Raw genomic sequence first — 127,975 nt, 5'->3', positions numbered from 1 at the left:
AATAGTACAATCAAAAATCACCCTGGTTAATTATCTTGGGCACCTGATGCAATGCGGAGAATCGGCTGGCATACGATAATAATTTAACGTAGAAACATGACACTGCAATGAAAGTGTCCTGCCTATAGATGCCGGACTTCTTCCTGCCGCTTCTTCTTTCAGTACCTGTGCAAAGACGGTGCTGCTGTGGCCTCACGTTAACGAGCAAGGCAGCTCGCTTATGCATAGCCTTCACCCCCTCCTCGCTGTCTGTTCGCCCCCATAAGCTTTAACGCGAGGTCCATGTAAAGACCTTTGATTATGCGGCTTTAGCTGCCTCTGGTTTGGTCGCCAATTTTCAATTTTTTAGCTCCCTCTGGTTTGGCCAATTTCGTCCTGTCTGTAAAAAAATAACTTTTTGGCGAATAAAATCGCGTTGTTAGCCTTTATATATTAAACGCTTTTTCATAGTTTGCCGTAGGGGCACTGCAATCGATGAACGCAAACTCGGCTCGGGCAATTTTCTTGTGGCCCCTATGCCTTGGGTCCCCCTTTCCTAAAGCTGCTGACAGGCCACTTTCGCACGTGGTGGCGAGTCCCTTACAGCCGCAGTCAGGTCAACATATGTGGTACGTTTTGAAGAGACGTGTGTCTTCCTAGAGATTCTAGCTTGTGAGAGGCGGCCGCGTCGGCACTGTAGGCTACAGTATGAAGAGGCTCCGATAGTCTTCGCGGGCGTGTCCATACTTTTTGTGCCTGTTCATTACGTGCGATAAATGCATGTGTGTTTTCTTTATATTTTGATTTCGTGCATGAGAATGTAAATTTATTGATTTAGTAGAGAGATTTAGCATACCGTGATCCGCGATCCGCCACCGTGACACTCTACCGCTCGTGGGCGGGGCGTACAAGCTGATTGGTTCCGATGCGCCAGGTCAATGTGCCGACATCAAGTATGTGGCGCCATCTATCGGCATGAAAGTGATCTGGGCATGCGCAATGGAACGCGCGGTGACGGTTCACGGTAGCGGATCGCGGATCACGGTGTGCTAAATCTCTCTAATTTGACAGTGTTAGAATAGCTGTTAGTGTCCGAGTTGCAGCAGACTACACAATATTTCATTGCATTCTGTAAAGCTGGCTCGTCAAACGGCGACGTGGCGCGTTCACGCAGACTCAGTTTAGAAATGTACTCGTCTTTTGGCTATAAAAGTTGTGCTCTCCTCTCTTCATATTTATTCCAGTTGACACAATACTCGAAACTGTTTTATGTCCACAGCTGTGATTCGGTTTGAGCCAGACCGCGACGACCTCGTTTTGATACAGGCATAAAAACATTAGCTGTGCCTTAGCTCTTGCTAAGCCTGAGTGATTACGAAAGCAATACCTCCCTGGATGGATGGATGGATGGATGGATGGATGGATGGATGGATGGATGGATGGATGGATGGATGGATGGATGGATGGATGGATGGATGGATGGATGGAATATAGGAGCGTCCCCTTTGAAACGGGGTGGTAGCAGTAGCTATCATGCTCATTTTTCTCCCTATATCTTAGTTATTGATTTAGAATGGTTAACTAAACCATCACTCTATTTATTAAATTTTGCTCCTACATTACTAACATTATGTCACTTCTCTGCTTTTAAGCCACCAATCTTCCAGTCGTTTTTGCTAGTTTCCACTGCCGGTTTATTCATCCGGCCACTGTTATCTCTAAAGCCCAGAGCTTCAGGAACAGTGATTGCGCCTGCAGCAACTTCCGGATGGATGCCATTACATTCGAGTATAATATGGTCAATAATTGTTTCACTGGAGTTTCCACATACAGCACATGCGTCATCTCCATTGTTAAATTTCTTTTTGTAGCTGCGTGTTCTAAGGCACCCTGATCTAGCTTCAAAAAGTAGGGCACTGCCTCTTGAGTTATCAAAGAAATCTTCCTTCCTGATCTGAATTTTCCACTTTCGGTATAATTCCACACTCTGTTTCTTTTCCATCGAATTTATCCAATTTTTACCTTCTGTGTTTTTCACCTGTTGCTTAATGCTCTTTATTTCTCCGTCGTTGTTACTAGCATACTTACTAGTTAGTTTCCTAGTTCTTTTCCTCCATTGTGAGTCAACGCTTTTTAGGTACAGGTATTTAAATACTTTAGCTGCCCATCTGTTACTGTCCAATTTCCTCAGGCGTTCCTCATATATTTTACTCTGAGCTTCCCGTACTTCGAAAGATGCCCAGCCCATATCTCCCTGTACCGCCTCATTTGTAGTTTTGCCGTGGGCATCCAGTGCTAATCGTCCAACGGATCTCTGATTTGTTTCTAATGTCGACTGTACCTCTGATGTTAGGCACAAAACCGCATTTCCGAAAGTCCGGGCACCATAATTCCTTTCCAAATACCCCTCAAAACCTCATACCTATTGTATCCCCACAATGCCTTATGCTTCATTATCCCGGCCTTCCTTCGCCCTTTGGCCTTAAGTGATTGCTCATGCTTTCCAATGTATACCAATCCTTCGTTTACCCATACCCCCAGATATTTATATTCTGCTACTCTAGGTATTTCAAGGCCTTGCATTTTAAGGCCCTGATCAGTTGAGCCGTTAAAAATCATCAGACCCGACTTAACGGCGCTGAAACTGAAGCCCAGAGCGTCCCCTTCGTCTCCGCAATACTTAACTAGAGTTTGCAATTCTTCCAGACTCTCAGCTAGCAGCACAATATCGTCTGCATACATCAAACTGGGGAGGCGCTGCTCTGCTGCCTTTCCACCTAATCTATATGACACGTTAAAATCTAGGTTACTATCTTGTATCCTCCGTTACAGGTTTATCATATAAAGCATGAACAGCACCGGTGATAGAGGACAGCCTTGTCTTAATCCTTTGCATCCTTTGACATCCTCCGCACTTCTTATCCCTTCCCACGTAATTTCTACTTTGTTATCCCGGTATATTTCCTGTAGGCACTCTATTATCTCATAAGCGATACTGAAGCCCAGAGCGTCCCCACAGGAGTTCCCTGCGTACGTTGTCGTACGCCCCGTTTATGTCCAGGAAGGCCAAATACAAAGGTCTATTTTCCACTCTAGATATTTCGATGCATTGGGTAAGCACGAACAGGCTATCATCTAAGCGCCTACCATTTCTAAAGCCGTTCTGAAGTTCTCCGAGTATCTTGTTACTTTCAACCCATGCTTGCACCTTTAATTTCTCCGCCTGCATGGCTAACCTGTACATAACAGATGTTATGGTAATCGGCCTGTAGGATTTTATGTGCATCCTGTCTCCCTTCCCTTTATAAATCAAATTCATGAATTTGCTGATTCGTTATGACTGTTTCCAGAGCTTTTAACAACGTTTCCTTACTTTTTGGACCGAGTTCATTAATCAGCTTGATGGGAATTCCATCTATACCTGTAGATGTGTTTTTAGGAATATTTTTTCTGCCTTTTTCCAGTTTAGATTGGTCAGTTCTAAGGTGCTTTGTATTCTGCTGCCTTGTGTTGCTTCCTGATTTGCGGAGATTACCCTATCGTCATTCTTAAATGACTCGGCTATAACTGATGTAATGTAGTTCACTGCGTTATCTCCCTTTAAACAATTTCCCGCGTTATCTTGAATCCGATCCTGCTTTCTTTGATTCTTCTTCCCTAGCCAGCTTATATGGTTCCAGAATTTTCTTGCTCCGCCTCTAGAGGCATCGTGTATATCAGCCATCCAGCGATCGGTGGACTGTCTTATTTTACTTTGGACGAGGGCCTGCACTTGAAGTTTCTTTTGTCGATATGATTCCCATTTTTGGTCGATTTCCTCCTGAGATACCTGTGCCTTCTTTGCCATTCGGTGTTCCCTTGAAGCAGCCCGTCGTTGTTCAATAGCTTCCCTGATTTCCTTATTCCACCAGCTCCGTGGCTTCCTCTTTCCATTCCAGCGGTTTGCTACTTTAACCTCCTGAATTTTCCTCCTTATGAGTAGTTCTACCTGTTCATAATTCCAGTCTTCCATGGGGCTTTTTTCTATTGCTTCCTCTATGTCTGCTGCTATCTGCGCTATTTGATCGTCGTTTAATTTTGTGATTACGTTTTGTCTAAGTTCCATTTCTCTTTTCATCAAGGGCCCCATCTGCAGACTAATACGTTTATGATCACTTCCCAGACTACACTCCCCTTCTTCGTCTATCATTCCATTTTTGTGACCTTGCTATAAATTTCCTGTGATATTAGACAATAGTCAATGGTCGTCTGCCTGTTGCGGAATTCCCATGTGATTTGGCCTTCACATTTTGTTTCTCTATTTACTATAACTAGATTGCGTCGCTCACAAAAATCTAGCATTAACTTGCCGTTACAATCCGTGTATCCATCCAGATCGTCGATGTGGCCGTTCATGTCCCCCAGTAGAATAATATTGGCCCCGTTTCCAAACTGGCTGATATCGTCACTGAGACATTCAACAAGATCCCTGTTTTCTTGCCTGCATTGATGTCCTGCTCCTAAATAAACTACTCCCAGCCATGTCCTTATGCCGGCAATTGTTCCTGAAACCCAGATATGTTCTTTACAAGATGATTTAATTCTTTGCCAATTTGTTCCCTGGTGTATCAACATACCTACCCCTCCACCCTTTTTTTCCGTTCTCGTTCTGTTGCACCCTTCCCAGACGTAGGCTTCTATAAACGGCGGATCTTCTAGATCCCTGAGATGAGTCTCGCAAAGAGCGTACACACCTATTTTGTCATCCTCAAATGCTGTTCTATCTCTAGCCATTTCGCTCTTTTTCTACGAGCTCCCTGCATGTTTATGTAGCTGATTCTAGTGTTAAATTTCTTTTTTTGTACTTTTCTTTCTCGACCTACTCTTTGCCATGTTTGGGGGCTCAGCCTCCATTATTACACTTTATTCTGCTTCACTTCTAACTACCTCCGTTCACGGAGTCCTCGCGGACCCCCTAAAAAAGGTACAGCCCTGCCTGCCAGGCGCCAGCAGATCTCTGCTCCTACCCTTCTGTTAAAATGAATGCCATCTCGCTGAAAAGCCCTACCAAAACCTGCTTTATGTACCTCCCTGTTTACCTCAACCACTTCGAAACGCTTCTCCAGGCTTAACTTTCTTATGTCCTGATTAACTGTCACCACGTCCTTTTCCATCTTTCCGTTCAATCCTAGCACCTCTGGTACTGTGCATACAACTATCTGCGTCTGCTGTGCTATCTCCCTGATCTCGTCAACTCTCTTAGCTAAACTTTCCACCACTGCTGCAGCGTCACCATTTAGGACATCATTTAGCCCCGCGGCTACTATTACCATACTGCGCTCTGCGGAACTCTTCAACAGCCTATTTTTACTCTCTTTTAGCACTGCCCTCATTGTTCTCCCTTGGAAGGCTCCAACCAACACTCTCTTATCACCCCTTACACGTTCCAAGATATCTCGCCTGCACCTGTCCATGTTAGAATCTCCGGCGATAAGCACCTGGGCCTTCTCTCTCCCTCTCCCAACTGTTGGCTCCTGCTTTCGGTTATCTGTTTCCTTATTCTGGGATTTTCATTCTTCCTTACTTCTTCCTTTTTTTCCGGCGTCTTAGCTGCTTCTAAATAACTCTGACGGTTCGGATCCGCCTGACCTACTTTGCTTATGCCTTCCATGCCAGTGCTGGCCCCAGCCACGTGGCCCGCACTGGAATGTTCGTCCTCGTTGGTTCCAAGGACAAAGTCGTCCCCTTTTTTTTTTTTTAATTTGAGTAAGCTGTCCAAGCAGTTTCTGATTTTCCGCTCTTAACAAACGTACTTCATTTTCTAAATCATCCACACAAGACACTAAACTGCCCCTTTCTTGATGAAATCTATCCAGACGCGCACTCAGTACGCAACACCGACACAAAAAGTCGCTGCCTTCCGCTTCACCTACAGAGTCAAAACGCGTCTCCTTTAGATTAACCTGCGCCTCACACTGTGTACACTTTACCTTCTTTTGATTGCACATCTTAAGCGCTCATCGACTGGACTATATCTATTACGAATTCTCAGAATATACAAATTGCCAAAAGAAGACACAAGAAATGACTAGCAAACACGCGTTAAAAAACAATTCTGCGAATGCCAATAGCCTAGAAAAAAATTATTTATCTAAACAAGATAGCTAAATAATGAACGCCAAGAAAACCTAGCTGCCGGCACGAAAAACCAGGCCGCTAGGACCAAGAGCTAAAATCTATTCTTTAGGCTGCACCTAACCTAACTAGCTGAAAACGAAATAAAGTTAATAAAAGAAAGAACTCATCTATTTGACGCTTCGGAAGCTCCCGCTGTCGCCAGTCCGTCCGTTTCCGGTAGCCATGTGCAATCGGAGGAGCGATGGAACACGCGTCCCCACCACACGGCTGTCAACTATCGCACTGGAATTGGAGGAATGGAGCGCCCTCACGCGGCGGGCCGAGGAGGCCGTCACGCGGTAGCCGCCGCGCCGAGCGAAGGAACGACTAAGACCGAAGAGACGAGTTGCGGCCCCTGCTCTCCTCTGGTCGTGACGTCACGCTGTCACGTGGTCGTGCGCCGCAGCTGCGCCGGAGCGAAGGAACGTCCTCCACCGACGGCAGAAAAGTACTAGCAGTATTGCAATAAAAAGGCCCGCTTGACACGGCGCCCATGTGGTGCGCCATGTCAAGCATGCGTGCTTTAAGGAGCGTGGTGGTAGAAATTTTCAGAGACCTGCACTGCTGCAGAATTCATAGCCGATGTCGCTTTTGGACAACAAAACCCACATACCGTATTAAAACCAACTTGCTATGCTCCAGCTAGCATATACGTTTGCTGCGGTCATATTGGAACGTGCCATAATGTGCAGGATTTCAAAGGATGGCACGTGCATTGGCATACGTGCAGACGCATATGTTTTAGAGGCACTAGACATACCAATTTAGTTCGTGGTTATAATAAAGCGCAACTACAATTGCCTGTCAGCATTGAAACTTAGATATCAACACAGCGATATTGTGTTGTAACTAGGCACCACCACGCAGGCGACAACACAAGCTATTTTATGAAACATTATTGTGCCGTACATGCCTCCATTAGTTATCAGTTACTGATTAGTTCCCTATCGTAGATAAGGATAAAGAAGCATTGGAGCTGGGATTGTATGTGAGCCGCACGCTTGCGAGTAGTGCTTATCGTTGATCAAAATTGTTTCTCGGCTGTGTACAGCAGAGACGTTAAGGCGCTAAAACGGCAGCATTAGCACGACTCCAAGCTGAATGCTAAACCAATTGTCAATTTATAACCATCGCGTCAATTTTCAATGTGCTGGGATACAAACCTGAGATTAAAATATTGTTACAGGGCGTCAAGACACTACAGTCAAGATATAACGCGACCGATGATGATCAGATTATTTTTGATAATGACAGCGGGCTCAGCGCGAGCACTTGTTGTTGTTGTTGTTGTTGTCCAAATAACTTATGGCACATACCCACAGAGGGGGATCGGCCAAGAATTGGGTAGCAAAGAATTTTTTTTTTAATAGACTTGCATGAAAAAAAAAATTGATTTGAGGGGTAGAGGAAAGGAAACAAAACGGGAAATAAGTGAAATATAAAATGAAAAGTGGTAACACTCACGGGAGATTGACACTATAGTTGTAGAACAAGTGATGTTTAAATATTTAGCAAGGCAAACGATTTGAGTCCAGTAAAAAATTTTGCATGGCGGTAAAAACAGACCTGTGACTGCGCCCAAGGATGGTGGCGCCAAATGATAACAATGTCAGGCTGCTTAAACTAAGGCCAAGCTGTTGCAATGGCCTTTCCATCAACTGTTTTCTCAACGTAGTAAAGCGGCGGCAAAACAATAAAAAGTGATCTAATGTTTCTTGTTCACCGCAAAATGCGCAGACGGGAGACAGTGCCAAACCAGACCTGTAAAGATAGAAATTTAAAGGTGGAATACGGCATCGCAGCCTTGTTAGTGAAATCTCAAGTTGCCGTGAATGACATAATTTTCTATTCCAAGAATAATTTAGATGCAGGTAGTCATCAGATCTTAAAAGATGTCCATTTTTCATATTTAATAGAACGTTTCTTCGAAACCTCGCTGCGGTGATGTACGCGGTCGCCGGAAGGATAGATAATACGGGGCCATTAAGGGACTCTTTTGCCAAATTGTCAGCATATTCATTTAAAGTCACATTGCTGTAGCCTGGTACCCATACCATATGTACAATTTTCAAATATCTAGGGATCAGGGAGACAAAGGTTTTTACTATTGCAGAATCCACCGACGAAGAGAGAGATGAACACAAGGATAAAGAGTCGGAAATTACTGCCACTTTAGAAAAAGAGGAGTCTAATTTCCGTAAAGCGAGTACCACCGCCAGAAACTCCGCCTCAAAAATTGGGGTGAAGTCCGGAAGCCGGACAGAAAAAGACCAGTCTAAATGTGGACAATATATACCCATACCCGCCTTTTCATTACATTGAGATGCGTCAGTAGCTACAACTAAAATAGCAGAAAGACTTCTTAAATGATCTTCTAATAATCCGTTTAGAATAACGTATGATAAGTTTTTAGCATTATTCGGGAATATGTCGTCAAAGACAATTTTAATAGATGAACCGATGGTTTGTATGGGTAGAATACTAGGAAGGGAAACATTTAAAGGGTCCAGCAAATTTTTGACCATAACAACCTGCGGGGTGTAGAATTTAGGCCAATGGACACCGAAAAAGGAGGTCGGTTGACAGCAAAAAATAGACATAGATCAGTGAAACTCTGATTCATATATCCTTAAGTACGTCTGAACGGTTAGAATTTGTAATCTATATATCAAGGGTGGAATCCGGGCTTCAAGGTAGAGCACATTGTTGGCAACAAATTTTGGAAGTCCCAGACACAACCGAAGCGCTTCTCGCTCAGATTTCTTACGGCAATCCTCAATCACCGAGCATAAGCGTTTTGATTTTTGTTCTTCATCCGTGTTAGTCAATGACTCAAGATTAGCGTAACGTTGCCTGAAAGTTATTATAGTTGATAAATGACTTCAACTGAGAAGTCGCTGGAGTTACAGGGTGATTAACCTCAAACGCAATCGGTATGTGGTCACTAGAGGTGCCACAATCAAGTGCCGACCAATTATTAACGAAGAGACTGGGAGAGGTAAAAGTTAAATCTAACACAGATTGACTGTGTTTTCTTATAAAAGTGGCCGAACCCGAATTTCTACAGGAAAAGTTATTATTTGTTATCCAATCCCAAAGACGCTTGCCACAACTATCTGTCTTATAGCCCCATGACACATGATGCGAATTAATATCACCAGCCAGAAGAACTGAGTTTCGACAATTAACTAATAGCAGATCTAGAGGTTTTGTATCTTGTACACCGTTAGGGAAATAAGCATTCACTAAGGAAAACGGACAGTGCCCTGGAATTTCAAAGTCTAGGGCCAATAACTCACAATCTATAGAAGATAACTGGAAAGAAATCTTAGCCCTGTGACAGAATTTTTTACAGACAAATATAATTAAACCTCCTCCTTTCGATAGGCGATCTTGTCGGAATGAATGATAATTTTGTAAATAGAAATGCTTTTCGGCTGTTAGCCAAGTTTCTTGCAAAATAATTATGTGTGGATTATATTGAGAAGAAATGTAAACTAAATCTGTTGAAGCTGTTAGAATTGAACGACAGTTCCACTGGATAACTCTTAGTGCCCCTATGATTGTGAAATCTTGGCAGCCGCAACTGCCTGCCCCAAAATATTATCCTTTGGCTTTAATGTATGCTGATGTTTCTTTGATTTTGGTTGGGACCGCGGAGAAGAATGGTTGGACATGGGAGACCCACACCGTTTTAGAATTCTTACATCCGATTCTACCATCTCTGCATCATTAATGTTTTCATCGTCATCTGGAGGAGCAGCCCTGTTAGGCGAAACAACAGTAGTGCTTTCAAGCAGTTGAGAGCTTTCAGAGGGCATATTTGCTATGAAAGGGGCTGTTCCTGATTGCAGGGCTTGCGTTAGTTGAACTGCCAGAACGTTAGAAAAACACTGTGACAGTAGCAACTATTCGGTCGACCATTTTAGTCATTGATGCTTCCACTGCAGTCATTATCGCCTTTGAGATCGATGCATCCAGAGGCACACCTGATCGGGCTGACACACCTGCATAACCGTGTAATCGTTCCTTAACTTCTGTTACAGCGTCACGACGCGAACAGCGTTTTCTATCTATTACCTCTAGAATTTGCAGCTCCTGTTTTCGAGATGGACACTCCAAGGAGTTTGCAGCGTGGGCTCCACCGCAAAGGCAGCATTTGTCGTTTTGTTGTGAACATGATGACGAATGATGACCATCGCCACATTTGGAACACCGCACGGAGGACTTACAACCACGAGCACTGTGACCATATCGCCAGCAATTAGTGCACTGCAGTGGCTTAGATTCAAGAGGATCCACACGGAAGATCAATGGCCATGCTTTAATCTCTGACGGGCATGAAGTTCCCGCAAATGTGGCAGTCACCGACTCTGTTGGTACCCGCGTATTATTAACCTCCCGGTTGCAACGGTACACCGCTACCACACCAGCCGCCGAAAGAAGGTCGAGGGTCTCAGCTGGAGTTAAAGAAGAGTCTACTCCTCGGACTAATCCCTTTGTGCATGCAAGATGAGTAGGGATAAAGCTGCTCACCTGAAGCGATCCAAACGAATTGCATTTAAGCAGATCCTTCACGCAATTGAGGTCTGGAGATCGGCACAGTATCCCGCCACGCCCAAACTGCCTCACTTCTGTGATCGAGTCATACAGGGTAGAGGCTGCCTGGAGAGCAGCTCGAACAGTCCCAGGGTTATTCATTTTAATAAATCCGCCGTCCTTGGGCACCAGCGCCACAGGAATGTTTGGAACGCCAGATCGTTGGAATACTTCCAGAGGTAGATCGTGAGGAGTAATGAAAGCCGACCAGGGGGAGCGCCCCTGGCCGGGAGACTGCGTAGACATCACTTTACAGTTACAATCTCTCTGCGAGCGTTATCAACACGGTGAAAAGCGCAAATGCGCAGGGAAAAACAGAAAAAGAGGACTAGCCGCCCAATACTTAGCCGATTCACGCCTTCTGCTCGTAGCGGTGCCCTAATACGTTAGCAGGGTTAGCAGCTGACGGCGCTCGCCCCTGCCCGCTTCTTCGCCCGTTACAATATTTTGGACATTTTTTGCAGTCTCCGAATGCTAGCCGCGAAGATACCACAGCACCACAGACCCCAAGAAAACGGCCGCATTGCTGTGCGCCAGTCGGCAGAAAATTGCGGACCGCGAGCCCGCCCTTCTTTCGAAACCGGCCGTGGTCTAGCGCTCGTTTCGGAAGCCTTTTCACTGCGACAACGAACACAACTTGACGCAGAACCTTCGTCTTAGCAGCCGGCACTCTAAAAGCGCTAAAGCACTCCTGAAGACCACTGAATTCAAGGTCTGCATTTCCGTTGTGTGTTTACATCCATTCCCTTGCTGAAATAGCTTGTACATCCAGTAGCTGTGGTATAGGAGCCCAATTTTTTTCATGTGGGCAAAAATCCACAGGCTCATTCTTTAATGCCACCTCAATGTGGGGCGCTGTTACTGGTCATATCTCTACTACATCGTCGCCATTTCGACCATGCAGGAAATTTTGGCCCTCTTGGTGGCCGGACTCGGGTATGAAGAATAGTTTTGGCTTCAGTACCTGTACGTGCTAGCGCTGTCTCAGCTTCTTCAGCCATTGAAGTGTTACGCGTATTAACGGATTCAATGATTTTCTGGATGTGGTTCCCAACTACCAATGGTACGACCGTGGCCCCTTCTAGCCCGTAGACAGCGCCGCAATAGGCCGATTCCTCAGGAGTCTCTAATTAGTTTGCTTCGAATAATTTTTGCTCTATGCCCGGTTCGTTCGTTTTCATGGGTCGGGTGCATATTCTTAGGAATCTGCAGTTTTGAATAGTTTCCGCGTCTCAAGCTCCAGGGGTTCAGCGAACTAGGGTGGCTCTCCTCACAGAAGCTGTAGTTCTTGGAGGATTCGGCCCGCTACAGTTGAGTTGAGCCGCCAGATCTGCGCCCTCCTGACCGCTTTGGCAATCTATTTCCAGGTTTTATGAGGAGGTTCATTAAAACCCACCAATCAAAATGCTGATTTAGTGGGATTGAACACATGACCGGACCGACCAAACTAGGAACATATCTTTTATTGCGAAAGCAATACTACTTGCACTTTCAAGCCTTCAGTGTAGCGAAGCTGTGCATACCATTGACCTTTAGCTTCGCCTCTGGCGTAACATCATGCCATCTACCGCAAAACCCAGGGGCCCAACGCGCGCCGTCAGCCATGCGAGGCGGTGCACACCAATGCGGCCTAACTCCCGCTCCTTCCGCGAGGAATGAATGAATGAATGAAAACTTTATTTCCACCGAAAAGGAGCCCTTCATCTCCCGCCCCCGGCACGCAGGCCGGGGAGCGGGTCAGGAGGGCCCCGCAGGCTGAGGTCAGGTGAGGCTACAAGCACTCTTCACCGCGTCAGTCGCCAGGCGGGTCGCGTGCCGCTCAACGGTGGGATCTCCGCTCCGCAGCCAAACCTCCCAGGCTTCTCTACTATCTATGTTAATGCCGGCGCCTGGGGAATCGGCGCATTGCCATATTATATGATCTAGCGTGCCTTTTTGGCCGCAATATTTACATTTAGAATCTTCTTCCTCCACGGTCTGTGTTAAAAAAACCCAGACAGGGCAGATGTAGTTATCGGCTTGTAATCGCCTCCAGACGAGTGCTTCATTGTTAGTGAGAGACCGATCTGGGGGAGGGTATACTTTTCGATCTAATTTGTAAGATTCTGTGATCTCATTGTATGTGATAGCGCAATCTTTAATTCCCTTGCATTCGAGCTGTTCTACCGCTGCCCGGTGGTAGAGATCTCGGGCCAGCAGGTGCGCAGCTTCGTTGCCAGGGGCAGATTCGTGTGCTAGTATCCATATGATGGATATCGTTCTAGTAATGGGATTTGTGAGATGAATCTTTTTGGCCTCCTCTGAGATCCACCCTTTTGCAAAATTCCAGACAGCCGTTTTGTTGTCGCTGATTATAGTTTTGGCCTGTGTACCAGTGCATGCGAGCGCTATTGCGACCTCTTCAGCTGTACTAATGTCACGGGTGCGTGTTGAGGCCGCAATTTTAGGTTGCACCTTCTCCATTTACTACTGCCGAGACAGCTGCTCCATGTCGTCCGCATGATGCGTCTACATAAGCAACTTCATCGACTTCTTTGCGTTTCATTCTTTTAGCGATGGCTTTGGCTCTGTGTTCTCTGCGTTCTTTGTTGTAGTCTGGGTGCATGTTTCGAGGTAAGGGTGGTACCAGTATGTGTTCCCTTATGTTGGGTGGGATAGATGTTTTCGTCTGTGGGCCTCTGTCTGATTGGAGTCCGACCCAGTCTAGGATAGCTTTGCCTGTCTCCGTATTAGTCTTTCCAGTTGAGAGATTCTGACAGCTTCAGTGAGCTCTTGCCATGTATTATGAATCCCCATTTTCTCCAGCTTCTCTGTTGATGTGGAGACAGGGAGGCCTAGCGCGTTTGACGCATTTTCGAATTATGACGTCGATTTTTTCACGTTCTGTCTTTTTGAGATTGAGAAAAGGTGTGGCATAACATATGCGACTGATGATGTAGGCCTGTGTCATTTTGAGTAGACTACGTTCCTTGAGACCGTGTCCTCTAAGCACTACTCTTCTGAATATGCCCGTAACTTGGGCTGCGTGGAGCGCTACAAACGGAGTGACGTCATGCCATCTGCCGCAAAAACCGGGGGCCCAACTCGCGCCGTCAACCATACGAGGCGGTGCTATGGTGGCTGGAAGCTACCATAGCGGTGCACACCAACGGCGGTCTAACTCCCGCTCCTTCCGCGAGGAGCGCTACAGACGGAGTGACGTCATACAGTTGGATAAATCGGGCCCTGGCTCACGCCGTCAGCCATACGAGTCAGAATAAGCCTGCTAGGACCCTGGCATTCACGTCACCCCTATAGGCCACTAAGGTCCTTTCATACGGCTCTGTTAAGCAGGGCTTTATATGTGGGCTGAGGAAGAACAAAAAGAGAAGAACGTTCGGGCCCCCGCAGCTGATGCTTTCGCTCAATATTTGGTTCAGCAGCGTTGAAATCTTGTAATATTTTTATACAAACACATTAGACTAGACAAAATTAGCTGTGGCTTAGCTCTCGTTAAGGGAGGCTAATGTTGAATGCCCTCCAGAAGTTTTCATGCTCCAGGGTTGTTATCCAAAAGTGCTATCAGAATCGGTCGTGGCAGCGGCCACTAGCAAAGACCCATGTTTGGTACAGTTGCGAGAAGCTTTGTGAACGGGTAGAGGGCCTCCCTTGGGAGAGCCTTGGAAAGCATTTGAAGCTAGGTTCCCAGAATTGAGCGTCCAGAGTAACTGCATTTTATTAGGGAACAGAGTGGTGATTCCTGCATCGCTACAGGATGAAGTACTGCATCTTCTACACGAAAGTCATCCCGGGATCTCAAAAATGAAAGCTGTTGCCCGCAGTCATGTTTGGTGGCCAGGACTGGATAGAGACATTACGGCAGCTGTCCAGGCATGCCGGGTTTGTCAGGAGAACCAGCGGATGCCTAAGCCAGTGCCTGTTAGGCCATGGCCGTTCCCCGAGAGGCCGTGGTCTCTTTTGCATATGGATTTCGCCGGTCCGGTGCGGAATGTGTATTTGTTCATTGTGGTGGACGCATTTTCGAAATAGATAAAGGTCTATCCGGTGACGACTCCGTCCGCAGCAGTGACAATCTAGAGTCTGATACAGATTTTTGCAGATCGGGGCTTGCCAGACGTCGTCGTGTCGGACAACTGCCCGGCGTTTGCGTGTGAGGAGTTCAAGGTATTTTTACAGAAGAAAGGCATCCAACAGGTACTGGTGCCACCGTACCACCCAGCGTCCAACGGCGCAGCGGAGCGGGCCGTGCAGACCATCAAGCAGAAAGTGAAGAAGGCCGGATCGGAAGGTATTCGTACTCAGCTAGCTAGAATCCTGCTAACATATAGGACCACACCGCACGAGGTAACTGGATGCTGTCCTGCCCACGAAACACAAAAAGAGCTAATTGACATCTAGAATATGTCTAGGCCAAGAAATGGGCACTTCTAAAAGAAGACTCATTTGAGATGTTCTGTAGACCCAAGAGCTACAAGCCTTCCTGTAGCTCCGATTTAGCTCTGCTAACGCTACGCCAGTAGAAGTCTTGAAAACTTCTCGCCTAGAAAATTTTTTATGCTTGTTCTAGACATTGCTTCTAGCTGTAGCTCTGCTATAGCTGTGCTAGTAGACATCTTTAAACCCTCTTGGCTAGAACGTTTCTATTCTTGTTTTAGATGTGTAACGATTTGCAGTTTGTGCTCATTGTCCTCAATTCTGCATGTGAGGTCACAGTGCTCTGCTTTGAGAGCATTTTTTTCTCAATTTAATGAAATTACACAGTTAACTGGGGAGAAGGCGAATTGATGAAGGCTTGCACTTTGTACAACACAATAAGACACAGCTAGAGATGGCGAAAAATCATTTGGGCTGAAGAGAATTAAAATTTTAATTTTTTTTATAGAATTTTCAATTTTACTTCTTTAACGCCCCACCGATTATGTGCCATCTCTAGTTGTTTCTTATTGTGCTGTAGAAAATGCAAGCCTTCAACAATTCATCCTCTCCCCAGTTAACTGTAATTTAAAATTTAGAAAAAAATGCTCTCAAAGCAGACTATTGTGTGATCTCACATACAGAATTGAGGACAATGAGCCCAAACTACAAATCGCTACACTCAATAGTGAATGCACATGCTGAATGTATAAAGAACACATGCTTCTCCAGTCCGAATTTTTATTGCACTCCATCTACAAAAGTAAAAGCAATCAGCAAATAAACTTGTTGACAATATGGATTTGAGAAGCCTTTTTGAAGGTTCTTCCGCAAAAGTAAATTCCAAACAACCTGCACTGGAAAAAAAAACAGTTAAGTTACAGGAATGCATGCAAATGCACTGATGTAAACTCACTGGAACGATCCGCCCAGAAAGTTCCGCATAAAAATATTTTCTTTTACAACTTGCATAGATATATAAAATTAATGCACACTCAAGGCATTGGCTGATGAGCTAAATTCAATGGCTTATCGTAAGCTCCAGGTTCTGCCTTTTCCAGGGGTCTTTAAGACAAACAAGATTCCAGCAACCTGCAAAGACACAAAAAAAAGCTCAAAATAATCAAACGAGCCAAAGGCAGTGGCAGTTGAGCTATGTGCCTGAGATTTGTGGGGTTTTTAAAGAAAAATATGCACGAAGAAAGGAAACACCAAAATACGGTGATACCACTAGCATCTATTCAAAATGCCCGGACCTACCATGAACGCCATTGAAATCATACCCCTAGTAGCCCCCCCCCCCCCCACCCCCATGCATGAAAAAAAAAAATCCCTCATAGCTCGCACCACAAAACGAGGTCGAGGCAGTGGCCTTATGCTTCGGGCATTAACCTACCGTGAACTGAAAGAACAGTCGTTTCTAGTGTGTTTTAAGAGAAGAAAGTTTTATTCACCCTGTACATACACAGAAAACCTTAAAGTGAGCTGAGGTTACTGATTTGAAAACGCTACGGTGCAAAGATGACAACAAAAACGAATAAGACACCATATGCGCACAACTACCAATTATTTATTCGAAGAAAGCACGAATATTCTACATCTGATGCCAGTGAAGTGCCGGAATTTTTTCAAACAGACTCATATAGTTCCACATCTTCAACACGACCATTAGCAACAAAATAACTTAGATATATTACTTCAGTTCTACATTTGCTACCGCACATACTTAGCACGCATCAGTGAAGTCAACAAAGCCAATACAGTCGAACCCGGATATATCGAACTCGAAGGGGATCGCAAAATAGTTCGATATATCGATAATTCGATATACAGAAATCGACTTGTGACGGCACTTACGATGCGAAAAAACGATACCGTATTTGTCGCGTAATCAACCCACTCGCATAATGAACCCACCCTCCACTTTTGCACCCGAGAATTTGAACAAAAAAATGCGTTAAGGCTAGCTCGCTCACATGCAAGCGCCGAGCCGCAGCGACAGAGCGAAAGTTTTCAAACTTGTTGGAACTGCGTCCCTCTCGCCGCTCGAGCCACCGCGGCAGCTCAAAACAAGGTTTCTGGCGGCAGGAAATCGCGAGCATTTTCGCTTGCATTCCGATGGCGCGCGTCAGTCCGTTTTGGTCGTCTCATCCACAGCTCATTGGCAGCGTGCCAAGATGCTGCGCAGCGATAACGTCAGGGCGCGTTTATCTTTTTAGTTTATCTTTTTATAGCTCCTGCGGTGGCGGGGAGCGAACTTGGCAGAGTGCCCGTGATGGCTTGATTGCACAAGCCTGGTTCGATTTATCACGCCGCGCTTGAGGCGGGCGTCATGATCGCAGCAGCTGACCGCGTGCTTTTGTTGATTCCTACATGCAAGGATAGCCGATTAAAAAAAAAAAAAATCCCTGCCGCTTTTTAACATCCGCAGCCGCCATATTTTAAGCGGACGCCGCGCGTACAGCCAACCAACGATAAAAAAGGATGACTCTCGCAAAAAAAAAAAAAAAAAAAACAGAGAGTTGGCGCAGGCGCCATAGCCAGGTCCGGCGCCGCGCTGCCGCACGTAGAGGGTTCGCAACACACGCTGGAGAAAGCGTCCGACGTCTGTCTGAAAACGGGCTGAGCTGGCTTGGCGCATGCGTTGCCCGTGCTGAAGGAGAGAGATAGCTCAGCAAAAGAATGGGCACACCCACGCACATGGCTTGCAAACGTCATGTGTTGGCGCGCGGAAAACGACAACTGCAGATGCGCGCGCCTTTGGGGAATGGGTGCGGCGCTGCCCAGACCAGCTGTCGCCGAACTGTCCCCTCTCATTCCTTCCGCGCGTGGCTTGAAAACGTCACGCGGCAAACGGCCAAGGGTGATGCGATCGTCTTAGGGGAAGGCACACTTTCCAGTGCGTGGTGCGGAGTTCGATATATCGAACGACCGGATAAATTGAGTTCGATATATGACGCGGCTTTCCTATACTTTTACATGGCATTTTCAAGGGAATATTTCGTGAGTTCGATATAACCAAAATTCGATATATCCGGGTTCGATATATCCGGGTTCGATATAACCGGGTTCGACTGTACAATACAGCTAAGTTGCTTGTTGGGCGAGTTGGTTGGACAGTACGTTAAAACAGCGCTAGATACATGGACAGATAGAAAGACAAACACGCATTGCTATCTACCCGTGTTTCTAGCGCGCTAGTGAGACGCATCTGCGGTTCAACTTCGGCGCGCTGCATTCACCATACAAGAGAAGTGGAAAGTTACTTACTCTTGAGAAATATGAGCTCCATATCACAGCGCAGCAGTGGTTGTAAAATACAGCGCGGGAAAGCTGCAAAATTAGCGTAAATGTCCAAGCGCGGGAAACAAAGACAGCACACCGAACACACACCATCGAGAGCACGTTGAGCAACCGTTGAACATGTCGAAAGACGAGAAAAGATGAGTTGAACGATCGGTGCGCGCGGGTAGCAAGCAGTCGCTAGCGACTGCAATGACAAAATGCTAATAAAGCAATAACTGCCTACAAAACCCAACTATTACAAAAATAATTATGAGTTTAATTTTATTTTGTTTTTCAATGTAATCTTATGCTTTGCAAAGAAACAAGAAAAAAAACCTGAAATAATAAAGCAATGTTGACAAATTGTAAATTGCATCGGCATCGTGCAGAGCGCCACCACGCAGCAAGCTTCAGCGCGCGGAACGATGTTTGAGCGTACGATCGGCTCTCCTCCTGCTGACTGTTCTCTTGCCCAAGCAACAGATTTCCGGCAGTGCGGCATAGAGAAACATACTTACGTAAGTATGTTTCTCTATGAGTGCGGTGCGGTGGTTTTCTCGTGCTCCCAAGCAAGCCGGAGTAGAAGCATGTCATTCGCGTGCCTCCCGTCTTCTTTCAGGACCCGTATGCTACCCCAGTGCGGCCTTACGAGCGGCAATACGGTGGTTTTCTGGTGTTGGCCAGGCAAGCTGGAAGGAAGAGGCATTCGTAGCATAAAAAAGTGTTGTCATTCGCGTGCCTCCCCTCGTCTGTCAGGACCGGTGTGCAACCCAGTGCAGCCTTACGAGCGGTAGGTTAGCTGGACCGCAAATGACGGGGCTTTGGTTCCCGCTAGAACGAACCGCAGTTTCAAAGTTCGAGGTTCTTTTAAAGCGGTCTCTTACCTTCTGTTCCTGATTATCAAATAATCAAGTTGAGACATTGGAGTAATGCAAAGCTGTCTAACAATTTGTGCCGTAATTATTGCTTAATTCCGTGGCTGCAATAAACCATGCGTAGAAAATGTTCGCTGTGATTCGTGAACATTCTTTGAATAGGGATTCGACATTCTGAACAGGGGAAACATGGAGTATTTTTTGTGGACTTTTAGAAGTTAGTAAACCCTTTCTACAATAGTATTTGTGAAACGTTTCTGAATAAAGAGGTGTTTGGAAAAATATCTAATTGATGTCTCTAAAAAACATATCTGAGACGTCTTTGAAAAGGCGTCTTAGTATAGACGTGCTAACGAAGTTTTCCAGGAAACTTCTTTCCGTCGACGTCTGTGAGAGGTTTTGTTCCAGAACAAGATGTTTGTAGCCTTCCAGAGCTGTTTAAAGAAGTTTATTAGACGTTATGTGTTTCGTAGGTGCTGAGCTGTTACTGGGCAGGAAGCTGAAAACAGCCCTTGACTTACTTCGACCGGATCTCCGGAAGGCAGTCATGGTAAAACAGCTACACGAAAATGTTCGCAGGAACCGGATGTCAGTTAGGGTGACTAACCTGGAGCCAGGAAAACAGGGATTCGTGCGAAATTTCCGACCTGGGCCGAGTTGGGTGCCAGCGGCGGTGGAGTCGGACTAAGGGTTTGCAGCAGTGGTGAGACCCGGATGGCCGCGTGTGGACGAGGCACCACGATCATATACGAGCAGCACCGCACGCGGTTTTCCCGAGCACTTTGGCTGACAACGTCGTTGCTGGGGAAGAGGATGTGCTGTCACCTGACACTACAACTGCTACTGCTGCTAGAAACATCGCCTCAGGCCATTCTAAGGAGAATGCGAACTCATTGCGTGAGTCTTCCTGTGCGGACGCTGGCACCTTGGAGTGTACCGGAACAACGCAGCTATATTCTAGAGCACTATAACGCAGCTAACGCAGCGGACACCCCTTCGTCGCAGTAGCCGAACCCGAAGGGCTGTGGTGCGATTTTCGCCATAGACTTTTTTTGTTGTGGTTCGTTCTGTTCATGAACTTTTATTGTGCATGTCCCTTTCCTGTAAAGAGGGGAGGGATGTTGTATACTGACAATCTGCCAATCCGGCAGGGGACGCTTGTTAAACAACCACGCTATCCCTAGCACTTGAATTTACAGCAGCGGAGTGCGGCATGGAGTGCGGTGAACGCGGCGACAATAGTGGCAACAGTGACAGTGCTACGTCAGTCACAAAATCCCGTCTCCGCGTGTGGTGGACACTCGTCCACCGTTAACTCTTCCTTTTTTTTTCTCTCTCTCTCTCTCTTTCCTTTTTTCTTTCTTTTTTGGCTGGGACGCAGTTTAGTGTCCACCCGTTACAAAGGGTGCAGCCTCAAATCATCATCATCATTAATAAATGTGTTGCGGCCGGCCAAGACAGTCGGGCGCCAGCACTGGAAACCGCTGAAGAAGTAGCAAATTTCTTTTTTGCGATCAATTGTATTGCGTCATGGCGCTCCTCGAGTGCTCTTAAGTGACCGCGGTACAGCCTTCTTATCTAAAGTCGTTGCCGGAGTTCTTCACGCGTCACCCACCCTTCATAAGACAACTTTTCACTTTTCAGGGAGAGCGACACACACTATAACAATTTAATATTTATGAACTTTTCACTTTAAGTCTCACTCCAGCTGAGCTGATTTGTCGTGTCATTCTTGTGGACGTGACAATGACCTGCATCTTACGGGCACAATCATGGGCACAATCTCCAGTCACCTGTTGTCGGTACCACGGTCGGTACCCTCCCTCCTTCTGCTCTTTTCATGCGCAAGACAAGCGTGAGGTTCATTTTCATATGGCCGAACCATAAAGAAAGAATTAATGTTTTCGTTCATTATATTCCCAGTTAGGGCATGGTTAGGGTGTATACATTCGGTTTTTCTGAAAAACGAAACAAGAGACCGGTAGCTATCATCACTATCATTTTCAACAGAGACAAAACCAAAGACTCTCGCAGACAGGTTTGTAGACAACTCAAGCACACAAGCACGGATTTTTGTACAGTGGTGCGCGTACTATACGCTTTGTGTTGACCGCGAAAGAGGTTCTTAGCTCGAATTTTCGCCCTCAAGGTAACTCCGAGACGCGTGTTCGTGGCTGCTTGGTAATGAGCGAGGCATGAATGCAAGATCCGAAGTTTTTGAGTTGGTGAGTTTAAGCGGTGGTCCGCTTTCTTTTACTGCGCGATCAGCTGTTCGCAGCAACCCGTTCTTTGTTTTGTCGCCCGTGGTGACAGATGCTCTGCTCAAATCTTCCCTGTTTCGTCGAGCTTGTGGAAGTGACTCTGCGTGAACAATCGAGCCTCTGGTCTTAAGCCAGTTTGGATTTTGGGAACCCTGTCATCAGGGACGGATGGGTCAATCGGAACGTAGTAGGTCAGTCGAGTTCCATTCGCGCATAGCGATCGGGGCCAGCCAAAACCGTTGTGTCACAACGTCAAACATTTGGTAGATTGAAGCGCCGCACATTTCTAGCGTTCTTCCACTAATTTCATAAGTGCCGTAAGCGGGAATTTAGGAACAGGTACTGCGAGGAACTTCAGTACGGGGTGCAGAACAGTTTCCCATCGACGGCATATGTCTTGCGTGGTGCTCATTTGGCGTGATTTCTCCATTAACAGGGAAAGAGCAGTAGTCAAAAGCGATACGTGGGGTTTCAACGTAATATTAATCCAATGAAGCACAATTTAAAGTCATCTGCAATTAATGTGTATGAAGGCCTGCATGTGCAGTTTGCAGTTGTTACGCAAGAAAAGGAAGGGAGTCCTGAACATAAAGAAAAAAAGTTATTGCTGCTGCATGATAAAGACACGCGCGCCTATGTTCGTGTCGACACATTCATGATATGGAAGATATCAGGCAGCCCAGCAGGTCACTCAAATAATGGTAATCTCTTACAAATAGGCTGTCCTTCACTAACTCGCTTCGGCCTATCTGGAGTAACACACTCTCGCGCTTCTCATACTTGCCCCTCCGCTCACGAGGAGATGCACTTGAACTTGTAGTGACGACGATCTCTGAGCTTGAAAAGGGTGCGGTAAGAAGGAGGAGAAAAAATTGGATTGTACGTTTAGGGACTTAGCTAAAATTGAATGCACCCAGCTGGAAGCACGTCCACTTACTCGGTGCTTTTCTTTTTTTTTTTTATTTTTTTTTATTTTTTTTTTTAGTTTGAGACCTCAGGAGGACCTAATCACTTTGTTTCCGGCGTGTTTTGGTAGTGCAGAAGTACCAAATTCGTTGCATTGCTGAACTTAAATTGGCCATTTTTATTGGCATGACTTATGCCAATTTCAGGTCATTGGCATGAAATAATTTGGACCCTTGTCTCTTTCTTCAAAGAAATAAAAGTAGTCCTTTAGTAGCTCTCACTAGACCAACAAGCTGATAATGAAGGACAAAAAAAACGTAAGAGCCCATGTCTGAAGTCAAAATGAACTAAAGCTTTCATCTTGCGACATCTCTAAATTTTGGACACAGGGCACTACAAACCAGGCCACCCTTAAAATTCTAGCGCTTGCTGTCGGTGACCTTTGAACAGTTTACCTGCTTGTTTGTTTAGAAGTGTAATACAAAGTGGTGGGGTTTGTGTGCAGTGCCTTGAAGGCCGTCAGGTCCAGGAAGCTGTCTCGGGCATCTTTCACACACTGCTGTTCCACCGCACACTGGGAAAGGTGAGATGAGCCATGAGGGCTCCTTCAGAGGCACTGTGGCGGGTGAGGTCCAATGCAGCATGTGTTGCAACACACTAATGACTTATTACTTGATTATTTCAGGTCTACTTCACCTTAGAAGGTTTTTCCTAAATATGTTAGATTAACGCAATTCCTGCCTCGATTTGTTCAATTCTGTCTTCACCAGCCTAGCGAGCTTAGTTGGTTGAGCGACTGCCTAGGCACGAAACGATTCTGGGTTCGGTTTCTAAAATTTTTTGTCAACAGGAGGGTTTCTGAAACTGCTCTGCGGCTTTCCTTTGCTTGTGTAGATGCAAGTGCATAATTACACCTTTGTTTCAAATCTACTCTATTTTCTGTGGTCGTGTAGTGCTTTTAAAAAAATAGATTTCATGTCATCTGTAACTCGTGGAAGAAAGTAATTTTGTACAAAAATAATGCTTGGTGAGAAGAAGCTTGTTCTACATCATATTCCACATAGCCTGATCTTTCGGCATATGTTTCCTCTTAGCATTGAAGGAAATTGGAATTTTAGGAGAAATTAAAAGCACTTATAGACTAAAATTTTTTTGCTGCTTTTATGTGTTTTAGTGACAGATTGAGAGTTATTGTTGGGCCTACAAGAGCTATGGTGATTCTGTCCAAATCTCCAGAATCCTCTGCAAAATTAGGAGTTAACCGAAAGCCTGTGAAATGTGTTATTGCCTCCTCACTAGCCCAGATAGTTGCATCAGTAAATGCTCCATGCTCTTGCTGCTTCTAGGGCACATCCTTGCTTTAATGAATTGAAGCTCTAGTTTAATGTTTTGAGGACACATCTGGAACTCCACTTGTCTACTCTGTGTAGTACAAAAAGTGTTCAAAAACAGACTGGGAGCAATATATTCCTGCTGTAACCAAATGCTGCATAGCAAAGAAGACATAATGCTGTACATTTTACAATGGAATATTTTGGCACGTGTTCAACAACAAAAACAATGTTCTGTTATTAACGAGTGTTTATAGTTGTGAATAATTGTGAATTATTCTAACAATGCCAGCTTGTGCTCTATTTACGATTCAAGTCCTTCAAATGTAATATTTTTGGGCAAGAGTCGGAAATCAAGCCTGCAAAGCATATTAGCAGACAGCTGTCATGTGCAAAGTGTATGTGCAGCTGTCATGTGCAAAGTGCAAAGTCCCCAGTATCAATTTCATACCACAGGCAGTATCAATTATACTACTGGCGATATATGACACAGGTTTAGGAGATTTGAGCTAATCAGGTGTCTCTTGAAGTTCTGCACAGTGCTACAGGAAGCCATGTATTCTGAGAAAGAAGAAAAAAACCGTAATTCATTATATGATATTTTTGTCATTTCTGTCACCTGTTTCGTATGTTTTCCTACTCAAACCAGTACCTGAGCTTTCAGCTTGCTGGTCTGTATTTCAAGTGCAGTTCGCACACAGCTGTGCTCACTACCATCCATGAAGGAATGCGGCAAACAGGACTGAGGCAATCAATTATGTCATTAAAAGCATCATGTTTAGTTCTAGTTGATAGTTGGCATGCATTTGAGAAACCGCTTTTGACAGTGTCTCTCATGCTTGGCCTCACCTTTCCACTATGCCTCCTGTTTTTTTGCAGTTCCACTTCAAGGAAGGCAGCTACTCGGTGGGCACTGTTGGCTTCGAAGATGTCACCTGCGACTTTGTCGACTTCACATATGTGAGTGCTTCTGGCCCGTCAAAGGACTTCCTGTCACTGGAACAGCAGGCAGTTAAACTTTGCTGCGCCGAACTAATGGCTGAGTGCAGGGGAGCTGCCTGAAAATACATGCAGCGAGGAATAATGCTGCAGCATTGGTGGTGGTAAGCGAGCTACTAACAGTGGGTAGCAGTGTGCGTGACAGTGGTGCCTCTGACATTCAGGTGCAAGTTATATGTAAAGCTCTTATGTCTGAACAATTGGGAAATCAGGATAAAGCCAAGCAGCGTTCTTTTATGCCACAACAGCTTGAGTGCATATTTTACGGACAAATTAAAAATATCCACTCAGGATATGTGGAAGCTTAGCTGTTTGGGAAAGGGTTCAGTTCATTTCAGTTCAGTCATTCAGTCGTGTCCGACTCTTCGTGACCCTATGGATCATATCACGCCACACTTTCCGGTCTCTTACTATCTTCCTAACATCACATAACTTCATCTGCAGTGCCTCAAGGATGCCATCTAACCATCGCGTTCGCTGCCACATTGAACACATTATCAACAAGGCCGCTAGAACATTAGGCTTTCTAAAACGCACTCTCTATCAAGCTAATGAAAAAACGAAACTCCTAGCCTATACAACACTTGTCAGGTCTCAGCTTGAATATGCATCCATCATTTGGCACCCTCATCAAGCTTACTTAGCAAACCCCATTGAATCTCTAGAGTAAAGCAGCCAGGTTTATTACCCACGATTATTCCTACCCAACTAGCGTAAACAGTATCAAGCAACGATTCAATTTATTGCCCCTTGAGACTAGGCGACGAAATGCCCGCTATCTTTCATGCACAAACTATATCATGGTTCATCAGACTTTCGAAAAACGTTCCTTCACCCTGCCCCCCTTATATCTGCTCGCGTAGACCATCCGTTTAAAATCAACCCCGTACATGCGCGCACAATCTGTTTAAATATTCACCACTGCTACTTGTTATTTCACAATGGAACAGTTTGCCAGCAGATGTCGCTACCATACCTGACCATAGTTCATTCCTCAAGGCTTTGGAGGGAATTGAATGCTAAACTGACTTAACTTTCCTAATAATATTTTGCAATGCTCATTACTTTTTTTCCTTGATGTGTAGTGCTGTGTTATTTCTTGTTCATTTCAGCCTACTGCTTGGTATTAAGCGCACGCATACCTCGTTTCTTCAGAGCATGTAAAATTGCTTAGGTCATATAACTACTGTATAAAAAAAAAGGGAAAAATAGCGACCTGAATGACTTTTTTTTTTTCTTTTTCCTCCTCTCTGGTCCTTAAGTGCAATTGTTACTTATGTGCCTGTTATAACCAACTTTGTTCATGTGACTCCTCCCCCTATGTAATGCCTGAAAGGTAGGGTATATAAATAAATAAATACCCCTTCTTCGGTGACCCTCAACCTTTCCCAACATCAGATCTTTATCCAGCGACTCCTCTCTTCTCATCAGATGACCAAAGTAGCTGAGCTTTAACTTTAGAATTTGACTCTCCAATATGGTCAACAATATCGACTGATTTGATATTCTGGCAGTCCAAGAAACTCTCAGGAGTCTCCGCCAGCACCACAATTCAAATGCATCAATTCTTCAGCGGTCAGCCTTCTTCACAGTCCAACCCTCGCATCCATACATCACAACTGGAAAGACCATAGCACGAGTTATATGGATCTTGGTTAAATGAATTTAAGGGCTCAAAAACAAAGATGCAAGATTAAAAAGTCTAACAGTTGCTTAGAGGCCAGCTACGGAGCTAATGTCAAGGTGTAAGGCACGATATTGTTTGCAGGAACACAAAAACTACTCAGATTGCACACGGAGTGTAACTCAGTATGGCCGCCAGCATAGAGCTTCAATTTCCTGGGGTTTAGACTGGTCGGCAGAGCTTCTCGGCTGCCAGAGAAAAATCATTTGAAGAAATGTTGGCAAATAGCTCAGCACTGTCCAGGACTGAAATTGAAATGTGCCCCCAGTGTCCTGCATCTATTCGAATCCTAGACTCATGTTCATAGTGTCAAACACTGTTTTACACCTGCATTTCCAATACTCAATCATACTTCGCAACTTGCTGTTTTACAGGTGCGGTGCGCCTCTGACGAGCTGAACGAGACGCTCACTCGTGAGATTGTTGCCTTTAGCGACCGCTTGCGCAGCCATGACGGACCACGCTCTGGAAATGTAAGTTTCACATCTTCCTACTTGCCACGGTGTGGAATGCGCAGTGTAGCGAAAGAGTTGTTTCATTTCCAGTATCCAAAGTCCACTATGTTTGCATTTCGTGTTAGCCTGTTGAAGTCCTGTACCAAAGTACGGTTCTTTAAAATATTCTTCATTCGATTTATAGCATCCGTTCTGCAATTAGAATAAGTCCCATGCATCGTAATGCCCGATGATTGTAATGCCATATGTTATGACAGACTCATGCTTGAGGAGGTATGACAGTGCTAAATGAGGTTCCAAAAATCTTTGCTGAATGCGCTTTCGGATTTGGCTTCACCTATAAGATGCCAGTGCAAGGATGCTTGCAGTTCTTAGCTTTACATATTGCTGTCCGTAAAATCCAAGCCTGCTGAAGGTATCAGCCTCGCTAAAAAAGAAGATATTTTAAACCATCAGTTAGGTCATTCCAAGCTACTTAAGAAGGTTATTTCTAAAAACTACCTGCCATGCCGCTCTTGACAAATCCTGCCTACTTGAAGTGACACACAGCGTCGGTGTCTGGCTGCAAACACTGATCAGTGCAAGATATCCCTGTGAAGTGGTCACCTCTGTTTAAGAAGCCCTTGCCAGTGATGCTAGGGGTGTAGAGAAGCACTGCCACAGTGAATAAGCGCAAGGTACAAGACCTGTTGCCATTTCATATTACCATCAAGCCTCCTACCGCTTAAAAAACATGGCTCAGAAAGATGACGTTGTAGTAATCTTTACCGCACCCCAAAAACAGGCTGGCGCATGTGTAATATGGTGCAGGGAAAGCACAAGCAGGACTGCAGCATCAAACGCGTAGGCTGGTTCGTCCCGTGGGAGAGTACTGTTGTTTACCAGATACTGCTGTCCTGTGTCAAAAGCTACATAGTACAAATTGGATATTGCAGAAACGTCACAGTTCAGGAGTACCACGCAGGAGTAGGTTCACTGCCGGGAGGTGGGCAACTGGCCGTCCATTGTCGCCACTTCCGTGGTTTTGTTTCATGGAACCGAGACGCACGCCTCAGTTACGTGAAACGACAACCTTGAAGTTCACGTTCAAACTCAGCAGAAAAGTACACAAAGCATATTGCTTCAACATGGAGTTCGCCTCTTTTGTTAGCAATTGAAACCTCGGTTCCCTTATCCAATAACTTGAGGAGTCTAACTATCTTGATAGAAAGCTTTCCTACGCATGCCAGAGTGCCAGTGTTCTTACTTCATTACTTTGGCAAGATCAGCTTCACTGTAGAGGTGGACAAGTTTATGTCAGCCTTCAATGGCTCCTTATCGAAAACATGGTGTTGTGCTTGGTACGTCACAATATAAAACGAAAAAGTGAAGGTGGTTCAATGCTGCAGAAATTGCACAACCGTTAAACTGGAATTTTTAACTGACACAAAGCAGGGTTTACATTCGAGGAAAGCTACACATTATCACTTCACGCTCGGTGATAGAGGCCCACACGAGCCGTGCCCGACCTGCTATGGAAATTTTTTCTACCTATTGAGGTGGCAGGGTGACGTCAAAATTCAGCCCTCCAGGGTGCTTGGACCTCGAGTAAAACCCGCTGCCCCAAATCCACTTGTTCCAAATACCCACAAAATTAATGTTCTTTTGTTTTTCCAGGAAATTCCTAAAAATTTAGGAAGTAAGCTTATTATGCGGGGTAAGGTAACAGAAGAAAATTGTATGTACTTTGTGACAGCTAAAGTTGAGAGTATGTTATTTAAGCAGATATGATAGTGAGACCGGACTCATCTAAACATAGTTCATGTTCGGAAAAAAGTGTGGAAAAAAGTGTAAATAAGACTTGCTTCCTGTAGCATGATCAGCAGGGACATGCATCTGAAGTTGTGCTTCGAAGCTTGTTGTTCAGTCTTTTTTTTTTTTTTTTATTGTTAGTATTTTTCAGCTGATTTCAAATATGCAAACATTTTGTTTCTAGGACAATTAGTTCTAGGTATAGGCAAATCTGCAACACTAGGGGTATTAGAAAATTATTGCTATTGTCTGCTCAAGCAATAGGGCAAATTTATTTTAAATATGATGGTAGATACTATAAAGTGCCAGAAATGCAATGTTGGAAGCAGTTTTAAAAAATTGAGCTAATATTAGAGATATAGAAGCCCACTCAAAATGGTGCTCGAAGCCATGGCAACTATATAAGAATTTCAAGATAAAATACAAAACATTTACATGTGAAAATAAAAAATGTGTTTCCAACATTGTATTCCTTGTACTCTGTAGTAGCTATGTGTGTATTGAAAATTAATTTCTGATTAGCATTTTTTTCCCTATTGTTTGAGCAGACAATAGCCATAATTCTCTAATATCTCTAGAACTAATTGCCCTAGATGTACAATTTTTGCTTGTGTGAAATTCTGTGAAGTTTCAGGAAATTTGGTTGGTAAATAACAAAATTAGTTTCGAAATCAATGTCCCCCCTCAAGGAATTAACCACGTTTTTCACAAATCACACAGATGTCCATCACACAAGGGTGTTGCTTCCCATTGCAACCTAGTTGTAAGCTCGGCTCTTAGCTTGTCTGCCTTTTGTACTCCTTCATTTCATGCTGTGGGGCCAACTAGGCCAAATCAGCGGCCTTGGCGTGCTACTGCCGATCCCAAGGTCTGGATTTCAACTGGGCCACAATAGACCATGTGCTAGGAAATAATTAGCACATATTAATAAACCCCATTGTGGTCTCAATTATTCTGGGGCCCCCACTACAGCCTCCCTCATAGCCCATGTGTAGCTTCACTCATTTCATGCTGTGTCAAGCAATCATGAAGGCAACATTTCCCAGGCACACCCCTGGTAATCCCCATTTGAAGCATGCTCATTCATGCCTCCCTTCCATCTGTGCCATGTTCAGATTGGGCTGGAGTTCTTCCAGAAGAGGCGCACCGGCTGGCTGACGATAGAGACTATCCCCTGGGAAGTGTGGAACATCCGCATCAACATCCTCACCCTACCCAACGAGCAAGGTAAGCGGTCTATCCATTTTTCCCACATCTGCGTGTTTCCAAACCGTCAGTGGCAAAATTCACCAGCCTCCCAACTAATGGGAATGTGTTTTAAAAGGTGAATTTGACTTTAATGCACTCCAGAACGCGACCTATACTGTAACAAATGCCTTGGGGGATAATTGTAAATTAGTATTACCTTGTGGCAATTGTTATTTGCAAAAAAAAAAAAAAAGAATAGAGAGAAAAAGACGAGAAAAAATTTGTTCTTGGACAACATCTCAAAATACTATGACAGCGATGGTGACAGACGTGAGCAGCACACCTTCAGCTGTTTTGCACTACACGCAATTGATACAGGAGTGGCTGAGCAGACAGCCACCATCACTGTCACCACGGTGGAAAACAAATGCTAACATGCAATCCGACACTATCCCCACAGCCAGATTGCTGCTCTTGTGCTGTGCACTTTAATGCAAAGCTAAAATTCCCATTTCGTTAGCCTCTCGTGCGACCCAGCTCACTTGCTTCTACCCGGCGACAACTTCTGCGCACAATGTCACCCGTAAATACCCACTGCCCACTCTGTATGCTCACGTCTACCCTGATCGCTACACCAATGAATATAAGCTTTGCAAATTACCCACAAACCTTACCCACACTCTGTGGCAATGTCCACAAATAATGTAACCCACGCTGTAATATCCATGCCGCACAGCAGTGGGAGGCACTAATGCATAGCTCCAGCCATGCTCTTCAAGCAGCAGTAGTGGCCTGAACTGAGGAGGCTACTGGAAAGCAGGGCCTCCCGGTTGTCTGATTCACCATCCTATCTACTTTAATTGCTTAATCAATCAAAATTCGACCAAAAGGGCAACTATCCCTGAAGGGTTAATGAAGAATCTTTTACCTAGTGTGAAAGGGCTTTTTAAAAAGCAGTTAAATAAACTATGTAAAAACAATTTAAAGTGCCGTCATATGCGGTCAAAAGAAGAGCACTAAGTTGCACCACTGGTACGACAGTGTTGGCCACCCTTAATTGCTCTCTTAACCTTTCTTACAAATATTATATCCTCCACTAGGTGGCACAGCTTATGTTCTGCGCTGTACCATTTAAAGTTCGGAAATGCGCTGCATGGCGCTACCTGGACACTAATGTTCTATGCTGTAATGGAAAATACTCCGATTATACTGAAAAGTCCTTATTTCTGGTTCATTATCTCGTCAGCATTTTGAAAAAACCAGAAATATGAAAAAAACGAGAATTCTAATCATACTATAAGAGCTAGGATTGTACAAATGATGAAACTGCTAGTGGTGAATGCACTGTACACTAGAACACAGCAGTGTTTACATTTGTGGTGCTTGATGTGGTGCCCGCAGAACGCCAGCGCCAGCGTGTTCGTCTGGGTGAGCAGCTAGCCGAGAAAGTGGTGGCGGTGGCCGCCTCACTGAACCGGCACCAGTACCTGCCCATGGTGCCCTGCCAGAGCGACTTGGAGCTCGTCTTCGACACCCATTACCCAGACATTCAGCCATACAACTTCAAGGCAAGCACCAAATGCTCCTCCTTCCCACTTCAGACACCCCTCGTCCCCTTCTAGGGCCTTACTCTGCTCATTGTGAAAATCACGTGGTTGTGGATTCTGAACTTAGTGCACAGTTTCCGTACTAGAGGATCGAAGCCCGACTAAAAACAAAGGAGTATTGTGAGCAGGGCAAAGGAGACTGGTTCTTTGCAATTTGACATGGATGTGGTTGCTGACATAGCACAGTCAGGGATGTCATGCCTGTACAGCCATTTTGGTGCCGGAAACTGCACCAAAATGGCTGCTTGTCAGCACTTGCTTGAACTCTGCGTTTTTGCATTTCTTAGCACATTAAGCTTTTATTGCGAAAGCAATAGTACAACAGCCAAAGCAAGACCTCGGGTAGCCACAGCTATGCCATTGAAGAGATGTAGCTACAGTCTCCTCATAAAAGGTGCCAATAATGTGGCACCTTACACTGATAAGGCATGATAGGGGAATAATGTAGCAGTCAAACGAAGCTTCCGCCATTGCTTTTGCAATTCAGCTAGGGTTAACCAAAGCTAAACCGTAACTAAATTTTTTTAATTCAGTGCAAATATTAGTAAATTATTCTCTAGTTTGCTGCCTTCATTTATGCAGCATTTTTGCTATGAGCTGTAAAAGGAAAAGTGAAGCAGCGGTTTTTGCTGGGAGTACTCACTTCATAATATGTTTGACTTCCACTTTTCTGTTTATTTGTGGCACATTCCCTGTGTGCCGGAAACAGATTCTTCACAAAACATCACAACGTCACTCAGCCGTTTCTCTGTGAGGTGCTGCTGGACATATTGCCATTCCCGGAAAACTGCAGCAATGGAAGTGCCGGGTGCATCACTCAAAAATAAAGCACAACCTTATGTTTTGTTTGAGCATGAAGCACAGTACGGAAAGTGAAATGCAATAATAATCAAATAGTTTTATGGAGTAAAATTACACACTGTAAAGATCGTAATACATCGGTGACGCCTGTCGCGCCATATTTGCGACGTTGAATAAGTTAATTTGAAAAATCGGCTGCTGTAAATCCGTAAAAAAGACTTTAAAGCATGTTAAAAGGCAGTTGTTGCATAGAGCTGTCTCTGAACGCAACCTAAAAGTAACATACACTCACTGAAGATGGGAATTGATCACAGTGAAGGTAATTGTATAAAGTAACCGTTTTCATACCATCACATCCTGGCTGCATTCGCAGCTGGTTTTGCTGCTGATAAGAAAAAAGCATGGTATTATGCAACCTAACGGGGAATATACCCAAGGAAATATGGTCTTAATTTATTTGAATGTTGCGAATTTAAAGAAAATAAAAAATTGCACCTATAGTAATCGAACGCATGTCTTACAATCAGGTATGTGGTGTTAATCCATTGCACCACACAAGCGACGGGAACTGCGGTGTTTAAATGCGCTCTTATTTGTTTTCATTCAGCGTACTAAAGATGGCACGACGAGCGCAACTGGCATGATCAGAGGATTACTGCAATCAATTTTAATCCAACAAGCTATTTTACTGTGTATACATTTTAGTTTGTGCACTGCAATGTATACTAAAAAAAAACGTATAGCTTTATTGACTTCCTTTTTTTGTGTTTTATTTTGGAGGGATGCCTCGGGACTTTCGTTGCTGCAGTGGCAATATGCTGCTGCTGGTGCTGCTGTCAGTTGCATAGTTTCCAAAAGGAAATATGAAACACAAAAATGTAGTTAAACATGCATACCTATGCCTGATCATTGTTCTGGCAGATTTGGCTGTTTGAGAAAAAGGACGGTTTTAACGTGGAGGAGATAACTGAAATCTTGGTTCAGCAACAGAAAAGTACCATTGCAAAGTCCTATATTGTTTCACCACACGTTTAAAAGAATGGGGAATTTGTGACATTGATCTTTCATAATTCTCTGGCAGTTCAAATCTCAAAGCTCTCGAAAAGTAAAGCCCCATAGAAACTGAATAGAAAGCTCTGTTCATAAACGATTAAAATTTTCGTGCCTTCCCCCCCCCCCCCCCCCCCGTTTTTGCATAGTACTTGATGTGTAATACCACCACCTTCCACTGCCTAATACCACTGCCTTCTCCTACCTTTGTCTCATTTCAAATCTACTTACAGGGGGTATACATGCTCATACTTAAGGTGAACAAATATCTTAACCAACATGTTCATCTTAACAGGAGTCTAAGGACGAACTCTAGCTGAGCTGCATCCTATGCGACAGATTGCACATTCTGTTGAAGGAGCGCTGCCTACACTCAAAACAAATTGTTTACAATATATAAAAGCCCCCCCTCCTCTCTATTAAATGAGAATACAGGTACTGCTTTCACTAAGTAATTTTGCAAGCAAATTGTTGCCACGGATTCCAGAAACAAGACTACACTAGCATTCACTTCGAGATGCTGATCACAGAGTCCTTTTCAATACAGGCATTGTAAGGTTTCATCGATTGGCGGGAAAGTTGCCAAATGCTTTCTTTTTTTCGCAATAAATATCTCTTTTACTCTCAAATGCACATATCGGCACACTTAGAATGAATACGAAACCTGAATTGGCTTTATCCTTGGTTTTTCTTTATAAATTTATTCTGTTGTACATGCACTGTATAGCCAAAGTTCGTTACCAAAGATAATTCAGTTACAGACCTTAGCAGTACAAGCACGCGCTGCCACGATGACTGAGTGCCTACTCTATGTGCATGCAGGTGATCGCCAACGTCTCAGGCCCCAGCAGCAGCCTATCGGTGGGCAGCACCATGAAGAAGCTGATCAGGGGTACACTTGCCTTCTAAGAAGGCCCCCCCCCCCCCCCCCCCCCCATCAGGCAGCATTTTTAGTCGATGACCTCTGCGCATGTACATAGGCAGCACACTGCCCGTTTCTTTCTAAGCTCAAGCGGAATAAACTTTTTCCTAAGCAACTTAGTGTGTTTGCCTTGGTTCAAAGAACTTGTGATGCTACTGCTTGACATTTGTTTCGCGCAGATACCCCATCTTCGATACCCCAGAGAAACATTGGCAGTACATCTTTCAGTATCAGCAGAGTGCATTGTTTCTAAGGCTGACCCAATTGCCTTTATGTCATAACATGCGCTGCTTCTTCAAGAGCAACAGACTTTTGTGCAGTCAGGCGGGCACTTCAACTAGCCTGAGCTCTTTCTACAAACATTTCGTACTCTTTAGTGTGTAATCCTGTCGGAACATTAGCCAAAAAGAAAGCATTCACTCATAGGTTGGAGCAACTGTATTTTCACCAGCAGACCACCAAGCTGGACACAAAACCTCTGTAATGAGCCTGTCTGTTACCTCTTAGGGCTCTTATTATGGTCTGCTGCAAAGGAGGACAGTCGGCTGCAATGTACCTGCCAGAAAAGGCACCCCTAAAACAACCTGCGCATGGCATGTCTACGATAGGCTGTCTGGCGTGATCTATTGCAGAGGAAGCTAGCGTCATCCATGAAGTCCATATCGCAAACGGCCCCACTACAGACTTGCATGATGCTCTGGTTTCTTTTGCATGGTCTGCCGCATAGGAGTATAGAATCGGCCATGAAGGACCGACCGGTAGGACGTCACAGATCGATATCTGTGCATGCCGCAGTGTGCCTCCGTGAGAACTGAAATTGATGTTGGAGTAAGCCATGGAATGATCGTCCGACTTCCGTGGCATCGACTGTATAGAAGTCCTCCTGTGCGGTTCATAACGGCTCTGCTAGTTCTGACCGGTTGAAGGGTGGCAACTCTGGGAACATTCAGGGAGCGGCGAGAGGGACACAAACTATGTGGGGCTTATTGCTTCTACGCTGCCGTCATGGGCACTTCGGCCCGCTTTCATCCGTCTTCTCGTAATAATAAATGTAAATTGGTTTACAGAAAAAGTGCAGTATCTGACACTTCTCGGTGGACACCAGAACCCCGCCGTGAGGGGAGGTAGGAACATGAGAGAGAAAGAGGTGTTTTAGGCTGCAGAATAATTTCAAGTGCTTGAGGATTTGTACTATGCACAGACACCGCACAACACAATACCTTTTCGTTTTGCCACCATCCAAACGCCGCCGCGGTTGGGTTCTGACCCGGGTACTCTGATTCTGTAGCTTGGGCATCTTGACCACTGAGCCACCTCAGCAGTGCTATTTTAAGCTGTGCTCCTCGTCCCTTTTCTTTTCCCGTTTTTAACCCCCTCATCCCTGTTACCCAGTACAGGGTAGCCAACGGAATACCTTTCTGGTTAACATCCCTGTCTTCCCTCCTCCTATCTGTAATCTGGAGCTTATACAGCCGTTGGCATAGTAGTAGTGTGCACCGTGTGTTGGGAAAGACAGGTCACTGCAAACTGCAGTGAGAGAATGCGAAAGCATTAGCGTTTCCATGTTTGTATGCTTATGTTTATTTTGCTTTTTATTGTTATCTTATTTGTTTTCCTTTTTTATTCGTTTTATTTAGCACTACCATTATTAATTAAAATCACTAATCTTTAATATATTTAATACTTCCCTTTTGCATTAGTAATTGGAATATTAAGGCAAAAGCCTTCATTGCCTCATAGTTGTCGTCAGCATCACGCTTTTGCAGCGGCTCTGATAGGTAGAGACGGGATGACGTCATGGAGGTCTTGACCAATCACACAGCACCACCACAGTATGCGCAAATGCGCATCTTATATGGCCATGTGCCAATCAATGATCAATTACTAATTATTTCATAATTACTAATCAGGGACAATTGCATAATTAATTACTGATTAATTAGTAATTAATTATCTGCACAGTAATATCAACCACACAGCAGTAAACGTAGAACTGCGGATATACAAGGAGCGCAATCTCGTTGCTGCCAAGCAGAATTGACTGAATAAATGCACTCGCAGAATGTGAAAGAGTAGTCGCTCGCTTTAGTCGTAGCAGCATTCATCGCTACATGTGCAAGTCGCATAGCAGAACGCAGCACTCAGGCTTTTGCCTTTCATTACTTTAGTCGCCAAAGTGTCCTCGAATTTTTTTTTATGATCAGCCCCCGTCTGAATACAGCTCCCCCGAGTTTGGGAGGCCGTGTTGGTCAGCTCGGACCGAAGATTCAGATACAGGCCAATTAGGTCGCCGTCAGCCATGGATTAGCGGCCATCTAGTTCACATCTCCTGCAACCTGCCCTGAACTATGAAATACATGTTTCACAATACAATCCAAACTCGGGAACAAACTGCCACGGCAAACAAAATATTCTCCTGTACTAATCCTGCTAATTCACTAAAGTCCACTAATTAAATTTTAATTACCGCAGATGGATAGTTAGTCCCAATAGGAAGTCAAAGTCGTGAATACAATGCCATGTTGACTTTTCAAAGAAGAAAAACTCATTTCCTAACACCCTGCAGGGCCACGAAATTCTATGCTTTTTTCCACGCTCAACCAATCTGAGCGTATATTGCAAGTATATTCTAGGCACTATAATGAGCGCATGAGACGCGCAGGGTGCTCGCCACAGATGCGACTTTCGTGGCTATAGTGCTCAGTCGAACTGCCAGCGGTATTTTGCCACATTGTTTATATTCTGCAACGCAGCTTTATGCAAGGAGAAGGCCAGTCATTGCTAACTGCGTGGTTATTTTTTTACACAGGCGGAGCGAACAGTCACAATTGAGCAGGCAGTTTGAATTTGGCGCCATGCCACAGCAGCGCGTCATCACAAAGCACAAAAAAGGAAGACATCAAATTTTTGTGACATTTTTCTTACGTTAATGGTGCTTAAGTCATTACTGTATATCGATCCGCATGCAGTTTTCGCTTACGACACTAAATAATTTACAATTGAATTTTCTTTTCTCACCAGTTTCGGTTTCGTTATCAGAGAGATGGCTGTGACGTCGCAGTCATGTCTTGCACAGCCTGATTTGCATACAATCGCTCATTGTTCACGTGTAACGATTAGTTATTGAGGTAGGCTCGCTTTATCATTGTAATGAATTCAATTACACACCAATGATTATATCGCTGCATTTTCAGCTCTCGCGTGACCTAGGCTTGTCTGCGACGTCACAGCCATTACTCGTTTGTTCTAACCGGAATAGGTGAGAAACGAAATTGGATTTAAATTATTCAGCAGTCGTTGAATGTAACGCGGTGATCTGTGCACAGTAATGTCCTAGGCATCACTATAAATGATAAAACACGAACCCAAAAATCAGGTGTCTATAGTCATTTAATGCATAAGCATTATATCGCTATGTAGGCGGGTTTCGTGTGGGCCGCCACCGGCAGACCTACTACCAGTCCCTTCTCTGGAGCGGTGGGAGGCTGTACTGGCCAGCTCAGACCCGTTGACGCAAGTTCGGGTGACTGAGTGGGCTCATAATGTCGCCGAGAGCAATGGATCGACTTGATGCCATCTAAGTGCAGTACCCACAAATCGCTCATTGCTGACAATAAATGTCTTCCAATCTAATCCAATCCTGTGGGCATGACCTGGGCCCGTATTCCGAGTTTGCGTCGTCGTCATTATCGAAGTGTCGCTATCTCACGTGGCCACGAGTCATCTGATTTGTTGAAATGCTGGAGCTAGGTGTTGCCACTGCGGAACCGGAAGAGGTGGCAACATCATTTTCCAGTGTTTCCACCAATCAGGTGACTCGAGTTCGGGGAGATAGCGACACTCACGATAACGACGCAAACTCGGAATAAAGGCCCTGGTCGGTGTTGTAAGATAGGAACTAATTAGCATATATGAAAAGGAATGGTACCATCGGATAAAGTGTCAAAGAAAGTTGTGCAAATTACAAAATGGTGATGTTGGCTAATTATTACTATTATATAATTAGTTAAATAATTATCCAAGTCAATCAGACGTTCAAATAGCGGGGGGGGGGGGGGGGTAATGTCAGCGTCCGGGGGTCACGTGGTACTTGACTTCCGGTGGCGTAGACCTAACCCGGTGGCGGAAAATTTGAAATGTTCGAACGTGAACAAGCGGGAAATGGCGTGATTTGCGTGCACAAATGAGTGGTAACGGTTAGAAAGCGTGTAAAGAGGTATTCAACCAACTGCAGTCTGTAAAATTCCGAAAGCACGGGAGAATCTGCAGTGCAGAAATGCGAAAGCCTGAGCGTTGCTACTGCACATGGTATATAGCGCGCCTCTTCTCGAGCACCACCAGGACGGGAGGTGGCTGTTCCTGGTCCTACGGGGCTGGGACGGTAGGTCGACGCCGCTTGCGGCGGGGGCTAGCCAGCCGTCGAATTTTTATCTGTTGTAGGCCGTCATTGCACCCGCCACAGCTTAGGTGGTGGACGACGGCTGTTGCGGCGCGCCTTTCTCCCTCTTCTTTATTGCGAAAGCAATACTGCTAGCACTTCGAGCCTTTGGCGTGTCGTGGCGCCTCCATACATGACCTTTCACGTGACCGTGTGACGTCACCATACCGAAAGACGGAGCCCCAGCTCGCGCCATCAGATGGTGGCGGTGAGTAGAGTCACTGGAAAATTTTCAGAGTACCGCATTCGTTTTCGCCGCGCCGCCGCTCGCCTACTGGCTGATCCGCGTCACGTGACTTCGCGTCGCCATATCCCTTCCAAGCGCGTGCGCGGAAAAGATCCCCAGGTGGTCGAAATTACTCCGTAGCCCTCCACTACGACTCCTCTTCCTCTCTTTCCAGTTTAATTCCCACCTTCCTCCCTTCCCTCACGGCGCGGTTCAGGTGTCCACAGAAAACGAGTAGACAGTTACAGCGCCTTTCCCTTCCAGTGAACCAATTAATTATGCGTATCTTGCGCGGGAGTTCCTCCTTTTCGATGGTTTCTCGCAGTGTACACATGAGAAATTCTGCTGTGCATCTGGTGCGGCACCAGGACTGAGTCTAGAAATGCGATTTCTCTGTACCTGAACGAAAAGAGTAATCTGCACCAGTGGTAGGTGTGATTTCACAAAACCCACCAGGAACAATTCGCGCCATCAATGAACACCTTGTCCGAAATACGCTGGTTCATTGGTTTGAAATTTTGTTCGTTTAGCCGCGAAAGAAGCGTACGAAGTATTCAACGTGAATATGGTTCGCCTAATGGCAATATGTGTTTACCTTCCAACGCCGTGTGCGCACGTGCGGAGCAATATGCAGCGTCCATTTTACTTGCTGAAGTTTGAAAAAGCTACCTTCAAATTAAGTTAATTATCCAGCCAGCCGGCATCAGATACATCTATATTCAGTTCTGCGAAATCATACACACTCTGCATGTTCGTGTGCGGATCGATGACCGCCCGCAGCTCTTCCTTTTTTTATTTCCATTGTTAATGTAAATGTACGCAAAGCTCTATGCACAGATTTATTAGTTATTTATTTCTAGTTGTACGCGAAAGAAACCCAGGTGTTGGAAATTTCCGGAGCTCTCCACTACGGTGTCTCATTGTATAAGTCGCATCGGGATGATAAACACCATAAACTAATCCAACCAACTATAGTTGTGTGTTCGCAGCTGGAAACTTGGCAAATGTGTGTCAACCAGAGATGCCATCAATGTGCGATGTCATTTTAATTTTTGACAGCAGTTTATGAGCGACGTTCTAGCAAATTGGCGGCACGAGGCGTATGCCGATGAAACAACATAAAGAGGCACCATTACACAATGAAAAGTACAATATTCACAACCGCGCGGTAATATCAATGATATATTAGGCCATGTTTTTTTTTTGTTTTTTTTTCGGGGTGAAAATGGGTGCCACCGCCGACCATCGCGTTACTTTTCGCAAAGAATTAAGTTCACGCAAAACAATATGGTTTAACAAAGCCTGCTTGGAGTCCTTGGAGCACTGCCGGCGATACTAAATTGTATGTTAGTCTGTTCACGCTGTCTCGCCGAACCTGCTGCTTCACTTTGTGTTGCTTATACAAAGCGACTTATCGTGTCAAAGCGCAATAAACTCTGCACCTCGCCCTCCATGTTTTTACCGTGTCTGGCACAGGGGCGCCAGAGGACGGCATTGTTAAAATGTACGCACATGTTTCTCCGATCTTCGCAGACATGCTATTTCACACTTCGTCACTTTATAATGTTGTAACACATGTAACACCACTGCACTGCGCGTACAACACGAGCTGATCCAAACAGCCGGCGATTTACAAGAGCAGGCGCCCTGAAGTGTTCGCCGGTTCACCTGCACACTTCATCTTTTCCCATCGATTGCGGACTAAAGTAATAAAGTTAGTGACCGCATAATCACTGGTGGTACTGCTCTGAATAAACATACCAAAACCTTTCTGTTTTGCTACCTTCAAAACATGTGAGAAGACTACGAATGCGATCACTACGAATGCGATCAGACGGCGGCTAGGTCCGGCGGTCTGGAAGGAAAATGGCGCCCGCGGGCACCTTTGCGGTACTCTGAAAAATCCAGTGATTCTAGCGGTGAGTCTTTGCAAGAGCCGCAGCGGTGACCTCACGCCATTTTCACGTGACCATGTGACGTCACGCCAGACCGAGAGATGGGGCCCTAGCTCGCGCTATCGGATGGTGGTTGATGGGGCAGGGGCAGGTAGGTCACCGCCGCTTGCGGCGGTGGCTAGCCTGCCATCGAATTTCTATCTGTTGTAGGCCGTCATTGCACCCGCCACCGCTTCGGTGGTGGATGACGGCTGTTGTGGCGGCGCGCGTCTTTCTTTCCCTCTTCCTTTTCTTCTCTATTTTCTCTTCTGTCTGCACGAGGCAGCGGAGGTGGCTCACCTATGAAGCCAGTAGCAGGCCCGTGCATTTTCTTTTCCTTCTTCCTACAGCCACAAAAACATCGGATGGTGGCGGCGAGTCCATACACGGCGCTGTGTCACAGCCGAGAGAGGGCGCTCGCTATGTGTGACGTCACGCTAGGAGGATAAATGGGGCTGCATAGAGAAAGGGATCCCTTTCTCTATGGGGGCTGTGGCTCGGCTCCTCGCAGTAGTCGGGGCGCAGCCGCCGAACAAGGCGAAGTTAAGGGTATTGCTTTCGCAATCTTCCAGGCTTAACCAAGCTAAGCATTCAGCCAATTTTTTCTTTCTTCTCTATTTTCTCTTCTCTCCGCACGACGCAGCGAAGGACCTCGGCGGTTGCGTTTCGATGGAGGCAAAACGAAGAAGCGTCCGTGTGCTGTGCGATGTCAGCGCACGTTAAAGATCCCCAGGTGGTCGAAATTTCTCCGAAGCTCTCCACTACGGCTCCTCTTTCTCTCTTTCCACCTAGACTCCCACCTTCTTCCCTTCCTTACGGCGCGGTAGAGGTTCCCACGGAAAACAAGTGAGCCAGTTACCGCGCCTTTCCCTTCCTATAAATCAATTAGGTAGCAGAGGTGGCTCAGCTATAGCTCAGCTACAGAGCCAGTAGCAGGCCCGTGCATTTTCTTTTCTTTCTTCCTACAGCCACACCAACCAGCAACGCTCAGGCTTACGCATTCCTGTGCAGATTCTGTTGTGATCTTTAACGTGCGCTAGAAGAGGCGGTGAAGGGTAGCTGTTCCTGGCCCTGCGGGGCTTTGACTGGTAGGTCAACGCCGCTTGCGATGGAGGCTAGCCTGCCACCGAAATAAGAAAAACATACGCATGTGATTTCGGATCAAAATTGTGAAGCCACCGTTCTTTGTGCAGAGTTCAGGGTGTTGTAATATAGCATTTCTCTTCCCATTTAGCATCCACCTGCTAGTCAAAACTGAGGCTAGTTTATTACGATAGGGGATTCGAATCCGACGACGTTGAACTTAAAATTCAACCAGAGGAGATCGCCCAGTAAGCAAATTTTTTTTAGGCCGTCATTGCACCCGCCACCGCTTAGGTCGTAGACGACGACTGTTGCGGCGCGCGTATTTCTCTCCCTCTTTTTTTTTCTTCTCTACTTTCTATCTTCTGTCCGCAAGAGGCAGCAGAGGTGGCTCAGCTGCCCTGCTGCGGTGGTGCAGTGGTCAGACGCCCGACTACTGTGCCGGAGTACCCGGGTTCGATCCAGACCGCGGCGGCTGCATTTCGATGGAGGCGAAACGAAGAGGCGTTCGTCTGCTGTGCGGTGTCAGCGCAAAGATCCCCAAGTGGTCGAAATAACTCCATAGCCCTCCACTGCGACTCCCCTTTTTATCTTTCCACTTTCATCCCACCTTCCTCCCTTCCCTTACGGCGTGGTTCAGGTGTCCACAGATGAAATGACAGATACGGCGCCTTTCCCTTCCTGTGAGCCACTTATTATTATTATTAATAATTTGCGGTTCTAGTTACCCTTCAATCATATAATGTTTTTATGCGAAGATTTCAAGCCACCGCCCCAATGGGGCCTCACGGACCAAGAGGGTTGGGAGATCGCGGTCTCCAGCTCGGACCCAGCAGCGCAGATGCTGGTTGACTGGGCTGAAGCGGCCGCTACCAGGCACGGCCTGACAGACACCAGCCGGGGTCAGGAACCACCTCAATCCTTGTAATGTACCCTGGTTCCCAAAATAAATGTTTTATCACCACTTTCCAAAATTACACAATGATGCACCAACTCGTTGCTCTTTTTTCACTCGCATGTGTATTACTATTTAATTCTTTCTGCATCTGCACCTAATTTTTTTTTCTCTCAGAATTTACAACCTGTCAGTGCTGTTTGAACGCATTCCCTCACTCAGCGCGCAGTAGCATATACATATAATGCACTTGCTGAAACTACGCACGCGTAGCTTGAGGCGCGCACCGTGGAAGAGGAGGAAGCAATTGACTGGCGCCGCTGTTCGTCATGGAGGTCGTGGTGTGCTCGCTGTCCGCAGACATCGACAGGCAAGCGTCTTGCCAACAACAGGACGGCGAGCGGTGAGCCAAACGTCCTCTCGTGCACTCCGGAAGTATATATGCATGGTGCGAATTCAGCTCCCGCATATAGCTCGAATACCCGGTGCCGCACTCGCTGAATTGGGGAGAAGGGGGGGGGGGGGGGGCACACCTCCGTGAGCAGAGGAAGGGGACTGATTTATCCTAATCTGTTTCACATACTGAACCACATAGACAAACGGAAAGATGCCTCCATGCAGCCCCACCATGTCACCCTCCACTTCTCAGTTACATCCCTCCCGCTTTCGGAGGGAAATAGAAATGACGTGTCACAGGGACTCCGTCCTTAGTCCCTCATCTCCTTGTCTGAACGTTAGTGGTATCGTTTGTGTTGTGCAAAACGAACTATATAGCATTACTGTCGCGTGAATCCCACTGATCGCATTCCAGTAGTGTACATCTATGTGACGTGGAGGGACAAAACAAGGGAAGGGGATTATAAGTGTACAGTTGCGGGCTAGTTGCATGGTTGCTCATGACGGATTGAACAGGACACACACAGAGCGCTGCGTGTGTCCTCTACGCCTACCTCCGCGCTGTTTAATCCATCAAGGGAAGAGGGGCCTACATGTGCATTAACCCAAATACGGCTCCCATTTTTTTTTTTAATCCGGCATTGTACTGTTGCTGTACTTCGATCGGTACACTCAGCGCGGCTGCAAGACATCGCCACACCATGCGTTCCGTCTGTCAAAGCTGCAGATTGTTCGATTCGATTACATATTAGATCTGCCAAGTTCCACGAGTGCAGTGCCACTTCAGGCAGTTCATATACTGGCAAAACGAATGACCAAGAGCAGGCCGTACCGTCTGCTCGCCTTGACGTCTTCCAGAGAAACCCTCTAGCATCCTGAACCCAGTGACGGCGTTAATACAGCAAAATCGCTAAGAAGCACTAGAAAACCGCAGTTTCCTTGAAACAAGTCGTTACGGATATTATGCACGACTTCCTGCCAAGGGCTCAACTGACGCCATGAACAGTTGCGTGGCCAACTTATTTCAGTTACCATAATTTCATTAACGGTCATATTCTCCGCCCTACATATGGGCGCCGCCATATTTTGCTGCACCGCAGCTCACGACGTCCACTTCGAAGCGCGAGCCAGTCAAGAACTCGTCTTGCACTGGCGAAAAAATTCGACAGCGCTGCATTTTTTAGCTGGTACATTAAGTGCAGCCAAATCGAAAACATTTTACGGGGGATTCCGAGTTTTCACGCTAGACCTACGAGGTTCGTAATGTCTAAGGCAGCAAGCTATGTGCGACTAGAACAGCGTCCTGCTCCCGTCGCTGATCACTGTGACCAGGCAGGGGATTACGAGCGGATGACCGTCACCACCGAGTGACGGTATGACTGTGTCGCGCGTGCAGCGGCATGCTGAAGTCACCGTGCCCGGGAGTAGGTGGCGGTGACGAGTGTGAACGGGGCCCGCCCTCCGAGGACGGTCCGTGGCCATCGTGTCCACCAGGCGAGTGTGGCGATGTGACGGTCGACGGGCCGCCGCCCCACGACGCCGTCGAGCAGGCGGAGGACGCGTTCAGCGACAGCGTATCCGCCGAGTACTTCACCCCGGTCGGCTCACTGTTCTCGCTCGAATTCTGCTCCACGCTCGACATTCTGGCCGAGGAGGAAGACCTCGAGAAGGACGGGGAGGACGTGCAGGGGCGGCCACCATCGCTAGAGCCCGTCGTTATCCCATCTACCCCATCGACGCAAACGTGCAGCAGCAGCTGTTCGACCAGCAGACCCGCGTCGCCATCTCTGGAGGGGGAAGAGCGCGAGGAGCCCGTGGCGCGCATCCTGGACGTGTGTGGACAGCGGGTCGACTTCCATAACACTCCGAGCGTGCAGTCGCTGCTCAGTGATGCCTGTTCGGTGCAGCGGAGATACTTCTTCGGCCAGGGGTACCAGAGTCTCGCCAGCAGCAGCAGTAGCAGCTGTGACAGCAGTGCTGAACCGTCATCCGTTTCATGCTGTAGCAGACCCACAACCGCCGGTGTGAATAGTAGCATTGGCAGTAGCAGCAGGAACAGCAGCGCCGCTGAAGTGGGCAGCCGCCAATCGCCGAGACACCAGGGCCCACCATCCTCACGGTCTCCCAGCAAACTAATGCTGCCATGGCTCCACGACCCCCTGGAACCACGCATCGAGCAGCGCCGGCGGTCGGCCTGGACGCGCCTGTGGGCGGCCATTTGGCGGCGCATGCAGCAGTGGGTGCTTCGACGACGTCACGGTCGCCGCAGGCGTCGCGCCAACGACTGCGGCCAGCGGCTGTGCGACGAGAGTCAGGCAGGACCCAAAGACGACGACTACAACATCAGTTCAGACGATTTCTACATGGCCACTGCTCGCTGGGACCTCCGCAGGCTATACCAGCGGTGCATCTCGTACCTGCACATCCTGTGGTGCAGGAAGGGGTAGTAGGACAGCTCCAGTGGTGGCCCAAGGGTGCCAGACTTCTGTGGGCGACCCCACAGACATCATAGCATGCATCCACATGGCTCTTTGAAGACCCTGCCACCAGCCTACACTTCTTGTGCCCCAAGGGCACACTTTCTTTTCCTTGACTACCTTGTTGCCAAAAAAGAAAAAAGTGCACTACAGTCTCGTCTCTTCCTAGCTCTATAATTCACTTTTATTTTTTTTTCCTTTTACATCACTCACAAACACGTCTCTGGGCACAAAGTGCCATATGATACACACTCGACTCCAGTCGCGCCCCCAGTCTCTCCGCCCCGCAGAAGAGGTGCGCCCCACACACGCACGCACAAGGCCTCCGGGGAACAAGGGACACACAAGAGCTCTACACACACGCACAGCCATACTACATTTTTTTTTCAGCTACGAGTGGTCACACAACATAGTCTCTTCTGTATCACCATTCGAGCCCCACGGGCACTCCTGGTGTGACCTCGAGACAGCACTCGCACGGCCAGAGTATGGGGCACCCGTGAAAAAATACTTGAGAATCTCAGACACCTCTTAGTAGCCCTAGCTTTGCGTTTTGGCCCATTGCGACGCTCAAGCAACAGGCGCGGGGAACGAGACAGAGAAAGAGAGAAAAAGCTGCACCATTCAGGGACGACATTTCTATGGCAATAGTGGCGCAGCAGATGTGGTGCACACAACACCCTGGCACGGGTTGCGCGCCCCGAGAGGAATGAGTACGCTCGCAGTGAACTTTGACTGTTTGCAGCGTGACTGGAGTGGTAAAGGATGCTTGCGCGTCTAGGACCCAGTAAAATGCACTAAAATAAAGGCAGTCTCAGTACAAATAAAATGCCTCTGTCAAAAGAGCCATGGAGAGCTTTCTAAGAAGGGGGCAACCCGGTAAACAAACACAACCAATCGTATCATCAGCTGTACAGCTAAGAAAAAGGCAGAAGATGCACAAGAAATGCTTTACCTGTTACTTTTTCTTTAATTGAAATGTGTACAGACTAATGCTAATGAACTACATTAACTGGCGGGTGGTCCCTTCGCAATATATTATATAGCCCAGGAAGTACTACAGAAGATTCATCAGATCACGGTCAGAGATGAATATAGCCCAAGTATATGTTGTTCTATACAAACAAGCTGCACTAAGCCACTGATCACTTAACCTTATTTGCAAGACCTACTAGAATGAACTGTGATGTGCGTGATAAGTAAATGCATTAATAATAAAGGGGAAAAAAAACACTATGATGCCACACATTAATGAATAGCATTCAATACTGAAATCTTCCTTGCATCTCCACCATAACAGTGCCCCAAAACACAAGGAGGCAGACATGGTGTTCATTTTCAACAGACATTGAACGCCTGTCACCAGTCGGCTTCACATAAGCTACCTGCCCTGCACCAGTCCAGCTGGTGACGTCCACTGTAAAACGCTGCCTCCATGATTCGGGCGAGTAAGAGCATGTGGCACAAAGCACTCCCTTTTTGATTAAAAGCGAACAACTGTTGCACAGCCGTAAGTGCCCTAATTAAATCTGCAATAGCAAAGACCTTCTTGCTAGCACCGAGTCAATAAAATAGGGAAAAACGAATATCATCGGACCAAAGAATAATTTGCATATTCTGCAGTCTTACCAATAGTGAACAGCACCTGGCCCCAAACGAAAGAGGTAATATCAAATAAGGATGACTATGCCACACGTTAAAAAAAGGAGTCTATTTACATCACACTGGTGAACATAAGCTTGCAAGGATAGGAAGAAGCGCGACTAAGAAGACAAAGCCCCGTGATCATGCAGCAAGTGTGGAGTGAAGTGCTGAACTTTAAAATGGAGTAATGGCCACGACACATGCACGTGAAAATGCAGAGAGGAACAGAAGTCGAAACTGAAAACGAGCATGGAGCTAGCATAATATAACGAATCTATTCCAATCTTATTCTGCACCAGTTTTTCCAACCCTCTGTCGAAGCATCATGCCACGAACTGCCACTGGTGGAAGCCAACAGAGCAAGCATGAAATTTAGTGGCATAATTGGTTGCAGCTTCAGCCAATAAAAAACAGGAATAGATGCAAAATTAGAACGAAATTGAAATGAACTCACATTATCATACCATGACAGGACCGAAGTAAAGCGTACAAGTAATTTAATATTGAATAAACATTGGCAGGCTAACAATAGCCTGCTAAAAGAAGATCCATGTATGCTGAGTAAGAAACGGATCAAAGATGAGCGCAAATGAGTTTTTCAGTATAAGCAAGTATACCAAAAAAGAAAGATGGCACACAATTGCGGCAAATCAATTCAAAACTGGCAAGTCTGCTTTAAAATAGCTACCAATATAAAAAGGATGAACATTTAAACAATGTTTAAACAAGAGGAGGCTAGATCAGGACGCCTTCGAATCATCAGCCATCACATACGAGAAGCCCTGGTTATGCTAAGGAAGCCACCGAGCACACCAGAGTGGAATGAACAAGTATATGGTCACTCACGTCCAAACGGGCATGGTCAATATTTTAGGCCTGCCCATGGAAGATGATGCCAAAAGTTCAATGGCACAAAAAAAAGAGCCAAGAAGACACAGTGGCAGAGAGTGTAAGCAATCCAGTTGTGGAGCAAGCCACAGCATACTCCATACTTTGAGGACGGGGCAGAAGTAGTAAAGCAAGCTTTCAGGCAAGTTGGTTAGAGACAACAGACAAAAACAAAGTTCGCATTCGGAGCAGACGCTCATGGATAGGCACTGAACTAATTTATCGGCTTCTTTCTGTAGTTCATATCCAGCATCCCTCCCAATATGAACATCATTTATTGTACTGAACTTATGTCTGGAGTGAGTGACAGAAACCCAACGCTTCTCGGCATGACAGTGCCAGGACGATGGTGCCGCAGACTTTAGTACGCCGCCAGAACATTGGTGGCATCTGGTGAGTAAAAGAACAACCATTCTGACATCTTAATAATGCTGTCCTTTTCCCCTCAACGTTCCCGACATTTACGAGAACCAATGCAAATCTGGTGGAAAACGAGCAAGAGTTGCGGTTCTGTGTTATCGGACAAACCAGCAGTTTGACCTTTCCTTGGAGCAAGAGAATCGTGGTTCCCGTCATTAAATTGAGAACCACTTGGGGGGGGGTTTCTCGACAAACATTTCTCCTTTACTCTTGCAGCACAAGGAAGCATAAGCCTCAGCTCCACAAGCGCAATAAACGAACTATTATCTCCAGCAGTCGAAAACAACATTTGAAGCAAAATTTGACACCCTAACCTTCCTTTAACGGAAAGATGCAAAATCTAGCCATCCTCACTTCGCTAAGAAGGTTATAACAAAAGCAGAAAGGTATGTGGAACAGCATTTTGTCATAGTTTTGATACACCACACTTTGAAGGCCAGCCAACCTGAGCAAAGCTGCACATGTACGTCTGGGCAAAATTCCACTGGATGCAACTGGTCCACAATGATTTCAAACAAAAATAACCAGCTCTTCTCTGCCTATGCTGGGTCTGACAATGCCAAATCTAAATGAATGCAACCAAGATACAAAGCACTCCTGCTGGTAGGCGCTTAACGTGTTGCGAATATAATCTCAAGCTAGCAACGTAAGAATGAAAAAATAAAAAAGAAAGCCTATGCTGGTGCCACGGCTCGGACCTAAGTAGTTTTGATTCTTTCTTTGTTCTATTCTTACTCCTTTGATCTACCTGCTTCGACAGCTGCTCTAGAATGGGCTCAATGCCACCCTACAGCACAGAAAGTGACCGGGGGGTGTGGCCAGCTCAAAGGAGGCAGACGCTCCCAAGAAACACAGCACGTCACGGCCAGCATTACAGCAAAAAAAACACGACTAAGGCCTGCTCGGTTTGCTACTTGTAGCAGAACTGCATGTCCAACATTATCTGCACAAACACCACAGACTTCGCCACGTCACAGCCCACACCTCGGTCACATCCGAACTGCGGCTGCCCCGAGCCTTTACCGACCGTTTTTCGAAATTTAGTGTGGCAAGTTGCTCGAAGCTACCACCGGACCCACAATTTGCCAAAGGTCATGAAACGTTACGAGACTTAATTTGTAACTGGCCATCGCAAAGCAATTCCTAAACTGCCCGCCATCAAAAAGAGTTCTCCATGGCTCATCCTGCACAAGGCCTTAATTCAAGTACCGCTACCACCAACACTCCAAACAACGGCCTTCTTCTTATCGAGTGACCTTGGACACCTTACCACGTCGCTGAATAGTTCTTATATTAAGAGGCAAACTTCTGGAGCAAACACCAGTGTTTCATTCTCGCACTCCACCCCGAAAATGGCAATGCAGTCTGTCCTTTTGGCTCTCGCACAAGAAATATATGTGTAAAGTTACAAAACACCACCTAGCGGAAATGGTCCGAGAGGCAGGTTTCTCTAGCACGTGCACGTTCATGTTCACAAAAAAACTAAGGGTAGAAAACTTAAAACGTTAACAAGGGGTGTGCTGCGATCATCACTTCGGCGCAAATAGAAAGGAATGGTAATGCAAAAAAAAACAAAAGAATGTTAGTCACCATAACCGCACTGACTCTCTAGCGGTGTAATTAGGTGCTTCTGTTTGCTTTTTTTTTCCCTCACAAGCACACCCAGGCCAGATTAAACTCAACGAGACAGCTTTTTCTCGCCACAACCACGGTCCTCGATCATGAAGCAGAAGATTGTTCCAAGCAAGAGAAAGAAGAAGAAGAAGAAAAAAAAGAAAGCATTACACGAGGAGATGGCCTGGAGAAAAGGTGGTGGTGGGAGTTGACACCCGGCAAGGTTGCTCGCTCCAACTTCAGGCCCGGTCGACACCGGAAGTGCGCACGAGCCACCCCCCTTCAAGGCGCCCCAAATGCTCGCTGTACAAAAGACGGACACACAGAAACAATGCCGGGGGAAGGGGAAAGGGAAGGAAAACTAGGCCTTGGGGGAGAGGGGAATGAATGTACACGTGGGACCTTCTTTGAGAAAAAATGTACAAATATCACAGGGTCGTGCCGAGGACGAGAAATAAAGGCCTCGGCCCCCAGCCGGCAAATAAATTAACGAGCGCCGCAGCACCACGATCGCACGCGCACATGTACACACGCACACACACACACACACACACACAGCAGCAGCAGCAGCAGCGGCAGCACTTCACTCGACCGCAGCACGAGATTCTTCTTCCTGCAGGCCCGAGAGGACACTCTCCTATCGCGGCAGTCCGGTGGTGGCAGCCAAGCACAGATCTGGTCTTGCGAGAAGACGCGGCAGGGGGCCACCACGGGAGGAACTTGCCCTCCTCCGAAAGGGAGGCTGTTTGCCAGCAAAGGCCTGCCAGGGCCAGTGGGAGTCGTAGAAAAACACGACAACGGCGGCGGGATGATGCGGTGGTGGGATGGTCAGACACTCAGCACTTCGTCCTGGTCGCAGAAGAGGAAGCGGAACTGGTCAATCATGGTCTGCACGGCGTCCTCCAGGTGGGGTCGCACCCGCTCAAACACCCCCATGTCGCTGAACTCGAGCGGCAGCAGCGTGGGCCACCAGCAGATGGCCAGGTTCTTGCTATCCATGCTGTTCAGCCGGCAGTTCTCGGCCACCCTGCATCATTGTCAGTCCGAAATACATCGAATGCAGAGCAAACGCCCACATCACTGACCTCCGATTAAGACTTGCGCAATCCTTCATCAACTGCGGCCACCCCGTCTCTTGCAAACTCCCCGATCTCATCGCCCCACTGAACTCTCTGCCTTACCTTAGACTCCACTTCGTTACCCCAAGGAACCATCCATTAATAACTTTCTGCATTACATGGCACACTTAATGAAAACGCTGAAATAATTAAGGAACACTATGGTATCTTTCAAGTGTCAGGTTTCATGTCCGAAAAGAACTCTGCAGGCCTAGTAGTCATCAAAGTGAATTCAAACAACCAGAGCATAGCACTGCTAGATAATTACAAGCCATTTTTCACTATTGATTTCAGACAGCGGCAGCACTAGGCCGCTGCAAGACATTAACCTCAACCAAGCCACAGCATTGATGATCACAGGAGCCCAGAAAACACGAGATAAAAATTCCGTCTCTGCTCGTGCCTCCAACACATTACTACCACTCCAACTAGGTGTGTCCAGTCCCGTCATCACAGTTGTCACCAATTTGGCCTTGCTTCATCAATAGAACAAAATTACTATATTTCAGGTAGAGCAGGGGACGCATGCAAGGCCAGCCACAGGAATACAATGCTGACAAGAAGCTCTGCAGTGGCAGTTAACACCGCCAATGTTCCTCATCATCTGAACAGAAGTTTGCAACTTTGCACTTGTTCTCGATGTTCCTCAAGGCTGTGGTCACACTAGGACTACATCAGTCAGCAGATTATCTGCAAATGCAGTTTCTCTGTTTGCACCAGCCAATGCCTGTGACTGTCCCTTTTGCCTCGCCAACAAGCATGTTGTGAGCCCCTTCGGCTCCTGTGCGATAACTGCTGCTCACTTTTTTTTCCTCATGCTCATTTAGAAACTAGAGCGTTCACTAAATCAGTCCTAGAGTGATGAGTGATCAGCTTCATTATGCAGGCGATGAAGTCCTGCGCAAATTCGACAATTTCGACCACACCTTAGCATTACTCTTGTTTACTTAGCTGGGTGGTTTGTTAATGTTCACTCGTTTAGCATGACATGTTAGACACACTCTACTCATGTCAAATACTCTTTTTTTACTGGCTACAGATATGCACTTGCTTATGAAAGGAGACAACAGTGAATGAAGCGGTAACAACTATGGTCGCCTGCCCAGGAAACGCCTGACATCTGGGTTGCTGATTTCACTAAGACCAGCACTTCTCGCTACCTTTCTCTGCGATGTAACCATTACTTGATTTTAGATCACCTTAACAACAAATTTTTATCCATTAACCTAGACCATTTTCATTCTATAACAGCATGCTTGCCTCTTCCAAAGCGGTAGTGATGACCGTTATGACCCCTGCCAGTCACCTTCAGGTTTGCCTGGCTTACCAGGTCGCATTCCATAGCACTGACATTTCTCGGTCACTGTATCTCATCCTCGTAATGAACCTGATGGTACCCCGTTATATGCGAGGTTCTTCGTAAACGGGCTTCCCGCATTGCAGCTAGAACAGCACTCAAGCAAAAGTGGCATTTACTTCTGCTACACACGTCCGATTCTTCACGCTGAAAAGACATCATGCAATTATCGATAAGGTTCTGTCTGCAAATGACCTGCTTCAATTTACGGACACGATATTACTCATTACAATAAAACAAAATGAGTGTTCACAGCAACTAACTCTAGGTCGGCCTCTGTGCTTGCGGTCTTTGACCAATTTGTAAGGACGCAGTGACAAAGATAGTACACAACGCACTTGAGTGTACAACGCATCAACTGTACTGCCTGCTACGCAAAAACAACATCCAGTAAGACGAGGGTGGTCAGTCGCTCACCGAAGCGGCTCCCGGGCGGAGGCTCGTAACCACGCCCGGGACCTACCAGAACTTCAAATTCTACTAGATCATCAAAGCTGGGGGTCCCTCCAACCAGCCACCAACAAAATTGAAATATAAGAGGGGGAGGAGGAAGCATGAATGGGCAACACCAACCAACGGGAGTGATTGGGGCGGAGGTCAGCTTCCGCACTCTCGGACTCGACTCCTTGCATGGGGACACGGATATCGTCCCTATTAATTCAACAAAAAAAAAGGGGGGAAAGGGGAACAAAAAGGGGAAAGGGGGGAAGTGAGAAGAGAGAATGTGGGAGGGGAGGGAGGGAGGACACTAATTAACTAGGTAAACTATAACCAACAACTCCCTAGTCACATAAAAATTACCAATTCAACACAACCTCCCCTTTCAATAATTTTTTTATTATTTTTTTCTCCTTCTTTCTCATTTCCATCCGCGTTCCCTCCTTCCGTCCTATTGTCCTCCAACTCTCTCATTCCCACCCTCCTCCTACTTCTCCATCATTTTCAACGGGGGGCCCTAAGCAGCGGGCCTTCCTTTACCTCGCCTTGCCCTATTTCCTCCAACAAAACCAGTCTTCCCCGGAACCCGGGGCTCAGAACCACCAACCAATCAGGAAGAAAAAGGGAAGGTGGAGAACTGAGGGAAAGGGAGGGTGTGGACGAGGGGAGGGGGGAGGGGAAAATCACCTGGGAACAAAATTAAGGGGTGGGGGGCCTCTAATCTAATCTGTACCAAAAATTCACAGGTACTCAAGCCATCCACCAACCATCTCCGCAAAAGAACAACAACAGCCCAGTACCACCAGCCCCCCTCCACACAGCAGAAGCTTGGCCTCTTCGACAACCCTGCTCAGACCCGGAAAACCATCTAAATAAACGAATGTTACCAGCAAGAAGCATGTAGAACGCGCCACAACCGCAGTGAAACCATCTAATGAAATAAATCCGCTATGACTGGCCCATTCCCGTGGAGGCGGCTGGGCTAGATAGTAGATCTAACTTTTTTTTTTAAGCAAAATTTTTTATTGGACCAATCCCTATTCATTTTTCTTACTATTGGTTTAAGCCCGTTATACCTAGTGGCACGGGCAGAGGCATATTATTTTATGTTCTGTTTTTGGTAGCCTCACCATATTATATGTCCACATATTGTATGTACTGCCTGCTAGGGTGGTCGGTCGCTCACCGAAGCGGATCCTGGGCGGAGGCTTGTTACGACGCCCGGGACCTACCAGAACTTCAAATGTCTACTAGACCATCAAGGCCTGGGGTCCCTCCAACCAGCCACCAACAAATTTGAATTACAAGAGGGGGAGGGGAAGCAGTATTGGGCAACAACACCAACGGGGGTTATCGGGGGCGAAGGTCAGCTTACGCACTCTCAGTTTCGACCCCTCGTGATGGAGACACGGATACTGTCCCTATTAATTCCAAAAAAGGGAGGGGAGAGAAAAGGGGGAAGGAAAAGTGGGGAGAGGAGAAGGAAGGGAGGAAACTAATTAAACTCTTTAAACTATAACCAATAACACCCTAGCCTCATTCAAATTACCAATTCAACACAACCTCACCTTCCCAAATTTTGTTCCCGTTCCTCTTACGCTCTTATCAAAAAAGAAGAGAATTAATTTAAGTTTTTTTTTTTCCGTTTTTTTCCTTTCTCCCTTTTCCATCCTCATTCCCTCCTTGCGTCTCATTATCCTCCAACTCTCTCCCTCTTTCACCCTCTTCCTACATCTCCATCATCTTCAACAGGGGGCTCCAAGCAGCGGGCCTTCCCTCACCTCGCCTAACCCGGAATTCTTTTATTGGAGCAATCCCTATTCATTTTTCTTACTATTGGTTTAAGCCCGTTATACCTAGTGGCACGGGCAGAGGCATATTATTTTATATTATTTTTGGGTAGCCTCACCATAATATATCTCCATATATGTACTGCCTGCTATATGGCCCCTGAACCCCCCCCCCACCTCCCGCCCCTGAAATTGACGAAATGATCGGACAGGTGACATACACTATGGAACTGGCATCATCGATCATGCACATGCCTGATTGACATTGTAGACAAAAAGCATAGTGATTTGGGCCTGTTGGTACATTGTAGCTCATTAGCATGCTTGGCCAGCAGTTTTAATGCCACCTTTCTTACTGTTTTTCGCGGAGGTCGCCACATTCCTTTGGCAGCAAGGGGTATCACGGAAGCTTGAAAATGCTTTTATGTCACCGCGGTGGTGGGAATCGCGCAATTTCTTCTTTTTTTAATCCAGTGACTCATCATTCGCCGCAACCGAGTTGTGCAATGGCAGTAGTTTGTTGTATCTGAGATGAGTGCCATTACACCAAGGGATAGTTTGACAGCAGCATCACCCTCATTCACACTGACCAAGCGTTCGTTTTAACTGTAGTCGTTGAAGTGAGGTAGACTACCTATCTGTGTCCCAGTCTCTAAGCAACCGTCGATCTGAGGTCACTGCTGCCAAAACTACATTTGAAGAGCATCTTATTCGTGAAATGTCATAAATTTACTCACGATTGCCACCATCGCACACACAAGCTTTGCAAATTGACTACAACTGCTCGTCCTGGTAGTAGGCCAAAATTATTAAAAAATAGTTACTAAAGGTTATTCTATGCTGTCATAAAAATTGCGAAGTGGCCACACACGTTAACAAAAGCGTGACTTCGGTGGTCCCTCATTGCAGTGTACAAGGCACAGCTGGAAAAAGAGAGCAAGACTGCTCGCGAAATAAACACAAGAGCGGCACCTCACATACAACATGAGCAGGACTCTCCTTTCTGCACTCCCTGGCAATACCTAAAGACACGAACTCTGATTCGGAATGCTGCCCCAAATGCAGCATACACAAAGACAAACAACAAGCTTAGCACTCGCCAGTGTTTCTACATAGGCTGCTGACCCAAATACTATTGAGCGAAAGCATTAGCTGCGGGTGACCGAGCGTTCTATTTTTCTTCTTCCTCAGCCCACATATAAAGCCCAGCTTTAACCAACCCGTATGAACGTGCCTTAGTGGCCTATAGGGGTAACATGAATGCCAGGGATGATTCTGACATAACTGTCCCATGTGAAACGAGAGACCCAAGTTGGCAGCTCCTGCCAGCCCACATATAAAGCCCCGCTTTAACCAAGACATATGAACGTGACTGATGTCACGTATCACGTGAGCACCAGGTGCACCTCTAGCGCGCCACGCCAACTGCTTTTGTTTCACGTGGGGTGTGACGTTACGCGCTGCGCTGTGGCTGCGACCGCGCTACGCCGACCGCTTGAGTTGGTAGCCCAGCTCTCACCCTAGTGTCACGTGGGGACTGCCGGTTACTAAATGTGTGCAGTGTGAGGTTCAATGATGGTTGCTTGTGGCGCTAAATGCACATTTCACTGCACAAGTGGCGCTCAACTATCACAGACCACACAACATGGCGCTCTCCATTCAAAGAAACGCAAACATCACCAGCGCTAGTCCATGCTCATGTTGTGCGTGAAGGACGCCACAAGCCCGTGACACAGTGAACACCACAAACGCCATGGTGCCATTCTCGATTTCCTCCTCTGTGTTGCAGCACCAGAACTGGGAAAACAAGTCGCTACAAAATGAAGCTCGTACAGTAGGAGTTTGCATGACATTCTAGCATACTCACCGTACAAAATGCTGGAAGATGAACTTGAGGATCTCAAAGTTGGCTGGCGGCAAGCTTTTGATGAGCTCCCTCAGGGCCAGGAGCCGACAGCTGCGATCGGACAGCCCTGCACAACGCAAATGGGGCCACGTCAGGGCACGCCTCATGAGCTGCGGAGGCACGCCGTCACATGGAACCCTGCTGGTAATTATCAGCATCTCGACTGCGATGGTTGTTGGTTACACGGTGAAAAAAAAAAGGCACACAAGAGGCAGAGCAGTGACTACAAAGTCTCTCTCTCCCCCTTCAGTTTACTGCCCTTGTACTTTAACTAGCACTTTTGCGCTCTGTTTTAAACAGCACTGCAGTTCAGCACTATACCATTCCCAGTGTTAGTGTGGAACAAGTCACAATAGAACTCAAGTATCAACAAAGCAATACCTACAATAACAAAACAGAAAGCTGATATGTCCACAGCTATCACATGCCATCAACTATCAGGATGGTCAGAAACCATTTGGACTACCCACGTTTCCTTTAAAACACTCCAACATCATAACATAGAGCAACATTTACTACCTGCTATACGTCGCTCCATACATGGCATGCAACATTGACAGATGTATGTAGCAAGCCTCTTAGTTCTGGCTGTGGTCGGTGCCCAGAAAGTATACCGTATTTACTCGCATAATGATCGCACTCGCGTAATGATCGCACCCCTGAATTTTGAGGTCAAAATTCCATTTTTTAAATTCCCCGCGTAATGATCGTACCCCGAACATGGAGCCGCCTGGTGGTTGATCTGCAGTCATCCCGCAGTGAATGCATTCCGACGAGTTCCCAACCTAGTCTAGTAACGTTGGAGTTCCCATGATTCCATGCTTTGCGGCGTTCGCCATTTTGCAATTCGGCAGCGTCGTAGCGTGCTTTGTGTTTTTGTGCGAGTTTACGCCATTTCACCATGGGGCGGTATGCCAGTTACACCGCCGCGTTCAAGCTCAAGGCTGTCGACTATGCACTGAAGCATGGCAACCGCGCTGCTGGTAGGCATTTCGGCGTGGACGAAATGAGGATACGCTATTGGAAGAAGCAGCGCGAGAAGCTGATGGCTACGAACAAGACACGGCGGGCTTTCCGTGGACCCAAAACGGGCAAGTTCCCTCGTGTTGAGGAGGCGGTCCTAGAATATGTGAGGGACCTGCGCAAGGATGGTTGTGCAGTGTCATTAGAAATGATACAGACGCAGGCGCGCACAACTGCCAGGAAGCTGGGAATCGCCGCAAAGGATTTCCGCACTAGCTCCTGTTGGACGACTCGCTTTATGCGACGGAATGGACTTTCCCTGAGGCGGCGGACGTCGTTGTGCCAGCGGCTCCCAGCCGCGTATGAAAGCAAAGTGATAGACTTCCATCACTTCGTCACTAGGCTTCGCGAAAAATGCAGTTACCTCATGTCGCAAATTGCAAACGCCGATCAAACTCTACTGACGTTCGACATGCCCCGGAATACAACTGTGAACGAGAAGGGTGCTCGGAGCGTCCTCGTGAAGACGTCTGGCGCAGAAAAACAGCGATGCACAGTCATGCTTGCTGTGACGGCCGGCGGGCGGAAGCTGCCACCATACGTGATCTTCAAACGGAAGACTATTCCGAAGGGAAACTTTCCCCGTGGCATCCACATACGTGCACAGATGAAAGGGTGGATGACTGCAGACTTGATGGTCGACTGGATCAAGACTGTTTGGGGAAGAAGACCAGGAGCATTTCTGCTTCCCTCGCTTCTAGTTTTGGACAGTTTTAGGGGTCACCTTGTGGACAGCATGCGTGCCAAGCTGAAAGAGCTACGCACGGACATTGCAGTCATTCCTGGCGGCCTGACTTCGCTGCTGCAGCCTCTCGACGTGTCTTTGAACAAACCGTTCAAGGACAACGTTCGACGACTTTATGCTGAGTGGATGGCGATGGGCCAGCATGATTTGACGCCGAGCGGAAAGATTAGAAGGCCATCCGTGGAGATGCTGTGCTCGTGGATCACAGAAGCGTGGAGCAGTATCCCCGACGAGGTAATGGCTAAGAGTTTTAAGAAGACAGGCATATCTAACGCTTTGGATGGAACGGAAGATCACTTCCTGTGGGACAGTGAAGATGCTCCCAGCGACGACACTGCCGTTTCCGATGAGTCGTGCAGCAGCGGAAGCGAGGATGGCGAGGATTCAGACTTTGATTAGAGTACTGACGAAAAAAAATAAATGGGCATTGTGCACTCCATGTGATGCTTAATGTGCGTGTTTATTGCGAAGGTAAGCCTTACTCAGCTTTTATTTTTGGTTGTAATCGAGATTTATGTTCTAAGACGTCTGACCTGCAACTTGTTTGCGTTTTCGGCGCTCAAAAATTTTTTGTAGAAAATTTACCCCGCGTAATGATCGCACCCCGAAATTTGCGTCAGTATTTTAAAAAAAAAAGTGCGATCATTATGCGAGTAAATACGGTAGTTTGCCCTATGTCCAATGTTGAGAGAAGCATCTTTTGCTTTACACGGCTCATGTGCTGTGAATGGCAATGTTCAGCAATTACTTGTTCAGCAAATTCATCTTGCCCCTCACACTGAGACTTCAAGAAGTGACAGCAACATGCCGAAGGGTGGCACAGGACTGAAAAGGCTATTTGCTCCGCCCCGAAAAAGTAGTTCGGCATAACTGGAAATTGAATGCTTGCTTGCCTTGCCCATGATTTGCAGTGACGAGCAGATTGTTCTATACTGCTCCACGTTCTCACGGAAACCTTCCCCAAGACTTCGAAAAGTATGAGATATGTGATGCAGCAATAAATTTTTGTGACCACAGTACTTGTGCAGATTCAAAATGTTGACCGTTAAGTTTGGGATAGAGCACAGTGTCATAAAGATGACCTCCATACAAGAGAAAGAAGGCAGGCCCAGATTAATTCTAGAGGATAAAACAGTGTTACAATGCTTACTCCACCATTCCTTCCTCCACTAGTACCTGCCCTTGGAACAGCTGAGGACAGACAGAGACAAACCTATTTCTGGCACATGCCCACTTCTTTCTCTCTCTTCAAGTCACCTTTCAAGTTTATCTAGGCTTTTGCTCTTCTCTTCCTTTTGTTTTTATTAGATAGTGTGGCCATACAGCCAAGCAGAGTCCATCACATGACAAGAGCATCACTCCAAGTGACCTCCTTCCTATCTTGCAAACTGCCAGGCTCATCGCTCCATAAAACTCCATCTCTTTCAGCTATATTTTCATTTCGTACAGTCGTCTACTCCTTCACTCTGGGACACCATTGCATTATGTGTGCCACTCATTTTTTTTTTCTTTCTAGTCAATTCCAGCTCGTCAATTTCTGTGCATTCTTGAGGCTCCCTTTCCATCTCTCAATGTTGCCGGAATTTCCACTGAATACCTGGTGGCAGGCAACCTGAGCCACAAGCCCCCTCGAGGGGAAAAGGCACACTGACCAGCTATCTCGGTGAGGCGTGCCATGTGGGTGTGCGACAGCAGCGGGGGCAGCCGCTTGGAGAAGAAGTCCTTGAGGGCGGTGGCCACCGCGTTGACTGGCAGCTCGGCACCCAATTCGGCAGCGCCCAGATCACCCAGCCGGCCCTCATCCAGCCGCTGCAGCAGCAGCTCCACATGAGCCCGGTTGCCCGGCACCCGGTACAGGCCCTCCGAGTCCAGGCCCTCCTGCTCAATGAAGCGCACGCACTGCTCCACAAAGAGGGGCGTGCGCACGGCCTCCGACTGGGCAAACTCTTCCAGGGCCGGGGTGCACCCTCCACCCCCAGTGGCGGGGCTGCTGCCGCCACCCTGCTTCTTCTTCTTCTTCTCCGTCAGCCGCTTTTGCCGCTCCTGCAAAATAAAGGCCTCCACTATGCATGCGCTCATGCCAGAGTCCCTTAGGCTTTCCTTACATAGCTCAACTCAATGCTCCAGTATAATACTCACCAGTGCCTGACATCAATGAAGCAGTTTAGCACATGTAACACACCCCAAACTGTGAAAGTTCGTTAAGTCAAACATCAATCATTCGAATTTCTAGATAATTTGAACGGTGCCAGCCAACACCCATGCAAAGCTAAGGCACCGGACAGATGCTGCGGGTCTCGCAACAGTTAGGCTATGTCCAAGTATGATCATCAGAGTAAGCAATACTGAAAACAGCCCTCCTCATACCTGACCTGCATATTGCGGAGTTGACCGCACACCTCCAAAGCGTACACAATGGCATGTGTGACAAAAAACAAACGGCCTCGTCTTCGAGAATAGGTCACCAACTTAGTTTCAGTTTCACTTATATGAGCTTCATGCCAGTTGTACCAGTCTGCGGTGAGAGCGACTATTGGTTGCTCATCAGCCAGACAACCGATCACGGCTGTAGCGGCATGCCAGACCATGGCTGGCATGCCGCTGGCATGCCATGAGAAGATGCTGAGGAGGAGAAAAGAACTCAAACAGGTGCTACATATAAGCGTAATGTTGCTTTCCTTTTTGTTTTTACTGGCACCGCTTTCACTGCACGTGTAACACTGTCAGTGCAACAGCTATCGATGAGACCTTGCATTATATAGCGCACGGCGCACACATTTGTCAGTTTTCTTTCTTCATGCTATAAATGAAGCAATGATTACGTCCTCCAAGACTGAGAAACAAGCAAGTTTCAGCGAGTTGATGTTTCATGCTCAAGATAAAGATCACAGCACAAAAGTCGAAAGGACACTAATACAGTGCAGTCCACATATAACAATACTGAGAAAACCGAAAAATCTGATCGTTATGACCGATATTATTATATCTTGGCAGGCAAAAAAAAAAAATGAAAAAATGAAACAAAGAAAAAAAAAGTCTGTATTTTCCCATGCATGTAGGCTTTGAACACTAACCATTGTAAGCAGCAGTAGATACTTTATTACAGGGTACATCAATAGCCATTTAACAACTTAAGCATACTTAATAATGTCGAAAATTCGCACTCGCATGAGCAGCAGCTGAAGCTTGACAATCTCTATGAGCATCGCTTCGAGTTGCACGTATGCTGGCGGCAGTCCTTTTTGCGTGCACGGAACCAATTAGCGACTGGGTGAACTGCAGGACATCCTCAGCCTTGATGATCGTCAAAATCGTAGGGTGCCAGAAATCCTGATGAATCTGCTGTTTCATCTTAAGAGCTATCGCGCCGTCAATGCGGTCAGCGCCTTTTTCCACGGAGGCTCAGTTGGCGATGGCGATGCTGACACGGCCGCACCCTTAGCGCGGCAACAGGCAGTGATTGTGATGATGATAGTGTTCATTTCCTAACCGCACGCAATGGTACTCGCGGATTTCTCCATGAAAGTCCATTTTCGCCGCATATGTCGAGCTTTCACGTCATTTTCTCCTTAGTGTTTTATTTTTTATTAACCATTAAGACATTTTCGTGGTAAACATCTACCGGGCAGCGATAAAACTATCGTTCTATTCGATGTACCGCCGATAATCGATCGTTACATCTGGTTTATTTTTACACTGGACCAATGAGATAACTGATAAATCTCAAGAATTTGATCGTTATAAACGATATACCGTTAAATCCGGTATCATTATAAGGGGACTGCACTCTAAGTGTTATTACTGCCCCTGGGGATGTACAGTGGCAGCAGACGTTCGTCCAGGCTTAGAAGAGGCAACCTACAAAATGCAACACACTCGCTTTGAAGCCCTCTGGAGCAAGAATGTGAACACGACGAAGGAGTAGCGCGTGTCCCTGGTACAACTGTCATCCTAATCATGAAGACGGACAAGATCAAGCACCATTAGGCACGGAGTATCCGAGGTGGCTTACCTCTTCCTTGAGGCGGCGCTTCTCTGTCTTCTCGTCCTCACGAGCCTTTTTGCGCTCATCTTTCTTGCGAGTTGTACTCTTGTCCTTCAGCAACTGCTGCAAGGCAAAGACGTCGCCACTCCCGTTAGCCTCGCAAATGTTCTCAACCAGGCCAGTATTCAAGAGGTCTAACTGCTGGAATGACAACATTCAACACAAAGTGCACTGCAATGCGACAAGTCCTCACAAAAGCGAGCTTGTTGAACACCACGCTGAGGTCTGTTAGGAGAATTTTCCACAAAATCACCCACTCCCTTCATTAACCACGCAGTACAACACTGTAGCCTTTTCTATTTCAAAGCTGGCCCAACCGCTCACTCTGTAAATAGGGCTCGTTTGGATGCGTTGATTCCTCTAGTTGCAATGTGGCACTAGTTGCGTGGAGCTGTAGCTCACGTCATGATGAGAGCTGCTGGCACGACTGCTAAATGCTCACATCTCAATAAAAAGCTGCCTCGCGAAGAAAGAACAGAATTTTGTCCACTCCTTTTTCATTGTTGGCCACTCACACTCTGCCTCAAACCAAACAACAAGTATGCTCACACCCAGTGCACTGGATGGGCATAAAGACTAGAGTGTAAAACAGTGGTAAAGAGCACTTTAATGAAGGCTTGATTTCATGAAAACTTTGGCATGCAGAACGAGAACTTCATGATTGCTTTCTCTTTCTCCTAGCTGCAAAACTTTGAGCTGATGACCAGCATCTACACGTCTGGCTATGTTGGCAGCCCCAAACCTTTCATGTCTTTTCCTTATCTGCCAAAAATTAGCTGGAATACTTCACCTAAATTCTGTTTAGCAATCTGTTAGCACAGAAAAGCAAGCCAGCACTTTCATCAGCAAACCAAGTTAGAATGATGTCATCAGCTAGCATAGTGTATGCCTTGGTAGCCATGAAGCCATGAATACTACAGTAAAATCTCGGTGATACAAATCCGATTGATACGAATATCGGGATGATACAAATTCGCAAAATTCCCCGACCGGAGTGCATTGTGTACAATGTGCAGAATTTCGGATGTTCCAAACACTCTCCCGTGCCACTATGGATGACATGAACGTGCGGACTGCAACCACAACCCCGAACACTGTGCGCACTGTCCGTGCATCGTCGACTCCGTGATCGCCAGCCACGCTGTGTACACGCATCACGAGCAGTTTGCGGTGACGCATCGTCCGCACCTCGCCAGCGTCGCAACTGTCCGTCGCGCTCACACTGCTAAAAGTTTTGAGCGGCACGTGGCCTACAAACCACAGACGTCACATCCACAGCATTTGCCGGCAACGTACACGCGATCAGCGAGCAGTTTGCGGTGCCGTGCAGCAGGCATGTCGCCGTCTCCTGTCATAATGTATGCGACACGAAAAGTACAAAGGCGGGCGGACCGCACATTGCCAGCATCGCTATCATTTTCCATGCTGCGAAAAGTCTGCAGTGGTGCACTGCCTTGAGTAGTAGTCGGCGGCGCACGTGGCGGGCGAACACAGGGCGCACATTGTAGACTTCGCAACCACTATAGTCGCACCGCATGCCTCGCTAACTTAGTGGCACGGGCAGAGGCACATTATTTTTATTTATTTTTGGCCTGCCTCAACATAGTATATTTATGCATCGCGAGCAGTCTGCAGCGCCATGCAGACAGCACGTCACCATCTCTTGTGCTGTATGCGCCGCGAGAAGTCTGCAGAGGCACGCGGCCCACACACCGCCAGCATCGCAATTGCCTGCGCCGTGAGTGGCGAGCTGGGACCGCGTGACTATAATAAACCTTCTCAGATCTAAACAGATCTGTACACGTAAACAGATCTGTGCGACTACCTTTCCCATGCTTCTGCAAACTTATTTTCTTTTGTTTTGATGGTGCAAATGATCGTATGATACAAATTTTTTTGCAACCCCATCAAATTCGTATCAGTGAGGTTCTACTGTATGCACTGCTCTTATGTGTGGATTTCATATCGTAGACCAATTGGCTGTTATGCAGCTCCTATATCAGTGCCAACAAACTGTGACAAAAATCGTGTTCCAAACACTGTCAAGGCCTTCTTTCTGCGCAGGCTAGAGCAGCAGAGTGGGTACGGTGATTTAAAAACTAAAAATGAGGTGCTCACACTCTTCTTTTGTTTGTGGCAGTCACATAAGTTATGAAACATGTTAGCCAAAAATCATTTGCCACTTTCCGAAGAAGTTCACATAAGCCTCATCTAAAAACAAAGAACCGTCATATTTGTGGAAACCACAAGTGTCTTTTACAGAGCACCTCCTATCGCACATTTCACCACGCATTTTGGAGCTCAACACGTTTCATGACAAAACACCAGTGTTTGAAATGCAGGACAAAAGTGCGACGTTTCGTCAGCTCTCATTTTCTACTGCATACACTGACAAAAAAAAGCAAAAGAATGCAAAAGATGAAATTCTGCCCGACACACAAACCACCCACTTACCCTGGCACCAGCCGCGAGTTCCCCGAGGGTCGCACTGTCATAGGCCACGCTATCATCGACAGGAAGCATGCAGGGTAGCTTGGTCTTGGCTGCTGCAATACAGGGCAGTCGCTTAGCGCTGTCTGGGTACAAGTAGAGCAACTGGGTACGATCAGGCCTTTAAAGGCCTTCTTCGAAACATTTCGCAACAGCACCTTACCAAGAGACATCAGCATGTAAAACAGTGGACACACAACATGCTGTGATGATGAGGCAAGCAGCGCAGAAAAATTGGCTCAGAGACCCTGTACATGCAACCTTTCTTCTCCTGAAGCCTCTGGTCTATCTGACTGAGGGTTGGCCATGAAACATGGCAAGGCCAAGACAAATTGGCAAACACAAGCACACGCCACAGCAAGCAGCAGCTGGCACCTGTGGCTGACGGCACCAGCGGCGCATCTGGGTACGGAGGCAGCGCCGGAATGCGTGGGGGCGCCACAGGAATGCTGCCTCCCCGGTGGCGGCGGTGGCGCCCCCTGCGGTGGGGTGCCGGCGGCCGGCGCGGTGCACCCCCGTGTGTACGGCCAGGGTGCCGCTCCAGGGAGCTCCACTCGCTGTCCGAATCGGACGCCGCACCCACTGCTGTCACCACCCACCGCCAAGACACCAAAACAGAGGAAGGAGGAGGAAGAGCAGGAGGTGCCGGACAGAGAAGGGGAAGGGGACAGAGAGAGAAAAAGAGACAGAGAAAGAGCACAGTGAGGTGTGGACAAGCTGCAGACCAAGCCAGGGGCAGTATGACGCTCTCAGAGCCCAAAAGTTGCTTCAGCGCAGACAAATTTACAAGTGTGGCCACTGCCATTGCAGATCAGCCTAGCTTTGAATAAGCACGCGGCAAGGATGTCACCATAATTAGCGTGACAGTCACGCGATCCGAAAAGGAAGGTTGCAAAAATGCTGTTCCAATTGCTACATAACGCTAACTGCTGCACAATGTGTGCATAATAATATGCTTTCCCGATACAAGTCGGTTGTAGAAGCCGCTAAGAAAAGCTGCAACCCTACATCAGCAGTAGGTATCAGCTTGGGGTAAGCACTTACTGTTTACAGTGCTACCCAGCATGGCTTGACATTTCATTTATTCTCTTAGGTGACAATGACCAAAGTCAAGACGCCCATTGCTGCCTGCCATTACTCCTGTAAAAACCACAACTGTCCCTAAATCACAGCTTTAGCATAAGTATGACTGTATAGATTGCTGGCGTATCAGCTGGGAAAAAACAAAAGACGCATTACAGCAATGCTCGCCTAAGCTATTCCTACAAGACTGAAATCACGGAATGAAGTGAGAGGACATACAAACATCTGAGGAGAAAGGAAACAAGACAGTGAAGCTTTACACAACCATACAGAGATGAGGGTGAAAGCACCATGTAAGAAGAGTCAGTACGCACCCAATTGTGTATTGGGTTTGACAGTCGTTTGGCACACACAAGGGACAAGTTTCACAGGACCACAGTAACAGAAAGTAACTAGTCGAAGTTACTCACACAGAGAGGCCCAGCCAGACATCTCATTGGTATGCTGACAGCTGAGCCTAATGGCTTCGGGCGGAGATACGACACACTACTGTGCGAAGGCGAACCTTTGACGGAGAATTGTTGTATACACAGTCTCAGTTGCTATGTGGCTGCAACTTGTCTACTGTGTAGAGTAAGTAGAACCCTGCCACAGTAAACTCAGATACTATAAAGTTGATCCCGAATATACTGAACTCAAAGCGGATCGTGAAATAATTCGACGTATCGATAATTCGATATATAAAAACACATCGACAGATGAGCTCCTCAGTAAATGTTATTACTGTGCAGCTGTGCTAGCAAGCGCACTTCTTTAACAACATGCGGCTTGCCGGGCATACTTTCAGCACAGTGCACACCGCGAGTGTGGTGATCCATGGGCCACACGTGCGTGAACTCGGGTCAGGTGTCAAATAGAGGGTGCAACATCACATGACCGCTACAGATCGGAGCGTCATAGCTGGAATTGCTTGCATCTCACACCGTGCGATACAAGTGTTGGAGCTCGGATGATGCGCAGACGGTGCTTTGAGGAAAGTCACCGCTGACCGTAAGATGGTTTGGTATGGTTTATGAGGTTTAACGAACCAAAGCGACTCAGGCTGTGAGAGACGCCGTAGTGGTGGACTCCCGAAATTTCGCGCACCTGAGGTTCTTTAACGTGCACTGGCATCGCACAGCACATGGATGCCTAGCTTTTCACCTACATCGAAAATCGACCGCTGCGTCCAGGATTCAATCCCTCATCCTTGTGCACAGAAGTCGAATTCCCTAGCCACTGGTTTAGTTGATTAGAGAGTTAAGTATTTTTTTTTTTTTTGTACAACTACCGTTCTACCAAGCCAACCATCTGACAATAATGATGAATGCAAATCAGGACATGTGCAGGTGATTTTGGAAGGCTTTTTTTTTTTTTTACAGTCCAAATTAGGGGTGTGTGAATACTGAAACTTTCAAATATGAATCGAAGAAGAATATATATAAAGAAAACGCCTTCGAACATCTGATCAGTGAAGAAAAGAAAGGCAGAAAAATAAACGATAGCAAACATTGTCTGTCTCATTTTAGAATTCACATGATACTTGCAAATAAAACCAAAACAAGAATTGCACAGAAGTGCATACCCTACTGAAAAACCCAGTAGATTTCGTACATCGTTTCTTCCTTCTTTCCTTTCCTTTTTTTTTTGTACAGGAAAGACCTGCATGAAACCAAGTGGAGATGTCACATCACTACTGAATAGAGTAAACTCTCGTTAATTCAGCCTTGATGGGACCAGAAAAAAAGCCCGAATTAACTGAAACCTCGAATTATCAAATGGGCCTGAAAAAAATCTGCCAAAACTGCTTGCATCAGAGTAATCTTGACCGATGAATGCCTCCGCCATGGTTGTCTGCATATGAGATGGAACTAAAGTGAAGATGATGTTTTTTTTCCAGTTTGGTCAAGTGTTTCAATTTGCAAACACATTCAGGAAGGCCCTCTTCACAACAGGGAAGGTCCCTCATTGCAAAATGACCAATCATGTTTTAAGGAAGCTTAACTGCACAGTCCACACGGTGAAGCATCGCTGTGAAGCGCATAGTGCGGTTAAGCTTTGGTGAATTCAATAATTTTGTGGCGTATTCAGTCATTTTTGAATATTCATAAAATTTTTCACAACACTTTTTCGAATACAAATCGAATAAAAGTAAAGCACAGTCCATTTAAAAAGATGCAAGGAAAACTTCAAAAATTTGAAGTTCAATTCGTATTTAAAATTTCTGATAATCGCACAACCCTGATCCAAACATAACTATCACTTTTCTCGGTTTTTCTTAATATCGTTATAAACGGACTGCACTGTACTGTCTCGTCCTAATTACCTAATGCATCGAATGGCTTCCCTGCATATAAAGTCCCTCAATAGACTGACACTGGTCTGTGTCCACGTTACTGCGAGTCTTGGCTCCTTCATTTGACCAGCCTCGGGTCGCTACAAAAATCATCAGCACGTCACCTAATCACGAACGCAACTTTGGAGTCGTATAGCAAATCACATTAATACTATTAGTTTTCTTTGTGTTGTTCATTTTCTTTAAACAAAAGGAAACATCATAAAGACATCATTGTGATGGCAGCAGGGTTTCGGGTTGCTTGGAAAGCGTTCTTTTCAACGCCTGGCCACTGCACCGTGATTCACCTTCCAACAACTAGCACAACGAAAGGAATGAGGTGGTGTCAAAGAGCCATTTCCCAAGCCATTCACCCCTAACAAAGCGAGAGCCAGGCCAGGAGAAAGCATCTACCCAGAAAGCTACCCGTGAGTCCTCTGTAGCACCGGGGATCTCAGATCCAGTGACCCAACAGATTGTCAATATCAGTACCTCTTTTCTGCACGACCCAAAAACATTACGCCGGCAAAGAACCAAGACCACGAGGCGCAAGCAGCACTACACCTTACGTGGCTACAGGATATGTACAATGCCCCCCTTTCCCCCCCTCCCCCCACAGCACTGGTGGCCGCCAAGTGGAAACCAGCAACTGACCTTTGTCGTGTTCTCGGCTGGCGTGCCGTCGTGCAAGGGAACGCACCCGATGTTTTCCTTCGGGCAGCAGCAGGGGACCCCGGTCTGCACCTCCACCGAAGACCGCCTCCTGCGTGTGCCAGCACGTATGCACGTCTGAGTTCAGCTCGTAGAGCAAGAAACAATCCTCTGCCTCGATGAGCATCCACAGAACAATCCCCACCCCTCTTACCAGTTCAGCGAGTGGCTGCTGCTGTTTTGTTGTAATACATTAGGCTCCCGTTAGGAAGACCTCTGCTGAGACGTATCCTTGGAGAGGAAAGGAAGTCGAAATTGCATGCTTTAAAAAAAAAAAACAGAAAACGTTTACTACAGCGAATAATTCATAATGCCCATGTTCTTTACATCAAGTTTCAAGGACTGATCCTTGGTTGGCACTAAGGGAGTTCACTTTGTGGTGGCTACACTGAAACTTCCCTATCATCCGAAGAACTAGTATCGGTTGAAGGGAAAGGGAATTGACTGCAACCACCGCTGCAATTAGAAGGAGATGTAAAAGGGTGTAAAACATACCTGTGGCGAGGGGGCATCTTCGTCAGGGATTGCTAACGGAGGCTTGTGACCGGGGCCCGACAACTGCAGCCGACTGATGGCCTCCGTCAGATGGTCGAACTGCCGCAGGTTCAGCTTGCCCGGCTGCTGCTGCTGATGGTGGCCCTGAAGGGAGAGCAAAACGCGAGGATTTCACATTTTAAAAGCTGTTTCAGCAAGCTATTGTGGCACTCATGCTGCATACGACGATGCATGCGCATGTGGCATGCCTGCCAACTTGGCGATGGTATCAAAGGATCGGGAGATTTGTGTACACATCAACATTTAATGCAGTCCAAAGAATGCTTTCCCAGCAGGGACTTAGCTGGTTTTGACAACGCCATGTCAACTGCTCTAAGCGCCTCACGAAGGTCCCCACTCACACACACACTGTCGCAGTGACGTGAGTCACATGACCCCTGAAATGCACAGCCTGCCAGTCATATGACTGAAGAGACCACACCAATGAGTCACGTGACAGAAGGGTGATGCTATCTATTGCTGAGGCGACTGACAGTCAGGTGCTAGGCAATGATGTCACTTCACGCATGTAATCACACCTCGCCGGAGTGGTCAAGCTATAACTGACGCTGCAAAAAAAAATGATGGGACCCAGTTTGCACTTGACATTGTCCTAAGGTCATCCCTGCAATACAAACACTTCGTTAACACCACTTATGGGTTTGCCCCCCCCCCCCCCCCCCCCCCCTAACGCTGAAGCCAAAAATACTTCGGCACCCGGAAGCAACAGATGGGTTTGGCACTGAACCGATCCTCGTACAGTAAAACCTCGTTAATTCAAACTCTGCTTATTCGAAATCCCGCGTAATTCGAAGGTTTTCAGCGGTTCCAACATTTTCTATGAAAATTTTGCTGGATAAATTGAACAGTCAGCGCGCCTCAACTTGGTTAATTCGTCGGTTCTGACTGTGGCCTCAGTGATCTGTGCTATGCGGCGCGCGTCTCGCCGCATAGTTTTCAGAGATGCCGCTAGATGTCACTAGTACCACTAGGTCTTTCCGCGTTTCCATTGTACCTTTGTCTACCCTTTGCGTTGCGGTCGTCGCATGGTCCGGTCTTGTCGTCTTCGCTGCATTTCAACCTGTTCTGTGCCTCGAGTGGACGCGTATATGCTGTGCTCTTCGTTTCCGACGACGTGAGCGGAGTTTTGAGAAGAAAATCGCCTTCGCCACGTGTATATGCCGTGATCTTCGTTTCCGACCACGTGCGCGGAGTTTCTGAGAAGAAAATGCCCAAGTAAAAAGCCTTGACTCTATGCCAAAAGGTGTGCCTGGTTGAAGAGGCAGAAACATGGATGAGGCCCAAAACGCAGCTGGCAGAAAAACACAACACGCCTCTATCAACCCTTTCGACTATCTTGAAAAACAAAGCGAAGGTTCACGAAGCTTACGGAAAGCAAGTAAAGAATGATTTGATTCAGCGTTGTTTCAAGCACGCTGGGTTTTCTAAGCAGGAAGATGAAGCAGGAAGATGCCGGTTTGCCCAATGAAGAGAGTGACGGTTGCAATGACTTGTCTGACACCGATAATATGTTAGACAATAAAGGGGAGGCACTCTGTGCGCGCATGAACGACATCGCTGAAGACGGCGGCGGCTGCAATTTCATGGACTACATGAATGCAGAATGTGATGTGCAAACGTCGTATGCAGAATTCGAAAGTGAGATCCCTGACAGAGGACATTCCGATGATGACCCTGATGGTGAACGAGCCCGTGCACCGACTTTAGCTGTGGTCGTAGTCATTAAATGTTGTGCGCAGTTTTGTGGAGTGTAGTGGTGGTAACAGTGATATGCTGTGCATTGTTAGTCAACTGGAGGACATGACTTACGGTGCCGCGAACTACCGCACCAAGCAGTCGTGCATCAATGACTACTTCAAGTGAACATCTAAATAAAGGGGCTGTGTTGATGCACCAAGGTATCATGCAATTATTTTCCATTTTTCATCCATCTTTAATCATTCGAAACCCCGGCTAATTCGAAGTTTTTTCGCGGTCCCAAGGACTTCGAATTAATGAGGTTTTACTGTATATTGCTTGGACACAGGGGTCACACCACCGTTGCCTCACCTACTTCATTAGATTGGCCAACCATTTTTTTTTCTCTCAACAACTTCCTTCATTCCTTGAGGCCATTAAAAACCTTATCAAAAAAACAAAAACATTCCAGCTACCTCTGACAAGGCAAAACCTCGGGCAAGTTGGTACCACATATTAACGGGAAACCAGCGCAAAACATGGGACAAAAGGACGGTAATCGGACAATCCAGCGCATCATGTATTGCGCTGGTCTACCGTTCTTTAATATACCTCTTGACAAAAGTACAAATACTGCATACAGCCTGTGGCACCGAGAGCAGAACACCACGTAGGTTCGAACTATGGACACGAACCGGGCACCTCACCCACGCAGACACACCTACCTTGGGTTTGGGCTTGAGAGGAGGGGCCTGCTTAGAGCCCGTCCTCTGGTAGAAGAGGTCTGGTGCTGGCCACTCCTCGCCACGGGCTGCGTAAGGGAATGCCTCCGCCCAGCCACCACCACCTAGAGACAGGGATTACGCTCAGGTCGGGCCCACATGGGCAATGCACACAGAGTCGCACCCACACAGTCTTCACCCTTTTGAGCCCATTAGATTGCCAAGTGACCCATCAGTGCAGTGGGCATTGCCTGGATATTGAATTACAGGCACAGTTTGAGGGAGAGGCACAGAGAGTCGGTGTTGCTTATAAATTTGCGGCTCTTGATTACTGCATTCTAGAGCTGCGCAAAATAGCATAATTTTTGGTGTGAAAGCAAATATTAGAAACTGACTGGCAGTCAAGCATAACATTCTTCATTATTTTTCAAATGCTGCCTAGTTAAATTACAGGTGAAATATCCTGCAAGCCACAGCCAGAAAAAAAAGAAAGCAAATTTATTACGAGTGTGTGGAATGACAAGTTCTCCAGTACAAAGCAAATAGTGAATAACAAAGACTGGCCGCAAACAGAATAGTTTTAATTCATTTCAAAAATCAGAGCAGATAGTAGAAAATAAAGGGAAACGTTTTTCCACAAAACAAAGTGTACGGCGATTTAAAATGAGATGATCATCACCAGTCAGGCAAGTCATCGGTCACTAGTTGACTACAGTTTGGCCACTTACTGATGTACCACGTGATGCTACACTTCGTTTTCCTAACCGCGAGAGTCTAGCAGCCGCGCGGCAGGACTCTCGATGACCCTCAGTGAATTACCGCGCAGACTACGAGGAATGCGTAAGTCGCGTGGCAAATGCACAATACTGCCATCTGAAAATGTCACTATGTTTCATTCCCAGTTTAGGTCAACTAGAAATTTGCAATTTCTCAATGTTTAGGAGGTTCGAATAGCGAGTGTGGTGCTAACTGAATGGAATAGCAAATATTACCAGGAAACTATCAGAAATTTCGAACTTATTCACAAAGCCCTAAACAGAGCGCAGACATTTTTCTATTTGCAAGAGAGCAACTTACATAACAGCAGAAGACTTTGGTTACAAAATTAAAGAGACAAACTTCATCCTTGTCAGCTGTTAGTTTCAGCAAGCATCATGTAAGGAGAAAGTATACAGTTCTTCTGAAGTGTTGCAGAAAGTGAGCTCACACGTAACCGTTCATTACCATTACTGCTCATTTCTGTTCTGATAGAACAGAATGCAATAGCTCCGCCAAATTTTAGCCCCTGTCCCCTGATGTATAAGAAAGCCAGAACTAATAAATATCTGTATCATTCACTTATATCTGCATTTAAAAAGCCTCTAAATGTTTCCTGCAACTGCACACTGCCTCAACAGCACTCAGTAGCCACTGCCAAGGCGTGCATGATTGCACAATCTTAAATGGTACCGCACGGGACCCTGTTCAAATCCTGTTCAATTCGGCAAACTGTGGTAGTATGTCCACAAGTGGTGGGCTCCGAGACTCACTGAGTACCACACCAGCAAGCATAAAGTAAACGAAGGAAGGAGGAAGGAATCGTTTGCATACCTCATGTTCATACTGTGTGATATGCTCCTTACAAGTTTCGTCAGTCCTGACTGTTATCATGGTGAAACTGGTGCATTAGTAGTGTACAAACTAAGCAGCAGTCTGAAAACACCTGAGGCAGTTTCTCCCGACAAACCAGGAACCAAAGCTAGCCGAGATGGCTCCTGGGAGTTTTTCCTTCATTTCCCCCATAACCAGAGATGTCCTCCTTTCCTCCAGTGTGCCCTCTTCTCCACCCTACAATACCACTGACAGTCACAGAGCAATGGCTTCAGCAATAAAAAAGCAGAAGAAAAGAAAACGGGGCATGGAAAGGGCTGCTGTGATACGCAAGACGCATGGGAGGACGTGACGCCAACGTGAACTGCATCACCTGTGTCCATGCCCAGAGACTCCTGGGATCCCGCCTCTGCCGCAGCATGCATATAAACGGGGTGGGAGGGGGGGGAGGCACAGCGTCAGAACCACAGCCACAGAGCACCCCAAGCACATTCCACCACCATCCGCTCAGCAAGAAGCAACGGCCAAGTCAGAAGTCAGCAGCTGTCACCCACGGCAAAGTGGTACAGTGTGAAGAGGCTGAAGAATGAGCATTTGCCACACGCTCGCAATGCTGTCAACTCTGCCTTTCAAGAACAGTGATTACATGCAGTTACTGTGGCCCTGTTTTCCAATTAACTAACATGCAAACAGCTTGGCTCCAACACTATCAATGAGCTTTTAAGGCAAAAGCCTGTTATGGCTCATGAATCGCCGGTGTGTCGTGTGTGCGTCCGCGGCAGCAGTCAATCATCTTCAGAAGGATTGTTTCAGTACTAATTAATCAATGATGTAGTAGTAGGTGTACGAACATTAGTTAACGATAACTGGTTAATTAGTCAGTGCTAATTAGCTAATTAACATGAGCTAATTAGTAAGCTTTGACACATATTAAACGCATACACTGTGTATGCACAGTGTCCTCATGCGCAAACCTCAACAGACACCTAGTAGCCATCACAACTGTGCACGCGCAATGACGTCACAATTGCACAATAGGCTTCCACCTCTGTGCGCTTTAGATCGTCAAACTGCCCCCTGAATTATTTATCCTCCAGTGGTAATTCATAGCTGCTGCTACATGCCCATGAAATAGTCAGTCAATGCTGACAGTTCACCTTTCAGGACTACTAGGTGAGTGTTTGTACTCTCAAAGTTCTTGCACTGTGACACACTGCAAAATTAACCTGGTGCACAAGCACAGTCTTTGAAATAGCCCTGTCAACTTCACAGTCATCTATGAAATAATAACCTTCCTTTCTCTAACGACATTATACTGCACCTAGAAGCTGCCGCATCCCCACTGCACAGTAGTCTGCCCACGTCGACCCCAATGTGCGCTAACATAACCTTAGTATGAGGCAATTTCGCAGAAGACAGAATCAAGCCACGTCAGAGTGAACAACAATGAAAGCAAAGAGCGAAGCTCAAATGAAGAACTGACCAGACAGTCACCAAAATGATGCAAGCAACTTGCAAACTTGGCCACTAAGGTTCAATGTGGAGTGCGCTACCACGAGAAATGCACCTCATCACACGCGAGGGGCTAGTCAGGGTCACTAATCCGAGACCAGCAACCATTACAGTCGAGCGACTGCTATGACCTGCCTTATCAGTAAGCTCCTTCTAAGCAAATGAAAGTACAGAATGAACAACAGGCAGGAGGGAAGCCTTGATCCACAAGCCACTGTTCTGACAAGGGAACGTGTCTGGTCCTCGTCTTCATCAGAGACAAGGCAAGGGGCCCTGAGAAACCTTGACGAAGGCAAGGACCTCAAACCTATGACGAAGACTCATCAAATACAAGGCCAAGATGAAGAGAGGTCCCGAGAGACCCAGATGAAGACAAACCTCCGTGTCAGAACAGTGGCTTGTGGACCAAGGCTGCTTTCCTGCCTCTTAGCTTTGTTTGTTTGTTTGTGTGTATGTGTGCGTCTGTGTGTGTGTGAGTGCGTACGCGTGCGCGCGTAGAGAATGTCACACTCCTTTCACAGGAAGTGACATCACCTGTCAGCTGGTACAGCACAGCCATACGAAGAGCAAGAGCACAGAACAAGGCTGAGAAAGGCACAGGAGGGGAGCAACAGAGCAGCAGGAAGAGAGACCTGAGGAGACAGAGGGGCCCTTCTGGAGCCTGGCCGAGGCAGAAAAGTCTGGAGGTGCCGGCTCAGGGGGTGGAGGGTACACCCCCTGCAGGAAGTCGCAGCTGGCTGCTCATATCCCAGATGGGAGGAGGAAGGCAGAGAGGAGGGAGGGAGAGAAAAAAAGAGACCCACGCAGGTCAGACAGGCTCTTCCCTCCGAGGCAATAATACGCCTCGCCACATCGCAAGGACGTCCACAGGAACCAATGCCACTCTATGCCAACAAGTAGAGGGCAGTGTGTACAATAAAACTATCGTGCAATCAATATCCCCATCTAATCAACACCACCATAACATAATGTTCCATTACGCATTCTTTGGCTTCAGTGGATGTTTGATTGTTTCATTTGCGTATCCCTCCTTGTGTGCAACACAGCAAGGACCTTAGTACCGGCAGCACTAAAACTCTATAAACAGTAAAAGCTTGTTAATTCGATTAGTGAAAAAACAGCGCAACAACAACGAGACACACGAGAAACAAGCGCTGTCGCTGTTGTTGCGCTGTTTTTTCACTAATGGATAACCAACACGCCAAAGCAGCCGTTGTTAATTCGAACTTCATGGGACTGGGGAAAAAGTTCTAATTATTGAATGGCCTCGAAAAAACTGGCAAGAACCATTTGTATTACGGTAAATGTACCATATCTAGTCGCGTAAGAAACTCACTCAAATAATGAACCCACTCAGCCCCGATTTGTGCCTACAAATCTGGAAAAAAAAAAGGCATCACTTGTTAGCTCCTCCGTGCCATCACGTTTCGCGCCGTCACTGTCCAGAGCACATTTCTTGGCAGTTCACCAAGATGCTGGGCAGCGATAACGATAACGATGTGTTTACCTTTTGACTTTAGCTCCAGCAGGAAGAGGGGGGACCACCTTTTGACTTTAGCAAAAGAATTTCTTCGCCGGTCCACGCGTGCTTTCATTCCACCGTGTGGATCAAACCTTCCCGGCAATTTAACTCGCCATGAGGAGGTGGTGCTGCGTTAACACCTGCTGTAAAATCTTCCTGGACCACCCAGACTGCTCCCATGAACTGCCCTTTCTGCCCAGCCCCTGCTATGGAGGCCACACTAGACCACTTCCTAACAACTTGTCCTGGTCTTCGCGTAGCCCGCAACGCACCTTAGAAGCCACTCTTACCACCCTACCAGACCGCCCGACACAGGGGTATGGACACATGGCCCACAGCATCGAGAGCTGTTGGCATTCATTGCTGCCACAGGCCTGTATCAATATATTTAAACCCTTATGCCGAAGGGCGAACTCGCGCAATAAAAAAAAAAAAAGAGAGAGAGAGAGAGAGACTAGCTCCAGCAGGGGGGGGGGGGGGGGAGGAAGCGAACTTGGCAAAGTGCCACCGCTTGTCCAGTTATGCAAGCCTCCTTTTCAGTATGTTCACTTTATCATGCTATGAGCGACTCTGGCCGTCTACTGCCACTTCAATCCTTGGAACGCACGACAGCAAGGGACTTTGAAGCGAACCATGCTAAAAGCCAGTGTCATGATCGTGGCTGACTCCCGTGCTTCCATTGACACCTGATGGGAGGAAGAATGAATGGCTGTCGCAAAAAAAAATAAAAAGTTTTCATAGTGCCCGTCCGAGATAATAGCCTTTCATGGGCGTTGGCTGGGACCATGCCGACAGTACTTATCCGCATTTCCTCAGGCCTGGAATTAATGAGTATTTAGTAGAGAGCTACGGAGACTGCGCAGGAGAGAGCAGGCAGCCGCCGCTGCGGCCATGCATTCACCTTTCCGTGGCCGCCGTCCCCTGCCTCCAACGCCGCCGGCCACCACGCCGGTCATGGCGCCATTTAAGTACCCATTCTTCCACGGTTTTACCTGGTTCCATCTTCTGTCCTCGTTTTGGACGTGCGCAGCCTCGAATTGCCTTCCTATCGCAAAAGTGTTTCTTTACTTTACTTTTTTGGTTGTTTTTTTTTGCCACGTGATGTGCACCAAGCTGCCCAAATGCGGCGGCGCGTAGTTCGAATTATCCGTAGCCGAACGAACTCGCGTTCGAATTAACGGGCTTTTTTACATAGATCTCTATGGAGCTTGGCCGGGCCAAGTAGTGTAGTTCGAATTATCCGAAAATTCAAATATTCGAGGTTCGAATCAACGAGCTTTCACAGTAACACAAGTTGGTTCTCGCATAGCTTTCACCCTCCCTGATTGACCCCGTGTTATTTGGAACTTGCAGTAAGTGCTACTAGATATGTGTGCCACAACAGCTGGGGGTGGTGCTACAAGCAAGAGGCTACATGCATCATTCCCTTTGCAAGTAGAATGTGAGAGAACCAATGCCATAGCCCAGTTGGCAGAACACTGAGCGACACACAGAGTGTGGGCTGAGGCAGCACCAACAGGCAGTCAGCTTTCTCCTTTCTGTGAAACTCCCTCCCATCTAAAGTAATCAAGTAGGGGTGCACAAGTATAGCACTTTCTCTTGGAAGCCACATTTATGAGCATCATGAGCACTATAACGCATAATAGCACCACATCATGGCGCTGAATGCGCAGAACCCTTGCGACAGCATGCTGCGCAACCATGGAGCAGGCCAACTGTAAAACAGCCTTTGGAAAAAAATACAACCTGCTTGATATGAACTTCATGCCTATTACATGAAACCTATTTGAAAACATGGCATCGCGTCTGATACGATTGAAATAATTCGGAATGTGCAGTATTTGGTTCGTTCATCAAACCGAATAGGCAATGATTCGATCCAGCACTGGAAAATTTCAAACATTCGCACACCACTAAAACCAAGCGATTGCATTCCTCTTCCGATTAAGTGGGGTAGACAATGCCATCTTTTGCCTCGGCACACCACTAGTGGACCCATAGCATGTGGCATAAACTACACTGCCAGCTGTTCACGATACACGGCCCATGATGTAGATACACTCACCGCTGAGTCCTGATGAAGAGATGGTATCATCATCGTCCGTGATGCTGTCCGAGTGCGTGGCATCCTGTTCCTCCGTAGGCACAGGTGCCACAGGGGGCACCACGGGTGCGGCGCGGCCTACCCCGAGGCCATAGGATGCCTGCCAAGCCAAAGAGAACCAAATGAATAAACAGCTTACTATGTCAGCCAACCTTACGTGTAAGGGAGAACAAAACAACAATACAAGGAAGGCAGCAATGTGATTGTAAATAAGCACCATAGATAATATTGATGTGTGCAAAGCGCCAGATATCTGATCTAACACATGCTACAAGCAAAGACAGAAATAAAGGGCCCTCTAGAATTTTTACCCTGGGCCTCATATTTATGCCAGCAAAACGTTACTACAAAATGGAAAAAAAGAAATTTCTTTTGACCAGTTTCAAACTTGATTCTATATGCTGTCTCATAATACAGTAGCCAATCGATTTTTTTTTTGGGCTCCAATATCTCGACTTGTGTGATATTCCGGACTTCAGTAACTGTCGTGCAACAGTGTAGGAATGCGTACATATTCGATGTTTCGGACTCTGTAGCGTTCAAAAGCTTGATGTTTTGGGCTAAGATAGGAGCCGGCGATAATGTAATGACTGTTTTTTGACTGGATAGATACTGCACTCCCTAAGCAACACGAGCATGTGGCCGCTGTTGCTGCTGTGCTCGTTAGAGACCCCCTGTGGGGCCACTACGAGAGGGAAGCGGATGACAGTTGGCAGGAAGGGGATGCAGGTCACAATGAAGGCACATTGCTCCTAAGCAACACAAGCATGTGGCCGCTGTTGCTGCTTTGCTCATTAAAGACCCCCTGTGGGGTCACTAAGAAAGGGAAGCGGATGACAGTTGGCCGGAAGGGGATGCAGGTCACAATGAGGGCACATTGTGGCCTTTTATGCACCCACCTGTCTCGTTGGGGAGGAAGAGAGCATGTCTGGCAAGTCTCAATAAAGTCACAACAAGCAGGACAGTTTTTAAGCCTAGCATCACAGAGAAAATACGTAAAAAACACTGGCCAATTTTACATCAGTAGGCTTCTGTCAATTCAAATGCAAGCTTCAGTTGCGTCACCATCAAGCGATTCAAAAGATGCCCAATGATTCAAATTAAGCATAATTTAAATCAATCTCTCCTATGCTCAGATTCCAAATTATTGAGAATCATTGAGAACCAAATGCATTCAGATGTCTGGAGAAGCTAAAGCCACAGCCCCACATTTCTTGATGCACCTCCCACCTTGAGGCTGCTGGACTTGCGCAGGCCTGCTGTTGGAAAGCTTGGGGGCGGTGGCGGTGCATCCCGAGACTGCGACCGGCGACCCGTGGTGCACAGCCGAGGCGGTGGGGCGCACCGCGGAGGTGCCTCGGTCAACGGCGGTGGTGCCGACAGGGGTGAAGGGCCGCCCCCTCCAAAGGTCACCAGGGTGGGTGGTGCCGGTGGCACCCGGCCTTCCATGGAATCTGAGCTAGGGTACGGCTGCTGTCGGTACAGCTCTGCATGGAGGAAGAACACTGCTCAGTCTTCCACCACTCAGACAGCCGCAGTCTCAATGTGCAGCGATGATCATGCCCGAAGCATTTTGATTTGAGCGCACCGCGAAGCGCACTCAACCTTCAATGCGCCAACTTTGAAGATGAGTTCAGCCATTAGACGCGCACGCTTGCTCCCGTCGGTTATGAGAGGCTGACGATCTGCGAAGACTTAAAATCCTCTGGAGGCAAAAAAAAATTAAAAAATTATCGGAGTGCGCATGACACTTACTGCTGCACCAACAGAGCGTTCGACCGCGAGCTTCATCACACTTCATCGGCGAATTCGCCGCTCGATCATTCCGCTTTCGCATTTTCAAGTCGAAAGATGCGTTGGAACAACTCGCCGGACAAGTAGAACGCATTCTTGCACACCGTCCTTCATCGTTGCTCAAGCCGGCGTTGCCGCTTCAAGCACCGCAGTCACCACCACCATTTTTGCTCTAAAACATTTTAGACCGCCTCATCGCGCTCTACAAAAATAGTCTAAAACCCCGGGCATAATTAGGCGTGCAATGTCACCTGTTTCTTTGCCTCCGCGAAGCAATCGCAGCATCCCGTGACGCAAATTTTCAGATAGCAACGGCGACCAATAGGCGCGGCCGTTTTAGAGCAGTCTCAACTGTAGAGCAGTCCATGATTCAGCCCCAGATGGCTTCCAAGAAGAGATTACCTCGTCATACTTCACAGGAAGGAACAAGGACACCAAGTTTTTGCTTGTGTGTTTCTTTACCTTCTTGAAGTTCACCTATGCCTGATATATAATTTATAGCTGAAGTCTTTCTTTTCTCTAATCCCGCTCTGGCAATCCAAACGCAAAATGTGGATGGTGATACCCATTTCATCCCTCCAGCGGCAGCAATTGCACGCCAACCTCGTCCAGCCCACAAGCACTTGATGTGGTGCAGGTGCTTTCACAACTACGATTACTTTTCTTTCAAGAGCAGCCAAGTATGGCTTTCACGGTTTGAACACTGTGCGATCATTCAGCTTTCGACAGCACTGGCATCACAAGGCCGGTGAGGTGAAATGGCATTGAAAGCGAAATCATCAGAACAGTAAACCAATACCACCACTAGGTAACTAGTACTGCTCTTGCCGAAAAACTGAAGGTGATGCGGGCTAGAAAGTAACGAGACTGGAGCTGCAAATTTGGAATGATGATTACTTAGATCAACAAGCTCATACTGATGTATTTACACACAGTAGAATCTCGATGATGCATATCTCATGCAATAGAAAACATGTCATCCGAAATTTCATATCATCCAAACCAAACAAAATCTGCATGCAGCAGTGCTCGTAATGCAGTCACGCAGATCCACATGCAGCTGATGGGATTGATCTACAGCCATGTGACTGCAGTTCACCGCTCACAGTAAGTATAATGCGACTGGTGACCCCAACTTTGGTGAGGATAGGATAGGAAATATGTTAGTTTCTCTACGAGGGTCTTGTGCTAGTAGTGGAAGAACTTTGGTGATGTTCGAGCTGCGGGTTGCCGAAAAGTGCTTGCAGTACATACTGCACAATCGTGATGCCGGCAATGCTCAGGCCGCACTGCTGTTGTGTGACTATCAATCACTAAGTCAACCACTGGCATAGCACACTGCTACAAACCGCTCCCTGTGCATTATAGCGGGACTAGCAATCGTGAGTCGATGATGACCCAGTGCTCGAGGTTGAGGCTGAAGCTCACGCTTTTGTATTATCCGGTGCACAGTGCAGTCCACTTATAACGCTACCAGATATAGCGATATATCACTTATAACGATCAAATTCTTGAGATTTATCATTTTTCCCATTGCCCCTATGTAAAACTAAACCAGATGCATATAACGATCAATTATCGGCGGTACATCGAATACAATGATAGCTTTATCACCGCCCAGTAGGTGTTTACCACGAAAGCTAGATTGAATTTTAATAAAAGAAAATATTAAGAAGACAATGACGTGAAAATTCGACATATGCGGCGAAAACAGAAGCAAATGAGCACTATCATCATCGCAATCACTATCACGCAAAGGGTGCTGCTGCGGCCGCATCGTCATCGCAATCGCCGATTCTGCGCCCGTGGAAGATGGCGGCGGCCACATTGACGGACGGCGTGATAGCTCACGAGATGAAACGGAAGATTCATCGGGATTTTTATCAGGGTTTCAAGGTTGGAGGCCTCGTGAAAAAATACAGACATTCCCACTGTACAATTTTAACAATCATCAAGGCTGGAGATGTCCTTCAGTTCATCCAGTCACTAATCGGTTTCGTGCACGCAAAAAGGACTGCTGACAGCTTACACACTACTGGAAGTGATGGTCACAGCGATTGTCAAGCTCCAGCTGCTGCTCAAGCAAGCGCGAATTGCCAACTTCTTTAAGTATGCTTAAGTTAGTTTATGGCTATTGATGTATCCTGTAATAAAGTGTTTAGTACTCTTTACGATGATTAGCGTTCAACCAGATTTACTCATCGTAAGTACAAGCCTACATGCATGAAAAAATATGTGGATGTGCTTTTTTTTTTTTTTTAACCAGTCCAGATATAGCGATAATCCGTTATAACGATCGGATTTTCAGGTGTTTTCAATATCGCTAAAAGTGGACTGCACTGTACATACATACAAGCTTGTGACGTCACCCACGTGAACGAATGCCCCTCCAGCTACGTGAAAAAATTCTCTTCTTTCTCAAGTATACAATGCCCACAGTAATACAGGAAAAGCTTACCTTCCTTCTCACATCAGCTGCTGTGATTTCTCTGGCGCCCAAACCTTTACATCATCTTAACGCCGCACTCAACCACAATCCATAGAATATTTCACGAGCAGAACCAGCGCCACTTAGTCTGTGTCTGTGTAGCCGGTTACCCAGACAGACCAGCTGGGTCAATGCATTTGTTCACACACAAAAACGGGCCCTGCCTGCGAACAGCCGCGCCATCCACGGCTGGCGTCACCTACCGGCCTGTAGGCTGCGGCGCTTGCGCAGCTGGGAGGGCCGCACCAGGTGGTCAGTGCCGTTCTCGGGGGGCGCCTCATTGTCACTGCTCAGGGAGGCACCTCCACGGCCCCCCGGTGGAGATGATGATGAACCACCTTCCGATGGCAGCTGCTCGTACAGGCCTTCACCTGACAGCCTGCATTGTACAATCACAGAATATGCAGCGTGAGACATCCACGTTCAAGCAGGATGCTAACCAGGTCAGCAGCAGGCTAGCCGATTAGTTTGTAGAATTGCTTGTTTATTTGTTTGTTCATGAGCCTAATGATTCACACACTCTCGGCAGTGTCCAAATGGAATTGAGAAATCCGTTCCGTTTTCACCTCAACTGGTTCAAATACGGCTAAAGGCAATGGGTAAAGTCAGGATTTTTTCTCCTGGATCCCATTTGGACACAAATTTTTGAAATGCTTAAGAAAAGACTCAGTTTCCTGATCAGCTCCACATTCTTCTGTTTCAGCTTCAGACTGGCCACAATTTCTGGACAACACTTACCGTACTGGCACGATTCTAACGCGCACAGTTTTTTTCCGAAAATAAGCGTTTAGAAGCACATGCGTGTTACAATCAGACTCAAAATTGAAAAACCTCAAAACCGAAACCGATATCTCAAAAAACGAAAAGAAGCAGATCAATAAACTATGGCCAGCCACATTGCCATCGGTATCATCAGCTTCCAGTGAGACTTCCAGTAAGCCCTGTGTGCATGGTTTCTTGGCTGAGTGTCCAGCTGCTCGACGTGTGCTTGAATCATGGTATCATGACTTTACTGAGCCCGTAAAGAATCGCATGCGCACCGTGCGCGCAGCTTACAGCAGCTTACTTTATGAGCAGGCCCTCAAGCGGTCTCAAGAGAGCGACGCTCGGGGACATTGCGAGGTGGATTCACGGCCCGTGGAAGGCCCTCCCACCAGCAATGGTCATGTGTGTATTTAAAAAATTTGCAATTTCCAGCCTCTTAGATGGTACTGAAAATGACCTTTTGTAGTCGGTCAACAGCGAGAAAGAGCTATCTTCGGACTCTGACGGCGAGTAGCCTATGACGTCCACATCCCGTGGTTGTGTTAGTGCATGCCAATTTTGTTCCATTATGTTTGAAACAATTTTCAGATGCCTGTTCACTGCATTATTACTTGTGGCACGGTAGAATCAGCTCCAACTTATTTTCGTGGTTTCCAGGCGTGTAATATTACTGCGTGTTACAATCGGGGGCGCATTAGAAACGTGCGAATACGGTACCTACCTAGGCAAAGAATTTGAGCTGAATGTATTTCAACCTCAAAATATGTATACATCCTACATTGGGTAATCCATGAAGTGTTTTCGAAAGACAAACAAAAGAAAGCGCATTCTCGAAAGCACACTTTGAAAACAATTGGGTGCCCTCACACCTTAAGAATCTAAACGCGGCTCTGCCCCCTTGAAAACTTTGCACTATGTCAAACAATTACCGTATTCATTCGAATCAAAACTAATAGTTTATTTAATGACACAAGGTATATGAAACTCTTAGGCCAGCTTAGATTCAAGGATTTTATCGTTGTATCACAAAAGCAAGGCAACTTATAAAAACGAAGAAAAAAAAAAGTAGCACGCAGGTAGCACGACCTGACCAACAGAGTAAAAGCTGCACTAGCCAAAGACGAAACTTACATCGTGGTAATACCAGGTGACATCACATGACGGGCCAACTACAACCTTTTGACGCATTCCTAAACAATCCTTTTAAAGGGGGAGGCTACCCTTGAACACCAACTTTTTTATTTCTTGAGGTATTTGAATGAAATTTTCAGGGTATGCTCATAGTACACACATTTGAAGAACTACCAAGTTTCCTGGAGCTGGGCTCATCGGTTCTCAAGTTAGAGGAATATATCAAGATAGTTTACAGAGGTCCCTAGGGGCGGGCCTGGAGAATTTGCAAAATGTGCTAGCAATGTGAAATTTGTTATGGTCATTCCTGGATAGTTTCCCCAGGGCAAGACAATTCCCTTTTTCCAAATTTCCTCTCTGAAAAATTTTAGTACAGCCCCAAATTTAGTGTTAAAATTTACACCTGACTTAACAATATTTTAATTGACTGCCCCTAATTATACATAAAATATTTTGAAGAAAAACGAATTGTCTTGCCCTGAGAAATTTACTTAGGTATGTAACAAAAAAAACCTCATGAAAATCCAATAAGCGGTTCTTGAGCTATGACTTTCCCTAGCAGCCACACCGTGCAAAAAATTGATTCTGAGAAAACGGCTCTCAAAGGTTGAGAGAACAATAACTTTTTTGTTTCTCAAGTTATCATGATGAAATTTTCAAGACAGGCTCATGACATTAACAAATGAAAAACCACCAAGTTTCATAGAACTGTGCATGCTAGTTCTCAAGCTACAGAAGCATATCAAACTGGTTCGAATAGGTCCTTTATATCAAGCCTGGAGAAATTGCGAAAAGCACTGGCACTGTGCAATTTGTCATGCTGATTCCTAGATAGGTTGCTCAGGGCAAGACAAAGCCCTTTTTCTAAATTTTCTTGCTGAAAAATAGCATAGAACTGGATTTTTTGTTATCAATTAGACCTATGTTGATTAACCAAATTAATTATGACAAATTCCAGACATAATATTTTGAATACATGGGCTTGCCTTGCCCTCTCAAAAATTTATTCAGGTACAGTCGAGCCCACTTATAACGGCCCCACTTATGACGAACACTCGCAATCATCACGAACAAGTCCGGTGCGACCGTCAAAATATACATTAGGGCTATGGCGCTCCGTCGATCTCGGCTACAGCGAACATCTGTGCGACTAGCTGATCGGCGCTGAACGCCTTGGTGCCGCGGACCCCTTTCCACATGCTGAGATCCGTCGATCCTGTGCTCTGCAAGCCGCGACAATCGGCATTCCCGATTCGCCCGCGGCATTTCGCCCTAGCATGATGGGCAGCGTAGACGCAGCAAGCAGTTTCTCGGTTTATCTCTTGCGGCATCTCGCTGGAGGAATGAGGAGCGGCCCAAACGTGCCAAGCGACATCCCGGGTTATCTTTCGCGACATAAGCGCCGAAACGGAAAAAAAAAAAAAAAAAAAAAAAAAAAAAGCTAGCTCAGTCTGCACTGAATGCGTGTCGCATCTTGAGGCATCATGAGCGACCACGCAAAGAGCCGTAGCAGACGACGCGGGGAGGTAGCTGGCGTAGACCGACGCGTCAGCGGCCGCAGCAGCCAATAGTAGTCGCTTGATCCCCCGCGTTCTCACGGAGCGCGCGCTTTGCCCAATCGCAGCCTTGAATTCGAGCGCGGGAAACTTGAAAGCCGCCACGAGGCTCCCAATCGGAAGCAAGCCACGCCTCGACCGCGCCACCGTCGCCACCGCCTAGGGTGGCAGAAGAAAGCGCAAGAATTCACAAACAAATCAAGACCAAGATGGCGGCGCTCAGTTCGGCGGGAGAGGAATGGCGCGCGCGCGAAGTTTGAGAAATTTCGGCGCTTGCTCGCTGCTCCGTGGCTTCCGCCGCTTGTTAAATAATAAATTCCGAGTATTTCTACGGCGAGTTGGGCATTGATAATTACAGAAATGGTAGTTTATAAGACATACTACCGAAATATATAATCTTCCAAAAATCGACTGTTTCGCGATTTTTCGGTTTTCAAAGGTCGCGTCCCCCCTTAAGGATCGGCTGTGCAAGTTCTACATTCACTGCATCAGGCTGCATCAAGCACGTGTCACTGGAAGTTGTAGCTATAACTGGATCGCTGCAGCTTGGTAGGACATCCCGGAAAGCCTGGTTGCACACTCATTCTGGCAGTGCAGCATCTCCAATCAGCTTGATGGTACAGAATACTGTGCTTGTGACAAGCGAGCGGGAGCATGCTGTTTACGTGCTGTCTTTGCTGTCATTCTCAATTGCTCTTTTCGGTCGGTTTACACTTGAGGAAGTTTAATTTTTGAGGAGACGTTCTGGCTGTCAGCTTATGATTGTGGTCCGGTCTAGATTCGAGAAAATATGGTACTTCCTGCCAAAGACTGCACTGTGAAATGCCACTGCCTTTCCACGCCCTCCCCGAATGTGCACCTCACGAGCTCAGACCCCTGTGGCTATGATACACCAGCAAACAATTAGCGGGCTAGCATTTACACATTGCCAGGCTAAGCGGCCTGCTGCATTTCCTTGTCCACTTTCCTCGACACCCAGTCAAAGTTCAATCACAACTGTGGTAGCCACGTTTTGGTGCAACCAAAGTTCAAACTAACCCTCAGATGGCAATGCACACTACAGAACCCAAGGAAGGCAAAATTATTTCATACCTCCCTCTCATTGCCTGCGCTGTGGCCTTCTCACTTCTACAACACAAAAAAACCCATAACTATGGCAGATTCCCTCCCATCACAACAAGCCTCAATGTATATAAAGCTGTCCGATTTTTTGGACTCACTAGGTACCGAGAAAAACGTCCGAAAAATCACATTTACATAAACCTCCGATTGGCACCTCGCCCTACGGAGTTGGAACTGGTAGATCACTTCCGCTTGCGGCGGGGGCTAGCCTGCCAACATATTTTTATCTGTTGTAGGCCGTCATTGTTTGGTGGGCAACAAACAAAAATGACAAATCATGCAATGGAATAACAGGGGATTTAAGGGAAAAGGAGAAACGCTACAAGAATACATAGAAGTGTTAGACATAACGCCAGATATAATTGCTTTGCAAGATCTAGGTACAGGTGGTCGAAATTATTCTGTAGCCCTCCACTACGGCTCCCCTTTCTCTCCTTCCCCTTTTTCTCCTTCCACTTTCACTCCCACCTTCATCCCTTCCCTTATGGCGCGGTTCAGGTGTCCACATAACAAGTGTGACTGATACTACGCCTTTCCCTTCCTGTGAACCAATTATTATTATTATTGTGGAGGAAGGGGGTCAGCAGTTTTATGCCAATTGTAATGCTTGTAAGACTCGCCGCGCATTGTTTACGTGCACGACGGGCGGCAAGCAATGACGAACGAAATATAACAGCGCAAAGAATGGGACGAAACACGAAAGGAAGAAACACGGATACGGGCACTATGGCAAGCAATGGCTGTACTGCCGTCAACGCGTGGCCGGCAGACGCGCGGCCTTATACAAATTACAGGCACGAAAGCGAACCTGCTCGCGTCTTGAGGATGCTTCAATGCATAGTTGATACCATTCATGCAATGAAGCATTTTCAAAATCTGATGGGGCCGGCTGTGAAGAGGCACCACTGCGACAAGGACCGCGAAGGCACTCAAGATTTCGAAGCACTTCTTTCAGGTGCTCATATATGTTAGTTATATGGAGCATGCCCGAAAAATCACGGGTTTGAATTATCAGTTGGCGACAATTTGTTCCTTTTTACAGAGTCGATATACAGCAAAATAGCGGATATAGCGAAGTCATTTCCGATTCCCTCTGACTTAGTTATAACCGGGCTAGACTGTCTAGCATCATGACTTGCCATCAACTCTTGAGCCCCCTTTCCCCATTAGTGCACTTTCTGCTGTCCCCACTCCCGCCTGCACCTGCAGTGGCAAGTCTTCCACTCACCCATCGTGCTGTGGTCCTCCGCCGGTAAGGTGGTATGACTCCTGGCGGCTGGGAACAGGGGGTGCGCCCCCCTCGGGGGACTCCTCGTCCTCGTCGTCCTCATCGTCGTCTCGGTAGAAGGCCCGCTCGACGTGTGGCTTGCGCTCCCAGGCCTCCTTGAAGAAGGCCTGGTAGAAAGCGCCCTTGTGTGGTGCAGCCGTCGACGAGGTGGCAAAGTGGGCCTGCAGCTGGTCGGCCAGCGCATTGCCATCCCGCATCAGCTGCTGGGTGAGCTCGCTCGAGAAGAAGGCGCTGGCACTCGACGCCTCGGTCACGGCCACAATCTGCATAGGCACCCCTGCCAACCCCTTGGCAAAGGCACTCAGCGTCGCCAGGGATGCCCGCCGCTGGGCCGAGTACACCAGCACCACGCCGTGCAGCAGGTGGTCCCGGTACGCAGTTGCCTCGTGGTATGAAGCCAGCCGCACCTGGAAATACAACGTTCATCTCAAGGCTCACACTGCTCAGAGGTATAATCACCCAGATACGGCACCCATAAAGTACAGGCACATCGAATATGCAAGGGAACAAGGGAGCCAGCTTTGGATAGGTTGGAGGGAAGACAAAGTAAAAGATTGAAAAAGATTGAAAAATGATAGTCCCAGTAGTGGTAGAGCAGTCCGAATTACCAAAATCTTCCAATTGAGGAATGACATGACTTTATTTTTTCTTTCCTTTAATTTTCATTATTTTTACACCAATTGCAATGAAAACGTAATTTCTTTTGCCGATTTCAAATATGTAATTACTTTTCTGAAATGTCCATTAGTTTTCAAATTATTTTACATTTTTTACTCCTTTCCTTACAGAAACAATAGAGAATAATCCACTAAATAGAAGACTATTATTAACATGTGGCTAGATAGTATACAGTATAAGGAATACAATTCAGGAACTACATTTTTGATCAAGGCAATACAATTCATTTTGCAACTTGTTAAAGTTCGATGTAAGAAAAAGTGGTCGATGAGCCATTGGAGCATGCAAAAAAATTAGCCAGCATTAAAGAAATCTGTTATTAACATTGTACAGTTTAATCACCTAGGAGCATTCTGCAATAAAAACTATGCCTTTATCTGCTCTACATGCGAAGTTATCCTTCTTGTAAACCAGCAATCCATCAAAAACTTAATTTGAGGGGAAAAAAAAAAAAAAGAAACTGAGATGGGATTTCTCGTTTGCACCTCGCAAAATGGAATGAATGACCCAGGGAGTGAATAAATTAGTAGGTATGTAGAGAATGAGTTGTAAGTTTCCATAACGTCGTTTTCAAAAAGTAGTTTTTTTCACGATTTTCAGTCCTTCAAGAGCTCTTTTCCCCCTTATTAGGGACAAATTAATAAGACTTCACTGCATAACAGCTGCTGTAACAAAAGGCACTCCCAGCCAAAACACACTGCGCAAGAGAGGTTCACACCTGGACGGAGCGCTTGCTGCTACCCAGGAAGGTCTCCAGGCTCAGGCAGTGAGGACCCGTGGCCTGGCAACCCGGGTGGGCGAGCAATGGGGCCAGCACGTGCTCGGGGGCATACGGATCCCCACAGAGCATGCACAGCAACAGCCGCAGATCCGGCCGCGAGGTGCCTCCTTCCGGTGGCGGCGGCGGCAGCGACTGGTAGATGTGGAGCCGGCCCGCCCTCCGCTGAATGCTCTCCACGAGGGCAGCCAATGCCTGCTCTAGGCGTGCCGGGTCTAGGCCTCCAACGTCCACAAAAGGGCACTGCAGGCTCTTGGCACGGTTGATGCCCTCCTGGCGCAGGGCCGGATCCGCCGGACCCGCGTACACCATCACCAGGGGTAGCCCATGAAAGGGTAACCGGTCGTCTTGTTCCAAGTTGGCCAGCAAAGTCTTCTCGAGGCTCTCGCGGATGTACTCCAGGCTCTGCTGGCTCGAGTAGACGCAGAGGCAGCCATGAGGCAGGTCAGTGCGGAAGGCATGGTGTGGAAGACCTGCGTCCCCGTCGACGATGCGGAAGTCCAGGGCGTACTGGGCGCCCTTATCGTCGAGGCGGAAGGCGGCCCCATGGGCGTCACGCATGGCTTGCGCTACCTGCTGAGCCGCACCGCCAGAGCCCAGCACGACCAGCTGCAGCAGGCGGCCATTGCCCAGGGGGCTCCAGGCGCCCCCACCACCGTTGTGGGCGCGCAGGAGCTGCTCGATGATGCCATCCATGCAGTGCGGGTTGGCCGGGCAGTGCTCCCGCATGGGGCCGTGCACAAAGCCCAGGTGTCGCAGCAACATAAGCATCCGCTCCTGGTCCAGCCGGTCTAAAGTCTTGTACCTGAAGCCGGTAGGCGGAGGAGCAAGGGAGATGATTTAGCTGTTAGCCCTCAGCAAGACACTGGACAGAAACGCTGCATGCTGTCCACCTAGAAGCTTCTTATGGAGGCCGACTGCTGAGCAAAACATGTCACGAGATTATGGAAGAAATAAAAAGATCTCTAAAATCGCCTCACTTACATTGTAAAGATTCAGCACTATAATAACCAAGGAACGAGGATTTATAACTTTAATTTGGCATGAAAACCGCATAAAAGGAATCAAAATGTCAGCCACATTATGGTGAAACTCAATCATTACCGTTATGTGACCACAGCTGGATAAAATATCACTGATTTGTTCAAGGTGTTTTTTGTTTATTTACTTGGTTTTGTTTTTGCTTTTTCACGAGTTTGTTATGCTTTACACTTGACACACTCTCTAGTGCACTCTGAAATGAAAAGCCAACGAGAAAGTTTGCGATGCGTCATAAATACGGCAAAAAAAGGAAAAAGTCGTCGATCGGCAATGCTAAGAAAGGTGCTTTGGTGTTGCGAGACGCCGAAAACGAGCAGATTCCTGCGTCCAGTGACCGTGTCGACGAACCTACGGATCAGCTAGGCCTAGCAAGCCCGTCAAGCGAGCACACTTCAGACGTCGTCAGCCGCGTTCGTCACGATACAACGCTTCTGACGCCTTCCGATCTGGCAAGTGAAAAGAGAAAAGCGGCCGCCAAACTGCGGGAGTTGGATTCAACGCCAGCAACGAAACGTAAGACAGACTTTGCCGCCAGCGATGCCGCGATCTGCCCGCTTGATGAGACGAGCTTCGCCGTGATTTGCATCGAGTCGATCAATAGCCTTCTTGACGGTGCAAAGTGTAAAACGTGTGGAGGGAGTGTTAAAATCGGCCGAGGTGATCGCGAATACGGCCTCGCTGTCAAGCTTTTCTTGACGTGTCAACTGCGGCGACAAGGCATCGGCGTGGAGTTCGCCGCGTGTGGACGGAAAGCAAAGTGTAAATCCTTTCGCTGTGAACATTCTGGCTGCGCACGATGCAAAGTACCGGCAACCGGCGGACTGCATTCAACGACATCTTTGCCGCGATGAATATTTCCCATCGTGGACTGCACACGAAAACGTGGCAGAGCTACGTAAAAGAAAAGCTGACGCCTGCCGCGACGCGTGCAGCCAAGAAAGTGACCGTTGAATGCGCGGAGTCAGTCCGGAAGCTGTACGATGAACTGAACGTTGACAATCCTGGCAACGTAGCCGTGTCCTACGATGGGACTTGGATGACTAGTGGGCATTCTTCCCACATCGGAGTCGGCACTGTCATCGAGCTTTTTACGGGGCTTGTCCTAGACTACGTTGTCCTGAGCAATTTTTGCGCAGGTTGTGAGCAGGGACCGAAAGTGGACGACCCCACGTACCAAGAATGGAGAGCAAGCCACGTCTGCCAGAAAAATACTGATAAATAGGCTGGTGAGATGGAAGTAGAAGCAGCCCTAATCCTATTTAGAAGATCGCTCCAGAAGCACAACCTCAGATATACAATGGTGCTGTCAGACGGTGACAGCCGGTCCTTCCTCGCCCTGAAAGATGACCAAGTGTATGGCTACGTTGAGGTCACCAAAGAAGATTGCATTAGCCATGTTCAAAAGCGGATGGGGACAGCTCTCCGCAATCTGCTGTCAAAACAAAAAGGGTCAGGCTCGGAACCACTTGGTGGTAAAGGCAGACTAACTGGTAATCTAGTCAACGAGCTAAGTTCTTACTATGGCTGGGCACTCAAGTCCCACAGTGGCAACATAGAAGAAATGGCAAAAGCGGTGATGGCTACCTATTATCATGTGACATCAAATGATCAGGAGTCGGATCACAGCCTTTGCCCAACATGTTCAAGTTCCTGGTGCCGGCAAAATGCTGCCAGTGCCAAAGGAGAGCCAGCCCCAAGGCACCGCTACAGCCTTCCTAGTCATGTATGCAAGGCATTGCGACCAATTTATGAGCGCCTCTCTGACAAGAAGCTCATTGAGCGATGTGCAAGGGGAAAAACCCAAAATAATAATGAGAGTGAAGAAGAAGCGCACGGGAATAATGAGAGCCTGCACTCTCTCATATGGGCACTGGCACCAAAAGAAAGGCACGCATCCCTCTTCAGTATTGAGGCCGCAGTTGCAGAAGCAATCTTGAAGTTTAATATAGGGTACCAAAGGACCTCGGTAGGAATTTTGAACGAGGTGTGTTTGAATCCTGGCCAGAGAAGTGTGCGGCGTATGGTAGAAAAGGACAAGCTTCGGTCCGTTGCATCTACAAGCAAGCGTGCATCGGCAGAAAATTTGCAGCGTGCTCTGAAAAAGCGCCACAAAGGTGGTAGTGCTCAAAATGACTATGCCCCTGGGGCATATTAACAATGTCTGGTAGTTGACATGTACATATTTTTTACTTTTAGTGATTAAAAATGACTTCCGTTTGTTTTTCTCATTTTCTCAAGATGTGAATTTTGGTCTCCTGTCAAGTTGGTGAATGTGATATCTCAACACCCATTGCAGATACAGCAATAATTTTTGTTTCAGCATTAAGCCAAATATGTGGAGCACACAATGTTGCAAGCAGATTTCTTAATTATTGCTTTAAAATTTTTTAAAATGGCACTTTTTGTGACCACTGTGTTTCCATGTTACGACTACTAAACTTCAATGTGCAATAAAATGAAAAATAATCATTAAATCAAAAATCTGCTTGCAACATTGTGTTCCTTATTCATTCTAGTATACAGTGAAAGCTCGTTAATTCGAACCTCGATAATTCGAATTTTCGGATAATTCGAACTACACTACTTGGTCCGGCCAAGCTTCATAGAGATCTGTGTATAAAAAAGCCCGTTAATTCGAACGCGAGTCGGTTCCGCTACGGATAATTTGAACTACGCGCCGCCGCTTCTGGGCGGCTTGGCGCACATCACGCGGAAAAAAAAAAAAAAAAGTAAAGAAACACCTCCGCGATCGGTAGGCATAATTAGAGGCTGCGCACGCGTCCAAAACGGGGACAGAATAAGGAACCAGGTAAAACCATGGAAGAGTGGGTAAAACTTAAATGGCGCCATGACCGGCGTGGCGGCCGGCGGCGTTGAAGGGAGGGGACGCGGCCGCGGCAAGGTCAGTGCATGGGCGCGCGGCGGCGGCCGCCTGCTCTCTCTTCTGCGCAACCTCCGTAGCTCGCAACTAAATACTCGTTAATTCCAACCCTGTTAATTTGGAAATAGGGATAAGTACTGTCGGCGCGGTCCCAGCCAATGCCCATATAAGGCTATGATCTCGGACTGGCACTATGGGTTAAACTTTTTTCTTTTTTTTTGCGATAGCCATCCATCCTTCCACCCATCAGCCGTCAGAGGAAGCACGCGAGTCAGCTGCGATCATGAAGCCGGCTTTTAGCACCTTTCCACCTTTCGCTCCAATGATTGGAGTGGCAGTAGACGCCGCCGCCCGCCCAAGTTGCTCATAGCATGATAAAGCGAACGTACTGAAAAGGAGGCTTGCACAACCGGATAAGCGCTGGCACTTTGCCAAGTTCGCTTTCCTCTCCCCTGCCTGAGCTAAAGTCAAAAGATAAACACGCCGTTATCGCCGCGCAGCATCTTGGCGCACTGCCAAGAAATGTGTTGTGGACTGTGAAGGCGCGAAACAGAGGGACGCGCTAACGACTGACGCCTTTATTTTTTTTTGTTGTTTTTTTCCGATTCATAGGCACAAATCGGGGCTGAGTGGGTTCATTATGCGAACGAGTTCGTTACGCGACTAAATACGGTACATTTACCGTAGTACAAACGGTTTCGGTCAGTTTTTCGAGGCCATTCGATAATTCGAACATCGGATAATTCGAATTTTTTTCCCGGTCCCATGAAGTTCGAATTAACGAGCTTTTACTGTATAGCTATATGCTAATAAGAAGTTTTTGTGAAGTGGTTTTTTTCCTATTGTTTTCACAGCAAGTGCACCATTGTTCTTAATTATCTCAACGCCTAATTGGTTCAGAGAAAAACTAATTATATTTTTGGAATCAGCACCAGGAACTGCACACGTGCGCCAAGTTTCATCATTTTAGTTCAAAAATTAAAGAAAATGGCTTTAAGACCAGTGTCCCCCCTTAAACACTACCAACAAAGTGCAGTAACAGATATTTAGAAGCAAGCACATCATTTTTCTTCAGTCCCGAGTGCGGCAGACTTTGACCACTGCTCTTATTCATGAAGCGAGACTGCTCGGTGCCTGACCTAGAGTCCTCCTGGAGGGCTTCGGTGATCTTGGCAATGTCCTCCTGGGTGATGACACTGCCGGGCCCCACGTTGGCGAACTCGTAGAACAGTTCGGCGTGCTCTAGCAGCAGCTCCTGGAACTGGCACCGAGCTCGCTCCGTCATTTCCTGCTGGTGCTCCTCATACACCTGTGCGAGGGAAGGGAAAGTGACATCCGTCACATGCAACAGCAGCCACAGCTACACAGTAATGCTTTGCTTCCACAAGCGAGAGAGACTGCATGAATCCTGCTGTGCTGACAAAGAGCGGATGCATGAAAGGTCTGCACTCCACAAATGTCAGAGAACCAGCCTAACTCTCATAAGTAACCCATAGGATCGATGTGGTGACAATTTTAAGGAAGACAAAGCATGAAAGGGTCAAACCCCAAAGGTAAAACAGAATCGGTGAACTTTCAAAACTGCTCATTGAATACAGTTGAGATATCTAAAGCATGAATGGAGCATGAAAGCAGAGACTGAACTGGACAACAATTTGACGAGAGAGCTAAATGTACCGTAAAAACCGGAATATAGGTCGAATTTTTTTTCAAAAAATTGTGGCAAAAAGTCGACCCTCGTCTTACATACCGGTCATTGGCGGAAAAACTACGGAGGCCTTGCAACAATGGGCGGCTGAAGTCAACAGCCTCCGTCACATCTCCATCACCATCGCCATCAGCAGCAGCGCGGCGTGGCATCGCCATTTTGCGTTTCCGTTGTCTGGAGCTAGCCACCATAGTCTAGAGTTATTCTGCTATAAGTCAGCTTTTGACTTTTTTGCTTCAAAATGAGCGGAAGCCGACGACAATTCACCGTCGCCTTCAAGAAAAAGGCGATTGAGTACGCGGAGCTTCACGGTAACCTGGCGGCACAGCGTGAATTTGGAGTATCCGAAAAGAGCGTTCGGTACTGGCAGAGTCAGAAGCTGCGTATTGCTACTTGCTGCAACCAGAAGAAAACATCCTTTCATGGGTGGACTGCACCATATCCAGAACTAGAAGCCAAAGTTGCGGATTTCGTCCGGGAGCTGCGTGCAAGGTCACTGCCTGTGACTGCCGAATGCATCCGCGTGAAAGCGGTAGAGATTGTGCGTGCCTCGGGACTCACAAGGACGCAGTTCAAGGGCTCGCCATCCTGGGTGCGGCGTTTCATGAAGAGCAAGGGCTTTGCACTACGGCACCGTACTTGTGTGAGCCAGAAACTGCCCGAAGAGTTTGAACACAAACTCATCGAGTTTCAGCGCTATCTGATTGCTCTCCGGCACCAACGCGAGTACGCGCATGTGTACATTTGCGCTTACTCTCGCTTCTTTCGCTGCTCCGTGCCATGATGATAAGGTGCTAACAAACGCGTGGGTCAATGGTCGCGTAATACTGTTGAAAAACTGACCGGGTGTACATACGAGCAGCATTTAAATGAAAATAAATACTATCACCACTGTGCAACCGGTTGAGTCGCATTTGTTTCAAGGTAAGGGTGTCTTTCGGTACTTTTGCCATTGAAAAGATTTTTTTCATTTTTAGAATTGGTCAGTTAGGGGGTCGACCTATATTCCGGTCCGACCTATAGCCCGGTTTTTACGGTAACTGAATAATGCACTCCACGCGTTCAAACGCATCGGCCCAATTGAAAAAGAGGAGAAGAACCTCTGTGAATAAGCAGCGACACAAGCGTCCAACTCACCTCGAGTAGGTCGGCCTCGGGTAGCTGCTCATAGCACTCGCGACCCATAAACAGGACGCGCACCTCGCCCAGACTCTTGCCGGGCGTCACGTAGCCCGTCTCGTCCAGCAGCTGCCGGAACTGGCGCCGCAGCTCCTGGCGCCGCTCCTCAGCTTCCAGGGCGGCCCGGTGCTCCTGGAAGCAGGCCTCTGCCTCGGGACGATCCAGCAGTGCAAACGGGATGCGGCCGTCCTCTTCCTCCTGGTCGTCCACGGGTGAGTGGTCCTCCCACTCGCCCCCATCATCCACAAAGTACTGGTCAAAGTCCGCATGTGGCCTCAGCAGCTCCTCCTTCACAGATGACCAGTCACTGCACGCCACAGAAGAAGGGGAGGATCACCGACATGCGTGCTTATGTACGCTGCCTATGCAAACAGTCCAATCATTGTCAATATTCATGATAAAACGCAGAACTAATTCATTCAAGCAGATGCAAAGCTATGCCACAGAATCTAAAGTCTTAGCTTAATCGAGCACTACGCAGCGCTTTCAGTCAGACTGCAACAGAGGGCGTCAAAGGCACTTGACTCGACTGCAAAATGAAATGCATGAATGACACAGGTGCAACAGGGGAAGGGCACGATTCTGAGCAGCAGAATGCATGCGCCATCATCAAATGAAAATACTACCTTGACTACAGTAAACAGCACCTGACAAATGCACGGCACAAGAGAGTGGACAGCACAAAACTATTACAAAAAGAAGGCAGAGCTGTTTCCAGCAGCATTACAAAAAAAAAGAATGTGGGGATTTAAGCATGGCTTGAACCTAGCAAAAGAGCGAAAACTGTGGATGTTGCAGTGAATTTTTCTGTGAACACCTGGATTTAATGTGCCGCCGTCACAACATTCAAACGAACCTTCTGTCCTAGCAACTCGCTGTTGTCGTTTAACCCTATCACTTTTTCTTCCTCTTCTTTTCCTTCTTCCTCTTCCTCTTTCTATTCTTCTTGTTCTTCTTCTCTTACTTCTTTTTCTTTTCTTGTTTGTCTTCCACGGCGCCACGCCAGACGGCTTGAAAACCTACAGTATCGTAGCGTTCGCTACAAAATACGTCACCCCCTGCCTGAGAAAAACTCCGTACGAAATATGAAAGTGAAAGGTAGGAGAGAGGACAAACCAGCTGCTCTCACCCACCTGTCTCCCAGGGCATCCCTGTTGGGGAGCAGCTGTGCCAAGGCTGTGGGCAGGGCACGCAGGAATCCCCGAACACGCCGGGCTGTGTGCTCCTCACGTAGCCGCCGCACGTGCTTCTCGAAGGCCACCCGCGCCGCTGCCCGGCCGAAGAGGGCGCAGAAGCGCTCGCACTCGGTCGCCCCTAGCAGCCGCTGGCTCCAGCCCGCCCACTGGGCTCGGGGATCCGTAACCTGGGCCCGTACCAGTGCCTGTACGCAGAGACAGGTCCCCGGTTAGTCAAATTGCTCGGCTCCCCCACCAACCACGAGTGCATTCACAGCAAATGTGCTATATTAACGAAACCACCGACTGACTGCATCAGTCCCCCCACCAGGCAGAAAGATGACACAGCCACTGAAGACAAACTGCATCCAACTCTAATTCTTAGCATAAATTTCTTGTTTCGCTCTTTGTGACTATACTACATTAAGCTATGCTATGATATGCTTTCACTGAGGTATGAAAGAGAATGTTGTACAAACCGAAAAATCCTTGGATAGCTGCAAAGGTCAGTACACCAGCTCCGCAGGATGTGCTTTGTGTAGACTACTCCCTTGTACTTATTTAAAGCATCGCAAAAACACATGTGAAGGCTAGAAAGCAGAGATCAAGCTTGGAACGAGTCAGTCAAATGGTACGGCTTTTTTCCAACATATGTGGCTAAAGAGATTAACATAATTTTGCAGCCACAGCCACGCATTTTATCATATAAGTGGGAAGATTCTCGTGCCTGCTGTTTTGCCATGCATTTCCTCCTCCACAAGCCCACAACATGTTATCGTTTGAAAAAAAAAAAAAAAATGTGCAGAGGGCACCACAAACAAAAAAGGAGGGAAGGAGCAGCCCCTTGCCTGGAAGGCATCGGTGGCCTGGTCCAAGGCCTCACGGCGGGCCCGGCTGGCCTCCAGGAAGTTAGGCACCCGGCCACTCCACCGACTGGACCCCTTGGCACCCCGGTCCACCAGCTGTGCGACTAGCAGGAATGCCAGGTCCACGTTGACATTCTCGTGGGCCGACGTTTCGACCAGCGGTACCTGGCCCCTGCAGCATCAGTGGAAAATACCAAGTCAACAAAACGCTTTCAGAAAGATCAGTGCAATTAGTTTGGTGAGCACCAGTGCATGTGTGAGTATGTCTTTGCTCACATCTCCAGGAGAGACCATGCATACATGTATAGTGCGCACACAATTTATCAGCTCATCTGTGCAAAACCTTCAACATGAAGATACGGCTCACTACAACATGCCCGGATGACAATCTACCACCAAGGCTTATATAGTCCTGATTTCACTGTCCTTCAAAATATACTTGCACATATGCACATTTTGCTGCCTTTAGAAAGTGGGGTAAAAAAGCAGTGATGCTGTTAATCCATAAATTATATTCAATGCTTGTGATTCCTTCCAGGCAAATGATGCTACAGAAGTACAGAATCAAAGTTTTTCTGCTCACAGCATCTTATTTTAGCTTTCATATCCTCTGTGCAGGATGACCACAAGCCCCAATAACTTTGCAAGTGAAACGACTACACAGATGACAGGAAAATAAATTAATCCAACTTTGAGGAAGCAACATATGGCTGGTTGTAACCTTCGCTATCTAAACAGAGCATCTATGCATCTTCTAAGTGGGCTACAATGCTTGGACCTTTGCAAGAACTCCTAAAATCTAGAAATCTAGAAATCAAGAACACTAAAATCAACTCCGGCCAAATTTAGTTCTTGATACAATTCAACAGTTTAGCCCTTGTCACTCTGTCATCATTCTATTTGCCAGCAAATGACATAATGAAGTAATTTACAGATCGGAAACTTGAAGTTAAAAATGGAACATTCTCTTACTACTAATGACCTTAGAACACCTCACAGTAAAGGTGGTGTGAAAGAAATCTTGGACGCAGTTACTGCCGATAGGAAGTAGGTGGCAGTGTGGTCTACCCTCCAGAAGTCAACATAATTAAGGTATAGACATCATTGCAGTCTGTTCACAAAAACAGCCTGTGGAGGTTGCGGCGCCCGAATTTCATATCCTGACCTGACTCAGATAAGACACCTCTGCTTTCACTGCAGTACCGTTTTCTCGTCAGAATATGTCGATCGGGCGATACAGGTACACTTCAATTTGTACTCCGTTTCCCTTCAATCTCACAAAACATAGTTTAGCCAACATTCTCACTGTGACGTGTGATGGCGAGTTAAAATCAGTTACAACTGCTGAACGGCGTTGCCCACCAGTATATACCATCACAACTCATACCTGTACAGAACAATCACGAGCTCCACATCTCTTCAGGTATCATACCAGTTACTTGTTACACTCGAAAAAGAACCGAATAACAGCTAATGTTCCTTAAGCTGATTACAGCCCATTTTGACCAAGTACCCGAAGAAAGCTGGACAGCATAGACATTTACATACAATTCTAAGGACTGTTTTAAAAACTGTCCGGGACTAATGAATCCAGGGAAAAGAAATAAGTCTAGGAATAAGAAGCCTCAAAAGCCGGTTCTATTTTGGAAAGAACATCACATATATTCGCCGCGAGATCGACCTAGAGGTGGTGCCACCGTCGCTCCGATAGTGGGGATCGGCAGCCGGCGCCTGCAGAAACGCACGTGATGTATGTCTGCTTCCGAGTTTACGGCGGGTTCATTGGTGATGAAACGTGCACTATACAATACATTAGCGATTTACTGTTTAGAGTGTTCCAATATTGCAGAAAAAAAATTTGTGGATTTCGCCAATGCAGCAAAAAAAAAAAATGTGCGGATTTTAGAAAAACAAGGCATGCAACCACCCGTTTTTTTAGATTTACTGGCATTTCTTTGCACGCCTTTTGCGTTTTACGGAGCTCGCAGGCTTGATACTGGGGCCTGAACATGGCATATCTTATCGTCTTTTCAACAGCATGCGCGCGTTTTATATGAGTGAGACAGGCAAATTCAGTGTCAAGCCCACAGAGATAGAAGGTTCGTGCTCTGACCTGCAGTACTTTAAAATGAATCGAGGCAGCATGGTTCATTATATCGTACTTGACTCGAGGATTACTCAGGTTAAATAGAGTGCTGACAGCGTACTGCCCGGCGGGTTGCCATAGACGGAGTGGACATTAACTCTGGCTAGACAACCAGGCACAAGTATTCCCCAAAAATGAGATTACGCCGACACTGCATAGGAAACCTCGCTGCACAAGAAAGCTGACTGCTCACGTGTAGAGCGGTCAGTGGATCGAGTTTGCCGAGCACACAACAAGGCGGATGCTCCTTGCGGCAGATAATCTGGTGTTGCACTGTGAAATGACTCTGATTTCCTGAAACTGAGGGAAGTATAAGGAATTTTTTATGTGTGTGATGTTTATAAATGGTAAATTAGTAGTGTATTATTTTTTCAATAATAATAAATTTCACCATGTGAAAAAACTTTTACACAGTTGACAAAATGTAGGACTATCAGCGATTAATTTTCAGTAACGTTACAGTGCAAGCTATGAATCAGTGGCTGCGAAGACATCGTAAAACCTGCGCTTGGTCGCTGTCTTGTTCTGGCAAGGAATTTTGAAGGCTGAAGATTTCTTTAACATTGTAATTATGGTTGAGCAGTGACTTGGGGCGTTTCAATCATTTACTTCTAAAACCGGTGCCGGATATAAAATTATCCTGAAAGAAGTGGATCATGTGACTTATCATGTGACTATAAATATGTATTTATTCCGGAACTAAACGCCGATGGTTAAGTCTGTATAAAACTATTTTACTCCCCTTGTCAGAAACAATCAGTTCCTCGAAAGACAACACAAACAAAAAGGGATTCTAATGATTCTAATGAGCTACACCAGTGTACCATCATGCGCAAAAGTGAGGAGACCACGACTTTGGCGGCCGGAGCGGCTGCAGGGACACACCGCGACGCTGCTATCTCGCGCGGCTCGCTCGCGCGGCTCGCTCGCTTCGAGAGTGCCCGGCGTGACACAAGACTTTCCCTCGCTCTCTGTCTGGCGCTTATCATGCCGCACTAGAAGTTTGTCAGTCATGATGAGCGGCAGACCGAGAGCGAGGGAAACTCTTGCGTCACGACGGGTACTCTTGCAGCGAGCGAGCCGCGCGAGATAGCAGCGACGCGGTGCGTCCCTGCAGCCACTCCGACCGCCGAAGCCGCGGTTCTCCCCACTTTTGCGCATGACAGTACATTGATCTATGTGTATTATGTAATATTTAGTGTAACAGCTGCTGCGAAGATATGTTTCTCAAAAGTTCGAGCATTTCTCTAAAGCGCAATGTGCTCGTTACGAATGCGCAGAATCCTTCAACACACAAAAAAAAGAAGAAATGAAATGCATACATGGCTTTAACGCGCCATGCGACATCGGCTATATGACGGATGATGTAGGGGCGGCCTCGGTGTCGTTGACCACGTAAGATAGTTTAACGTGCAGTCAATTCCCACAGCCAAGGAGCGTCTTTTGAAACGGCCGGGATCAAACCCTTCCCTTCTCGAAATCAGCAGTCGAGTGCCCTACCACTGAGACACCGCCACAGAGGTTCAACAGTACAAAAACAAATGTACTCAGACAACTCTATCGTGGATAGAGAAGGCACAGAGTGGCTTGTTCAAACTGGATTTCGCTATGCAACAGTCTGCGGTCGCATGTTTCAGTAGTTGCGGTATTCTAAACAGGAACGAGAATATACGATTTTTGAGCGTTTGCATTAAGTTGTATTGACGGCAGCAACCTGTTTTGCTTTGACACGGTGCCTAACGACAGCAGCGCTTCGTTTAAGAGATCGCTTGTCAAAGAATCTCAAGTGCCAAAGACCACGACTGATGATGTCCTTTCCAGCATGACATACTCGATATGGACCAGTATTTTTTTTTTTTTTAATGAAGCGTGGAGTAATAGCCTGTTCATATTTCTTTTGCAAGAGGCATATAAGTAAGCAAAAGCACACAGGAACCGCGAAACAAACAAAAAGCACTCTTGTACACGCCACACGCGCGCACGTAAATCACTGCGGGCTGCCACGCGACGCGAACACGCATCCACACTGGGTAGGGTACGCCGTTATGCCGCTAGGTGGCGACTCTGCTCGATCTCGAGGCCAATAGCCAAACTGTGGTAAGCATTTTCCCCGCCACAATCATATTAAGGGCAAAGTTCATGCGCTGTCCAGAAATCGTGCTTTGTTGTCAGCAAGCAACATAACTGACATATGACCGGCTTTGCTACTAAGTATGCCGCCACAAGTTCTCAGGCAGACCTGTCCAGTGAAGATAAAGGTGTGCTGGTGTTTTAACAAAATACGGGACAAATGCAGGGTTTTACGTCTCGAAGCTACACAGGGCCCATAAGAGACATATAAGAGCTACACTGAGAATTAATTTCGACCGCCCATATGAATTCCTTAGTGAGCACTGATAGTATGCAGCACACAGGCGTTTTCGCATTTCACATCCATCATAATGGGATCATCGCAGCTGGGATTCAACCTTGCGGCCCTGGGCTCGCCTGGCAAATGCTGTAAACACCGGGACACCGCAGCAAGGCCTAAAAATGCAGGCAAGCACCCACATTCCACACAATGAGCATCAAGATGTAAGTATGTGCAGGCGGACGAGGCAACATGACGCTGCTCGGTACATACATCTGCCTGACCCCCTAAAAGCTGCTAGAAAACATCAGTTTACAATAAGTCTGGAGAAAGTAACACAAGGAAGCAACGAATTACTTGAAAAATCTAAGTGAAAAAAAAAAGATGAAAAGTCACTGCAACATTCAGACATTCCTGATACTGCACTTGAGGCAGGTAATTCAAAGCCTTCACCGGGCTAACAAAAGTGAAAGCCGAGATAATTGAGACCGACTTCTGAAAGCAGCAGCATATCCCTACTTTCTTGTAGCCAAGATAAAATAAGGCATAAAGAAAGCCTTGTGAAATTTGTCAAGTGAGCAGATCTTGCTTTGGCTGTCGAATATTCCGAAAAAAATTCTCCCCCCAGTGTCTGAATTTTTTTAAACGCTATGTGTTTAACGCAGTACCCGTATGGCAAAAACAGTCAGTGAGTTAATAAGGGCATCCATGTTCCCCTCATGGTACCAATTTTGACCTCCAGGATGACTTTTTTCTCCTTTTTCGGGGCAGAGGTGGACAATATCTGAACTGCTGTTTTGAATGCAATGCACGTGCAATGTCAGCACCAAAGTGACCAAGTCTAACAGCATCTCTGGGTAGTCATTATCAGGCACTCCAGAGCACCCTACCGCGCAGCTCCACACTGAACTGGCCAAAATGCGGTGCTCCTCGTGCACTCAGGCGATTCTCATGACCCCTTGGCCTCAGCTGAGAGCCCTCTGGGACACTGTCAACCTCTGCTCTTGTCAGTCAGATGGACCATTCTGATCCACGTAGGCAGTGATACCAGTGATATTCGCCAGTCTTCCCATGGCAAGTGATCATGTGCCACAGAATGTCCAAGCCAGTGGCGTTTATTGGCACTGCTGTAGATTCATAAAATAATAAAAATTGCGAGGGACTTTAGCGACTAAAGTAGTGAAAGGCGAAAGCCTGAGTGCTGCATTCAGCAACACAACTGGCACTAATCAGTAATTAGTTAATCAGTTAGTTAATGAACTAATTAGTATTTATGTAGATAAATACATATTCCTTAAATAATTATAAATTAGGTAAATTATGAATTATTAAATTATCATCAATTGGTAATTAATTGATCATAGATTGACATATGGTCATATAAGGCACACATTCGCGCATACTATGGTGATACTCTGTGATTGGTAGAGACCTCTATGAAGTCATCCCGCCTCGGCCAATCAGAACACCGCAAAAGCGGGACACGTTTTGTCCACGACAGCATGAGCCATTAAAGGCTTTTGCCTTAAAAATGCTTCTCTGTGATGCAGAACAGGGACGATTGGAGTGCCAACGTTGACCACTGAATTGGCATTTCTAAGCGCGGCACGCACGGCCAGTTCGGCAACTTATCTGTGACTCCATTTCTAACAGTACACCTTCACAGCTGCAGTTGTGCCCTCTCCCGTCTCAACAGCTTCATTGCGTGCACAGTCAAAACAAAATGCAGTGGTGGTAAGACGCCCGACTACTGTGCCGGAGTGCCCGAGTTCGATCGCGACCGCCGCCGGCTGCGTTTCGATGGAGGTAAAACATCCATGTGCCGTGCGATGTCCATGCACGTTAAAGATTTTCAGGTAGTCGAAATTGCTCCATAGCCCACCACTACAGCACATTTCTCTTTCGACTTTAACTCCCACCTTCCTCCCTTCCCATAGTGCCAATAGAACACGCGTGGCAGATAACTACACCTTTCCTTTCCTGTGAACCAATTACTATTATTATTATTATTAATTGCCAATATCATTTTTGAGCAGGCTTCGTAGCCAGTGAAAATTCGATTTGGAGCAGCTTTCTCCAAATTTTTTAGCAGGGGCTTGACAGTGAAAAACGAACAAATTAAAATGCAGAGGATGTTTCACGTAAGTTCTGCCACGTACAGTTTAAGAAATGACAACACGCTCGTGTTGTATTGACACAAATTTCTGGGCTAAAATCGGGGTGAATATTGAGACACTCATCCTTGTTCTTTTCAACATCATTCTTGCATGGTTTATTATCTATAAACTAAAGCTCACGACATTAAGAACTCCCAGCGTCAACAAACAAACATGCTCTGACTGAATAAGCTCGGCATGGGAAAGCTAATGTCAAGGAACAGGCCACCCCAGCTACAGCGACTGTTCCAAGATAAATGCAGCCACTTTTCCTTCTTTACTGTTACGATGCTGAAGCAGGAACAAGGCCAAGCCGTCGGTGTTGCACAACAGCACAGGTTCCATGAGGGTCCAACATGACCACTCCTTCCATAATGTTTCGAACTTCTTCACATCTGAACTGTGATTCACACCTGTATGGCAGATGGCATCCGACATTGACACAACCTAAAGGTCATTTGTGCACAATCAGGTAAGAATGCCATTCCATCATTATAACTGCCTCTATTTATTCCCACTTCTAGCCGCACCTCTTAGGTTTTAAGAGGGCCGCTCTTGGGGAACCAGCAAGGCAATGAGGCTCTCACAACATTCACTGGAGTGAGATCTTCTACTCTGCGCATGCACGACGGCATAAGCTCTGCAACTTTCAGCTCTCACATCAAGGCTCGTCTACGACTGTGGATCGAAACAGTCTCTAAACCGGAGCAACCAAAACAGCTGGTGACCATTAGTGCATGCGCACCACACAAGGTCACTCGCCGGCAAGTGTCTGGTATGAACCCGATGCACTGAAGCCACTCTGCTGTCACCACAGCGTGACACGTCACTTACTACGTAAGGGGCACAATCTATACGAAACACATAACTGAAAAATAGCACTACTCAAACTCATGGCGAGACACGTAGGCCAGCCATCCTGGTGGCTGCATTAAGCAAACAAGCCAGTGCCATAGCCTGACATTGCATGTGTTAAGCGCCCACTTTCCCGCACTGTGCATCGACAATCGAAATGACCAGTCATAATTGTCACCGAAATACACACGCCTATCCATTTAAGCTTGAAATATGAGGCACTAAGAAGCACACGGTGCTTGTATTTCAAGGTGTGGCTACAAGGCAAAGCTTCAAGAACAATGTCAGCTAGTCCATTGCTCTGGAACAGTGAACAAGGTGTAATCGTTAGTATGCAGCCTGCGTTGTATATGAATGCGAGTGCTGTCCCATTAACCCTTTCATTGGCAAAGGAGAAAAGGCAAGTCTGGAGTGAAGTGATGTGTTCAAATAATTTACTTGGCCTTAGATTTAAAAGACATTTCAGTTTATTGCAGCATGTCAAAGTGCAACCAAAGCAAATATGTTTCCAAGAATATGTATGTAAATATGCATGTGTGTGTATATATATATATATATATATATATTAAGGGGAAATGAGGGTACTCGTTATAAACATGTTTATAACGAGTACCCTCATTTCCCCTTAATTGATCTGCTTGTAGCTTACGGGGGTCTCGGTTCTGGCAGTCTTGAAGCCATAGGTAGCGTAAGAGGGTTCTAGCACAGCATTCGCCCTCGCTCTTGATCACGTTCTACGTGACGCTGGCGGTAACAAAGGACGTTCCACGTCCGCCGCTTTGGCTGAGGGTGGCGCTGGTGAACACTCTCAAGGTTCGTATACAGACAACATAAATACCCAAGCAAGTAGCAGGGGGGACAGCGGCCAATGTAGCTCAGTTGGTAGAGCACCGGACGCGATATTCGGAGGTCGTGGGTTCGGTTCCCACCATCGGCACGTTGTTTTTTCTTCTACTTTGTGTTTATCTTTCCCCTAAACAGTTTACATTACTAATTTCTGTGATTATCCAAGTAAAACATTAAAAAAAAAAAAAAAAAAAAAAGACATAAAGTACCATCCCCAACGCTTTCCTTGGCCTCGCCGACTGTTGGCTTCTTTCCTTCATATATATATATATATATATATATATATATATACAGGGTGTTTCATCTAAGATTTTACCTATTTTTAAAAAATAGGAAAATTAAGTTTTATTGTCGATTCTTCTTTTAGCTGTTGTATAAGAGTAGAGAAAAATCAGGAGTACTTAAGCGTACTAATTAGCTTAATAATTAACTAAGATTAACTAATTAACTTTTTCCTTATACAAGCTAGAAGCTACTTTCAAATTGCAACAGTGAGCTACCGGTGTGAGAATGCCAAATGATATTTTAAACGACAAGAAACGTGCATTTCTTCATGACTGCAGCACTGGCAATTCTGGCCACTTTCGACGCACGAAAACGAAACCTAGACCCCGAAGCGCGGAATTGTACGCGCCCCCGAGTGACGCAGTCGTGACGTCGCTGGGCGAATCAAGCTGTCTGAAGGCGGCTGCTGCCGCTCGTGAACTACTCGTCTGGCGCTCCGTTATCACATCCAGTGGTAAGATATCTGTGCATGCACTGCTTTTCTTTTTATTTCACCCTCTGGGAGCCAAAGCTTTTAGTCGAGAGGGAGGGCTGATTTGCCCATACCATCAGCGCTACGCCCGCACCATGACAAGCTTCGTGCGCAATGCGTTGGTGATATCTCAAGATCCTACCAGACCATGACGCAGCTCCAGGCGCGTATTTCGCGGGCGGCAGCGGCCGCCTCCAGACGGCTGGTTTCTCTCGGCGACGTCACGGCTGCGTCACTCATGGGCGTGCATAAGTGCACGCCTCGACTGCTAGGTTTCGTTTTCGTGCGTCGAAAGCGGCCAGAATTGCCAGCGCTGCAGTCCTTAAGAAATGCGCGTTTCTTGTCGTTTAAAATACTATTTGGCATTCTCACACCGGTAGCTCACTGTTGCAATTTGAAAGCAGCTCCTAGCTGGTATAAATAAAAAGTTAATTAGGTGATCTTAGTTAATTATTAAGCTAATTAGTACGCTTAAGTACTCCTGATTTTTCTCTACTCTTAATACAACAGCTAAAAGAAGAATCGTTAATGAAACTTAACTTTCCTATTTTTAAAGAATAGGTAAAATCTTAGATGAAACACCCTGTATATATACCACCCAGCACCTCCACCAAGTTGTAACAGGGTTTCTTGTTTCTTGTAACGAAGAGAACCCGAGAGAACTCACAACAGCGACCATCCTAGGCTTTTGCATCAACAACTCAATCTCGCGCCGTGCGCTCGCGGTGCGGCTGCTCCCCAAAGCTCATCTTCCTCTTCACAATACATATATACATATATATATAAAGCACAGTATTGATGACATGTACTGTACAAAAATATTGCAATATTTGTGACCAACACAAGAATTTGAGTTTGCAACAATGGTGATTTATGACATCAAATAAGAGAAATAAAAGAAATTTTGAATTTTGATTCGTCATCATCATCATCATCATTAGTCTGACTACCTACTGGAGGGCAAAGGTCTTTCCCATATTGCTTCTATTAACCTGGTCCTGTGCCAGCTGCTTCCACTTCAGTTTCCAATGGCAGCCTGTCTGCAACCCTCCACTGTATCACAGGCCTGACTGCTGCCATGGTCAGCTGCTCCACAGCCACAGGGGACTGAGGGCCAGGGTTTTACAGGAGTGTTCCTTTAGGAGGTGGTGACCAACCACTAACTAAGGTAGAAAAATCCTTTTCTGGTGAAGGAGTGCACTTCCGGTGGTGGTTACCAGGCTCAGGCAGCACCCTAGGCCCAGTTAATATCACTCCTTGGCCCTTTGGCTTAGATCATGTGTACAAATATTGACTCTCTTAGTCATAAAAGTCAGTAAGTACTCTAGCAAGTTGAAAACTCCAAGTGCATTACTACCTAACCATCAAAAAAAAATTTTGCCGCTGTGACCACTGTGTCATTCTCCAAAGTACTACCTGGGGACTACAAAGCGCAGATAAATTTCATAGGCCTTAAAACACTTCAAACTCAGCACTTCAGATAGTTAAGCCTGCAGTTGAACCCTTCTCCGTGATTTGAAGCTTGACCCTACCCTTTCCCCCAAGTCAACAGAGGCGGAATATCTTGGCTAATAATGTCAAAGTTTCTAAGTGCATGCTGTCTCCAGACCCATCTCTGGAAGGTGGGGAGGTGGTGAAGGGTGGCTGTTCCTGTCCCTACAGGGTTGGGACGGTAGGTGAAAGCCACTTGCGGCGGGGGCTAGCCAGCCATCGAATTTTTATCTGTTGTAGGCAGTCATTGTGCCCGCCACCGCTTAGGTGATGGACGACGGCTGTTGCGGCACGCGTCTTTCTCTCCCTCTTCTTTTCCTTTCTTCTCTACTTTCTTTCTTCTGTCGGCACGAGGCAGCGGAGGCGGCTCAGCTACAGAGCCAGTAGCAGGCCCGTGCATTTTCTTTTCCATCTTCCTACAGCCGCAACAACAACAACAACAGACCCATCTCTATCCCAGTCAGTGCACCATTGTCTCAAGATAAGTGGCTTTTCACAGAGTGGAGTCAGCATAGGGCGAGAGTGCCACACTAGGTTCGATCAAATAAAAGATAATCGTAAATAATTGGTTCACAGGAAGGCAAAGGCGCAGTATCTGTCACACCTGTTTCTGTGGACACCTGGACCATGCTGTAACAGAAAGGAGGAAGATGGGAGTGAAAGTGAAAAGAAAGAGGAGCCTTAGTGGAGGGCTACGGAGTAGAGCCTTAATGGAGGGCTACAGAGTAATTTCGACCATCTCGGGATCTTTAACGTGCACTGACATCGCACAACACGCGAACGCCTCTTTGTTTCGTCTCCATCAAAACAAAGTCGCCGGCAGTCGGGATCGAAGCCGGGTACTCCGGCACAGTAGTCGGGCGCCTTACCACTGCACCACCGCGGCGAAACAGTTCAATCAAACAGCAATTTTTCGAGAGAGAGAGAGAACAAAACGAAACTCCTTTCAGGAATATTAAAACACCAAAAGCAAAACTTGGTCACTGTTCTTTGGACACGGAGAAGATGGTGCTTTATCTCCAGGAAGACCCACAGATGTGCTGAATGCCCTGGTTCATACCAGCATTTCAACAGATCAGAAAGAGTTAATGGCAACCAAAGAAGAAGGGTGCTTCTCTTATGCTTCTGCCGTCATCTGTTCCAGCAGCAGCACAATCAGCATAATCACTTATGTTGAGTCTTGTGCAAGATGCACACATACATCTAGCAGTGACCCCCACCAATTGACCAACCCTGCATCAGCCACAGCCCTGTCCTTGTGAGTTCTTCCAAACACCACCACTCCACCTCTGCCACATAATTCCTACACATATTTCTTTATTAAGTATCTGCTCTATCGCTTTGCGAGGTCACAGCTTGCTTACTTCGTAAGGTCCATGTCCTGTCCAAACCCCTTCTTCTATCCCACAATTTGGGCCACAACACCAACAAAAGTACAATTCCATGTGTATTTTCTGACCACTATGCTGTCTTCAAAGGAGACTTTGAAACAGTGATAATGTTAATATTCTAATGCAAGGAGTCCATACAGGTGGTCTTTGTGACTATTCGAGTCATATTAAAAACCTCAGTGCGGAGTGAGTACATAATTTACAATTTTTTAAATGTGATCCTGACAATCACTCACAACCAATAGGGTGACAACGTCCTTCCCGATGACGTCAATTGGGCTTTCTGGTTGCACCAACTCAATGGACACTCCTAAAGGACACAGGTAGGACAGGGCGTGCTGAGGCGCAGTCACGTGTTTTCTTCATTTTTTTTTCTTGCTCACCGGCATGTGCAGAGTTGAATGGGGGTGAGCAATGTGATTTTAGATTACCAACATCATCAATGTTATTAAAGCTAGCTTGAAAATTCTTGTGTTGCGGCGATGACTGATGATATATTTATAAACCTATTGTTCCTCCATGTGTTCCCTAGTTTTAGTAAATAGGTTTTTATGAACTTTTTAAGAGATCCCAGGAACGGTGATTGTTCAAAATGATTAGCTTAGATAATGATAGAGAGCATCTCTGGAACATATCCTTCTCACTTGAATTCTTGCCAAGCATTCAGTTTTAATAAAACTGGGGACAATTTAATAACACTCACTCCTATATCTGTGACATTCCCCTTCAAATCATTCCCTAAATGATAAGATTGTGTCCTACCCCACAGATACTGTTCCATCCTATGGAACGAGTCAACTTCTGTCCAGCTTAAAAAATCTTCCCTGTATTGTACAGCATTGCCATTTCCCATTCACTAGCAGTAGCAGGCTCTAGTGGTCAGCCACCTGCTTGTCCAGGCAAAGGTGGCCAGGGAGTGGTGGCGGTATGGTTTGCCATTTGCCAGGTTTCAGCATCCCAGAGCTGCACAAAGGCTACCAGACGCTGAAGCAGAGGGCTCTAGATAAGGTTCAACCTCCTGGACTTCTTCAATGTGCGCTGACATTGCATTGCTCTGCGCACAGGTGTTTTATTATTCTTCAGATTTTAACCTTCTTGCAATCGCATGCTCAACAACAAAATGCCCTGCTCACTGTGATAGTGGGCATCTGTCACTCCCATCAACAGGCCCACAGCCTAGCCTGTGGGCACATTTACTGTACACGTGACAGATTTGCCCCATTTGGAGGCAGGCGAGTAATAACAGGGAACTCAGGTAGTATACTTTTTTTTTGGGAGACATCAGCAAATATCCACCAATGTCATTAGGTGCAAGTAAATGTCAAGATAGGCCTCGCATTCCACCAAAGTAATGAAGTATGGATGCATCGTTCCAGGCCGACATCTGGCTTTGCTTCAAGAGCCTCTGCTAGCACTGATCACAAAACAAAATATGCGAGATGGCTTCCCTCACCTGAGCTCCTTGCGAGCCACGAGGCGCTCGGCCTCCCGTAGGTGCCCCTCGCAGGCCTCGTCCGTCTTGGTGGCGGCCAGCACAACCGGTTTCCTGGTGCGCACCAACGTCTGCAGCAGGGCGGCCACAAACTCCGCCTGCTTGTCAGCCGGCCGCCCAGGCACATGGCTCACATCGTACACGCACACAAAGCCGTCCACATTGAGGCGGCCGTCAGGCAGTAGCCGCTGCTCAAACTCCTTCTCGATGCCCAGCTGGCTTTTGCACACGTACATGAGTTTCTCGGCCGAGTAGAGGCGGAGTGCCGCACACCTCTTGATGTACGGCTCCGTCTTGCCGCTGCGGAACGGCTGAAAGGACGAGTCGTCGATGAACTCGGTCTGCTCGACCACGTGCACGCTGAGCTCGGGAGCACCATCAGCGTCCCCGCCCCCCGCAGCGGGGCGGCGCGCTTCGCCCCAGTAGAGGAAGTGGTCGTTATTGACCACGCGGCCCCCAAAGTCGGTCTGGCTCAGCACCGAGATGTGGTCCGTGTGGTAGTCGTCGGCGCGGGGCCGCACGAAGCGGTTGCAGAGGCACGACTTGCCCACGCCCGTGGGGCCCTTGTCGCGCTCGGTGCCGCTCAGGCCCACCACGGCCACGCACAGCGACCGGGGGGCCGCCTCCGTCGCCGAGGGAGGGCCCCCCGGCTGCCGCCGGCTCGTCATGCGCCCCCGCGCCCCTCAGCCAGGCCCCCCGCCGGCCACCGCCAGGCCCAACACTGCAAAACACACAACCAGAGACAGGGCAAAGGAGATGCGTCAGGGGAGAGTACACAAGTGGCACACACAAAATTTCCCCAACCTCGAGTCACTTTGCAAACCAGATGAGGCACGCACCTACATTCTGCCCATGTTCCTTCACACAATGAATTTTAAAGTCAGTATGTTTTTGAAGATACATATTTCAGAAGACATATACTTCATTAAATCTCTGACCACAGAGCTCTGCATCTCCCCTCTAAATGTCCTCACAGTATGAAAAAGAACTGGTCGTGTATGGTTGTGATACTTGACAAAAAAAATGCATCCTGCAACCTTCACTCTGTTCAGTTTCCATCATATCTTGCCCACCAACGAGGAATGTCATATGCTGTTGAATAAGCACTCCCTTCAAGATGCCATTTTGCAGGGTGACAAGAAGGTAACATTAATCTGTAAAGCGAGCTCTCAACAAGTGTTACATGTGACACGCATAGTAAAAACACTTTAAAAATACAAAGTCAGGACTTCATCCACCAGAAAGGATCCTCATAATTCTTTTTATCACTAGAAAAAATTTTAATTGCAAAACTGCTGTACCATTACATATGTAATGCATGTGCACTGCCACAGAGAATTAAAATTAAAAGATTGCTCTGTCTAGCTGGGCCTTTACAATGTAGCCATTCTAATCTCAAGTGAATAATCTGGTTCACATTTTCTTTCAGAGTGGCAGCACCATACAATATCTTACACTGCCAGAGAAAATGTGGACTTCAAAGACACGGCCAGTAAAAGAATGCACTCTAGAGAAGCATCAGCATTCAACTTCTGCTATTTGGGAACTTGCAGCTGCACATAGTGCACTGTAGCCCAGGTGCAATGCTGAAGGTCAAGAGCAAATTTTGTGGCTCTGCAATGAAGGCTAGGCAGGAAAGGGAAGGAGGCGAGACTCTCAACAGTAGGGTCCTCTGAACAGCGTTGCCTAGCAACAGATAGCGGAAGTATTGTAAAAATGAATAAGAGTGCATTTAAAGCCTCCTGTATTCGTTGCTTCAGTGGCGCAATGAATTGACACTACTTATCTGACCCCTGAACAAATCTGTTCGAATCCTGTAAGTGGAACTTTTTTCAAAATTTTTTTTTTTAAATCGCAATATTGAACTAACCTACCAAGATCTTTCCTGGGGTGTGTTTCCCTTTAGGTTGCATTATGTGATGTTTTTAATTCTTAATAGCCGCAAAACCAGCCGTGAACAGAGCCACGACGTGACGGCATGACAACGGGAACATCATTCAGTTACCTTCACCGTAATCATTTCCTGCCTTCTTTTAACCCGCTGAGAGGCAACCAGTGAGGAGAACGAAGTTGCGTGACCCTACTGTTGAGGAAACAGCACAGAGGGGTAGAAAGGGAGGAAGTTGGAAAGACGATGCAGGGTCACTTTTGTACCCATGGCACGGCACGGGGACAAAAGCCCATCTACCTCCCTTTCCTGCCTAGCCTTGCAAGCAGAGCCACAGACTGTTGTACGGCAGTGCAGTATGCTACATGCAACTCTGTCCCTGGAGTTGCCGGCATCCCTTTCCCATTGCCCACGAGGCTATTGTACAGAAAGAAGCACTGCAACTACCGATTCTTGAACAATTCCTAGCATAGGAATTTTGGCACAATATGGCTCTGCCATGAAAGAGAGCAGCCAACAAATGGTCATATGCTAATACCATCACATTTGATAGACCACATTAACAGACGGGGCAAAGAATGAAATCGTACACACAAGGGCATTCAAAGACTAACTGTGACACCTGCAAGTCCTGTCTCTATGTCTGACTACAATGCAGAGGGCATCAGATTTGAGGAAATAAACCTGGCTACCGTCAGGGGTTGGCATTACATTCCTGTGACTACACACGCTTCCGACACACCACAGCAGCAGGTTTCCAAAAAGCACAGGACACAAAGGCTACAAGCTGTCAGAGTAGGTCACTTTTCCCAGTTCATCTGCTGCAATGTGCCCCGAAGCCGTCCCAAGTAAGAAAAACCATGGAAAGTTGTTTGCACCTGTGTGAGTCATTGCACTAAATACCTTTTAAGATCCTTTTACGGGCCTTATCACAAGCAGCCTGACACCCTGTTACGCAGCGGTGACTTTGCCAAGAAAACATCACTTGCAGTGATGATGATCCTGGCTTGCTTTTACAACGTGCCAGCCATAGCTTTTTACAAAATGGAGAGCTGCTTCTCTATTGAACTCATGATAATTTATGACAAATCACTGATAGTCACTGAAAAAATATAAGTGAGCTTTCAGGTTATAAGAAATTGTGACCTGCACATGCCACCTTTACATCTTTATATAGAAATTATGACTTGCACCTGTCGCATTTGACTTGAATAAAGCTGTGGCTAATTTGAACAGTGTTTTAGCTCTTCAGGTTGGAACTGTCAAGAGCTAATTGTCGATATTTTATATTGAAAAAAAAAAGGGGGGGGGGGGGGGGAGCCACCCTAAAGAAGTTCCCACATAAGTCCTTTTTACCAATTACCAATATCCTGCTTGGTTGCAGGCCCCAAACATTCCGTTTGCTTCGTTACAGTTAGGGCCTTGCCAATAACGCGAGTAGGAATGCTGTTTGGCTACTAAAAGTGTAACAATGTGAGCCACGGCCCATCAACGCCAGCTGATTTCATCTGCGTCAAACCTACCACCACACCAAACCAAATTAGTGAATCTTCTCAACTATGAATATCCCAAATTTCCCATGTCACACGGTGAATGTCGCAGGAGTGTCTTAAGGTGCCTGCACTTCCACCTCAACTGCCCGAGCAAATGAATGAAGTATACCTGCCACCATATCTCAGAATAGTGCATATATGATAAATATTTTGTGTTCCAGATAATTCCAGCTTTGAATTTTATTCTACTCTTGTGCAACTTTCCCAGATACACATAAAGAAAAAATTGAAGGAACCCTTAAAACCTCTACCCTTTAGGGCATGACATGACAGCGTTATTGGCACAGTTGTGAGCCATCACAGTATGTGAATTACCGCCCACATTAATATAAAGCCCCACCTAAAACCAAACCTAAGGGTATCGTGTCTGACAAGGATCTATGGTCCAATTCCCATCCCCTGAAAACTTGGCCATAACACATCGTGGCCTTGCTGACAAGAACGACAGCTTTTCTGCAGGATGGGGAACCTCAATGTTATAGCATTCTAATGGCAGAATTACTTAAGAGTGACTTCCTCACTTGTCTCACCATTCCTTCATCCACCTTATTTTAGGACTGGCCATAGCATCACTGTTCATAGTAGGCTGCATTGCTGCAAGACAGAAGCCATTATTAATTGAATTTGGGCTTTTTTTTTTTTAAGTTGCGAGTAGCACTATGTTTTCTGCATGCATGTCAGGCAGAAAGGGACCGACACCAAGACACATGGGGTTCCTCAATACCTTTTGAAAACTGCTGCTGTTCCACTAAAGCCTAAAGGCTAAATAAGTGAACTATGCTGAAAAACACCATTCTGTCTAGCATATTTTCTTTGTTATTCATGCAGCTATAGCGTACACATATTACTTGCAACAGCCAATTCCCTATAATGCTTTTCTCCATTTTCAGCCATTCTTTGCGCTCTTCTTGCACCACTGTCATAACAACTCTATTTACAAATGCAATGAACAGTAAAAATTAACTCCAGACTAACGTCGGCAGTCCTTCCCAGAGAAGTACATTACTTTCAGCAACACAATTCTTTCTGATGGCAGCCCCTGGCTTCTTCTATGTCCACAAAAAGTTGACTTGTTAAATAATAATTGCTTCACAGGAAAGGAAAGGCACAGTATCTGTCCACTTGTTTCTGTGGGGGAGGGAGGAAGGTGGAGGTGAAAGCGGAAAGAGCGAAAGGAGTGCCGTGGTGGAGGTTGAGTAATTTCGACCACCTGGGGATCTTTAACTGCACTGACATCGCATTGCACACGGTCGCCTCTTCGTTTCAACTCCCTCGAAACGCAGCCGCCGGGGTCGGGATCGAACCCGGGTACTCCGGCACAGTAGTCGAGCGTCTTAACCACTGCACCACAGCGGCAGGGCAATTGAATAAAAGTTTACATTGCAGATAGACCTTAAATTCCTTTGAGGAGCAGCTCAGAATGACACTGCACCGCACCCCTTTCTGCATACTCTCAGATGTTTCGAACATAGATGTCTACACTATGAAAGACAGACTGTACAGACAGAACTATAACAAGTCCTTGACATTATGGCCATGGAAGCAATTAACATCAGGCATATATTTTCCTAAAAGCATGTAAATATTGACGCAATGCACCAGTACATCTGTGCTATAGATTCATAGAACTGACTTCAAAAAGCGGACAGAAGAAAGTGTGCTTCGCAGCCATGGTATCTCGCAAAGCATTTTGATATAATTTTCAAGAAAAAACTCACAGGACAGTTACCACTGTGAAAAGTGAGATTCAATGACAGATGTTGAAGTATTTAATGTTAGAGAGAGGATCTAGGAACAACTTCATATCAATCAATCAATCTTTTATTTGTTTTTACATACAAACTGAAATAGCATCTATATAGCTGTATAGCACTAATTTTATTTTTCCGCATATAGTCATTCCATGACTAGCATGCTCGTCTCCAGTCGGCTGCAGTATAAGAGTGTGGTGGGTGGTTTCCATGGCAACTGTTCTCTGGTTGCATCTTGTCAGGCAGTCGCCAAACCCTCCTCCCACCATAGTGATGAACCACCCGCGGGTTGCACCATTCATCCGTTCTCGCCATACGCTCTTTCTTGCATAATAATCACAACCACACTTGGGTTACCATAGTACACTCTTACCACGCCCTCTTCCTTACATATAAACAACCTCCAAGTGGTTACCACTGAGCCTGCACTGGGAATGACAGCAAGGCAAAAGCCAGCTTTATTGTGATGGGTGTTGCTTATATGCCCATGCAGAAAAAGAAAGGGAATCCGGGGAAGGGAAAGTGATAGCAGCCGAAAGCTGTGGCGCGCTGACGTCATAACAGCCAAGGCGACCACACACTAGTTATGCAGACTACTACTACTACTACTACTACACCTACGTGAAACCCAGAAACAGTCACTCAACAGCAGCCACTGTAAAGCAGGTAAGGAAGAAAATGAATTCTCTAACAAACCTTTTTGAGAATAACTACCAAAATCAATAGGTACAAACTACACTCATAACCAATTTTGAACCAATAAAACTCTTCTGAGAATCCCAAAATATTGATGAAGGTTGAATAAAAGAAGACAAAGAAATTCTTGGTTAGCCAACATGCAGCTAGGCTGTAAGAGCAATACATGAACCACGACAGCCGAGTTGCACAGCACAGCATCCTAAAGAGTATCTGGCTTTTGAAAAGCTAAAAGTAGCGATTAAGAGAACATTACCATCCGGTCAAGTCCATACACAGCAAAAGGAAGAATATGAGAGCAAGAAGAAGCAATTGCGGCCAAATGATGGATTTTCGCACCTAAATGACAGCATGGCTCAAGCAACACGCTGCAGTGAAGTGCCCAGGGCCTGTATACCGAGCCTGCATTGTTCTCAAAAGTGTCGTTTTCACTATTTTTGCCTTCATCTGTTATGTGAGCATTTTCACACTTCACAAATATCAATATGCAGCTGTCACAAATAACATAAAACTTCCCCCCCCCCACCCCTTCACACAGCCATCATGGCAGGTAGCAGGGCAGACGAACTGACAGCATTACCAATGCGAAATTGCAGCCTGGACAACATGCAGCAGTCACAATTTGAATATTTGAATGAGAGGGAACATTACTATCCTAGCAACAGTGCTAGAGAGATTTAAAAAACTGGCACAGAAAGTGACGAGCATTAAAATTGGCTACGTAAAATGCAACCTGCTACACTGCACGGAATGATTTCATTTCAATCTTTCATCATATCCTGGCATTCAGCGCTTCGTCCTATCCTTTCTTGTCAAGAATGTCTGTCTTGCGGCACTAACAACAGTACATGGTACTGTTATTCATGATGGTAGCACCTTGCATGAGAGTTGATGCAATGTTGCCAGGGGACCAAGCATAGTTCAACGGTCAGAGAATCAAGTGCATCAAGACCAATTTTCAGTACAGGTCGATCAAGTTCTTGGCAGGCAACACAGGCTGGTTCTTAATATATCCCCAACAAGAGCTTAGGCTCAGTTTGGTTGAAAGGCATTTTCATACTTGTTCGTGACTGCCACTCTTCATACTGCAGCGAGTGAAGTACACCACGTTTATTCGGCTGGTACAGTCATATCTGATGACGGCCTAGCAATGTCATGGTACTTGGTCATGAAACAACTCCGCTCCTCTTATTTCATGGGCTTCAGCCTACGCTAACACACAGTTCAGAGGCCTTCCAGACGATTAACAAATAACTGCATGCCTCTAACAGCTGTGATGTCCCCGGACGGTGTCTGCGATGATTTGAGGTCCACCAGCTCTCAGAGCGTGTGTGCCGTCGACGTCCAAGCAAATGCCATTTCCCTAGGACGTGAAAACGGGAGTTTTACTTCGATCTCCCTAAGGATGGCACTACGCCGCAAAAGTGTCGAGAGTCGGCACACTTTATTCCACTACGAACGGACCCTCCTAATCGGGCTTTGCGCTCCGATGAAGGCGCCCGGCGGCACACTGCGGATGATGACTAGGCTCGACGGCGTGCGAGCATCCGGAAAGAAAATGATCTAACGTTTCACCCGGTGTCCCACGTTCGAGATGTCGGCGCCACTCATGAGTAGCGCTTGGCACGGATCGCTTAGCCTAGAAATGCATCCCGTCTTCAGCGCGCAAGCAGGCGTCCATTGGACGCGACACTACTCAGCCCACGGTCCACGGGCGCTGTCATCCGTAGCTCGCGGGGCACCAGCCGCAAGGCGCGCCGGCGCGAGCGCTCGCCGCGCGCCCGTCCCACCAGCTAACACGCAGGGCTCGCGTGCCGATGATCGGGCGGCTCTGTTGCCGAGCAGTACCGTACTCGGCTCGGTATAGGCTTAGCCCGAGCAGGGCACCTGCGCCGCCGACGAAGCCCAGCCAGACGGCAGGCGTGTGCTCACCTGGCGAGTCCCGATGTCGAGGGTCGGCTGCTGCCGTGCTGCTGCCGCTGCGGCGTCGAGGGCTCACTCACACTCCACGCACGCAGCGAGTGACGCGAAGCGCGCACGCATTCCTTCCAGCGAGCACGGTTCTCAAAAGGCAGCCATGTTGGTTTCTTATGAGTGACATGCCCCCGCTACAAAGCAGCAACAAAAACTGCAGCAATGGGCAAGCTACGTTGAACGCAGTCACTAATACAGCACTTTAATTACTCTTCAAAACAAGGCACTGTCGTTTTGTTTAACAGACAGTAACTTTCTGCATGCCCTAATGCTATCTTGTCTCTCGACATGTAGCCAAGCGCGTCCGTTCAGCCAAGCGAAGCGCTCTGCAGCCAAGGCGAGGCGAGTCAGTGCCGCGAAAAACAAAATGGGCGAAATTATGCAATTACATTTCTTTACAGATATGGAGGACTTTGCAATAATAATGAGTGGTAAGAGTAAAGGCGTCTATTTTGTTACCCACAAACGACCAAACATTGGTCCACATGTTGGTTCTCAGCTCGGCTCATTCAGGAAAACGTTCCGCTTATGGCCGAATCGCGATTGCCGGGATACTCATAGTGAGTGTCCGGAGTGGACCGCGGGCACGGAGCAAGAAACCATTTAGGAGGTGAAACTCCCGTCAGCGCGAGCGAGCGCGGGCGACCAGATAAGCGCCGACAGCACGGAGCATGACGCGGCCGTATGCAGTGGCGGCGGCACGCGGCGCGTCGTAGAAGCGCCGCAGCGACAAAAAAAGAAACCGGTTGATTTGACAACCAAAACGGCGGTAATTTCTTTCCACGCCGGCAGACGCCGCCAGCAAAACGGCGGTTGGTTGATTGTACAACCAGTACAACCGTACAACTTTTAATTCCATCGGAAACGGGGAGTCGTGCGCCCGCGGATTAGAGGCTGGCAGGTAGCCCTTGGCTTGTTGCGGCCTCTTCCGCCAGATGGACGGTGCGATGCTGGATCGCAGGGTCCGCGCTTCGCAGCAGGGTATCTCAGGCTTCTCTACTTGTAATATTTTGCCCTATCCCTGGAGATTGTGGGCACTCCCAAATTATGTGGTCGAGGGTCCCTCTCGCCCCACAGTGTTTCCAGAGATCATTGTCCCTAAGGTCTGGTAGCGCGTGAAACGCCCAGACCGAGTTCATGAACGTATTAGTTTGTAGCCGCCTCCACGCGACAGCTTCTCTATTATTTAGTCTAACATCTGGCGGGGGTACCAGTCTACGTCCCAATTTATAATGGTCGATGATTTCCCCGTAATTTTGCAGACGTTCGTCGTATGCCCGGTGTTCGGGGGGCTCGACGGCTACCCGGAAGTAGAGAGCTCGGGCTAGCTCGTGAGCCGCCTCGTTACCAGGACGGCAGCGTGAGCGGGTGTCCAAATTAACTGAATTTTTCTATTTATCGTTCTTTGGGTGAGGATTTTGACCGCCTCCGGCGATATCCTCCCCTTACCAAAACGGCGGTAATTTCTTTCCACGCCGGCAGACGCCGCCAGCATGATAGTGGCGCCGCGGGCTAGTGACGTTTTCTGGTCGCCGCAAACAACGTAGTTTCCACTCCTAAAGGTTTCTTGCTCCGTGACCGCGGGTAAGCGATGACTCATAAATGCCTTTATTTTCCCAGTAAGAACAGCGAAATTTTCATGTCGGAGCGCGTGCCAAATAATCAGCGACGGTCACCATCATTCCAAAATCTGTGGAATATGTTTCATGACATAGAGCCCGCATTGAGTCTCTCATATCATATGGGCGCCTATATCTTGCCCCTTTATTGTATTTATATAAGGAATTTATGACGGGTACGAATACAAATAACAAGTTGCCCAAAAACCTCATCATCGGGTTCTAAGGGATTGCTTGGTTTACAGAGTTTTCATGTACTATATGTTCAGAATGGAGGTCGATGTTTGGGACCCCCGAAGTAAAAATCATAGGGTAAACTATCTGCCATGTGTGACACACACACATGGTGTTTATAACTTTTTGTGTTGAATGTTTTACTTTTCTTTTATATTTTTCTTATTTTTTACACACTTAGCATCAGCAAAAATTGGCTTTCTATCTGAACAGTTTGACACCTTTGAATGCATTTTTCCATCTTTTAAATTGTTTAAATTGCTTAATTACATACTTGACTTTTCTAATTTAGCATCATCAAGCATGGCTTCTGATTATGATTATTTTGACACCGCTGAATTTCTTTTCCATTTTTTACTTACTTCAATTACGTAATTGATCAATTACACACACTAACTTTCTGAATTACCCTCATCAAGCATTGGCTTTTCATTCTGAGCATTTTGACCCCTTTGATCCCCCTTTTTCCAATGGCTCATTTCTTCAATTGTTTTAATGAATTGATCAATTACACGCTCTAAATGTTCTTAATGAGCATAATCAAAATTGCCTTTCATTCTGAGCATTTTGACACCTTGAACCCCGGCCCCTTCTCCAATGTTTTTCCTTTTTTTTTTCATTTCTGTAATTTATTAATTAACCTATTAATTACAATGACCATTAAATCGCCATATTCTCTCACATACCAGTCAGTCATCAATCACTAGAACCGCAAATTACCATGATACGATTCTTTAACGCAGCCTTGGATTATTTCCGACAGGATGTGCAGACAACTACAACTACTTCTACGATGGCGCCGAAGGCTTTTCGGCCGCGCTTAATAATTAAATAACCTGACTCCGGGATGTCAAACGGTGGAGAGAGCTCCGGGCATCAAGGCGCTGGGTTGGCCGCTCTGCTATGGTCTTTGTTTTTGGGCGCGCAGTTGGTAAGAAGAGGTAAGTAATACTTTCCAGGGAAGAAATTTCGGCGAGAATACGAAACAATGTAGACAGGTTGCTATGTCGTTTATTCTGTTTATTTCAGTTTTTGAGAAAAATGGCATTATTCTTCGGAAGTAATTACATCAGTACTTTTTGGCAGCAGCGATTGTCAACTGATTTAGTTACGTTCACGCAATTTTAGGAGAGTAATTGGCGATGTAATTTCATTCAATTTTAACAAGTCATTTCGCAATGTATGCTTTGTGTGTAACGTATAAACTCCACATTCACGGCACATATGTATAACTGGGACCATCCTCAACTTCTTGCTTTGCCGACTCATCGTTCGCCACACTTTGTACATTTCATTCCCAAGAGTTGAATATACGGGTTCTGAAAATCAACCGTTCTTTACTGCCACTCCAGCAATCGCTGCTGCATGTAACGGCGATTATCATTTGCGCAGCATATCCCACTAATTGCGGAACTACTACTCGAACTGCCATCAACACGCTTACAGCCTATTCTAGTATCGCACTGTTGAACCGAACGTAAGCCGGCTGATGCTTTCCTTCGACCGCCTCCATATAGCTCGATCACTACCAACCCGTTCCATGCAGAAGTTTGCAGCCCAACGCGCCAGGCGGAGGAGCAGTATCGCTCCCGAGAGGCGGCGCTGCGCCCGCCGGCGCTGCCTGGTGACGTAGCTATAAAGAGTGAGGAGGCTTCTCTTTCTCCAACTCCCCTACAGCGATCTATCTCTCTCTCCCTTTTTTTTTTCACCTAAGAATGCTTCTTCAGCCAGTTGCACAAGTCTTGGCCGAAGCGAGCGCTCGAGGCTCCCTTTGTGGGAAGTTGTACCACATATGGAGGGAGGGGTACATGTTCCCCACAAACCTTGTGTATATTTTATTTCTTTTTTTCTTCGTATGTTTTATCCCCTCCCCTTCGTTCGTTTGTTCTGCTTTCCCAAATGCGCGTCCTTCCCTTCTGTCGTCTTTCGTTTCCCGTGCTCGCAGCCTTGGAAAGACACCTTCAGCTCTCTCCCCGTCTTGTGTCTTGCGGCTCCCGCACTGTTTATCCTTCGCTGCTTCACGTTAGGAGGGGTTGTAGGCAATGCAAGATTGACAAAGGCATTTTGAAAAAGCGGGGAGTCGAAGGCGGAGGAGATAACGCCTTTGGAAAACTGCATGTTTCGTGCCCACCTCGATTGCTTTACGCTTTACCACGGCACCGCCGGTCGCGAGGGAGAGCGCGCGCGCTCCTTCCTACGGGCTTCTCAAACACCGCGAGTTACGCCCTCCATCGCCGCAAGGGGCACGACCTGCTCGCTGTTCGCTCTGTATCTGCTTCAGCGGCGGCGGGTGGCTTTTGCCTAGTTTGGGTGACAGCGAGAAACGAACCGAATATGAGAATAATTTTATAAAAATGCAATGTAAGCTGCATAATGCTTGCATGACATGAAGTATTAGTATAACAGTCAAAGTATACGCTATAAGGTTGAGTTTTCATAGTTATTATAATTTATGAATTAGCAAATGTGTAATGTATGTATTATAATCATTTTAATTTTGCAAATAAATGTTGTTTTAATGAAATCTTTACATGATATTATGCTTATTATGCAAACAATCAAACAAGTGTTTGATATTCAGAGGCCAATGCTCTCTTCGGGAGAGTAAGGCTAATGTGCGGAGGGAACGCATGCTAGATGCGAGAGCCGTAACAACGACACTTGACCGCATTACATTGTCACGACGGACGGTTCATCTGGGAGCAAAACCAAGGCACCTTGCGTCGATGCCGAAGAAATCATTTCTGCTCTGCCGCAATCAGTAACCGAGGGACTGAAGGAAGTGATGGCATCTCCTGTCATCCCATTACCCACTGTCACATATTCCGGTTTAGCTTGCGTCGCCGGATGCATTGCTAATCATGTGACTTCAGATGTGACACCTGGGCTTCTTGAAACGGGGTGTGCACGAAAAAGGAAGTGTCGAAACCCAGGTCACTATTCCCATGCAGTATCGTAAATGCGTTATCTCCCCCGCCTTCGAGTCCCCGCGCTTTTAGAATCCCTTTCTCCTTCTCCCACTGCGGACAACCCCTCTTGACGACGCACCCCTCCTCACTCCTTGGAACATTGGAGAGGGTTGGGAGAGGATGGGCGGGGGGAGAAGGAGGGAGGGTAAGGAGGGCGTGCTACTCTTTTTTGCCTTTTGTTAGTGTTGGACAGTTTGTTTTCGGCCATGCGGCCGTAGAGCCGTAGAGCGCTCGCGGAGGAGAGCCGGGAGCGCCCATTCGTGCGGCTGTATGATGGCCTGGTGTCCATATCAGTCAAGAAAGCGGCAGCTACTTTTCAAAAAGCGCTTTAATCCAATGTTCAAGGAATGTGAATCGTCAAATATGCGATTCGTATATAATTGTCATTTCCTAAGATATACAGTTTTGTTCCCAAGCAAAAGTGTTCCCAATGCGAGTTGTGTGTAATTTTAAAGAAAGGAAAAAAAATTAGAAAGACCCTACTAAGAACGCATTTGTTTTTTCCGAAAAGAGCCAAATCTGGGCACCGAATTAGGTGAAGTTCAGCTGCAATTTTTAGTTGATCAAAGATCTTCAAAGCTGTCGCTTATAGCCTTCCAATGTGTTGCTGTGGATAAAAAAAAAATAAAACTGCATTTTGCTTTCTTTGCGCCAAGGTGGAATTGGCTCTTTTCGAAACAAAAAAGAAACCTCTTAATTGGTTTCAAGATAGCTTGTATTCATTGCAGCGGACAGTGCCGTTAAGATTAGACAAAAACCTTGAGCTTTGCTATTTTGTTCTTTATCCAGTTGCACTCTCTCTCTCTCTCTAAAAAGAAAAGCATGTTGAACTTTGACACGCCGGCAGGCTTATTAGACACCTGTAGTAGCCGTATGACATGTTCACGTACTTCTGTTACAGTGTTCACACGCCATGGACCGCGACTACTTATATGCACTTAGTCGGTTAACAACCGCCAGCTGCTGTTTTCGACATAGAAAAAATGTTGTCAAAATCAAAGGCTTTGCTGTTTCTTAAGCATATAAATTATTTGTACAACGCTCGAAGAAAGAATGGGGAAGAAAAGGCCATTTTCCTCCTTTTCGTATAACCCAGTTGCGCCCTTCACAAAAAGAAAGAAAAAGAAGGAAACGCCCACAAGCTCGTCGCCAAGACACCCCCTAAAAACCATTAACGTCTGTGGGGGGCGGTAGGGCGCTGACCCCTGCTTTCCGGCTTTTTCGACTGCCGACAAGAAGGGTGGGGTGAGAGGGGATTGTGAGCAGGGGGAGCCGACACACGGGGAAATACACGCGTGGCACTTACTTCACGGGATTTCGGAATTGCGGGGAGATCACCCATTGCCTCCGACACGCGGAAACCGCCACGCGGGGAAGCGTGCTACACCCCTTGAAACTAGCGAAATCAGCCCCACGTACACTCTTCTACGAGGACAAGATTCTAGTGGACTGCATTATGCGAGACCAGCGTTTGTTGTCTTCTTGGACAAGGTTGTATCTGTTTTTTTTTTAAGCTTTCGTGCACTACCACACACAAACGTTCTCGAAGTATTTTAAATCCTGATTCAACCAGCTCTTGAGAATTACTGAGTTGCCCGGAAGATATCTGACAAATTTCTCGGAATCTTCTTGTCAATTATGCCGAGAAAGTGACAGCCAGGAACGAGAGGTCAGCTCCTTATGTGCACAAACCGTTCAGGACGATTTTGAGACTCAATTTTCTAGCCGCAGGTCTCGTTTTGATGAATTGATGGATATATGTAGAGCAATGTGTAACTTTAAAGGACATTTTTTTTATTGTTTGCCGCTCTTATTTGCAATTATGCATAACTGTTTATGCGATTTCCTTGATTAAACGTTATTGTTTACGTCTGTCATACATGTGCGTCAGTCGCGAAGCTATACATCTGCTGTCTTTCAACCGACTGATTTTTTTTGAATGAAACTAGAACAGTCCACTCCACTAGAAAACTGAAATCTGAGATGCTCCATGAATTTTCGCCGGTGCTTGCTCTAAACCAAAACGGCAGCGGTTGACAGAATCTCCACCCATCGGTTTGCCATGCACTCGTGCCAGGTCGTGCTACACCTACTTACAGCTTTCAAGGGCACACTGCATAGCCTGGCACATTTATTTTTGTAAAAAAAATAGGGGCAAAAAGTGTAGAGGTAAGTGTAGCCGAAACTTCATTCGACCGTGTTCGGCCGCACTGACAAAGGCACAACTTTCAAGGGCACACTGCATAGCCTGTCACATTTGTTTTTGTACAAAAATTAGGGGCAAAAAGTGTTGAGGTAAGTGTAGCCGAAAATTCATTAAGCCGTGCTCGGCCGCACT

At 46.8% G+C, this 127,975-nt stretch overlaps 3 protein-coding genes across 7 annotated transcripts; 2 read left to right on the top strand and 1 right to left on the bottom strand.

The window, feature by feature from the left end:
- Positions 1-21,337: 21,337 nt before the first annotated feature.
- Positions 21,338-34,411, top strand: Atg101 (autophagy-related protein 101). Its single transcript, XM_084576371.1, has 7 exons — positions 21,338-21,532; positions 22,980-23,057; positions 24,685-24,765; positions 26,863-26,961; positions 29,850-29,961; positions 31,324-31,490; positions 34,203-34,411. The coding sequence occupies exons 1-7, from the start codon at positions 21,503-21,505 to the stop codon at positions 34,287-34,289; spliced, it is 654 nt and encodes a 217-aa protein (XP_084432497.1). The 5' UTR covers positions 21,338-21,502; the 3' UTR covers positions 34,290-34,411.
- Positions 34,412-44,517: 10,106 nt separating this feature from the next.
- LOC146181306 (uncharacterized) lies at positions 44,518-45,956 on the top strand. The gene has a single exon (XM_084576369.1). It carries the CDS (start codon positions 44,675-44,677, stop codon positions 45,719-45,721), a length of 1,047 nt encoding a protein of 348 aa, XP_084432495.1. The 5' UTR covers positions 44,518-44,674; the 3' UTR covers positions 45,722-45,956.
- Positions 45,957-46,086: 130 nt separating this feature from the next.
- Positions 46,087-121,140, bottom strand: RhoGAPp190 (Rho GTPase-activating protein 190). Of its 5 annotated transcripts, XM_084576368.1 has the most exons (20): positions 120,774-121,140; positions 112,915-113,674; positions 99,452-99,641; positions 98,562-98,809; positions 97,387-97,735; positions 95,681-95,850; positions 90,560-91,424; positions 89,104-89,570; positions 83,505-83,680; positions 80,250-80,506; positions 78,981-79,119; positions 72,295-72,416; positions 69,833-69,976; positions 69,281-69,389; positions 65,605-65,814; positions 65,194-65,282; positions 62,707-62,802; positions 60,347-60,737; positions 56,888-56,993; positions 46,087-51,344 (listed from the first exon to the last, which is right to left on the bottom strand). In XM_084576368.1, exons 2-20 carry the CDS (start codon positions 113,619-113,621, stop codon positions 51,146-51,148), a joined length of 5,034 nt encoding a protein of 1,677 aa, XP_084432494.1. In that variant the 5' UTR covers positions 113,622-113,674; positions 120,774-121,140; the 3' UTR covers positions 46,087-51,145. The 5 variants fall into 5 exon arrangements, with proteins under 5 accessions (XP_084432494.1, XP_084432491.1, XP_084432489.1 ...); XM_084576365.1 differs by lacking the exon at positions 65,605-65,814 and having other exon boundaries at positions 62,707-62,799; positions 65,194-65,285; positions 120,774-121,139; XM_084576363.1 differs by lacking the exon at positions 65,605-65,814 and having other exon boundaries at positions 65,194-65,285; positions 120,774-121,138.
- Between the last annotated feature and the right edge of the window lie 6,835 nt (positions 121,141-127,975).

This window comes from Amblyomma maculatum, chromosome 8 (genome assembly GCF_055883805.1).
Source record: "Amblyomma maculatum isolate TAMU_Amacu chromosome 8, ASM5588380v1, whole genome shotgun sequence".
Lineage (NCBI taxonomy): Eukaryota > Metazoa > Arthropoda > Arachnida > Ixodida > Ixodidae > Amblyomma > Amblyomma maculatum.
The sequence above is the reverse complement of the archived record's forward strand: the minus strand, read 5'-3'. Positions and strand labels throughout refer to the sequence as shown.

Coding starts and splice junctions, on each gene's coding strand:
- LOC146181306 (XM_084576369.1), top strand. CDS start 44,675: ATGCTGAAGTCACCGTGCCCGGGAGTAGGTGGCGGTGACGAGTGTGAA.
- Atg101 (XM_084576371.1), top strand. CDS start 21,503: ATGAATGCAAGATCCGAAGTTTTTGAGTTG. Junction 23,058..24,684: donor TCCACCGCACACTGGGAAAG/GTGAGATGAGCC, acceptor GTTTTTTTGCAG/TTCCACTTCAAGGAAGGCAG. Junction 29,962..31,323: donor CACCCTACCCAACGAGCAAG/GTAAGCGGTCTA, acceptor TGGTGCCCGCAG/AACGCCAGCGCCAGCGTGTT.
- RhoGAPp190 (XM_084576368.1), bottom strand. CDS start 113,621: ATGACGAGCCGGCGGCAGCCGGGGGGCCCTCCCTCGGCGACGGAGGCG. Junction 83,681..89,103: donor GGAGGACCACAGCACGATGG/GTGAGTGGAAGA, acceptor TGTACAATGCAG/GCTGTCAGGTGAAGGCCTGT. Junction 65,815..69,280: donor CAGCCGAGAACACGACAAAG/GTCAGTTGCTGG, acceptor GGGTGGTGACAG/CAGTGGGTGCGGCGTCCGAT.